The 121,896-nt window shown below is 33.9% G+C and overlaps 1 protein-coding gene across 1 annotated transcript; it reads left to right on the plus strand.

The window, feature by feature from the left end:
* Positions 1–18,483: 18,483 nt before the first annotated feature.
* On the plus strand, positions 18,484–121,664 carry LOC118205211 (nose resistant to fluoxetine protein 6-like). The gene is made up of 15 exons (XM_085824126.1): positions 18,484–18,862; positions 25,489–25,736; positions 66,301–66,415; positions 77,278–77,359; positions 81,300–81,400; positions 81,490–81,681; positions 87,959–88,052; positions 91,784–91,879; positions 96,101–96,266; positions 97,895–97,974; positions 98,942–99,061; positions 109,087–109,207; positions 112,168–112,351; positions 115,771–115,913; positions 121,294–121,664. Exons 1-15 carry the CDS (start codon positions 18,562–18,564, stop codon positions 121,534–121,536), a joined length of 2,286 nt encoding a protein of 761 aa, XP_085680252.1. The 5' UTR covers positions 18,484–18,561; the 3' UTR covers positions 121,537–121,664.
* The last annotated feature ends 232 nt before the right edge of the window (positions 121,665–121,896 follow it).

Here is a 121,896-nt window from a genome sequence, read left to right on the forward strand (position 1 = left end):
AAAGAGTGGTAATTTCTTGTCCCAGTCCTGTTGGTTTCTGGAAACCACTAATGAGAGGTTATTAAGGATGGTTCGATTGAACCTCTCTACCATGCCGTCCGACTGGGGATGCAATGGCGTCGTTTGAGTTTTGTCAATGCCAAGTAGTTTGCATAGTTCTTTGATTACTGCCGAGGCAAAATTCCTTCCCTGATCGGAATGTAACTGAAGAGGCACTCCGAACCTGGAAATCCAGTGCTGTATCATTACCTCAGCTACTGTGACTGCCTCTTGATCAGGAATAGGATAAGCTTCAGGCCACTTGGTGAAGTAATCAATGACAACGAGTATGTATTTGTTGCCATCAGCAGTTCGTGGCAGAGGTCCCAGGATGTCAAAGGCGATACGTTCAAAAGGCGCACCTACGTTGTAACGTTGCAGTCTGCCTCGGCTGCGTTTCCTCGGTCCTTTCCGACCTGCACAGGCATCGCAAGATCGGCACCACTTTTGCACGTCATTCTTTGCATTATTCCAGTAAAAGCGCTCACGAACTCTCTGTAAGGTCTTCATAATTCCAAAGTGACCTCCTGTAGGGCTGTTATGTAGTTCTTTGAGGACATCAGGAATCCGGGATCTCGGAAGTATCAGTTGCCATCGGAACGTCTTCCCATCAGCCGACTCGAATTTCCGGTATAAGACGCCGTTTCGAATGTGAAGTGAATCCCAGAGTGCCCAGTATTGTTTTATTGTAGGACTACAGATAGAAATGTCCTGCCATGTAGGTTTTCTGTTTGATGACTCTATTAAATCAAGTATGGGTTTAATGTCGCGGTCTTCCAGCTGGTCTTTCCTGACTTCATCATCACTCCACGGGTCTCGATCAGCCGATGTTGATGTTGTAATTTGTCTTGCGACCGGAGTCAGCAGTTCGTATTTCGCTTCCACCCTGGAACAATATCGGCAGTTTTCTTGGCAAGGTCTTCTAGACAGGGCGTCGGCGTTTCCGTGTGATGATCCCTTACGATGACGGATAGTGATGTCATATTCTTGGAGTCTCTGTATCCACCTGGCTATTTGACCCTCAGGATTTTTGAAATTTAAAAGCCACGCCAATGAGGCATGGTCCGTGCGGAGGAGGAATTTTCTCCCGTATAGATAATGATGGAAATGTTCTACAGCTTTGACTATGGCGAGCAACTCTTTCCTGGTGACACAGTAATTCCTCTCCGGTTTAGACCAGCACTTGCTCCAGTACGCTACTACACGTTCTTGGCCGTCTATTTCTTAGGACAAAACCGCACCGACACTGTCATTGCTCGCGTCCGTGTCGAGAATAAATGGTCTGTCGAGCTGAGGATACGTCAGGATTCGAGCAGATGTTAAAGCTTCCTTTAAGTTGTTAAATGCATCCTCGCATTCCTTTGTCCACAAGAATCTTTGCTTGCTCTCTGTCAGCTTGTGAAGTGGTCTTGCGATGGAAGAAAAGTTCTTCACGAATCTCCTATAGTAGGTGCAAAGCCCTAGGAAGCTTCTCAGCTGATGAACATTTTCGGGACGCGTCCAGGATTTAACCGCTGATACCTTTTCAGGATCCGTGCGCACACCTTCTGCAGAGATGACATGTCCCAGGTAAGTCACTTCCTTTCGAAACAATTTGCATTTAGCGGGAGTCAGCTTCAGATTGGCCTCTTTCAGTTTCTGAAGCACCTTTCTAAGATTTTCTAGATGCTCTTCAAAACTCTTTCCGACGATGATGATATCGTCCAGGTATATCAGACAGGCTTCGTAAGAAAGGCCTTTCAAAACAGTCTCCATAAGACGTTCGAATGTTGCCGGCGCATTACACAGTCCAAACGGCATCACTTTGAACTGCCAAAGTCCTTGTCCCGTAGTAAATGCCGTCTTTTCTCGGTCATCAGGATGGATTTCTACCTGCCAATACCCACTCTTTAAATCAAGTGTTGAGAACCACTTGCTTCCAGAAAGAGTGTCTAGAATGTCATCAATTCTAGGAAGAGGGTATTTCAGTATCTCGGATGGCGTCGATAAAGTATTGCAAGGACAGGATTTCCCTTGTTTCTGTCGGGCATTCCGAAAAGGCGAGATGGGACAGCCTTTCAACATCCGCGGCGAGCTCCTGAAGTGTTTCGGTAGGCTTCTGTTGACGAGATTTTAATTGGAGCCTGCTGTAGTCTTTTAAACACTTCTCCCCAAAGCGCAACTCCAAGGCGCCGGACAGAGCTTCGAAATCTAACCTTTTGTTTTCGGGAAGAGTCTGAAGGATATCCGCTGCGTCGGCTCGTAGAGAAGCGGCGAGATGACAGGCCTTAGCTTGGGAATCCCATCCATTCGCATCCGCCACGATAGAAAATTGTGTCTTATACACCTGCCAGGAGGTCTTCCCATCATATGTGGATAGCTTCAGAGGTGGACGAGCAGGCATTGGTAAGAATTTAAAATCATCACTCCTGCTCCCTGCCGACGCTACGAATTTCTTTAAAGTATCCATTTCTTTGGCAACTTCAGAAACTCTCTCATCAATTTGTTCTTTTACAGAAGAAACTCTTTCTTCTATTTCTTCTTTCACCGAAGAAACTCTTTCTTCAATATGTCCAACTTTATTTTCAACTGCGTCAATTCTGCCTTCCATAGCTTCAAATTTATTTTCTATTATGCAAGTAATTTCTCTTTTCATTTCTTCTTGACCAGCTTGAACGGCTTTCATTTCGTCCTTAACGGATTCCTGGCCCAATTTCATTTCTTCCTTAACGGATTCCTGGCCCAATTTCATTTCTTCCTTAAATGATGCTTGGCCAGCTTCCATCTTTTCTTGGAATGCAGCAAAAGCACTAATGAGCTGTCTCAATTGTTCTTCCATCGCTCTTGTTATTGGCATTCAAATCCCACTTCTGACACCAAAAATTGTTGCGTGCGTACGGGTTCGTTATGAAATGAATGCACAAGTCCGATGAAAAATGAACAAAAATTTATTATTATCACAACAAAAATGCTTAAATTTTCTCAAATTATCATGCAGTATTACAATATCTCACAGTAGTTTTCTTTTAACTACTCAAATGTCAATAGAACGTAATTCAAAACAGCTAAAGAACGCTAATCCGCGAATTCGCTACAATCAACAACAGTAGTTTTCTAAACAACAACAAACTAAGCAACTACTACAAACTGAGATGTTTTCCTCCTTTTATGAGATTTTAAAATCACGCGCTAGAATTTTCCAGTACTTTCTCGAAATAAAAAGAGATATTTATTTATTTAATACACGCGCTCTTGTATTTTCAATTTTCCGGCTTAGCTTTCTTTTAATATTCGTCACGCGCTGCACTGCGCGAGAAATAAAACCATTTAATTTCTAATTGAACTAACATTAGCTTTTTAAATACCAAATTCGTAACAGTATTATACTGCAGCAAAAATTACAAAATGTACTGCTATCAACAAATAGACATACTGTTACATAAAGATGTCTAAAATTTAATTTCTCTGGGAAGCAGTGCGTGCATATGTGCTGCAAATAAAATGTGTGACATAATTAAAGAAGCTCCATTTACTTTTCTATAATATAGTTCATCATAAAATAAAAAGAATAATAACAGCATAAAATTTATAGGAGTTTTGGCTTTGTTTTCTGAAAATTAATTCATCATTCTCTGATTTAGTGGAAGTGGTTAAAAGCATCATAATCAGATCAGAAATGCTTGTTCGATCTTTTCTTTTCGTGTTCTTCATTCTTGGAAACAAATTAAACTTTTTCTTTTCATTTGTTTCATTCCTTCTCGCAAAAACATATGCTTCTGAAAGATGATGACATGAATAAGACATGATTGCGTAGAGCGAAATAATTTTGAAGAAAGCAAAGTTTTGTAAAAGTCAAAGGGATAAGGGGAAGTTTTTCTTTGAGAAATGTTCCATTACTTGCACCTCTCAATCTAAAAGCTTGCATAAATTATTTACGTCGAATAGAAACAAGAGTGGCAAACGTATAAAATATAGATTTCCTAACAATCACGAAACCTTTTTTTCTAATTCCAGTATCATAACAGTAAACCTGCGTATGTTTCATGTCCACAGGAATATTTTAAAACCAAGTAATTCCAAAACTTTTATGCTGCTATGGATGAAACTGTTTTTCATAAATTATGCATGCCGTAATTTAAGTCTCACTTCAAATACTTTCGCGATAACTCAGTGCTTTACCATCAGACATCTACAACTTTAATGACTATTCTAAAGACAATAATTATTTTTAAAGCTTTAATGCATAAATTTCTTGAAGTAGAATGCATTTTTCATCAAACGCCACCTACCGGCGGCAATTTACGAGAATAAAGGCTAAAATTATTATAGTAATATTCAGGATTTTATACGATAGTCAGAAATTCCTAAATTAAATCAGAACATGCCTGAAACTGTTACAAAATATCAGTGTAAGTTTTAGAACATGTATGGAATAACTCGGAAGATGCATTGAAAATGGATTTGGCCAGCATTTTAAAGGAAATCGAGAACGTTGGCGAAATGCGAGCTACAAAACGCACATTGTAAACTATCCATGGCAAAGTTCTCAAGCCCCTTGGGTGACTATATCTTTTACGATTAGAATGGAGCCTTTTCTACAATCACTTTGGAAAAAGAGATTTGGTTAGGATGAAACGTTATCTAATGATTTGCAGCTGGAAATCAACGAATGGTGCGTAGAAATCAACCACTTGGAAGATTTGGCTATTAAGAGAACCTGCTGCAAAGAAATGAGATGTGAGATCTAAGGCAGAAAAAGCGTATATATTTCTAATGCAATTTTAGGAGCAATATGGAGCGTTAGCTCACTTCAAAACTAGATTTAGAGCAGGCTGGAATACGATTTTCATTTTAGCTAAGTCTCGAGTAGTGCCAGTTTAGGAAATTACATTTCCACTACTCGAAATTCTGGAGGTCTAACAGCGACAAGATTAGTAAATTGTACATTGTTCATATTTGCATTTCTTACAACTAGTGATAAATTTCTTCTGACTGATTCACAAATACGCTTTTACCGGATCAGGGGATGTGCTGGAGTTCCAATCGTGTTGCAGAAATCCAACAAAAGTCGGAAACTCAAACTTAGAATTTTTCTTAGGAAACTTAGGGAAAGAAAATACAGCCGATAAGATTAGACGCAGGTGTAAAGCGCTTTACTCTGGTGGAATGGACTTGGCTGTCTTCAGAAATCTTACAACACCAAATTCGAGACATGAAACCCTAAAATGTTTGAATCGCACTGAAATCGAAAGGCAGTTAAATATGGCGCAGATGACATGTGAAGCTGAATCAGAAAGCGAACCGCTATTAGATTTGAATAATTACAGTAGCCTGCATAGGATTACTTGAGTAACAGCGTAGATAAAGAGGTTTGTTCACAGTATCAAATCGAATTCTTGAAAGATAAAACGGTTCTTGATAGAACAAGAATTTGACGATGCTGAAATGTTCTGGGTTATGTTCAAGAAAATGAGTTCCTAAAAGGTTATTATTGCAATTATCTCAAGATAGGCGGTGAATAGATTTTCTCGATTAATTGGCCTTCACCCGACAGTGAACGAAAACGGTCTTACACGTTTAGCAGGATGGCTTCAGAATTCATAGTTAACTGCTAGTCCCTAACACCCCTAGATACTTCCTAGAAAGTATCGCTCTTCGGAATTGTTAATTATACAAGAACATCAAAATGAGCTGCATCATGGTGCTTCCGAGACACTTATATAAATTAGAGATCGTTATTGGATAATGAAAGGTCGTCAAAGCTTTAAAAGTGTTTTGAAGAATTCTAACAAATGTAAAATGTTAAGGCACGACCAAGGAACTCAAATAACAGCTCGACTGCCTCTTGACCGAATTAAAAACCTGTACGTTTGAGATTACGGGAGTGTAATTTATGTAAAAAAAAAAATTATGTGGAACCAAAACCGCTTTAAGTAAAAGCTATAAAGTAAAAAATCAAGAATTGGCGTTTTCTCATATGCAGTACCATTTATTTAGAAATGGTTTCGGACTTAGCAAATGAGAAATATCTTCTTGCGGTTCGAAGTTTCATAAATAAGATGCGGATTATGTAAAACTTTATGCAGTGACGATGCATTTTCCAAAAATTGCGAAATTCAGTTACACATGATCAGGTTATGGATTATTACTGTAGAAACGCGTTGAAATTCAAAAATTCATCACAAACAGCATGTTATAGTTTATAGCTACATTTTTAATTACGGTATTGGTAATGATATTTTTAGACGCAATCTCAAAAGTTTCACTTTTTCTTGGGCAGCATTCATTCACAATCGTCCTGCGTTGCGAGCTGGTCAAATTCAATTACAGATTTCAATCGTGCTCGTGCTGCCATCTATGAACGTCGACGTCATCAAAATTAAAGTAAGGAATAATAATCAAAAGTACTGCTGCCATCTATCGGTGTCAGGTGCTACTTAAAATTAAATTTCGCACATGGCAATAGACAATGTTTCAATTTTGATAGATAAATAGTGCGATAAAATTCAAAACCACGGTTGAAAATTAGCATAAAATGTTAATAATGTTCATTATTATAATAAAACGGAGTATAAATTATATGTTCATATTATTGTTTCAATATTTAACAGCGTAATGCCAGTGATATACGAAAAAGTAACTTTAAAATAATTATTTGCGCATTTATAATTTTACGAACTGTGACTAAAAGACAATTTTTAAAAGAAAATGAAATTAATGTTTTACTATTCTTTGAGGACATCAAACTTCTTAAAGAGTAATTAAAATCGTTGTTTTTTTCGAGGGGGGGTAGTAATAAATGGATTCAAATTTGAGATATCAATGAATTTAATTTAAGTTTATATTAAATCAAGACTGAAAATAAATTCAAAATTTAGTCTTAGACGTTCGGGCTATAATCTAACACTTCGAAACATTTTTCATTAAAGTTTCGAAAAGATTTAACATGTTATTGAGAAAAAATAGAGGAATCAAAAATTTAAAATGAAGAAATTACAAAATTATTTTAGTTATGAGATTTCAGTTTAACACCTCACAGATTTTTAAACTAAGCAATTAGGAAATGTTAAAGAGCAAACATTATGTTTTCACCTATTTAATAGGGTATTTTCAAGAGATTTTAATGCAAATTTTATGTGTAATTTACTCAGAAGGTGATCAGAAGGGCTTTGATCAGAAATCAACCACTTAGAAGGTTTGACCATTAAAAGAACCTACTGCAAAGAAATGAGGTGTGAGATCTAAGGCAGAAAAAGCATATATATTTCTAATGCAAATTTAGGAGCAATATGGAGCTTACTTCAAAACTAGATTTAGAGCAGACTACGAAAGATTAAAGTTAATATAAAACATTGTAAAATATATGCTTGATTCGAAAATAAGGGTAGTATTTTAACAAGGAAAAAGTAGTCTTTTGATGATATGAGATTTCTTTAACTTAAATAACCTTGGGGACATTAACAAAATGCCAGAATTAAAGCAAGATGTGATCCCTGTCAGAAAATAAAGATGTTTCTAGGTATTTTTTTTAAATATAACTTTGTAAAAATGGATTATTTAAACGAATTGCTGCCATATTTATAGAAGAACTTAGAAGAGCTCTGATAATTTGTTGAAAAGTATAGTGCTTTGGCAAGATGAAACCCCTGTGAACAAATGAATCTAAATTTAAGTTTTTCATTCAAAACTTTCTCAGTATTTTAATATGTGATCAAATGAAACGTAGTGTCAGGAATGCATAAGTCTCTTTATCAAATAGGAATTTTGCAGCTTTTAATTTTGGGTTTTTTAGAGTTAGAGATGAAGGAGATGTGAGTACATTTTATAAGAAAATGTACCAGTAAAACATTCCATCAAATCTCTATTTATTACAGTGTATACCAACTAAGAATTATTTTACTAATCTAAGACCTTATCATTCACAATGCAAGAGCATACATATATACAGGGTGATTCTAAATTGTTTTTACAAATTAAGAGGGGTGATAGTACCCATCCAGACGAGCAATAATTATCATAGAACATAGGGCCGCATTCCACTCTGAGAGGAAGAAAAGAGGAATATTAGAACTCCAGCCTTAACTTACAACAGTGTCGGGAAAGCGAATGAACGACACGAAAAGTTGCTCAATCAGATATATTATTTAGTGAAAAACTCACAGAAAGTGCTCAAATTGCCTACAACTCCCTCTTCCATTTCTGGCGTTCGCGAACGTCTTGCATTGCTTTTTGAGATGGCAAAAGAACTGGTTTCTTGCAGTCTTCGATCAACACTGGAAAAAGGCTGTGACATGAAATCCGACGAGTTGGAAACCGTTGGTCGTACAATTTTCGTGCTTCGCGTTCATTCCCTTTTGCTTCACCGTATGTGAAGTGAATGAATGTCTGCCAATTCCGCGTACGTATACTCCGCCACAGCATTTACGAAAAGTTTCGGACTATGTTACCAAAGTAATATTTGAAACCATGATGTTGTGCCGTTTTCAGTGACACCGTTTGCTCTGATCGGTTTTCTCCGGTACCAACTAAGAACAAAATGTTTCTTCTTTTGGGTGCAAATGTGCGTAATTTCTTGATAGTCTTTAGGAGATAGTCTCCTTGTTGTTCCCTCAATGCATTTCTACTTTTCTCTTTTCTGCCTCTCAGAGTGAAGCACCACCCTATATTCTATGGTAATTATTGCTCGTCTAGATGGGTACCATCAGCTCTCTTAATTCGCAAAAACAATTTAGAATCACCCTGCATATATATATATATATACTATGTAAGTAATGAATATAAGAAATATTGACGGTAGGTTCTCTATTTTTAGTTTAAAGAGCCGCTGGTGATTAATGCGTAGGATTACTAACGAAAATGTGCTAGAACAAATAAAACAAACAAGCGATTTTACGCACATTCATATATTTTATTATATTTTATTTCTTTTTTTTATTTATTACATATATTCATTCAGAATGATCTTATGTAAAACTGGTCGATTATGTGAGAAATAAGAGACATAACTTGAGATGTCTGCAGTTATATTTCTAGTAAAGTTAAATCTATAAATGTATTGCCAACTCTACTTAGTTAGTTACTGGGCACGACATTCAGATTAAGATGATGTTTCATAAAATAAAATGACTTTTCATTTCGTTTGAGGTTTACATTGAAATCTTCCATCATAATAATAGATGTAACCATTAAACAATTACATAAATCATACAAATATCGTCTGCTTCTGAATCCTATATTCTCTTACGCTTCTTAAAAGTAAATTCTATAACTACACTATCAAATTTCTATAAATCACAACACCACCCAGCTTGGTGCAATAAAGTAAAATACAGCAAACGCCACACGAAAAAAATGACAGTCTACGCGCGACTGTCTACCAGACGAGCTTGCCATTCACATACCGTTGCGTATGCCCACGAAGCTTCACCAAAATGTCGCTATTTTTGACGCGTTGCTATGCGTACACCCACTGTTCATTTTTGTGCGTGTTTATTAATGTGTACTTTCATCTATCTAAGGATGTATTTAGATTAATTGTAACATTTATAGTTTCGAACATATAAGAATTCGCGCCCACTTCAAATAGGGTCTTAATTTTTGTTTTACTATTAGAGCATTATGTAGGAATGTAATCCTAGTTAGAAAAAAAAAATGACTGGAATACTGACAAAATGACTGAGAAATCTATTTCACTTAATGCATGAAATTTTGTAGATTTAAGCACTTAAAAAAACAAAAATTATATCAAAAGACACTAAATGACTATTTTTTCGTTTATACTCATATATGTTCCTAATTTTGTGTATGAGCGGGGGTGGAGGTGACTCTGTTCTAGCACCACTCATCTTAGACTTTGGAATAAACTCGCAGTTAAATTTGAGCATAATTAATGATTACTCAAGAAATTTCTCAAAAATACCTCTGAAAATTACGGTTATTTTCATTATGCGTGCTTATGTGTTTCCCAAGATACAGAATTCTACTAACCGCTGCATGCAATACTATAACACTTATTGATTAAATAGCATGTATGTCAATTTGAATTGCTGTTGCCAGAAATTACCTCACGCAAACTAATGACTGAACTTTCCTGTATTCATGCCTTCTTGGTTTCACAACTTTCTTGGCACAACTTTGATTGAATTGGTATTTCTGTATCTCTCACGCACAGCTGAGTTTAGAGTATATGTTTCTGAGTTTATATTCAGCTGTGTTAGAATCAGTTACTCATTTAATGCGTTAATTGTACTTTGGCTTCACATGATATAGCATATCCTAAAGTAGCTCATTTTAAAAAAATTAAACTTAAAAAATTGAAAATAAATTAATATATGATATGAAGTTAGTTTTGCGTCAGCATCAGTGCGACTTTCTCATTATCCGCACCTCCGAAAAGTTGCCAGCTTATTGGCGAATTTGTAAATGCGCCAAGAACTTTTGTTTGTCTCTTTTTACAGCCATCAGTATTGTTTTAACCAGAAAAAATAAAAGAAAACACTTTATAAAAAGAAAGAAATTTAGTGAAAAAGAAATTTAGCAAACAGAAATCTGTATAAAAGGAATTTACATTTTTACAGACGTTGAACACGGCTAAATACAAATCGCGGAAGTGCATGTGATAGTCAGACGCATGTGCGTTATGCGAGTGTCTGTGCTGACTATTTTCGGATATGTACTCGAAAATGTAGAAAAACCTTTCCTACAGGGAATTCTATCGGGTATTTAAACCAGGGAATCTGAGAAAGTGCACATTAATTTTATGAAACAGAAAATACGAGCTCAAGAATAAACGGAAAATTAGATTATTTGAAAATCTAATTTCGCTATATCATGATAATTTTGGTTAAAAAGAAGTCAAACTGTCAGTTAAATAATCAGAATTTTTCTTTCTAAAGATGCAAAATATTTTGTTCTATATAAAAAACTGATTTTAACAAAAATAGCGAATTTTTATTTGTACATATAAGCCATAAAATAATAGCTGGGAATTAAAATAACAATTTTATAACTTTCAATTTTATTTTAAAAAAATCTGATGTGTACACCACATGACTTCATTGTACGGAATATTAAATTATACGCATTTTGTTTTGCATTTCATTTAAACTTATTGGATTGAATTAAATCTACTTAGCCTACAGCGCATAAACCACAATAGAATAAATGCATTCTTTAAAATTCACTCTAGTATTTGTTTACCAAAGCGACACTCCGCCCTACATTCACTTAACAGTATTAATAATTATATAACAGTTAACATATAATTATATAACGGAAACTAAGTTAACAGTTATATAATCCAATAATTATATAACAATTAACTTATATATTTCGTTCATATTATAACTCATAATGCAAAAAAATTATATCCTTTAAAGAATAGAATTATCTAATCGTTGCCACATGTTCTATTCAAATACTATAATAAAGCTAGAACGATGTATAAAAGAAATTAAGCAAACAAAACAAACAAGAAACAGTTTTTCACAGACGATTGAGTATTTCTCATTTAATTAATTCAGTTCTCACTTCGCGAGAAGGCAAAAATACATAAAAACTCAAAATATCTATATTAAAAATTACGAAGCAAATCTGAAACACTTATTTCCTCGAAAAAATTACAGAAAGAATTAAGCATGATTTAATTGGCAATAATAAATGAATGCGTTATCTTTGTTGTTGCGAAACTAAGTTTCTTTAGATTGGCAACAAATCCACTAGTCTCCTGTTTCAAATGTAAACATCGATGGCCGCCATAAAAAAAGGCTTAGCGGCACTTAGACAACTTTAAAATTGTTGATAATTCTAAAAATATTGCGTACAGATTTACTAAAGGCTTAAAAACCTTAACCGGAAGATAAAAACAACATAATACAATCATTTTTAAAGCAAAAAAATGTACAATTTACAAACATATAAGAGTAAAGAAACTGAGATCACTGAGCCGGGTAACAAAGTGGATATATAATACGTTCGTACAGACGCCACGAAAAATTCTCTTCAGAATTAATTTTAAAGCAGTTTTATAATTTTTTTTAAGGAAAAGAGTATTTTATTCTGTCCTTACGTACAGATATCACGCAAAAACGTCGTTAAATTGTATTCGATAGCGGTCAAAATGAATATTTTCGTTGAAATATGCTGCCTGAAACTTTTCGCGATTACAATACTTTTTTTTTATTTCGCACAAGGAAGTAAAAAGCATCAGACACGTAAATATTTTAAACAATAATGGATTTAAAATTTCATCTATTTGCTTTTTAAACTGCTTTTTGGAGAAAGTCTAAACTGTTTTTTGGAGAAAACTCTTTCCGAAATGTTGTTTGAAGATTAATTGAAGAAGTAATTCAACTGTCAGAAATATTTCGAACAGCCAGCCATACAAAATGATTATAATGCCGGGTTATTTTTTTCATGCCAATTAAAGGCCTAAAAAACATTTTTTCCAACCTCGAAATTTGAGTTCGAAAATGAAGAAGGAAATATTTCAAGGAATGCTAAACAAAGCGAATGGGATAGTCAAGGTGAAGAACGCTTTGAATTCCGTTGTTTACCTGGAGTTTCTCTTCTGTGTTTAAATTTCCTTATGATGACATCAAGTATATGAAATTAGTTCCTGCTTGCAGTGAAAGGAGTCAGAAAATTGGCTTTTATATAGTAATTCTGATGAAACAGTCGAATTGTGGAATGTCTACAGACAGTGTTCCAAAACGTCTATAGTTTTGCAATTATTGCTAGTACATGTCACACATGTACAGCTTTAAGTCACAAAAACAATTTAAATAAGAAATTATTCATATTGTGGCATTTTATATTAAAAAAACCAATATGTAAAAATTTCAAAATTTAACATCTTGTATCGCTCTCCGGTCTTTATGATTATTTTAGCAATATATATATTTTTAATGTAAAAAATAAAATTCAATTAAAAATGAAGTGTCAGATTTAAAAAAAAGTTCTTCTGTTAATGGATTAAGCGACGAGCACCTTGCAGATTATTTTTTTGCCAATATTTTGCGCAGATTGTTCCACAAAATGTTCGTAAAAGTAATTGTTTTAAAGAGAAGATCATATTCATATATATAGAATTCTTGTTATATAGACTTCTTCTTCCAGAAAAACGTAGCAAACTTTGGCACATGCAGATTACATTATTTGCCTAAATTAAAATATAAATCTTTCTTAGTTTAGGGAATGTTTTGGATATTATTAGATATGCTTCTAAAGTAATAAAAGTGAATGATAATAATGCAAGTGAATAATAAAAAAAGTAAAAACATTTGGGTTCTAAAGCAGTAGTTTTCAAACTTCGTCGATTAAAAGCAGGGTTTCTTAAACTGTGGGTCGCGAACCCCAAGAGGATCTCGGGATCTGCGACAGGGAGTCGCCAAAAATTTTAGCAGTTTTGATATTTCTCTAACTTATAATAATTTTACAATTACCAAATATTTTTACACAATGCATCTGAAAATAGATAAAGATAAGAAAATACAGACATAGGAAAAAACGAAAACGTGTAATTAAATTAAATTGTATCGAATTGTAATTAATAAAATTATCGAATGTAATTAACATTTTCACATTGTTCTACGTCTCAAAATTAGAAATTAAAGTTAATGACCTAAAACTGCAATAGTATATTACAGTACAAGTAGAAAAATTGACAGAGCGGTCGAGAGGTAAAGTCGCTGAACACTGGTAGTTCGGTCCGAGGTTCGAATCCCGCAAACGGGCTGGCTGCATGGGTGTTTTCGTGGTTTTCCCCATGCGTAACGTGTATACGAGCCAGTTTCCCTTAGAAAGTCCTCCACGAAGGCACCCCTCCCCTTAGGCAGATAGCCCTAGTGTGCTTTGCCGTAATTAAATACACCACCAGAAAAATTGACAGTTTCACTCACGCGTGTGTCGGATTTGCGCAATACTTATGGGGGGTCCCACAAAATTTTGTAAATATTATAGGGTCCTGGTTTTCGGGAAAAAATCTGAGTGATGAAAAGGGGTCACGACTGAAAAAAGTTTAAGAAACCCTAAACGAAAGGAACCTTTAAAACCACCGAGTGTTTTCGTGGAGCCCCATTCCATCACCAGAAAAATATATCTTAATATAGTATATTATATTATAGGTACTTTATGTTAAGTAAAATTAAAGAAAAGTATTATATTTTTTATTACAACATAACTAAAGGTCAGCAATTATTAATTAACGACTAGAAAATTATAAATAAATGAAAGACTAGCAAATTGTGAAAGAATATCACCAAATAATATAAGAGAAAAAATCAACCTCAAAAAATCAATTAAGTATCTGAATTCTTTTTTAGCCAACCCTTCAAGGCAAGCCGAAATGGATGTCAAAGTCACAAATTTTGAAATTAAATATCTCAATTACTTTGATATGTCAATAAATTACTCAGCCTTACGAGATTGAAATTTGGGGCGCTTAAATTTTTACCTATAGTTGCAAAAGTAAAAATAATACGGAGATTTTTGTGGACATGGTATCATATGGAAATATAAATTTGTCATCTGGGTTATGGACCATATTGTTAGCTTAACTTACTTTCTTTAAGAAATATTCTTCCCTGATGTTAATAACTCTTTATTCTCGCATTACTTACATATCACTGAGACGATACAACTGAAATTACAAAATTACTATACGCACTTCAAAAAACATTACCGTTCAAATATGGTGTGATTTAGGAATTTTAGAAACTGGTATGAAAGTTGTGTAATGATGTTCATATGCAATAAAAATACTCTTCTTTTTATTAATGTAAAATTAAAAATTTTTAGAAAATAATAAAAACTGCCTAATTACGGGTATGTAAGAAATTATGTCGTTACGTAGCAATAAGGTGATTTTATAAAATGATAAAATTGAAATGTTTGACAATATGAATTTAAATTAAAAAAATTTTTTTTTATTTGTATAAATGCTAAAGCTTAAAAATCTTTAAAAGTATTGAAGCTGTATGAGATACAAGTATTAGAGACTACGACGTTGTTCATCGTTTTAATAACTGGTAGAATTAGCTCGCTGTATGAAGGAATTTTGAATATAAACTATTTATTATACTTATTTTCAATAATGCCTAAGCTTAAATGTCATAAATGTAAAATTGAAAATAAACAATTTCACGTTAATTTACAATAATAAACAATTCATTATTATTCATTTTTAAGAGAAAATAGAAAGTACGCGTAGTGTAAATGAGAGAATACATTGTGACGTCACAAGCTTAGTCCCTCCAATTTATGGACATCACACAGCTCCAACCTCTCAACTTTGTTGAAGCAGCCTATTCTGCGCTTTTACCAAACATAACATAAACAGCTTATTATAAATGCATTTACCTCTCTACCTTCAGTTTTGGCGAGCTTAAGCATTCAGTTTAGGCAAACGTACATTAAGATAATATGTAGTACGTTGTTAAATCCTAGGTAATAATTCTAGTTAATCCCACTTCTGAAATGTTACCTTAACTTACTTTCTTTAAGAAATATTCTTCACTCATGTTAATAAATCTTTATTTCCGCATTACTTACATATCACTGAGGCGATACAACCGAAAATACAAAATTACTATGCGCAGTTCATAAAAACATTACCGTTCAAAGCGGGTGAAAATATATTTAAAATAAAATTAATGCGTTGCGTTTAGAATATGTTACACGTTAAAATTGTAATTAACTTTTTTCTAATTATTTAGGTAAGTGTGTGTGTGTGTTTGTGATTATGGCAAAGCATCGAGGGCTATCTGCCTAAGAGGAGGGATGCCTTCGTGGAGGACTTTCTAAGGGAAACTGGCTCGTATACACTTGGGGAAAACCACGAAAACGCCCATGCAGCCGGCCCGTTCGCGGGATTCGAACCTCGGACCGAACTACCAGTGTTCAGCGACTTTACCGCTCGGCCGCTGGTGGGCCTTATTTAGGTAAGAGAAAACTGTAATGTTAAATTTTACATTATCGCAATATACGCTTTTCCTTATGTTCGTAAGCTAGTACTATGAAGATTAAAATCAAATTCGCAGTTATATTATTAAGAACGGAATTTCTCAGCTAGTGCATTGTTTATTTATGCAAAAAGTCCTAGCGGGAAGGCAACGACAGAACTTTGAATAAAGAAAAAAAAACCTTAGCTAAGGGAAATAAGATACAAATGAACTCAAGTTTATTTATTTTTTTACAAATTTACATAATAATATTTTGGCTATTGCGTTACGCTTTTTAAGGCTTATGGGTTATTCAATTATGGCAAAGCACACGAGGGCTATCTGCCTAAAGTGAGGGACGCCTTCGTGGAGGACGTTCTAAGGGAAGCTGGCTCGTAGACACGTTACACATGCGGAAAACCACGAAAACACCCATGCAACCAGTCCGTTCGCGGGATTCGAACCTCGGACCGAACTACCAGTGTCCAGCGTCTTTACCGCTCGGCCGCTGGTGGGTCTTCTCTTTTTAAAAATGCTTTCCAATAATCAGACAATTACAGCATAAGTTTAGCGTAAATATCTGAAATTTTAGGCTCAGTGGTGACAAACTGCGCTTCTGAAATTAAATTAAATTTATAGCAAATTCAATATGCTTCAAGGTTCATAAAATGTAGTTTAAGCAACGTTTCAAGTTCCTTGGAGGAAAAATTAAATTGCTTAAAAATTCACAGAAGAAATATTAACCAGTAATGAGTCAGCAGATTCCAAAAAAAAAAAAAAAAAATTGAGAAAAATATGTAAGGAAATTCTGCTTCTTTGCCTTTCTCCTTCATCGTAGCATAACTGGAAGCACGTCCAGCTAACATAGAATGATCCGGAGTTTGAATTTCGAAGATCGCATCGCTATTTTGTTTCTGTTCTTCGCTCTTCCCCCCCCAAAAAAAAATATCTTTCTATCCCCAAAAAATCCAAAGACTCTAGAAATAGCACTGGAACGAAAAATGTGGTGGATGATAATTGGCGAATGACTGCTTTGTCCCCAGTCGCCCTTTAAGGAAAGGATATTGTAAAGTTTTCTCTTTCTTTACAGCGTGTCTTCTTAGTGTAATTGGGAGCACGTTTGGCTGGCAATATGAAGGTCCGGATTTAGAATCTTGGCGAAGGCATTGCTAATATTTTTTATGTTTTCTGCTTCGAAATAAACCTAATAACTGCAAATATACACCACAAAATTCGTTATGTTCCTAAACTTTGGTGGCAGACATATATTTCCGATTACAAAAGTATTTTAAATTATCCTTATAGTATTTGGTAAATGTTTATACGTGTTTTGAAAAAATGAAAAAAAAAATTTCTTAATTTATCACTTACATCATTACTGAATGATTATGATTTGAATTTTTAGTTCTAAGTTTTCCATTAATTACATATGTTCCTGTCAGACTGTTAATCACCAAATTTTGATTTATTTATTTATTATATCTTAATTATATATATATATATATATATATATATATATATATATAAGTATAAATAAATAAGAAATAAATAAAAATCAATAGTTAAAAAACATAAAAAATAAAATGTAGATAATCTGGTATTAAAATGTATTAATTAATTTTCAATTAATAAATTAAAAAATGGTACGGATTAATTTAAACGATACAGAGTCATAAATGGCAAATATTTAATGGGTTCTTTTGAGTTGAAAATGAACTTAATTTAAATTTAATTAACATCACAGTTACATTTCTTCTATTTTTTAAATTAGGCAGATAGCCCTCGTGTGCTTTGCCATAATTAAAATAATCCAATCCAATCCAATTCAATATATTTTTTAAAATAAAAATTGTTGTCGTTATTTGTTTGTTAATTAAAATAAAAATTGTTGTCGTTACATTAAAACAAATGCTTTTAAATTTTTAACAAAATAATATCGTGATTAAAAGTGGAATTTCGAATTATCAGATCTTAAGTTAAAAGTTCATAGAAATTCTCTTCTCGCAGGTAATTTACTCATAATTGTTTAATCTATTCTTTACTATTAACTACTGATGTTGTCATAGTAATATTAAAACTTTGATTTATTAAAATCACTGTAAATAATATTCTAATTAAACCTCTGCGTTCAAGAAAAATTTAAATTATATTGGTATCGCATCTATACAATTACCTTTTCACTAGCATTTTTTAATGTAAATTATTTTATCCCTGAAAGGAATCTATGCATTCAAATATTTTATTCAGCTCTCTTGTATTCACATATATACTGCATCCCATTTTTTCCTCTTGATCTTGTCTCCCTTTACATTTTAGTATACTGTTTTCTTTCGCCCAGTCTGACAGCTCCTTTCTCAGAAAATTGAGTTGTGCATGTAAAAGTTGCGGCATATGAATGACATTTTGAAGAATAATGGCGGAAATCTGAAGCACGGCGGAAAGATTTCTCAAGGACCTTTCTTAAGCAAAAAAAAAAAAACAAACCGAAGCAAGTCCGGAGGAAAAATTAAACTGATTATAATTTTCCTTTAGGTCACGTCTAGCGCCTCAGCCCAATTTTATCACAGTATTTCGTTTGTTTTAGTGTTTCGCTTTGCAAAAAGCAATGCGTTTGAAATTTCTCTGTCTCCTATTTCTCTTGAATGTTTCGTTGAGGGCAACTTTGGCCCAACAAGTTAATGTGACAAATGAAGTAAATAATGTTACAGAAACTACAACCGTGGTTCCGCAACAAACTTTCAAAGAAGCGGAGAAAGAAATTACAGATTTTATTAATTCCTTGTTAAGGTCGATACTTCCGAAAGTGGTTAGTGGTTCTGGATCTGCTTCATTATCGCCAAGATGCACTGCAGGGATGATGAAAATTTTCGGAAGCATCCGACGACTCAAAGGATGGACATTAAAACGTAAGTATATTGCATTAAATTTGTAATATATTGTAACATTTCCAATGCATAGGAAGCAAATATTTTTGTTTTACATAATGCAATAATTGAGACGCATGAAATATTCTTACATGAAATATTCTTATTTCCGAAAACTTTAAACATATATACATTCAGGGCAGAAGAAAAACATACCGAAGTAAAACGCAAAATTAAAAAAGCAACAACATTGTGTTTGGCACAGATTTTAGAGAAGACATAATTTCATAAGCAGTCTGGTACCGGTCTCTCTTCATTAGCAAAGAAATCTGGGGGATTCTTCTCCAGATTTCTTTGCACCTGATGAAGAGGGATCTGAACCTGTTTGCCGTCAAAATCGATAGAGTTTTAACTAAAATCCAGGAAAAACACAAAATTGTTGCTAAATTTATATATACATTCCTTTCATCAAGCAGTTAGAGTGAAATATTATAATGTCTTTAATAAAATTTGGTAGGATTTCTTACTTAATATAGATTTGTTTAAACGAAATTATTCTCTCTATTATTTTTCTCTTTATAAACAGCATCTCTGTCCTTCCGGTAATATAATTTCTTTCCAATAAGACAACAAAATTATTCCTAAACTAATAGGTCCCATTACTTAAAAACAATTGAAATCAATAACAATATATATTAATAATGCAAATTTGCTGCAATTGCAACAGCTGTTGTCTATTTCTTTTAATGAAAGTAAAAGCTAAGAGTCATTAAAATTTTTAAAAATTTATGTGTTAACTAATTTAGAACATTGTAATCCGTACAATGCATCATCATAAACGTTACAGTTAAATAATTTAACATAACTTAAAGGAAATTCCACTTCAACAATGTGGTGTAATTATTTTCATAATCCTTAGGAGCTCAAGAATTCGATGGAATTATTTTCATGATCTTTATGTGAGTGAATTTAGTTATTTCATGAAAAAATAACTTGTAACTCTTACAAGAAAAAGCTTGAAATTTTATGTAGATTTTTCTTCCATGAGAAATAACTTGTAATTTTTATTATGTTAATACATTACCATTTCGCACTCTGGAAACTAATGACTGTACATTCATTAGATCTTAAGAAATGTGATTTAAATAACTGATTTTTCTAATTAAATAGGCTTAAAATATAGTATAATATTTCATACTGATTTAGTAAAATTCTCTCAACTATGCATTAATCTTTGAATATAACTTTCATTTCTGGTATTCTCATACATTAATTAAGCAATCCGTAACATGTATTTTATTTAAACTATGTTGCAAAGCATTTTCACCCTCCTTATCACCTGCCTTCCAGGGGTAAGTTAAAGCATGTCTGAGTAGCAGCTGGGAGATCGGGAATTAAAATCCCGATGAAGGCATTGCACACTTTTCATGTTTCTAGCTTCGACAAACCTAATAACTCTATGTTAAATTATAGTAGTTTTATAAAGAAAAACCAAATCAGTTGTAAATTTCTCTTTGAAAGTCCAAAGGCTTTATTATAAGAGATCAGATGAAAATCTTTCTAGGATAGTGTTCATTATACGAAACTTTCTTTACACGAGACACTGTTTCTAGTATGGGAATAATTGAATTCTGCCAGGTTCAAAATGCAGAATACTGTTAAAAAATGTAGAATTGTAAAAACAGCATGAATGAAAAAAAAATGTTGGGAGTTTATTAACTGTAAAAAGCATTCACATGTACTATACATGCGTACAGACTTAAAGTTTTTATTTCAATATAATTTGAATTTTTCGAGTGTTCCACCATAGGCGGAAGATAGTTAGTTATCCTTGAACTTCTCACACTTACCTCTAAGGTTTTTTGACTGGTCCAAATTTTATAAAGTTGTCTCAAATCACATGCACTTAATTCTATTTAATGTATAATATTGCCATGATACATTTCTGCATGTTTATTCATTGTATATTGAGCGAGATCCTATTACTTTGCTGCCCTTCAGGATCCCTCGTGTCCTTGAAGGTTATTTTACATACTGTAGAGACATTAGGTATTTTTGAAGCAAGAGAGGACGGACCTACGCGTGGTCTAGTGGTCTTCGTGGTGTGGTGGTCTGTACGCTAGGCACTTATTACAGAGGTCCGCGGTTCGATTCCCGGGGAAGGCGTTGCTAATTTTTCTCTTCTTCTGCTTCCGAAAAATACCTAATGCCGCACTTCGATGGGGATTTAATAAAAGAGGTTTTGAGCACGCCGCCCCCCTCCCGAAAAAAAGGATTTGGGCAAGTGGCCCCGAAAAGGTTCGCCATCACTGCCCTAGACACACAGCTGTCTCTTCCGTGGCTACAGTTTAGGAAATGAATTTAACAAGGTTGAATTTTGTATTAAAATTTCCAAATGGCAATTTTAGTCATGTCATTAATTTTATTAAAACTATATGACATTTAACTTTTTGTACAGATTTACACCGATGACATTACATTACTAGGCAAAAGGAATAATAAAATTTCTCAAAAATATGTAATTTTAATAACTGTCTTCCGGAGGAAATGATCATAGACCTGGCAGCTATATAAAAGCAAGTTTAATTAAATATCAAATTTTGTACAATGTTTCTGTATTTTATACTGTACTTTTATACTGTAAGCATTTATACTGTAATGTGTATTTTTATACTGTACGGGGAAATTTTAATTAGTAGAACCTGGGTAATTTTGATAAGAAAAGTTAAGTTCTTTCTTAAATATTTAATTTGGCCATGGGAAACATTTTTCTCTCTGGCATTTTCCCGTGGAATTTATAACAAAATATCGTATATACTCCTGCACTTTCCTCCTTGAGTATTTTCTTCTCTCACTAATTTCTACCACAAAATGCTGAATCTTTTGTAAATATTCATGCAATTGCCCTAATCCTCAACGAGTTCAGAAAGCAAGCTCCTCTAAATTTTAAAGTAGGGTCAGTCTATAAATTCGTGTGCATTAAGAGTATGCGTGGAATTCACTATGACGCATTTACTAAAACAATACAATTTTGAACCTGTTGAAACTTGTCATCGTTTGACTAACATATTATTCAGTTCATCACCAACTTTCGTAAATATCAATGCATAGAAGATGAATATAGTAGATACCCATAGAAAATGAATATAGATAATCAGTACAAACGTACTGTGCTACATTTTTTATTTTCGTGCAATGAATCTGTCAGGTTTGCAGCGATAAAAATTAATAGTGTACATGGTGAACACACTGTTAATGTAAGGACTGCCCAGAAATGGTTTAAAAAATTTAAAGTTGAAAAAAGCAGCATTGATGATGAACCCCGTTTTTCAGGACGTTTTGAACTGTTAGAACCAAATCAAGCGATTAATTCAAAAGTTTATAGTGAACAACTTTGCTGTCTAAACTCAGAATTGATGAAAAAACGCCCATGATTAGTGAATATCGAGAAAGTGTTGTTTCATCATGATAACGCTAGACCGCATACGGCTCGAACAACGCTGCAAAAAATTAGTGAATTTAATTAGGAGGTTTTGCCACATCCTGCTTACTCCCAGATATTGCCCCAAGTGATTTTCACTTATTTCGTGCCTGACAAAAGTTTTTAATGGAAAAAAAAATTAAATTCTAAAAAGGATGTACGCAGTGAACTTTCAAGTTTTTTTGCATCAAAACCAGAGTCTTTCTATAGCAATGGCATAAAAAGCTGCTTGTAAGATGGCGAGACATTGTAGATAATGGAGGAAAACATATACTTGATTAAAATGTTAAATTGTGTTTTTTTATATTATTTAAAAATTTACCAAAAATGCGCACGAATTTATGGACTGACCCAATAGATTTGTCCAAGTATTGCTTGTTTTTGTTTTGATTTGCTTGAAGATCTGGGTAGAATGGTCTCTGAGTGATAAAACAATAATGTTAAGCTTCAAGAAAATTATTTCACTGAATGAACTTGATGGGCCTGAAGATCAGTGTACTGGAAAGACAGGCTGAATGGTGAAGAAAGCGATGGCATGCAAGCTATAGTATACGGCACAGTTGGTTCCAGCAGCACAGAATCATTTGAGGCAGCGTAGTAGTGGATAAAGTGAGATCAGACTATATTCAAAATACAGAAAAAAAGAAAAGTAGGTATTTTATTAGATATTATATAGCTAATATTACTGTTTATTCTTATGAAAACACGGGTTTCTTTTACAAAATAATATTGTGACAATGTCGGTGGTTTATCATGAATACTTTTTGTGTATGATTTTAATGTAACCGTGAAATTTGAAAATTAAATTATTCTCATTATTTCCTACTCGTCAGTTTCGTACAGTAAAATTAGTAAAAACTTAAGCTAAATTGCCTGAGTATATATATGGTATATACGTTTTTATAAAACTGGGACCGTAGCACGTATACGAGTAATAACAGAAAATGAAAATCTAAAGTTTTAACAATTTTATTAAGTTGAAAAAACTGGGACCGTAGCACGTATACGAGTAATAACAGAAAATGAAAATCTAAAGTTTTAACAATTTTATTAAGTTGAAAAAACTGGGACCGTAGCACGTATACGAGTAATAACAAAAAATGAAAATCTAAAGTTTTAACAATTTTATTAAGTTGAAAAAACTGGGACCGTAGCACGTATACGAGTAATAACAGAAAATGAAAATCTAAAGTTTTAAAAATTTTATTAAGTTGAAAAAACTGGGACCGTAGCACGTATACGAGTAATAACAAAAAATGAAAATCTAAAGTTTTAACAATTTTATTCAGTTGAAAAAACTGGGACCGTAGCACGTATACGAGTAATAACAGAAAATGAAAATCTAAAGTTTTAACAATTTTATTAAGTTGAAAAAACTGGGACCGTAGCACGTATACGAGTAATAACAAAAAATGAAAATCTAAAGTTTTAACAATTTTATTAAGTTGAAAAAACTGGGACCGTAGCACGTATACGAGTAATAACAGAAAATGAAAATCTAAAGTTTTAATAATTTTATTAAGTTGAAAAAACTGGGTTTGTTCATCTAGAAATTTTAGGGACGTGTTGAACTGAAATAACCTTTGAATGGATTTGTTAAACTGGAAGTCTATAGCTGACTAAACTTGAAGTCTATGACCGTCATCTCAAAACTGGAAATTAAAATAATCTTCAGACGGTCCTTTCATTTAGTGTCTGCTCTCTCTTCCTCTACTAAATCTTGGAGTTTCCTCAGCACTACTTTCTATCTAGTTCCGGATGCTGCGGTGACCGCTTTTAGACCGTTGACTGTACACGACTATTTCTGAGCCCATTTACTTTGTTTAAATCTTGTCGATTCTTCTGTGTGTATTTTGTGTTCCTGGACAAGATATGACGGCTTCTCCAACTAACGAATGCTATGTTTTATTTTATTTTAATTGTCTCGGGTAAAATATTGAAGAGCACGTAATCTAATGATATGGTGGCCAATAAGTCATGTGCTGGCCACATAAGATTTTTTAGCACCAGAAGTGCTATTAGTCTCGAAATTCGCTTTTTTTTTCGGTATCTTTTTTGTGCTCGTATGACGTTTGAAATGTTGCAACCAAATATTATCGCCATTTATTATTTTTAAAGAAATAACATAGAGAAAATAAAACAAAATGTTTTATGTAAATAAGGTTCGTAGAAAGTAATGTTTAATAATAAAGCTAAAAAGAAAAGAAAAAAGTGTGTAAGACATCACATTAAGAAACTAAACACTGATATGAGAAAAGACTGAAAAAAAAAAAAAATCTTAAATGTTTCAGATTTTAAATTACGTCCAAAGGGGCGTTTTTTAACATTTTGTGTGTTACCTTTCTTTATTAAATATCATGTTCCTCGCACTTAAACCATAAGATCCAGTGCAACAGCAACATCGCAAAATAGTTTTTAAACGAGCATATCTTTAGAATTTTCGATACAGAGACTCACGCGGAGATAAAAATGTTTTTTCTGCACAACGTTGCCATTGCTCGCTTTGAAATTCTTGAGTTTGTTAATCAAAAATTCGTCAAAGTTTTAAAAAATAGGAAATCGATCATAAAACAAATTTCAAATTTCAAATTTGGTCTTCCACATGCTCATATTCGTTGGAGGATTACGTTATTCAAAATTCGATGACTCTATGTACCGTTGTTTTGTCACAATGTGAGAATTATACATACATTTACGCAGATTTTCATTATTTAATTTCTTCAAATATAATGGACTCTAACATTTTATGGCAACAGTTTGAAAAGTGAACCGACATTTATCCGTCCGACGCAAAATGCCAAAACGAAACTAATAGTCCTTCGGGATTCAAATCCCTTTGGACTAAAAAAGAAAAATGTATTACGAAACTTAACATTTAATTAGGAATACTAAATATCTACTGCTTTTAAACTTTTTATAGTTTTAAAATTGAATTATTAAACTTTATATGATGTAAGTGCGAAGCAAATTATGTTTATTAATAGAGCTAAAAAGGAAAAAAAAAGCATTAGCAGGACTAAGTTCAGTAGCAGTTTCGTCAACAGCGAGCTTAGTGAGAGTATAAAGAACTTTAACAAAGGTAGTGCAAAGTTAAAATCTGAGTCCTTTCAGATTTTCATCTTTTCTCCTTTCGTTTTTCGGTTTGTTTTGTTTAATGTACTCACGCAATAAAGTATATTTCTTTTAGTTCTAGACAGCATGGGCAAACCGACTGCTGGAATTTTAACAGGGACTTCTTATTCCATGGGCAGTTATGATGAATGTATTAACTTAGCTGTGACGAAAAAAGGAGAGGAAACTACGGATCCTAAAGAAGAAATGTTCCGAGGAATGTATTGCAAGATAAGGGTGCGCTTTTCAGATCCTGTAATTGAAACTGCTAAAAGCTACCAGAAAGGAATGGTCAATGCTTCAGACCTTGGAAAGCTGAAAGATGTAAGTAGTAACTTAAGTAAATAAGATACAAATTATATCTCTTTCATGAATTTAATGCACACTGCGCACACACAAAAAAAAAGTGGGGACGACAGTTCTATTTCTCTCGTTCTACTGGGCCGATGGACAAAATTCAAATTGCGATTTCATGCCTCGAAAGCGCGACTTAGGGTTCATATTAGATTTATATATAGTATCGTTCTAACGTAGGTATTTGGACACAAAATCGGACATTTTCTGAAATAACATACCAATGTTTTTTCATATTTCGATTCTACGACTCAAATTATGCCTAGATATTGAATTTTGAAAAATTGGGTGCGAAATTTACGGAGAAATTCAAAAATTTATCTTGGCGATATTTTTTCAGTTTAGCCAAGAATAATTAACTTGCGAACTTCTTAATATATGGCAACCAATTTTCTTTTCTTTCCATTATGCCAGGTCACATCGCTTCTACTTCGAAATAATTTTAGCAAAGTGTTTAAACCACATCTGATGTTTTATCGCTTTCAACAAATGTGCCAAATTTCAAAACGCGCCGATATATGAATTCGCGTCATCTTCGGACATTTTGAATAAAATATTGTAATTTTTTGCAGGTATGTTTAGAAATACGTCTACTTTAAGATGATGGTAAACTTTTTATAGATTACAATTCAAAATTGTTTTTGAAAAATTTATAAAAATTATTTTAAAATGCAAATTAAAAAAATCATAAAAAAAAATGGATGAATTTTATTTCGAAAGAACCTGAATTTCGAAATGTGAAAGGAAAAATCAAATAAGCTTAAATTAAGAAAGAGAGATTAATGAATATATGCCAAACTCAATTAACATTGAGAAGCTAAAATTTTGAGAGCTAATATTTTAAAAGCTACTTGTGCAATTTTTGCAAAACTTGTTAGTTTGGTGTAATTAAGTCGTAGAGTCGAAATATGGAAAAAAAATGGTATGTTATTTCAGAAAAAGGTCCGATTTTATGGCAAAATATCTATATTAGAACAATGCTATATATAAATCTAATACATATCCTAAGTCAAGCTTTCGAGACATGAAAAATGCAAGTTGAATTTCGTCAATCGGCCCAGTAGAACGGGAGATATCGAACTGTGCTTTTTTTTTTCGCAGTGTATACGTACTTTGTTGATATAAGAATATTTTGTTTTGGTGGATCTCGTAGGAGCATAACATAATAATGCATATTTCATTAGGTATATAATGCGAAATAAAAAAATTATAACTTAAAAAAATTAAATCCATACAGCATGAGAATTGCATGAAAGGTGAGATTGAGTTCAGTACATTATATGCAAAAGACTAGTCCTCGTTGAAATTTTCCCGTTGAATCTCGGAAGTCCGTGGGAGTTGAAACTGATAATGTAACTACAGAAAGCGAACTGTCTTTGTTGAAAAGATATAGACTTATCTTAAATCCCTCTATGAATATTATAGATATGTCAGTTGCTCTTACATCATCTAATTTATTGTCTAAGTTCATAGGAAGTACCTTTTTGTTTACACCAGTATCTTAAATATGTTTCGAGATACTCGCTGAATGAATTTAGCGTTATTTCGACACATACGTCGAAATTTGGTGACATTGTAGGGTTTATATTTATTTTAACTAACATTTATTTTAAGCTATTTTTCCTGTCAAGCCTTTACTTTTCCCTAGAATTGCCAATGCCAGAGTATGTAAATTGTAGTAGAACGCGCAGTATATTCAAATTTTAGCAGAAGTAAGTTGAGTTTAAATAGAAGGGAAACGAGATTGTATGTGTGCTTCTTGAATCGCGAGCGTGTAGGTTGCTAGGTAGAAATTTAAGAACCGCGCGTTTCGGCCTGTGTGCCTATTTCGGCAGTTCGTTGAATCTTCAACTGCTTAATCAGTAAGCTTGCTGAATCTCAGCTGTATCTTAGAACGCGGTTAAGTTAGTTACGATTTTAGAGCCTCGTAGGTAGTGATCTCGTTATTTATTCATCCTGTCATTTATTTTTAGTTTCACATTTCTTTTTTGTTAAACCGCCGGGTCGGCGTAATTTGTGAGCGTCAAGTGAACGCAGCTGTTATTTCTAAAGTGGAATAAAAAGGGATTTAAATTCTTCTTACGAGTTTGTGTAATTTTCAGTTCATAGCAGTCACTTCCATAGTTGCTGACAAGTTGGGGCCACGCAACACTATAACATCTATAATCATAATAGCTTTTAATTAATTTAATTTAATGTAATTAGAAACTTAAATGTTAGTTAAGTTAAGAACTGTTAGTATGCTTTCAATTCCTCACCATTTAATTTTAAATGTCACAAATCTTTTAAACCATACGTTTAGCAAATACAGGGAGGATAAATTAACAGAGGACTTAACTGTTAAATTACACAATAACACAGGGGGTAAGTAAAATTTCGCTGTTCTCAGATTCCATTCAACAGATAATTAAATGTTATCAAATGATAAGCAGATAAAATCAGGTAGAAGATGTTTAAACATAAACTATTGTCTGGTTGATAGCTTATAACAAAGTTATAAGAACTATATTAAAGTGAATTAGGCATTCAACTATGGAGGACGATCGTCATATTTAATGAATGTAAGGGCTGTAATCTCCTCGAATTTTGTCGTTTTGTATATTTTGAGGTGAACAGCATCATGGAAAAAGTTAGCAAAGCATGTCGATAAACACTTCATTTTCACTCTCCTCGAAGTAATTTTCCATTACAATATACCTAAAGCTTTGCAACGGCTTTGAAACAGAAGTTTTCCAGCTCCCGATTCACGATTTAGAGGAAAAAAATCACCCTTGTCATTTAGAAAACTCCATCTTACATAGGAGGTATGTGTTTTCAGTAATTCGTCAACAGCACTGGATATGATAACATTTGGAATCTGTATAACAAAAACTCCAAATTAGAAAACTCCATCTTACATAGGAGGCATATGTTTTCAGTAATTCGTCAACAGCACTGGATATGATAACATTTGGAATCAGTTATAACAAAAACTCCAAATTAGTAGTAAAATAGTAAGAACCATTTAACAACGCAGGTAAATGATAACGGCATGTTTGACTAAGCTCTAGAAAAAAGTTTGACATAGGAGAAGATTTGCCAATCTTATCTGAGGTCTTTTCTTAAATTCGTAATGTTATTATGATTTTAATTAACCAGTAATTATGATTTTTTCTGTCTCTCGAGGTCACTTACTAGGATTATCCATGCGATATTGCTGCCGATATTTAAATCATTACACCGATTAGAAGTTTTGAGCCAACATCGCTCTTTAAATCACTTGTGCAGCCTTTGACTGCTAGATTCAGTTTATCGTTTGACATGACTGCTAATTAAGTTGCATCTTTCCAAGCACGAGACGTGTCTCTATGTTCAAGTTCTGTTTTAATGGAAATATTGTGTAAACCATTTCAGGATTATGTTGTTACTTCAGACCAGCAATAATTCTCTCTACATCTGTTAGGAGTTTGATACTAACTTATGGTACCAAAAACCTCAAATTCTATCACGTATTTACAAAAATAAGGCTCATATTTGTTCTTATTGAATAGTAAATTTCTCGAGACCGACTTCCAACTAGTCGATTAAAAACGTGCGCGTTCATACACAAGTGGTAGAGAAGTAAGCATTTCAAATGGGTATTAGCATTAATTACTCATTAATTACTGAAGATCAAAAGAAATATATCTATAGTTTCGCTTTCATAGAAAATTAAATTCACTTTACAGAGCAATTCCAGATATACTTTGATCTTGGGGTAAAGAAAATGAAGCTTCGCCATCATGTAATATTACTAAAAAGATACATTTATTGGGACAGAACTTTAAGCAGATGCGAGCATTATATATGCTTTCCAGAGGAAGTATAAATGCCAGAAAATTTTAAAATGAAATCTTATTTCTGCCTTTATGCAGTTTTTTGTACTGATGCTCTCTAAATTGAATTCATCCTCATCAAATTTTATTGGTAGATTAATAACTTCAAGAGAAGAGGATCATACCATTACACTTAGCCAAGCAGTTCTTTTAATTTATATTTTTCGCTTGAGTAGTAGATCTTAAAGAAGCAAATATTGCCTTCAAAATCAGGGTCACTGAAATTTTATGCCAGGATTATAAAAATCAGCCTCTCAAAGTGTGTAAATTATATCAAAGTGAATTAGGCATTCAACTATGGAGGACGATCGTCATATTTAATTAATGTAAGGGTTATAATCTCCCCGCATTTTGTCGTTTTCTATGTTTTGAAGTGAACAGCATCATGGAAAACGTTAGCAAAGCATGTCGATAAACACTTCATTTTCACTCTCCTCGAGGTAACTTTTCATTACAATAACTTTTCATTACAATATACCTTTGCAACGGCTTTGAAACAGAAGTTTTCCAGATCCCGATTCACAATTTAGAGGAAACAAATCACCCTTGTCATTTAGAAAACTCCATCTTATATAGCGGGCATGTGTTTTCAGTAATTCGTCAACAACACTGGATATGATATCATTTGAGATCTGTAGAAATTATGCAGAGATAAACTGTTTTGAGATTGGCAACCAGAAATAATGAAGTGCATATAGAAATGTACAGAAGAACCTTATTTATTTAAATTGCAAATATTTTAGATATTCCTAATAGTTTGTGAGTTATTATATTTCATAAGAGGTGGGTTGTGATTTTACAGCATGTTTTTATAATTCTTGCATTCCATAACTCTATGCTTAGTTTTTTAACAATTTTAAATATTAGTAACAGTAGCATGACACATAACTGCAATTTGACACATAACTATGAGAGAAAGTTACTCAATGTTATTTCAATATCTCGGCACTATAATTTATTAATAATGCCAAATTACTCCTTGTGTTGTAATTTTTAAAATAAATATATGGTTTAGTATTTTACAAATTTTAGGTGGATTAATTTTTTACAAATTTACATAGTTTACAATATAACAAAATTATTAACAAGACTTATTCAAATTAATTACTTATTTTATACCATACTTAAATGATCAGTAGTTCTGTTAAAGATCGTGCGTATTTACCAAAATATTATATTTCATGTGCTGTGAAATTTTATTTTATTTATTAATTTCAAAATAGCATTCTAGCTGTAATAATGTAGTATTTCTGATTTTATTTATGTATGTGAGTTGTTCTCGTTGTAATCATTTCATAGATTTATTTATCTTTCAAATGTTATTTAGATGATATTCTGGAAACTGATGTTAAGGAAAATATCATAAATTACTTTAAAGTGAATCTAGGAAGCAGTAAAAATCACTCAGGCAGAAAAGCTATTTAATGGAGGTTAAGAAAAAATGCAATTTAAAATTACGCAATTACTACAGGTGTAGGAAAAGGAAATCCTTTTAAGCAACATCGTTTTCCCATTAAATCCTAAATAAAATCTAAAACTAAAATTTATAGTAATAGGCAAACATTATGTAAAGAGTGTGAATATTTTGAAAGCGCTGTAATATTTTTTCTGAATCATATAATAAATAGTTATTTATATTGGGAAATATAAATAACTATCGATTATGAAATATAGAATTCCTAGTTAAATTTCTGACCAAATTTTGTATTATGTTGAAAAGAACACACTAATTCTAATCTAACACTGAAAACACATTTAGAGTTATTACACTTGTGCTTTAAAAAAATGAGCAACAAATGCTAAAAGAAAAGGTACAAATGTGAAAAAGGGGAATTAAAATATAAAATTTACACACGGAGTAGAGGTTATATCACCGAATCGATATAGGCAAACAAAATTCATATAAAACGCAATCCCCCAATCCCACCACAACCCTTAAAAAGGAGCATGCCGTACTTAAGTTCAGTTCGCAAGTAACGATAATACCGTGTAATTCAAGATATTCAAGTTAGAAAGCATGAGCAGGAGACACCATCTGCAAGATGAAATGTGTTGGAGATCTGTCGGGATGCTGCAAGCTGGTGCAAGACAATTCGCTGCCGTAAAGATTAATCGAAACTCTGCTAACCGCAAACGTAAAGGAATTACAGCTGGGTTATTTCCAGTACCCTTGCAAAGCCAGTTCCTGCGAAATGATAATCACAGGGAGATCAACTTAAAATCAGCCGCTTACTCTCTCTACTACTGACGAATCAAAAGTGAACATCCGGGATGTACAAAATCCGACTAATCAAAGTATGCTCGTTGCTGCAGTCACAACACCTTGTAGAGTTCCTCACTTCGTAAATGCTAATTTACAGTTGAGCGTGAAGGATCTTGAAAGCTGCTAAGGGAATAATCGCTTAAGTTCGTGTGATAAGAAACAACAAAATGGAAGGGTAAATAACCCTTTATTATTCAAAAAGATTTAACAGAATTCCGTCCTGGAGTGTACAAAAAAAGCCGACACTTGGGCTTGAACTTAAAGAGGCTAAGAAATAAACTAAAACTAATCTAAGCTAAAAGAGATATAGCCGAAGTTATCAAGATTCTAACCGAGTTGGCCTCTTAACGCTAATTGACTGCGAAGCTATCAAGGGCCTGAGTACGGCCGAGCGTAATAACAACTTTGAGAGAGAGTAGCCAACAAGGCGGACGCGCGCAAATCAGAAACTCTGTTTCTCGACAACTCTACGAGAACTTCGCGGTTAAGTACCTCTTTTCTTCATTATGTATTCAGACGTGATTCTAAAACTACGTTCTGGCCGGAAGTAATAAGTTGAAGTTAAGAATTTGACAGGAAAGGAGTTTAACACAAAATTTAGCTGGTTATAAAATTAACATAATCCTTACCACCTAAGTAAGGAAAGGAAAGGCCTGAGGCCGGAGGTGAAATGAAAACAGATAAGATAACTACACAGCTGACCACCCAAATTGCAACACCAAGAAAAACAAGAGATATCACAAAATGTATTTAGTAGATAACATGTTGACCAAGTATAAAATAATTAAATTTATAGACTTCTGTGAAGTGTGGTTCCTTCCAGAATCAGTAGCCAGAGTAGCCGCCATTGTTGGAGATCACCGCTGCCACACGCCTCAGCATTGATTCAAAGAGACTTTGGATGTGTTCTTGGAGTACAGCATACCAAGCAGCTTCCGCACGTTGCCAAAGTTGATCTGGTGTGACAGCTTGGGATGTAATCTGGGTCAATCGTTCAGAAACCATGGACCACATCTTTTCTATCGGCGAAAGATCCGGAGAGCTAGCCGGCCAGGGAAGCAATTCAATCTGGCGATTGACGAAGAACCCTTGGACAATGCGTGCCACGTGTGGTCGCGCATTATCCTATTGAAATATGGCTGTGGGCAAGCCCTGAAGGTAAGGAAGGGCAACTAGCTCCAGTACCTCGGAGATGTAGCGCTGGCTGTTTAAAGTACCGGTAATGCGTATTAGTGGAGTGCGAGAGTGGTATCCAATACCATAATATCCAATACCATAATACCGCCCAATACCATAATACCCGGTGCAGGACCAGTGTGGCGGTGCATAACGCAGCTGTTCAGCATCCACACTCCACGGTGTCTCCAGACTCGAATCCTGTGGTGTTGCAGACAGAAGCATGACTCGACAGTAAAGACAAATTCATTCCATTCTGCCGTCCACATCCTTCTTTCATCGCATCATTGGCAGCGGAGACGTCTGTGGTTCTGCCTCAAGGGTAGACGAAGCAATGGACGTCTTGTGGACAGACCATTCTGTTGTAAACGGCGTCGAATGGTGCTCGCAGACACTGAAGTATGCGTTACAGACTGAATGTTCTGTGCTATGTTCGTGATGTGATTGAGCGATCCATCACTGCCATGCGCACAATGTTTCTGTCATCACGTGATGTGGTGCACTGAGGTGGATGCGATCGAACACGTCGGTCTGTCGTATCCTCTTGCATCCAACGGTCACATATCCGCATTACAGTTGTTTGGTTTCGTCCAACACGACTACCGATTTCCCTGAAAGATAATCCACACTCTCGGTAGGCCACTATCCTTCCTTTGTCGAACTCGGATACTTGAACAAACGATGATCACTGTTTAGTACGAGGCATAATTGATCGTTTTTTTTTTTTTTTTTTGAAAAAAAAAACCACAAGAAAAATACAATTGCCGAACTTGAAATAATCGAAAACTCCAAACCTTAAATAGCGCTTTGAAGTGGCGCCACAAGCGCGGGTGATGTGCGTCTGCGCTGAAATTCTAATCGTTTGCATATCTCACCTCCGCTAATGCATGTTGTAAATTTCATGTTATTTTCATGCTTCCTTCAGGGTGTTGCCTTAGTGGTGGCCAGCAGTGTATTTGTTAAAAATGACGTGGATAAATATACAGGAACTTTAAAAGCCGTGATTAGAAGACTAACTGAAGTCACGACTGAGGACGAAATTTAAACAGAACTCCACGAAGAAGTTTTTCCAGTTATTAAAGTCCTCAGTTCATTAAGAAAACTGAAGAAACTGAACTTAAACGTACTGTATTTTTCATTTCTTCGAAGAGATACGATACGGGCGGAAACATATAAGAAGACAATTCCCAATCTGAGAGTGAATATTGTAGGATATTATTGCCCTTATTGTGACGTATCTCACTTGCCTAACAGTAACATCAGGACAAGCTCATGAAATTCATCGTGACAAGGAGTGCAAGGCTACACCTGTCGTTGGCAAGAACCTTGTTTGAGCAAGAGGCTTGAGTTCGTGAGCATCATACAGGTGACAGTACGACTTTGCTCAGTTCCGCTGTTTGGATGGAGAGTACCCCGTGTGGGATGGGTCCGAGGATCTTCCACTCGTCTTCTCCCTCCAACAACCTCTCGAGGGGACGTTTAGCTCGTCGCATATTTAGAATGCTCTCATGCTGCACAGACGCTATACATTTGCAAACATCTATACCTTCTTCGAATCTGATCAGCGTCTCTAACCACTATCCCAGTTGGCCGGCATTGGAAGTTATAAAAGTAACAGGAGCACCATAATGTGTTTTCGCTTTTAACAATATGAGCATAGACAGATGTTCTAAAACAATTCCCCAACATGTCTCAAGTGCGGCCAAAATTAGTTGATTTACACTTGTAAGCTGTCCAAAGGAGAAAAACCGATTTACTCCCATTGCAAGCTAGATTACGTGATCTCCTCAAAGTTATGTGCATTTCGCTCAAAAATTCGCAAAATACAAGCTGATATAAAACAAACCTCGGAGCCGACTATATCTGCAAGAGTTACTTCAAACAGAAATAACATTACTACTAATGAAAATTCTGCTGCACAAGTACAGACTTTCCAAACAAAACGTTTTCGGATGTGTTTCGGAAAATTTAAAATTATTCGTCTGAAAATTCATCGAATTTGCCTTGATGTACAAGATATAGTCTGCATAAAAAAAATATATCGTTCTTTTCCTCGGCATGGTAAATGATGAATAAAGCAAAATGTGAATCCTCTGTTGACTTCAAAAGATACAGATCTTCCTGGTAGATGGTGCCCCCTTATTACAGATATATCTCTTCTATTTTCGAGGTACTGCGTCCCCCTTTTCTCAACTGTTACTGCCTCTACTTTTTTGGAGTACTCAACGAATTTTTATGTTCGTTACGTTTTACGGTACTTAGCGTCAGCGAACTTTCCCGTTTCACATCCTTTGGACTTTATTTTATCGAGTCGGACACATTGCATTTTAATGAAGTATTTGCAGCTTAATTTCATCACTCAGTCAGTTAGTCCCATTCTTCTGATGAAGATCAATTATGCTTGATCGCCTTCGAAATCTATAGAGTTTTGTTTTTGTATTTTCAAGACGTTAAATAACGGTAAAGAGAAATGTACACGTATTGCTGTATTAAAATCAAAGATTCAGAGGAAAGTTTGATGAAAGGTGGTAACCGATTGCATAAAAATAACATGACTCAGAATTTTCTTTTATACACACCGTAAAAGGAACCTGCAGCTGGTCACGAGAAAGTAAAAGGAAATAATTCGAAAACGAATGCTTTTCTTTTATGACCCTTTTATGTAACTGTTAAGGAAACAACATTAAAATCATACCTTTCCTCTTGTTTGCAGCAATCTTTGATACATCTTATTATACGAAGGAAGCCTTGTCAGTAATCGACAACAGGCAATAAATATTTAAGTTCTTAGTAAAATCATTTTATACTCTACTTGACTGCTACGTATATCACAGAACATATCGCTGCCTGTCTGCCCATGCGAGAAAGGGTATACTCTCTAGTATAATAAAACTACCTCTGACTTTGGGGTTTGCATAATTATGTTTCCGTGAAGAAGGGAGCATATGAATAGTAATAATTAGTAGAGACATTAAGTAATTTTTGATAGGAGAAATGAAACATGAGCAACTCCTTCGCCGGGACTTGAACCACGGACCTCTTAAATACGCGCCGAGCTTGCTGACCACTACACTACGAAAGCATGCTAAGAAGGCGGGAGAAATACCTTATAAACTAATAATATATATGAAGTTTTAAATGTTCCATTCATAAGAATATAGCCTAACTATTTCTGAATGTTTTCATTACATCTTTCAGTAAGGATGCCCACCAGCGGCCGAGCGGTAAAGTTGCTGAACATTGGTAGTTCGGTACGAGGTTCGAATCCCGCGAACGGGCTGGCTGAATGGGCGTTTTCGTGGTTTTCCCGATGTGTAACGTGTATACGAGCCAGTTTCCCTTAGAAAGCCCTCCGCTAAAGCATCCCTCCCCTTAGGCAGATAGTCCTAGTGTGCTTTGCCGTAATTAAATACACCAAACCAAACCAAACCTTTCAGTAAGATATCGTTACCAATGAACCAAAATCTGAGTAACTACAAACAGATAACGTAAATAAGGTTATGGTAAACGACAACAGATAAAGCAAGTAATTATTTATAAGCAATAGAAACTTTTCTAATCAATATAAACTTTTCTAACAATCTATTTGACTCTAAAATTACATGATGGTCTAACTAAAATATATCAAATTTAATTAAACTCATTCTTTAAGGAAGCCAAATTCGACTTGATTAGTAGTTAATAAAGTAATAAAGTTTATTTCGCAATAATTTAAAAACGTCGGATAGAAATTCAACGAAATGATCATTATTATGCTAAGATCATAGTACATCACATCTAATCATAAGTTTTAAAACATATCCTTGTTTTTCGCAGCGACAGCGACAGTAGTATTTCAATGCACTCTAGTACTCATCTTTCTAAAGATTTCCGAATGCAACTCGTTTATTTGCATTTGAAACTCAGGTTTAAACTCCTTATAAAGAATTATTTAAACAGCATTTATTTGCTGAATTTGTAGAATTAATTGTTTTGACTATGCTTTCATAAACTTAAAGATAATTAGATAACTGGAGGTGCTAAAGCAACAAGAATCTACGTAATATTACTGAATTTTGCAGAACTAGATTAGAAGGTTTAAATATAGAGCCTTATTCTTCAGCTGCATATATGTAGTGTCATCTACGCATCTCACTTGAATAAGCTTGCTTATTTAAACCTTCGAAACCAGTCCTGCAAAAAAATTTTAGGAATATTGTACTCGTTCTTGCATCTTCCGCACCTCCAATAATCGTTATTCGGCGTTTTATTCTAAATCATAATAGTTATATCATTAAAGAATACAAAAAAGAGTACTTGAAACATTAATTTGATAAATATATCAAATGATAAAAAATTCTCTTGACCGGACAAAGATGGCTTAGGCTGTTACGTCACGTTTAAGAACAAAGAACCTTAGTTTGGCATAGATTTTGAATAAAACTGCATCAGTTTCAAAGTGAGCTGATATAGTCTTATTTTTAAAGTGGAGAAGAGTTCATTTTAAAGCTACTAAACTTTTATTCAAAATCTATACCAATATAAGGTTAATGGAATTTTTTTCACGGGAGAGGAGCTAATTTTAAATTCTTCATTGCCACTTCTTTCACTTCTAATTAAATGAATTTTTAGTAATTAAATTAATCCTATTGAAGCAATTTTTAGAATTTACAGATAAAGATGATGAATGTTTTAACTCAATCAGACATTTACTGTTTTACTATTACTAAAAGAAAAACGGATATAGTTTGAAGGAAGCGAAAGTATGTATTTAAATGTATTAGTTCATGCAGAACACATTTCGATAAGTAATTTCAAAATTAATGAGTGGGCAAGAATTTAGTGTGAAATAAAACTGTTTTCTTCTGAACAAAATCAATCAAATATCTTATATTCTGTTCTGTGACTATTTGTAATCTTTATTGTAACTTCATGATTCCGTGTTCATGGAATTTCTGGTATTCTTTAGCAAAAACCTCAACCAAGTAAGATTTGAGGTCATCGTTATTACTGAAATTTTTAACATTTAAGAAGGTTTGGAAACTTCGAAATAAATTATAATCCGATGGTACAAAGTCTGGGCTATATGAGAGATGCCATATTAATTCCCAACCAAGCTTCAATAATTTCGTACGTGTTGCTAAAGATGTGTGAAGCCTCGAATTGTTATGGTGGAACACGATTCCTTCGCAATTTGCCATTTCTGCCCTTTCTTCTTTGATTGCTTCCTCTAATTTCACAGAGTGTTGGCAGCAAACATCTGAGTTGATCATTTGGTTGCCGGGAAGCAACTCAAAATGCGCACCACCTTTGTAATCCCAGCACACTGACAGCACGATCGTTTTCTGATGTCATTTAAATTTCGATAAGATTTGTGCTGATTCTTCTCGCTTGGACCATGATCTTTTTGATTAATATTATTGTAGACGATCCATTTTTAATCACCAGTGCCACTTCGTTAAAAGAAAGTATCGGTTGCATTACGTTTGAAATGCGTATCGCAAAAATTGATTCCTTGTGTTAAGCGAATTTCTTTCAATTCATGCGGAATCGAATATCGAGCTGCTTAACTACTTCAAGATATTTTTACTTGTTGTATGTGGTACATTTAATCTTTTTTGCTATCTCTCCCGCATTTACATAAAGATTCGATTCAATTAAGTATTTAATTTTCTTATCATCACCTTCAGAAAGTCTGTCAGAACGTTAGTCATCTTCATGCGAAAAATCTCCAGAAAGAAATTTTTTAAATAAATCTTGACATATGCAATCTGTTAACTAATTGCCACTATAAACTCCATATACTTCTTTGTGAGCCTCAGCCGCTTTCTTGCCTCTATAAAAATTAAAAAAAAACTGTGTGCACCACATGACTTCCTTGTACGGAATATTAAACTATACACATTTTTTCTTGCATTTCATTTAAACTTATTGGATTGAATTAAATCTACTTCGTCGATATTGCATAAACCACAATACAATAAATGCACTCGTTAAAATTCACTATATTTATTTACCATAGCGACACTTTGGCCCTAGCTTCAGTTAACGGCGTTACATTTCATTCATTTTTTAACTCAGAATGCACAAAATTTATATCATCTTAAGAATTATCTAATCGTTGCCCCATGTTTTATTCAAATACTATAATAAACCTAAAACGATGAATAAAAGAAATCAAGCAAAGAACACCACCAACAAAAAAAGAAACAGTTTTTCACAGACTATTCAGTATTTCCCATTCAATTAATTCAGTTCTCACTTCGCGACAAGGCAAAAATACATTAAAACTCAAGATGTCTGAATTGAAAATTATTAAGTAAATCTTAAACACTTATTTCCTCTTCCTCGAATAAATTCCAGAATGGATTAAGCATGATTTAATTCGCAATAATAAAAGAAGGCGTTATCTTTGTTATTGCGAAGCTTACTTTCTCTAGATTGGCAACAAATCTACTATTCTGCTGTTTCAAATGTAAACAAGCAATGGACGCCATGGAAAAAATTATTAAGCTTAGCGCCACTTAATCAACTTTTAGAGTGTCGATAATTCTAAAAATATTGCATAGATTTACTAAAGGCATAAAAACCTTAACCGGAAGATAAGAACAATATAATTCAATCATTTTTAAAGAAAAAAAAATGCACAATTTATAAACATATAAGAATAAAAAAACTGAGATCACTGAGCCGAGTAACAGAGTGGATATATATATATATATATATATATATGCATGTATTTATATACTTTTGGTGCGGCCGATTGCAAACAAAATATGAGGTGCAAATCTACATGTTATAGCTTCAAATTTCAACTTTCTGAGGCTACTCGTTTTTGAGTTATGCAAAATACGTACGTATGTAGGTATGTACGTATGTAGGTATGTAGGCACAGCCACGAAAAATTGTCTTCAGAATTCATTTTAAATTAGTTTTACAATTTTTTGGGGGGAAAAGAGTCCTTTATCCTGTTCTTACGTACAGATGTCACGAAAAACATCGTTAAATTGCATTCGATAGCGGTTAAAATGGATATTTGGGTTGAAATATGATGCCTGAAACTTTTCGCGATTACGATACTTCCTTTTTACTTCGTACAAGGAAGTAAAAAAGTAAAATATATCTAAAATGTTTATTTTTGCACCCCATGTTAAAATTGACCGTGAACGTTTGTAAACAAAAATACATGGAATTTGCTTCTACATAAACCCATATTAATATATTTGAAGTAAAAAAGGTAAGCGGTGAAACGCGGAATAATAGCACAGAGAACCTAAGAAGAAACGCATAGATTCCGATATGGATGTTAGTTTCTATTTCATTCCCATTCGTTAATTAAAATTTTAGTTACTAAAAATTAACATTGTTGTTGTCTAAAAGACTTCCGCCGTTATTTAATGAGCGTTATATAAGTATACACAATGAGTATTATATAACAATCATATCATATAGATTAAATTTCGAAATGACCCACCCAGTTCATAAAGTTTTTTAAGATAAACATATTTTTTTAAGCTAGAAAAGGTAAATAACTAAATTTAAAAATGAGAATCAAGAATTTGTTGCAAATTAAAGTTAGAATCTCTTTTTACGTATACTTATCTTACATGTATAAATAAATGGTTACATGTCAAAATATAACTTTTTACTTCAATCATGAATATATGAAAAAGTTGGCTACTTCCATGAAAATGTCTGAGTGAACCGGTGATTAACATTTTCATTTACGTCGAATTCACTGACGCGTAAAATAAATGGAGAATAAGGTGATTTTACTAGGTCGTTGAATTTGGAAACTTGAGTAGTTTGCGGAGGGGCATTTCCAGATTAGTAATCGCAGTTTAAAATGCTAACCGAATTAAGAAGGTGAAAGTTATCTTAAATACGCCATCTGAATGAGGTTGTAAGGATCTTAAGTTTTACTAACGTTTATTTTTATTTTAAATCTTTACTATCACTTCTTATTTTCTACTTCCGGCCAGAATTAAAAGCTTTAACTTATTTATGCAAAATTTGTCTGGCGAACGCCGAGTACTTAAGTTGTGGCTTTTTGCCAAGCGAGAGAGAGGAAGGAGTTAGTCGAAGCAGGCCGCTTACCTTAGCAGTTTTACTCGGTTGCTGGTTGCCTTCCAGGCCAGAGGTTTAATCCTCTTGATAAATTTTAAACGTATTGTAGTGTTAACAGTTCTCTGTACTACATACGGCTTCCTGTTAATATACGGCCAATCTTCCACGTAGGCCCTTGTTTGTTATTCCAAAGTTAAGTTAGAGTTTAGTTAAATATTTTTATATTCTTACGTTCAGACCACAAGTAGTTGGTCTCTGTATTCCGAAGTACGGAAATTATTGTAAAGAGTGAAAAATAAAGGGTTTCGTATATCCTTCCTGTGTATCTTGTCTACTTCCCACATTTATTATATCCACATTTAACATTATATTATCCACATTTAACATAGCTTTAGTAAGCTCCCTGTTCCGAGTCAGGGTCTTCGCATGTTCCCAAAGAAAGTAAGGCGGAACATTGAACCTGATAAGGTAGCTTACCGAAAGCTGTATTAAAAGTAAAATTTTAACCTTTAAGATTAAAATATTCGTCATATTTTTAATATTCATCAATATAATTTCAGCCCTACTAAATTACGAAGTCGAAATTTAAGCTCTGCGTGTTTACGAGAGCAAAAGTTACTTCATTGTCCCTTCGGCCGTGTGAGTTTTAAAATCACTTCTAAATATTTCTAAGCATTTCCTCTCAGGCAGCTTGAATTACTTAGAAATAAATTCAACCTGACACATATTAGGGAAACATAACATATACATTGTTAAAACGACATTAATCATAAATGCCACATAGCCAGTAATAGAAAAGGATTTTAAATCTTAGCCACTAAAGAGAATCCTTATGATAAAAAATCTGATGTGGATACCACACGACTTCCTTGTACGGCTTACTAAATTATATATACACTTTTTCTGCACTTCATTTAAACTTATTTCCTCAAAATATTCTAACTGGGTGACCAATCCTTCAAAACAAATTAAAAGTAACATCAGAAATTGCGAATTTTGAAATTAAATATCCGGTTGATTTTTGTCGTGCGAGAGTCGAATTTCCCAAACTTCCTTTTTCATAACGGGTATAAAACTTTCCCAAATATAAATATAGGAACAGAGGGACCACATTAAAATTTATATTTCGTTTTTTAACGAAAAAAATTCTTTTTTTAATTTCACATTGCCAAAACATTAATATTGTCGTCATTTAAAACATTCCGGTAATGACCACGGATAAGAATAATAAGGATATAACCATGACTAACGATTACTAAAACGAAGGCCAACCCGGTATATATATGTGTGTGTGATGTACCAGCTTTTGTCAGGAATAAATAGATTGTTGAAGAATCATAAATGTAGTCGTAGCTTAAATTATCAGACGATAAGTTTAAAAAACGGGATCCATTTATTATTGGTCAGGAGAAATAGCAGTTACAAAATCAGATATCCGGAGTAAATAAAAAAGAATTACTAATAACTTTTTGTATGAAGTTTACTGCATCGTGACATTTAAGAAAAAGCCCCCGATATTCTTTTGCGAGTCCTTTTATAGCCTCTAGAAAGGCGGAGCTTCCAAGAAATGACGTCAGCCTCGTCAGCCAATCCAGTTCTCTTTAAATATTTCCAGAAAATTCTATAACTGTACGTGTAGAAAAGGCGGGAAAAACAACTTGACTACAGGGCTGTGGATTTAATTCCACGTACTTTCAAATAAGAGAACGTCGCCATTAAAAATGAAAAGAACATGCAGTTAGAATTTTAAGTGTATTCTTGACTATGGAATTTTATTATTACATATATATATATATATATTGTTACGAAATTTAGGTAGGTAATTTTACTAGAATTATAATTAAAATTGTTGCATTTCCTTACGCAATGCAGCGCGAGACAAATTTTAAGAGAAAGCTATGCCGGAAAAGTAAAAACACAGGGGCACGTGTACTTAACATTGAGTAAATGGATCTACCCGTAATTTGTATTTAAATTGAATAAATGTGATTGATCATTATGTTAGCCGTAACCATAATTCCATCCTCTTATTGCTTTCCAGTAATTTTGAGAAACAGAAACTACCAGACATATCTTGCGACAGGATGAAAGCTATAAAAGGCCAGAGAGAGCGTCTCAGTTCAGTTGCTTAGTGACTGTTGTTGCGAGTTGCTTAGTTCCACGTGAACTGAGATATTAGATCTTTCTTCTCTTTAGATATGCTTTGCATTGCGTTTAATTTTACCGTTTTTAGTAATTTGAAGTACAGTGATTATACTGTGTGATATTGTCAACACTTGTATGAATATATTTCAAGTCTCAAGTGCGTTTATTCGCGACTGAATTACGGAGAAGAAAGAATAATATTGTTATATGTTCAACATTCACCATTAGTACATGGTGAATGTCGACATTGACCGGTGTAAGTCAGAAATAAGAGTATTTGGAAAATATGTCAGACATACACCAAGAGACTATGTGAATGTTGACATTCACCGGTGAAAGTCGACACATTCTCCAGATTTCGGTGTTTCACCGTAACATATACATATAGAGAGAGACAGAGAAAGAGAAACAAGGAGAAAAACTTTAAAATCAATTAATCTTCTATGTTCGGGATCTTTCAATGGAATCAGCAATGACTCTCTTTTTGTTTTTAATTCTTTGGTGTAGCATTTGAACTAAGAATTCATTTTTAATTAATTACAAATTCCAATTTTTAACGACCACCAGCGGCCGAGCGGTAAAGTCGCTGAACACTGGTAGTTCGGTCCGAGGTTCGAATCCCGCAAGCGGGCTGGCTACATGGGTGGTTTCGTGGTTTTCCCCATGTGTAACGTGTATACGAGCCACTTTTCCTTAGAAAGTCCTCCACGAAGGCATCCCTCCCCTTAGGCAGGTAGCCCTAGTGTGCTTTGCCTTAATTAAATACACCACCAATTTTTAAATGCCACAATAGCACACATTTAATATCTAAGTTTCCCTTTATATTTACTAGGACATAATTTTTCATTTATGTATTTTCTCTCTATTATGCAAAATACATATATACGTATGTCTGTAGAGACGTCAAGGAAAACTCCCTTTTGAATCCATTTTAAATTCGCTTTAAAATTCGTTTTGGAGAAAAGAATCCCTTATTCTGTCCGGTACGCGTAATGGCAAACCGCACATTGAGTTGATCAATGCTACCAAATTTTGTTTACTGCGCATGCTCAATAGTATACCGTTGGCGTGGGAGGAAATCCTGGCGACTAAGCATAAGCAACCCTACACAAGGCTGTTTGTTAGTCATGTTGGGGGGGGTACTTTTTTTTTGTACAATTGCATTACTATAGAAATATGTTGCGTGCTTATTGATATGCTTCTGTTTCATTTAATTTTGGCTTATTTTGTTCATATATATTACAATTAATATCAGCAATTTGACTTTAATTCAGCAATTTAAATGAATTCAGTAATTTGAACTGAATTTATTCCTTAATTTGATAAAATATATACGAATGGAACGTATGGTAAATACACAACTGCTTTTAATTCCTCAGAAGTATAATCAATAAGCATTCAGCTAATATATCTTGTAATGTTTCCTGTTTTGTTATCCTTCTTAAAATAAAATTTTGCGTAGTTTACAATCGAAAGTTACGCTCTAAATAAAACTTACAGCCTAACAACACAGCAACTTACAGCCTAACAAGTTTTAAAACCCTGAACGGTTTACGCCCAGATAACACAATATCAACCATATACCATATTTATCTTCTTTTAAAATAATTGTAGTTGCGCCAAATTCTATTCTGAGCATGCGCAGTAAGAGAAATTCATTTAACATTGATCAACTCAATGTGCGGTTTGCCATTACGCTTCCGGTACAGACGTCACGAAATATATCGTCCAAACAGATTCGGGAACATCAAAGCGGATACTTTCAATGAAATGTTTAATTAATGAATACTTTTACACGAAAGTTTTCGGGACAATACTTTCTTTACTTCTTTACAATACTTCCTTTACTTCTTTACAATACTTACTTTACTTCTTTATTTCGTATAAGGATGCAAAAAGCCGCTGCATATTTGGAAAGTATGTCTTTCTGTAAAAATGCGAGTATTATAATTTAGTGCAAAAAAAAAAAAAAAAAAGAGTCTGCGGGGATTATAATCAAGTTTTCAGCTTCTTAACAAATACATATATTTTCGTAAAATAAACTCTGAAGTTTTATTTTTATTGTATTTTGCTTTGCCAGACTGCGAAAGTATTTTAAATAGGCAAGGGGAACATGCATGCTACTTCCTACTACTTATTCTGCTACAAGGAAAATAAACGAAAGAAAGCATTTTTATTCTTATCTAAGTAGCATCAGCCTCCGTGTCGTTTCGAACGCGACAAGAATAATAAATCTGCATTCGAATTACGTAAGGGCATTGGCTAAATGTTTGCCCTTCAATAACATTTCCTTGATAAATTTTTATTTGCTCTGAAATTAAGTCTCGAAAATGTTGTGTGTGCTAAAGTCTTTGTGTGTTCTAATGTGCAGCTATAAAGTCTTTGTCTATAAAATGTCTTTGTGTTTTCGCTAATGTGGAGCTGTAAATTGGTCAAACGCTTCCTATTATTAAAGGATTACACGTGTAATTGAATGATCCGAGCAATTATCCAATCAACAGGACATAACAATGTAACACATATGTAATCTGTTTAGATCAATACATTCCGAAGGCGATGATTCAATAGTATCTTAATGTGCCTTATGGAACATCTTGAAATCAGTGTTTATGCACTTTCATTTCACTACCTAGACATAAACATTACAAGTACTACTGAAACATGAAAATTCGAATACCTTATTCTTCATACTGAGACTTGCATTCCTTAATCATGGAAACATTACACTTGCACAAAGAATTATTCTCATTATTTGAAGAATATTTGCAATAAATATTACCTAGTAATAATTTCATTATTCGTTCTAATAAGAGAACTACTGTCCGTAAAAGTACCAAGCAATGATTTTATTCACTACTATGTAAGGAACATTCTCCTTCCTTATTCTTTACTGCCTATGTTCTTGGAGTAATCGGAAGAACGTCCAACTGGCAATCGGAAGATCGGGGGCAAATCACAAACATTTTTGAAGCAAATCACATGTCGTTTCAAAAGGTTTAATGCACATTCTAATGTCTTAATGAATTTTACATTATGACGTATTATAGGAGTTAAGTTATTACGCTTTTTAACTTTTGAAGGTAAAACTATTAAATAACACTAAATTCCTATTGAATTTAGCAGCTTTACTCAACTTGTAGTACGCGTCCTCCTGGAAGTACATGACGGCTTAATCAGGATTACGCGAAAAATTATCAACAATGGCGTAAACAACAAAGAGTTACAGTAAATGATTCTAGATCAGTAAAATATCTGGAAGTTTAAATTCACCATTGAATAAAAGGAAAAATATTTTATCCTTTCTTTCTTTCTTAAAACAGTTTTTGACTAGTTGATACTTTGAAAGAGGTTTTAAAAAAGAGCTTATTTCTTCTTTTTGAATTTCAAAAGAAAAAGAAGTAAAGACAGAATGTTACCTAAGTTTGCCTAAATTACCTAAATTAAAGACAGAAGGCTTTAAATTTTCTGGGCTAAGTTCTTGGTGGAAAGACCATTCTTAACTTACACCTATACGCAAAACAAATATTAATAAACAAGATGCTTTCCTGATTTAAGACTTTACTTTTTCAAATTTGGTCCTAACTTCAAAGCTTTCGTATCGACCAAAGTGGGTTCAAATTAATTCAAGACTACATTATTAAGGTTGCTTTTAATGACATTTTTATCAATGTTAGGATATACAATATGATACAGTATTATCCATTTTGTTTTCAAGCGTAATAAATTTTAAATATGCAATATGAGGTAGTATTGTTCATTATGAATTCAAGTGTCAAGCTTATTACAATGGTTCAAACGTAATGCCTATGTTACAGATTGCGTCTTAGTCTTAAGTTTAATGTTTGCAAAGTTATATTTGAATTTATACATTATATTTTTAAGTATTTTTCTGTGATGCAACACTATTTCAATAATGCTTGGAGTTTTCTATTTCCTTGCATACCTTGTTAATAGTTAATATAGTCATCAGATCACTCACTTTACTTCACAATCTCACTTAAGTCTTATTAAAGGATACCGCGAAAGAAGAAATGTTGGGATCCGCCGACTATAGAATAATTTAAACGTATAAAACAGCGATGAAGATAACTATTATAAGAATTACGAATACTATCATCACCACCACCATCACATCCTCTACTACTACTAACTACCATTACTATACCTAGTGGCGTAGCTAGAGCTTTTGCAGCCCTTCTCAGTGCGCATAAAATATTCATATCTGCAAAATGTTGAAATGACATTCGGGAAAATTAATGAAAGCTGTGTTTTAATGTTTGGAACAAAACTTTAATTTCAGAATTTTAAAGTATTATTTTGCTTGCTTCTCTCTTGGCAAAATCGTTGACGACATACTAGATATTTTTCATCCCTCCAGTTGCTCTTTGCTAGACAGTGTAATATTTATTAAATACAGGAAATTCATTTCAATAATCTAAAGTTCTTCTTAACTGATTTGTATCTATAAAAACTCTCCTCACAACAAAAGTAATGCAACAGTTGTGAGGAAAATTCGAAGTAGAATTACAATATCTGGAATTTCATTTTAAAGACTGTATTTTAAATTAAACCGTGAGAGCTCAAAACGATTGACCCTCCCCCTCTCCTTTTGTCTTCCTTTGTCTTATTAAACAGTAACAAAAACAAAACTGTAAACTATTTCTTTTTCAGTGTGGAACTCCTCTTTGTTTATGTCACTTAATTTCCATTCGTATACCTGTTCCATTCAAAAGTCTCTATGAAGTAAAGGAGGCCAAAAAAGGAAAAAAAAATCTCTGCAATTTCTTTGAATATTCTGTGTAGTGCAAAAACAATTCTCTCCTCAATTCAGTTTGGTGTCGCAATTTCGTATTTTACGATTCTTCACCTCACCAATGACAGAATGATTAAAATGGCTAAATGGTGGTAGTTCGACCTGAGGTCATATCCCAAGCAACGAGCTGGCTGCGTTATGTAATTTATTTTTTGTGTAAAACAGCGGATGTTTACGCATTTTTGGGATGATTTCGAAGCCGTTTAATTAATGTTTAAAATGTAAAATATATATTAATTGTTCCATCTGATAGCTGTTTCTGTACTATAAGTCTACATCGTGATTCTTCTCGTAAAATTTCTAAGGGTATTGATTTCCATTCCTCTAAATAAGTAGTGAATTCTGATAAGTAGTGGTCATTCTGATAAGCAGTGAATACTTATCAGAATCCATCATTATGGTAGGTTTACGTTGAGAAAGAGCTCATTTCAAAGGCCAGATACATGAAAGTCCACAGGTAAAACACCAGGGGATTTGGCAAGAATACATTGAAAAGGTATATTTACAATAACTATATCAGTTTCCATTTCTTCAAGGAATTCAGAGGGCCATTTCTAGGTATGACTTCTTGCTTTTCACATTTTGAAAGTCACTAGATAAAGAAATGAAACTTATGCTGTAAATATCAGATGCAAAACTTTCTCTTGATGGTACTTGAGCTGATTTTAACATTTTATTCCACTCTTCTTATTTTTAATTACTGGAAGGCACATATGGTTAACTTTACATCTAAAGGCCCAGATACAGTTACAGTTGCGTATAGTGATCAATTACATTTATTCAATTATAATAATCAATTACATTTATTCAATAATAAATAGATAATGCCCAGAGTGGCAATGAATTTGGCTTCGTTCGTCTTTGCAAGTATATTAATAGAAGTTGCCTAATATTCTGTATATTATAATCCATTCAATCCTATTGATGCAATGACGTATATGCAGTTGTAAAGTTGTCCTCGTAATGCAGTTATTTTGCTATAAAATAAGGTATCAATATGTCACTTATGTCTTCACTATTAGACACATTTGGTCAACAGTTTAACGACGTCGATGCGCTGATTTAGAGGCAGAAAAAAATTCCATTTGTTTCTGTTTATACAGGAATAATTACAATTTAAGCATATGGTAGTATTATTAAGTTTGGAGAATTGTGATCACAAAAATTGCTGCAAATAGATTTGCATGTCATGCTTTCTAAATAATTACCAAGTCTTAGAAGATAACTTAAACGTTTAAAATGTATTACTATAAAAGAACTGACTTCAAATTACTATTGGTAGGAATGTTGAGATTGTAGATTTTTCAGTTAATGAAATCAATTCCAGGCCACCCTTAAAACGACTCGCTTCGATTTTTTTCCACTCTTGGCGTAAACGAAATTTACGTCATAGAATAATATTAATGTGAATAAACTAGTACAGTTTGTAGAGTCATTAGTTTTTTTTTTTTTTCAAAAAAACATGACAAATGTACAATGCCCTCGCCGGGACTCGAACTCTTGACCTTCCGAATACGCTTCGAGTATGCTTCCAGTTACACCAAGAAGGCATGCAAGTACTTAATTTAGTAGCTTAAGGTATTAAATAACTAAATGCTTAACATATTGGAAATACTATATTAGAAAATAGAATCAATACTTAGGTTTTGCTTAAATTAGTGCTTATAAAAGAATTGAAATTATTACTTAATTTAGTTATCAAATTTTGCATTATATGTGGAGCACGTATGGTATCGACTAGTGAAAGGTTTATTGCAAAGTAAAAACTTGGAAAGGCTCTACTCATCAATAGAAAGATGACACTGCAGACAGACGTAGCTGTAAATTTAGCATAATTTTTGAAGAAATAAATGAGCCTAAATAGATTGTAATATCAATGTGTAAGGATCTTAAGTTTTACTAACGTTTATTTTATTTTAAATCTTTACTATCACTTCTTATTTTCTACTTCCGGCCAGAATTATAAGCGTGAAGGTTTTTATGCAAAGTTTGTCTGGCGAACGCCAAGTATTTAAGTGTGGCCTTTTTGCCAAGCGAGAAAGAGGAAGCAGTGAGTTCGAAGCAGGCCGCTTACCTTAGAAGTTACGCAGTTGCTATTTGCCCTCCAGGCCAGAGGTTTTAATCCTCTTGATAAATAAACGTATTGTAGTGTTCACAGCTCTGTGCTACATACGCTTCCCGTTATTATAAGGCCAATCTTCCACGTGTATTATTCTAAAGTTAAATTAGAGTTTAGTTTTATTTTTATAATTTTACGTTAGACCCCGAGTGGCGGGTCATTGTATTCCAAAGTACGGAAGTCATTGTATATAGAGAAAAATAAAGGGTTTTGTATACCCTTCGTCTGTATCCTGTCTACTTAAGACAATTAGTGAACATAGCTTTAGTAAGGTCTCTGTTCCTAGTCAGGTACTTGTATGTTCCCAAAGAAGGTTAGAAGGAACATTGAACCTTATAGTGGCGCCCAACGAAGAAGAATAACCATGGCCGAGTTTCAAGAAGAACCTGTGCTGCCTGCAGAAACGGCTCAGAATCCAGAAATGCCAGCTGCCGCCCTGGAAGGATTCGGTTACATCGTCCAGACCATGCGCGCTTCGATGAAACCAGAAGCAACGTTTAACGGAAACTCACCGGTAACCAGTTTTTTGGAAAAATTGGATGACCACTTCATGCTCTACCCCGTGCACGAGTTTCAAAAAGTTACCTTAGCTACTAGCGCTTTCAGGGGCCAAGCGCTTAACTGGTTCAAATGTATCGGCAGAAGTCTCTTGGGTCAAGCAGGAAGTCCCACCGAAACTTACGAAAATTTCAAGTACTTACGTAGTACTTCAAGTACTTAGTCCATACTTACGAAAATTTCAAGACTGCCCTACTAAAAGCCTTCCCTGTTGTAAGGGATCGTGCGAAATTAGAAACGGAACTTTTTAGTATATATCAACAAAGAATCGAAAACCTCTCGAGCTTTATTTTAAGAAAAATTCACGTTTTCAAGCTCTTGTATGGAAACCGTCCGGATCCTGAAATAATTCAAGTGATTTTGCCGAGGTTACTGCCCCAAGTGCAAGACTTTATTGAATTAAGAAATCCGACTACACTGGAAAAGTTATTTGAGCTAGCAATCCAGTTTGAAAGTAGAAGAACGGCGGACGTCGAAAGAAGAGGCCAATATCAACAGCGAAACCAATTTGGTACGCCAAGACTACAGCAAACTCAAGCACATGGCTACGGAGAAAAAGCGAATCAGTGGGCAAGGAAACCCGAGCATTCAAAAACAGCCGGCGAACGTCGACAGTTCAATAGCAACCCAGGAAAAAAGTCTCAAGGCCAGGGGAAAAAGAAGGAAAGCACGGAAAGGAAAAATAATTTAAACTAAAACGGATTTCTGCGGACGAGAGGGTGCGGAAATCCGAAGGCCACGAAAACCCCTCTTCCTACAAGTTAAATACAGTAATGGTGAAAAATTTGACTCTTCCGAAGATTGAAGTCTTGGTGAATAATATCCCGGCCACCGCACTCCTGGATACCGGCGCGCAGTGTTCCTGTGTGGCAGAAGTCTTTTTTAGAAAGTATTTTCGCAAATACCGCATATATAATGCGGATAATACGACAGTATTAGCGGCGCAAGGAGAAAAATGTATGTGCGTAGGTAAAGTACCTTTGTATATCCGTATCAAGGACGAACAAGTAATGGTGATGTTTTTTATAGTAAAGAATCTGCAAGCACATTTGATCTTAGGAATAGACTTTCTTTCAGGCGCACAAGCTACACTGGATTTTAATGAAGCGTCCCTTAAGCTGACAATGAAACCAGTGCGTGTAGAAAAGGTTGAACCGCCAAGGTTAAATCTTGACCACATGCCTAATGACGAGCAAGATAGAATCCGACAAGTGGTAAGTGAATTTGCTTCGTTATTTAGTGATATTCCAGGATTTACTCAGGTTACTAACCATAGTATTGACACCGGAGATGCATTGCCAGTTCGTCAAAAACCATACCGGTATGATAAGAATAAGGAAAAAATTATAGAATGGCATATTACCGATATGCTACGTAAAAAGATCATAACGCCCATCTCAAGTAGTTATGCTAGCCCGGTGGTTTTATGTAAGAAAAATAATGATTATCCTTTGGAGCATCCAAAAAGGTGGAGATTCGCTATTGATTACCGTAAATTAAATTCCATAACGAAATATCCGGTATATCCCTTCCGATCATAGAAGAAATTTTAAGGAACATAAAATCAACCAAATTTATGACGACTTTAGACTTAACGACTGGTTATTTTCAAATAGGGGTGAGGCCTGAGGACGTGCCTAAGACTGCTTTTATAACCAAGTCTGGCACTTATGCATTTTTGCGTATGCCGTTTGGCCTTTCAGGGGCCCCAGCAACATTTCAGCGATGCATGGACATTGTGTTAAGACCTGTTCTTGGAAAGTCCACATTTATCTATTTAGACGATATCATTATTACTAGTGATAATCTAGACCAACATGTACAGGATTTAAGACAGGTGTTTTCTTTATTAAATGAGGCCGGTCTAAAAGTTAATGTCGAAAAGTGCAAATTTGCAGCCCCTGAATTAAAATATTTAGGTTACAAAATATCTCAAAAAGGGATCGAGACAGATGAATCAAAAATAATCGCTGTACAAAAGTATCCGACTCCAAACACGGCAAAGAAGCTCTCTTCTTTTCTAGGACATTGTTCATATTATAGGTCCTTTATAAAAGATTTTGCGGCTATCGCTGAGCCATTGTTAAAATTAAAAAGGAAAAAGGCAAGATTCTCGTGGACGGCCGAAGCCAATAGTGCTTTCGAAAAATTAAAACAAGCATTAACGCAAGCCCCTGTGTTAAAATTTCCTGAAGAGGATGAAAATTTAGAAATTTCAGCGGATGCTTCGGATTATGCGGTAGGAGCGGTACTTTCGCAAAATCAGCAGCCCGTGGCATTTTTTAGCCGAACTTTAAATCAAACACAAAGAAACTATTCCGCGACCGAGAGAGAGGCACTTGCAGTTCTGTTAGCAGTGCAAAAGTTCCGAGTCTATTTTGGAAAGGCGCCGATAACAGTATACTCTGATCATGCGGCGGTAACTAGATTGTACTCAGGGAAAAATTTATCCCCAAGGTTAATAAAATGGGCACTCAAGCTGCAAGAATATAATCTGGTAATCAAGCATACCCCCGGAAAGGAAAATATCGTAGCACATGCCCTATCACGAATTAAATTAGACGAACAGGGTAATACCGTAAAAGTTGCAATGCTTACAGCGTGTGCAATAAATTCCCGAGAAACTGTAATAACAGAACTGGGTAAGGATCCTGAGTTTGGAAGTATTTATGAGTATTTGAAGGATCCTGAAAATTTTAGCCACCAAGATATTGTGGCGATAAGAAATAGGGCGGCCCATTACGAACTAATAGATGGTCTATTATTCTACACAAAAACTACGAATTCCAACAACGAATTTCGACCTGTTATCCCAGCTAGTCTTAGATTAAATATCCTGCTTGAGCTCCATGACAGCCCTTTAGCTTCTCATGCTGGTATTCGAAAAACTATCCAACGCGTACGCGAGGCAGTCTACTTTCCTGAATTGCAAAAGTTAACAAGGGCGTATGTCCAGTCCTGCCCAACATGTCAAGCCGTTAATTATATTAATTTCCGCCCGGCCGGGTTTCTAAATAGTATTAAATCCGAATTTCCAAATGAAATAATTGGCATCGATATATTGGGCCCTTTCCCAAAAAGTCAGTTAAATAAAAGTCGCTATCTCCTTGTTATGGTTGATCATTTAAGTAAATGGACCGAAATTGTTCCCTTAAAACGAGCCTCCGCGAAATTGGTTACCGATTCTATTTTAAATAAATATATTTTAAAATACGGGGCGCCCCTAAAAGTTATATCGGATAATGGTCCTCAATTTGTAAGTAATATATTTGAAGACATGTGCCAAAAACTGGGCATACGTCATTTAAAAATGGTCCCGTATCGGCCGCAATCAAATATAGCGGAACGGGTCAACAGAAATATAGTGAAAATTATCCGTAGTTATGTTAAAAATTTTCATAAAAGCTGGGATAACTATGTCAATGAATTTGCTTTCGCCCTTAGGACCGCAAAACATGATACAACGGGCAAAACTCCTGCTGAGTTATTTCTAGGCAGAAAGATTATAACACCGTTAGATAAACTATTTTATGTGCAACAAAGAGCCCCAGAATTTAAAATGGGTGATATAGAAAAACTAATAAAAGAAGCAAAAAATAATACGGAAGTAGCACAAAGAAAACAGAAATTATATTATGATTTGAAGCGACGGGGAGTAACTTACAAAGTAGGGGATGAAGGTTTAAAAATTAAGCATTCACTTTCTTCAGCACCAGAAGATAAAACTGCCAAATTTTTTCCACGATTTGAAGGACCATATGTTATAGAAAAAATAACTCACGCTGTTGTAGTGTTAAAAGCCAGAAATGGTGAAACCTGTTCCGCAAACATTGATCAAATCAAGCCCTACTTCGATCGTAATAAAATGCAAATCTTTTCAGATCTTTTGCAGGATCCGGCACGGCAGACACCGCAGGTACAAGTTCCAGAGGTGGAAAAACGACAAGTACAAGGGCAAGCCAATGAGAGACAGAAGCAAGTGAAAAGAAAATTGCCCCGCGGAAAAATGGAAGGTAACAAGAAAAAGAAGCCGTTCCACCGTCCAGAAAACAGAGTTCACGAACACCCCAAGAATGAAGAAGGGAGAAGGACGACGTATGTGAAGAGGACCAGGAGAAATGACGGCAACTATAACCCGGCTTTAAAACGGAAGATCTACTCATCCGACAGAACTCTCTGCAGCAAAAGTCGCCGAACTGCGGAAGGGCCATCAGCGGCGGAGGAAAAGTACAAGAAAAATTTGAACGGCCAACAACGAGGTCCAAGCAGGATCACGACAGAAGTTTCCCGGTTCCGCCAAGACCAGCTGCCATCAAACGGCAAAGACCACAAGCATAGGAGAAAAGGAAAGTATTCAAGGGTGGCCGTACTGGTGAAAAAAGGAAGCTTCCAGAGGAAAGCACTGAAGGGCGAGCCCGTACAAGAAGGAGGATAAACCAAGCTACTATCTGCAGTACCTTTAAAGACTGGGCCCAGAAAAGGATGTCCGAATATTACAAAGATAAGTAAAATTTTATGTTACTTTGCAAACTTAAGTTAATCTTTCATTCTTACTGCAAGTGGCAGATTTCAAGAAGTTTTACCTCATGCGAGGTCTACCTTTATCGCCAAAAGGGCGAGAAATGAGTTGTGACCGATTTTCGTATTATGTTCTTAAATTACTCGTGCGTAAAACTAAAGTTGATGTATAATAGCGTTGTGTAAAGACTTAAATATTGTAAAAAGTTATTGTATAAATTTTATTTAAAACATTCTAGCAAGAAAGAAGTTTTAGTCTGAAAGACTTTTTGAAATGTAGTATTATTTCAATGTAGAAAGAATTGGCACTTGCTTTGAAAAGAATAGAAGTTAACAATGTACTACTAATGTATGTTTTCAAATGTGTAAAATTAACGGCATGTTGATATGTTCTTATATACATGTGAACTGTTATTTTAAATGTTAAGAAATACCGTGATATGGTAAAAGTGAAAGTAATGTTAAAAATTTGTTATTCGTGTGACTGTAAAGATTAAATCATGGCGAATATGTGGTAAAGGTTGAATGATGTAGTTAGGCTATCTGACGCTACACTTTAGAGTTAGCCACTTTTAGAATAGTACCTCTGGGTTTAGAGTTGAAAGTAGGGTGTGTTAAGAGGTCTCGTTATGTTGAATTTTAACACGTTAGTGTTTTGATTGTAGGAGGAAGTGTGGCACACGTAGACAGAAACACATTCGTGTTTGGTGTTCTTTTACAACACATGTCAGAGAGCACGGGGAGAGATAATTAAAATAGTCATGAATGAAATAAGAATGTTAAGAGCAGTATAATTCTATATGTTACTTGCCATGTCATTGTGTAACATTTCATTAAACTAGTTTTCCTTCCAGATCTCTGGAAGGAACCAGAATTGAATAAAAGCTCCTGGTTAGATGCAGTACAGATGAAAAAAGATTGTTGTATATCCTGGGAGCTGCTATTGTAACAAATTTCTTTCTTTTAAATTTCTAGTTTCTAGCTAAGTTATGTTTGTAAAAGGTTGGCCTCGCGTTAGATTCTAGAGCTAAAAGTTTTCAACAAGGTCGTTTTAGACCTCAGTTTCAAACTAATTAACTCTGGCGGGAAGTATGTAAGGATCTTAAGTTTTACTAACGTTTATTTTATTTTAAATCTTTACTATCACTTCTTATTTTCTACTTCCGGCCAGAATTATAAGCGTGAAGGTTTTTATGCAAAGTTTGTCTGGCGAACGCCAAGTATTTAAGTGTGGCCTTTTTGCCAAGCGAGAGAAAGGAAGCAGTGAGTTCGAAGCAGGCCGCTTACCTTAGAAGTTACGCAGTTGCTATTTGCCCTCCAGGCCAGAGGTTTTAATCCTCTTGATAAATTAAACGTATTGTAGTGTTCACAGTCTCTGTGCTACATACGCTTCCCGTTATTATAAGGCCAATCTTCCACGTGTATTATTCTAAAGTTAAATTAGAGTTTAGTTTTATTTTTATAATTTTACGTTAGACCCCGAGTGGCGGGTCATTGTATTCCGAAGTACGGAAGTCATTGTATATAGAGAAAAATAAAGGGTTTTGTATACCCTTCGTCTGTATCCTGTCTACTTACTACAATTAGTGAACATAGCTTTAGTAAGCTCTCTGTTCCTAGTCAGGTACTTGTATGTTCCCAAAGAAGGTTAGAAGGAACATTGAACCTGATAAATGAACATTTTTAATGACAGAAATTAACTTAAACATAGTTGCGTACAGCAGAGAAAAGAGGCGAAGAAGTAAAAAGAATGGTATACATATACATACATACGTAATAAACAGTTACGTCATAATTCATCACCGCGCGGATAAACGCGAACGGCGCATGCGTCAGGAGAACTCTCTTAAGCTAAACGTCGTATTATAATTTACGATACAACAATCCCCCTTTCGACGTTTGGCGGCTGAAAAAAAATAAACATTAATCATTTACAGTTATTCCAATTAATTTACAGCACTTGGAATGTTTCGAAGCAGTCAATGTTTTTGTCAGTACATCAGCAGGCATTTTCTCTGTTGGCAAATATTTAACGTCTATTTCATTTCTTTCATAAATTTCACGAATGAAATGATGTCTAATATCTATGTGTTTAGTGCGTGAGTGATAAACAGCATTTTTCATAAGCTTCTGTGCACCTTGATTATCACAATATATAATGGTTGGATAATCAGCAGTAAAATTTAATTCTTTAAGGAAACGACGTAAATAAACTGCTTCTTTGGCACTTTCTGAAAGACTGATGTACTCTGCTTCAGTACTTGATAATGCAACAGTTTGTTGCTTTCGTGATTCCCATGTTATTGGATTTCCAGCAAACTTGAATAGGTAACCTGTATACAATTTTCTAGTATTAACATCAGACGCCCAGTCGGCATCGGTATATCCAATAAGTGCTTTTCCAGTCTTTCGAAATTTTAAACAATAATTTTTAGTTCCTTTTAAGTATCGAAGAACGCGCTTTACAGCCAACCAGTGTAGTTTTCCAGGATTGTTATTAAATTGGCTCAGGTGACTGACGGCATATGTAATATCCGGCATAGTAAACACAGAAAGATACATAAGCGAACCAATTAGACGGCGATAAGGTACATTGTTCACTTCTTCCTTTTCGGTTTCAGAAGGACATATTTCTTTACTTAACTTTACACTAGGATCTAAAGGACTTGCTACTGGTTTTGCATCTTGCATATTAAACCTTCGTAGAATATTATCAACATATTTCTGCTGAGATAAACTAATAGAATTATTATTTACATCTTGATTAAATTCTATTCCAAGACAATAATGAAGTTTGCCTAAATCTTTAACATGAAATTCTTTAGAAAGATAACCTTTAAGTTCATATAAATCACAGCTATTTGTTGCTATTATTAAGTCATCAACATATAAAATTAGAATTAACTCACCTTGAGATGTTTTCATCCTGTATACACACATATCTGATTGTAATGGTTGTAATCCAAAGTTTTTGAGTTTTTTGTCTAATTTTTCATACCACTGTCTTCCACTTTGTTTCAAACCATAAAGAGACTTTTTCAAAGCATAAACATAATCAGGATTATTTTGGTCTTCAAAACCTTTAGCTTGTTCCATGAAAATTTCTTCTTTTAAATCTCCGTTAACATAAGCCATAACAAAATCTAGTTGATATAACATAAGGTCTTGTTCAGCACTGTATGCAATCACAGTTCTTATAGAACTTGCTCTGGCTACTGGAGCAAAGGTTTCATTAAAATCAATTCCAGGTTCCTGTGCAAATCCTCTAGCAACCAATCGAGCTTTTCTCTTTTGAACTGTTCCATCTGCATTATATTTCGTTCTAAGAACCCAGCGACATCCTATTACCTTTTTGTTCTGTGGTCGCTTTACCAATTTCCATGCACCATTTTAACAAGTGCTTCATACTCAATTTGCATAGCCTTATGCCATTCTTCAGCATAACTTCCATTTAATGCTTCTTCTAATGTCGGATTTGTATCTCCTTCAGCAATTTGTGCGTCTTCCTTTTCTGTGTTTATATTGTGGTACTCCTTATTTTGGTCTTCCTGGCTTCCCAATCTTGACTTTCTTTGGACGACCTGGCCCCCTTTTAATCTGCATTTCAGGTAGTGCTTCAGAATCAGAATCTTCATTATCAGATGATTCAGCAGATGCTTCTGCCATATTTGAGGGGTCTTCTGTTATTTCATCAGCCGATGTTTGATTTACATTCAGAGATTCTTCCTTCTTTTTATCAGGAATATTTTCGAGAAATAAAACTTCTAAATCTTTATCATAATTAGTAGAGTTTTCAAATTCATCAATGAATCTAACATCTCGGCTTATAACGATTGTTCTGGAATTTTTATTCCACAGCCTGTATGCTTTCGATTCATTTGAGTATCCTACAAATATATGTTCTTCTGATCGAGGATCGAATTTCCCTTTAGACCTTTTATTAAGTACAAAACATTTTTGTCCGAATACTTTGAAGTGAGATACAGTTGGCTTGATGCCAAAAAATAACTCATAAGTTGTTTTGTTTACTCCCAGGCTTCGATTTGGGCAACGATTACGAATATAAACAGCACAGTTCAAGGCTTCAGCCCAAAAGGATTGGGGAAGATTACTTTGTAGTAACAAACATCTGGCCATTTCAGTTAAAGTGCGGTTCATGCGTTCAGCTCTCGAATTCTGTTGAGGAGTCATTGGTGCAGAGAATTCTCGTTTAATCGCGCATTCTTGAATATATTTATTAAATTCTTCTCCGCGATATTCAAGACCGTTATCAGTCCGAAGGATTTTTATTTTCTTTCCTAGACGATTTTCGACCGCAGCTTTGTATTTAATGAATGCCTTTTTCACTTCATCTTTAGTTTTAAGAAAACTGACTTCGACATAACGCGATTTGTCGTCTATGAAAGTAACAAAATAACGCGAACCAGCATGGGATGGGACTCTCATAGGTCCACACAAATCTGAGTGAATCAAGTTCAGTAATTCATCACTTTGAAATTTTGATTCTTTTTGAAAAGGTTGCACAGTTTGTTTACCTCGGATACAGACTTTGCAGTCTTTTAGAGATTCAGTGTCATTAAAATTTAAATTTCTAACCATGTTATCAGACTTAAGTCTTTTCAAATCAGACTCATTTAAATGACCTAATTTAAGATGCCACTTTACAAAATCACTTACCTGTGCTATTGCAGCTGTTTCAGTGCTTGGATGTATATAATAAAGATCACCATGACGAATAGCCTGCAATAGTATAGATCCATTTGGTTCTATTATTCTAGCATGTCGTTCTGTAAAAATCACTGAACGATTATTTGCAGTAGCTTTAGATGTTGACAGCAAATTACATTTTAATTCCGGAACACATAACACATTTTTGAGCGTAAGTTTAATTGTCTTATTTCCGTTAGGAACTGTTATAAGGACAGTTCCAATTCCTGTAATTTTTGCTGTTTTGTCAACTGCTAACTTTATGGCTGAATTCGTTCGAGGGTGAAATTCTGAAAATAACCTTCTGTCATTGCACATGTGAGATGTACAGCCACTATCTAGGCACCATGAGGAGGTCTTCTGATAAGCATTGTTTACTGCTAAACTAATCTGCTCTTCATAATTAGAAGCCATCATAGAACCTTGATTTCCCTTATTTGATTGCGCATATTTTCTATCAGCTATTTTCTTTCTGCATTCAGATGCCTTGTGCCCAATTTTCGAGCAGTAATTACACTTCAAGTTTCGAAAATTTCTTTCAGCTGGAAAATTTTTGTTTGAATTCACCTTCCATTTTTCCTTTTTCTTCTGTTCTTGATTTCTTCTTTTATAATTAGTATAGTATGCATTCTGTGAATCTTGAGACGATTTCCCTTTTCTTGCTTCCCATTCTTCTAACATTTTGATTTTCAAAGATTCGGGACTAGGTAACTGATCTCTTGATTCGATGGCGCATCTAAAATTTTCAAAATTTTCTGGAATACTATAGAGCAGAAGAATCGATAATAAATCGTCAGCTATGTCAATTTCCATTTGTTTAAACTTATCAACTATTTCGAAGAAATTATTCAAATGTTCAGACATCGTTTCGCTTTCCACCATTTTTCTAAATAAAAGCTGTTTTAATAATGTAGCCTTCTTCGTAGGTCCTTTCGATTCATATACGGCTTTGAGTTTATTCCACACAGCATTTGATGTCACACAATGCTTTATATGACACAGTTCGCTAGGATTAATAGCAAGAATTATATCTGCGCGAGGTTTTTGATCAGCTTGGAGCCATTTCTTTTCGTCTTCGGTTCCTTCAACAGGTTTTAGCGCTTTACCGGTTACATAATCGCAATGGTCGTTTTTAATCAATACTGCTTCTATTTGTAATTTCCAACTGTCAAAATTATCTTTTCCGAGCTTTTCTATAATAGTCAAATGCGACATAATTTATACCGTAAAAGCGCAGAATAGGCTGCATCAACAAAGTTCAGTAGGAGGAGCTTCGTGACGTCATTAAATGGGTGGAACTCAGCTTATGACGTCACAATGTAGTCTCGCATTTACACTATGTGCACTTTCTATTTTCTCTTAAAAATAACAATAATAAATTGTTTATTATTGTAAATTAATATCAAATTCTTTACTTTTAATTTACATTTATAACATTTAAGCTTAGGCGTTACTGATAATAAGTATAATAAATTGTTTATATTTAAAATTACCATGATACAGTGAGCGAATTCTACCAATTATTAAAACGATAAACAACGTCGCAGTCTCTAATAGTTGTATAGCTTCAATATTTTCAAAGATTTTTATTAAATTATTATTTTTTTATTAATTTTTTTTATTTATACAAATAAACTTTTTTTTAAAATTTAAATTCATATTGTGGAACATTTCAATTTTATCATTTTTACAAATTACCTTCTTGCTACGTAACGACATAATTCCTTACATACCAATAATTAGACAATTTTCATTATTTCTAAAAATTTTAAACTTTACATTAATAAAAAAAGAATATTTTTTATTGCATGTGAACATCATTACACAGCTTTCATATCAGTTTATCAAATTCCTAAATCACGCCATATTCTGTGTAGGTATGCTAGAATTCTACGCATTAATAAATAAAAAAATCTAATTTCTCAGAAGATCTCTCAAAGAAAATAATATAATAAAATAAATACTACAAACTTGGAACACTAAGTAATGCTTCATATACGCGCACACACACATATTATCAATGAACTCATATTATCAAGTGCAATTACGATACCAAACACTACGTATTAAAATATGAGGTAAACGTTACTTCAAGGGTTAAAGTTTACAATTTTGCTACTGTTGAGTCGATCGTCGAACTATCCATATATATCGTAAGTCGGAAAGCGAAACGATATGTTAAACATTGCACATAAATAAAGTTACATTACTCCTCGACATCACGCACAACCTCGTTTTCCCTTTTACACAACGATCAGTATTCCCTCGAAAAACTTCAAAGAATTCCCCAAACTCGGTGTCCATGTGCTCATTTATCTATTTTCACTTGAAGAAAAATCAGAGAATTGCTCAAACTCGACATTGCGCACCACATTGGCTTTGCCCATGTGCACATCGATCTATTTTCACTTAAAAAAACATCCCAGAATTGCACAAACTCGGCATTGCGCACCACATTGGCTTTGCCCATGTGCACATCGATCTATTTTCACTTAAAAAAACATCCCAGAGTTGCACAAACTTGGCATTGCGCACCACATTGGCTTTGCCCATGTCACATCGATCTATTTTCACTTAAAAAAACATCCCAGAATTGCACAAACTCGGCATTGCGCACCACATTGGGTTTGCCCATGTGCACATCGATCTATTTTCACTTAAAAAAACATCCCAGAATTGCACAAACTCGGCATTGCGCACCACATTGGCTTTGCCCATGTGCACATCGATCTATTTTCACTTAAAAAAACATCCCAGAGTTGCACAAACTCGGCATTGCGCACCACATTGGCTTTGCCCATGTGCACATTGATCTATTTTCACTTAAAAAAACATCCCAGAATTGCACAAACTCCGCATTGCGCACCACATTAGGTTTGCCCATGTGCACATCGATCTATTTTCACTTAAAAAAACATCCCAGAATTGCACAAACTCGACATTGCGCACCACATTGGCTTTCGAGCTTTTCTATAGTAGTCAAATGCGACATAATTTAATACAGTCTCTCACAGCCAAAAAAAAAAAAAAAAAAGATTGAGCGCTATAAAAATAGGCTTAACTGAACGCTGATCAGTTCTTACCGTTGATTAGACGTAACAGTTCTTGCACTGAATTAGGCTTAAGAGTTCAATGCTCGAAAACTTCAAAATGTTCATTCTAAAATAAGTATTTTGCTAATTAAGCACAGTTGAAACGTTCCTGGGCCCATAACCATTGAAGAAATAAATGACCCTAAATAGATTGTAATATCAATGAACATTTTTAATGACAGAAATTAACTTAAACATAGTTGCGTACAGCAGAGACGCGCGGATAAACGCGAACGGCGCATGCGTCAGGAGAACTCTCTTAAGCTAAACGTCGTATTATAATTTATGATACAACAATTTTATTAATAAATAAAAAAAAAAATCTGAAATTTTTCAGATTTTAAAGTACGTCCAAAGGTGCGTTTTTCTAACGTTTTGAGTGTTACCTTTATTTATTAAATATCATGTTCTTTGCACTTAAACCATGAAATTCAGTTCAAGAGCAATATCGCAAAATAATGTTAAAGTAAGCATATCTTTAGAATTTCCGATATACACAGTCTCGCGAGCTGGTGATAAAAGTATTTTTTTTTATATATAACGTTGCCATTTCTCGCTTTTAAAGCATTGAGTTTTGTAAATCAAAAATTCGTTAAAGTTTTACAAAATATAAAATCTATAATAAAACAAATTCCAAATTTGGGATTTCAGATGCCCATATTCGCAGTAGGATTTCGTCATTCAAAATTCGATGGTTCTATGTACCATTGTTTTATCACAATGCGAGAAATAGACAATCATTTATGCAGATTTTTCATTATTTAATTTCTTCAAATATAATGCAGGACTCTAACATTTTGTGGCAACAGTTTGAAAAGTGAACCGACGTTTATGAGTCCGACGCAAAATGCCAAAACGAAAGCAATAGTCCTTCGGGACTGAAATCCCTTTGGACTAATAAAACAATTCTTTGGAAGCAGGATCTGATTCACACATCCTTATGCGTGCAATATGCGGACCATCTTCTTAACATTCTTCGAAATTTACACCTTAAGATATGCGATGAATGATAGAGGTAAGCGATAGGATTTTAAAATGAAGCAGGTAAAGCAGAAGAGGGACCTTGCGTTCAAAAAAAGAGTGGGAAAATCAAAAGGTTCCGGTCCTTAAATAGATGTTTCGGTTTGTGATTGAATTAAAGGTGTCCAATATTAGAAGTATGATGAGGCTTAATTTTGAAATGATGCATTTTAAATTGATATGTTGAAAAAAGTTACTATTCTTAAGATAGGAAATGGAAGTATCGAAAGTAAAATGAAGAGCAAAGATGCTGTTGTGAAATTAAAGTTAGTACTTTGCTTTCATATTTTTTATCTTACATGTATATAATACATAGCATATGTAATATACATGTCTTGTAATTCTTCTCATAAATGTAGTCTAAGTACACAAGTTGTGTAGCAAAACTGAATAACCCAAGTGTTACCTCGTCCGTATGCTCATCTGTAATGGTTTTAACTTGTAATAAGTAATTTATTTATTTTAATTTTTTAATTCTACATCATGGAACCCCACTGTTTCGAGGAAGAGCATTTAGGAAAGCTTACCTGGAAAAATATCAAGTAGCTATCTATATATAAAGGCGACTGTAAAGGAAAGGAGAGGTTCGTTGGAAAAAATATGCAGATATAAAAGTAAAGTTATATCATATTATGTCTGATTGGACAAAAATAATTCAAAATTTTAAACACCGAATTCTCATGGATTGAGCGAAGATTTGTTCGCTGCACTGGTAGTTGCTTTCAAGGGCGTTTGATTGTTGCTTTGAACTGATTGAAATTTTAATTAGTGAATTTATTGATTAAAATTGAAACACACATATAATATTCCATTTTTCCGAATGGTAATAGTCTGGACAGCCGGAGATAAAAATTTTTCATTTCGAAATGTAAACCACTGCTCGCTTTTAAATTACTGAGTTTGTTAATAAAAATTTATTACATCATACAAAACGTGAAATAAAGAAAAAGCAAATTCTAAATTAAAATTCGAACTTCGAGGTGCCCATGTTTGGGTTGAACACTACGTGAACTGAACATTCGGTGACTCTAGGCGCCGTCATTTTACCACAATGCAAGGAACATACAAAGGTTTTTTTTATTATTATATAATCGAAAAGAAGAGATAAAACAAATGGTAAAAAATCATAAAAAAACTGGAAACAGAATTTAGTTTAATTAAACTTACGAGTTATGTTTCCAGTTTTATTTCTGATATTTGTTTATGGATTCTATTTCCAGTTTATGAAATTTAAATTTTAGTAATTTCTTTATAATATATGAATTGTTTAAAAATAACTTTAAGAGCTCCCACAATAAGAAAAAGTTTGGAAAACCTCGTACCAATTATGCATTAAAGAAACTTTACCTTGATCAGAATCCTAAACAGAGAAAGAGCTTTCTAAAGCTAATATGTCTGTCTGTGATGTGGATATATATTAATGTTCGAAAATGTTATTATCTGTAATTTGCCAAGAAAAGTATTTGTTAAAAATTATCTTGAAATTTTAATTTCTTTCATTTTGATATTACTTATTAGAAATTCGCATCTAATTTAATGTATTTGGGAAATCATTTCAACATACGATGAATTTTCGAATACTAGAAACTATTTTTTTATGTAATTATTAGCTGAACTCGAATTTTTATGCGGTAAAGGAGCAGGATCTAAGAGTTTTACTGGACACATACTTCAGGGGAATTAAAATCTCATTCATAAGAAAAAAAATTTAATTTTAATTTGCTGCAATTTTACTGAACCAGAAATTTCAGAAGAGCATGAGAACGTGATTATTTCCTTGATGTGATTCGTTGATATAAGAAAATGTGTTGCCACTGCCTGAAATAAAATACTGTTATCTCCTACTCGCCATGTGTTACCATTCAGCAAAGCGTAAGGTCCAGGTATTTAATGTCCAGATTTAATCTGTCTATTATTGATTTAAGCGATTAAGCCAAGCGATTTAAAAGCTATAATAAAAAGCAGGTTTTAAGACTATTTTTTCTACTTTTTAATCTTGTTGATTTAAATAAAAAATGCATTTAAATCAGGAGATGTCTAAGTTAAAAAATTCAATATTTTTATGAAATTACATTAAGGCGGTTGGCCGCACAAGCAGCTAGTATTATAAACGCCATTACGCCATATGAAGGCAGTTTCAGACATTTTACATTAATTTTCTGAAGAATTCTCACATTGTAAAAAATCAAAAATTTAATTTTGCATATGGTTTTCTAATTCCAGATTATTCAAGAAATTCCGTACATTCCTATAACTTCTGACTACATGAATCACTATTTAGGTATGTGCCTTCCATCTTCGTGCAATTCAGATGATGTACGGCAGCTTATTAAACTCAGTAAGTACAAGCACATTAGCATTTGTTTACTTTATAAAGTTTATCCTAAGTTTTCTAACAGTTAATGTATAGTTTAAGCCACTTTCCTATCGCTTCTTAATTTCAGCTTACAACTTCCGGCCAGAACGTGTTTTTAGAAGCGCGGTTAATTGCAAATGAAGGAAGAACAAGTACTTAACTTTGAAGTTCTACTGACTTCGTTAGAGAGCCAGATATTCTGCGCAGCGCACGTTCGCACTTTTAAGCTACTCTCTCTCTCACTTAAGTTAATATAACGCTCGGCCGTACTTTAGGCTCTTGATAGCTTCGACATTTAGTTAGCGTTATCGGGCCAACTCTGTTAGAATCTCGATAGCTTCGGCTATATCTTTTTATTTAAATTTAGTAAGTTTTACTTCTTAGTATTCCTGAGTGCAAGTCCAAGGGGAGGCTTTGTTGTAAACTCGAAGAAGGAGTCGTCTGTTAAATTTATTAGTAATAATAAAGGTAATTAACCCTTCGTACGTTTACGTCTCTATCGCTCTAAACTAAGCGATTATTCGCTTAACAGTTCTTAAGTTCCACACAGTTAGCAGTAAATCAAAGGTTGAAATTTTACAACTTACTTGATCGAAAGACGGATATCTGAGGACAAGCACAAACATTTTATTAATAATTATATCTTAGGACATGCGAAGCACGTTATTATCATGATACTTTATTTATAACATTCTCACGATTATTGTTATATCATTTATAATTGAACTGTGATTTTGTTTCCATAGTATAGCTTAAAAATAGTTTCCTTACATAAATTCATTTCATTTTATAAAGACTGTGGCTCTATTTTTTATCAAAGAAGTTACAATTGTGAGTGTTTTATTTTCTTCTACCTACATGATGTTGAAAATAATAATAATCAATAGAGAATCAGCGTAAATTGCCTAAATTTGCAGGAGTATAATTTTGGAGTGCAAATACAACCAACCTTCTTCAGCTTCAGCAATGACAATGACAACAGAGAAACATCTGCTTGCGCGTTAGTACCAGACAGAAAAATTCCAGAGCGTTGCAACGAAGCGAGAGGAAAGGAACGAAGAGAGAGTCAGAGCAGCCATATGTTTGTAAAAAAAGGAATTGTAGCAGCTACGAAATAATTTTTAAAAGCTTAATGTAAAGATGCATTAGAATTGTGATGAATAATCAAAAGCGAAAGATCTTTATGAAAGTAAAATGCTTTTCGGGAATTTAATTTACTAATAGAAGATGATTTTTGAATAATTCAGCCTGCAGAGAAACTGAAAATAAGATTTTTCGACCAGCAATGTTGAGCAATTGAGGATTTATGAATATTTTTTCTCTAATATATGTCTCATGCTTCTTAGTGTGAAGGCTTTACTTGTTTGACGAACAAATATTAAGCCGTAGTGGCAAGGAATACTGTGAATACTCCAGGATATCTATTTTTGACCAGCAATGTTGAGCAATACAGGATTTATGAGTTCCCTCCTAACATATATCTCAATCTTCTTAGAACGAAATCTGAATGCTTCCTTGTTTGGTCAATGTATATTACGCATTAATGCCAAGAAATAGTGTAGGTGCCAAGAAGTCACATCCTCAGCCTAAAATTAAAGATAGAGTAAAAAGAAGACAATATGTTAACCAAAGTAAACCTTTCCCCTTAGCCTAAAATCTAAAGCCTATTACTAATATTCGGCTAGTGAGACAAACAAATCTGATGCGTTAAACGAATGTCTTGCATAAAAGTCTGGATATTAGCATAAAAAGACTTAGTATATAAAACTTAATAAATTAGTGCGGAATAAATATAGGTTAAAACGTAAGTTTTTTACAACATGTTAAAAAAGAATGTTAGAGTAAGTTGAAATCATGTCAGCCTTTCGCTCTGTTGGTGATTAATATTTGAAATATATACTGTATCACTTTGGAAGTATTTCTGAAGAGTTCTTCTTTTTACATTTAGTTTATAAATTTAATAATATTTCTTACAACATTTCCTTTAATTTGCATTCAATTTATATATTCTTAAATATATGTACATTTATATAAATAGAGAACTGAATTTTGTCTAGAAAATATATTTTATTCTTATTTGCTATTTTAATATTTTATTTTTATTGTCCAAATTGTAATGCCAAATATTTAATAATTTCTTCAGCTGGTTTTCTGGAAAATATTTTTGTAGCTTATTTACATTAAAATTTCTCAAATTTAGTATTTATATGTGAAGGTTGAACTATTTATTTCGGATGAATAATTAGGCTTAAAGTTTTATAGTTGATTAAATAATATTTATTATTTCTTTGTTTAGTGTTTACTACAACGTATTTCTTAGTTTACGGTTTGAAATAAATTTTATTTCCTGTACTTGTTTTTAATTTAGTTTTTAAATGATTTATTTCACTTATTAACATAAATGTTAGTGCTATATCTGATCTAAAGAAAAAAACTACACGAAAAATTCATTACTATAAAATAACATTGAGCACCTATACTTGTGCTGTTGTCTATTGAATAATATTTGAACTAGTAATACTCAACATAAAATTACATATTTTTCAAAAGATGGTTTCAGAACTTTAGCTTTATCTCATCCCAATGAAGCATCCAATGAATCGCTTCTATTATTGTGTATTTGACTGTGAAACTTATTATACATATATACTTACAAAGAAATTCTTATAAGTATTCAATTCTTACAATAGATGGCAGCACGTCACGTTGTAACCTTAAAACTTGAAGTTCCCAGTTCTGTTAAAGCAGATTCACCAACAATAAATAAATAAATGAGAAGTTTGCCTGATCGAAAGACGGATATCTGAAGACATCAAGATTTCAGATTAATATTCTAATAGCTTAAATGAGATGATGGTTTTTAAAATTTCAAAATTTTTTAAAAGTATTAAAAACTAAACATGTACAACATCATGAAGCTCAAAATATTGTTACGAATTTGGTATTTAAAAAGCTAATGTTAGTTCAATTATAAATTAAATGGTTTTATTTCTCGCGCAGTGCAGCGCGTGACGAATATTAACTTTTACTGGAATAATGCAAAGGATGACGTGCAAAAGTGGTGCCTATCTTGCGATGCCTGTGCAGGTCGGAAAGGACCGAAGAGACGCAGCCGAGGCAAGCTGCAACATTACAACGTAGGGGCGCCTTTTGAACGTATCGCCTTTGACATCCTGGGACCTCTGCCACGAACTGCTGATGGCAAAAAATACATACTCGTTGTCGTTGATTACTTCACCAAGTGGCCTGAAGCGTATCCTATTCCTGATCAAGAGGCTGTTACAGTAGCTGAGGTGATGATACAGCACTGGATTTCCAGGTTCGGAGTGCCTCTTCAGTTACATTCCGATCAGGGAAGGAATTTTACCTCGGTAGTAATCAAAGAACTATGCAAACTATTCGGCATTGACAAGACCCAAACGACGCCATTACATCCCCAGTCGGACGGCATGGTAGAGAGGTTCAATCGAACCATCCTTAATAACCTCTCATTAGTGGTTTCCAGAAACCAGCAGGACTGGGACAAGAAATTATCGCTGTTTTTACTGGCTTACCGCAGTGCTGTCCACGAGACTACCGGCTATTCTCCATCACAGATGCTCTTCGGTCATGACCTTCGTCTGCCTTGTGATCTATTGTTTGGCCGCCCTCCGGATGCTCCTTCATCGTCTGAGGAATATATTCAAGATCTCCAGGCCCGGTTTGAAGTAATGCACAATTTTGCACGAGAGCGAGTCAACTTGGCGACGGAGAAGATGAAGACCCGATACGACACAAGAGCTACTGAACATCAATTCCACGAAGGAGACAAGGTGTGGTTGTGGAATCCGACTCGACGGAAAGGACTTTGTCCGAAATTACAGTCACCTTGGGATGGGCCGTACACAGTCCTAAACAGGCTGAATGACGTCGTGGTTCGGATTCGTAAGTCTTCGAACTCTAAACCTAAAGTCGTTCATTACGACAGGTTAGCTCATTACTATGGCCATAGTACATAATGTAAATAATTGTAAATAGTATAAGACCATGGTCCATTTTGTTTTTAAATGTGTATTTGATTTGTATTTGATAGCATTTGATTTGTTTTATGTATTGCATTTATTGTTCATGTTGTTTATTATTGTAATGTAATACTTATTAATGCATTTATGCGACAGTTGTAAGTTTAGCTTCCTGTCCAGGGATTGTACTGCCCGGGACGTGCAGTCTTTGGGAAGGGGGCAGTGTTACGAATTTGGTATTTAAAAAGCTAATGTTAGTTCGATTATAAATTAAATGGTTTTTTTTCTCGCGCAGTGCAGCGCGTGACGAATATTAAAAGAAAGCTAAGCCGGAAAATTGAAAATACAAGAGCGCGTGCATTAAATAAATAAATATCTCTTTTTCATTTCGAGAAAGTACTGGAAAATTCTAGCGCGTGATTTAAAAATCTTATAAAAGGAGGAAAACATCTCAGTTTGTAGTAGTTGCTTAGTTTGTTGTTGTTTAGAAAACTACTGTTGTTGTGATTGTAGCGAATTCGCGGATTAGCGTTCTTTAGCTGTTTTGAATTACGTTCTATTGGACATTTGAGTAGTTAAAAGAAAACTACTGTGAGATATTGTAATACTGCATGATAATTTGAGAAAATGTAAGCATTTTTGTTGTGATAATAATAAATTTTTGTTCATTTTTCATCGGACTTGTGCATTTATTTCATAACGAACCCGTAAGCACGCAACAATTTTTGGTGTCAGAAGTGGGATTCGAATGCCAATAACAAGAGCGATGGAAGAACAATTGAGACAGCTCATTAATGCTTTTGCTGCATTCCAAGAAAAGATGGAAGCTGGCCAAGCATCATTTAAAGAAGTGATGAAAGACTCTGTTAAAGCAGAGATTAGATCCGTTAAAGCAGAAATGAAATTGGGCCAGGAATCCGTTAAGGAAGAAATGGAATTGGGCCAGGAATCCGTTAAGGAAGAAATGAAATTGGGCCAGGAATCCGTTAAGGACGAAATGAAAGCCGTTCAAGCTGGTCACGAAGAAATGAAAAGAGAAATTACTTGCATAATAGAAAATAAATTCGAAGCTATGGAAGGCAGAATTGACGCAGTTGAAAATAAAGTTGGACATATTGAAGAAAGAGTTTCTTCGGTGAAAGAAGAAATAGAAGAAAGAGTTTCTTCTGTAAAAGAACATATAGAAGGGAGAGTTTCTGCTGTGGAGGAACGAACTGAAGGAAGAGTTTGTGCCGTCCAACACCAAATCGAACAACAAATTGATGAGAGAGTTTCTGCAGTTGCCAAAGAAATGGATACTTTAAAGAAATTCGTAGCGTCGGCAGGGAGCAGGAGTGATGATTTTAAATTCTTACCAATGCCTGCTCGTCCACCTCTGAAGCTATCCACATATGATGGGAAGATCTCCTGGCAGGTGTATAAGACACAATTTTCTATCGTGGCGGATGCGAATGGATGGGATTCCCAAGCTAAGGCCTGTCATCTCGCCGCTTCTCTAAGAGCCGACGCAGCGGATATCCTTCAGACTCTTCCCGAAAACAAAAGGTTAGATTTCGAAGCTCTGTCCGGCGCCTTGGAGTTGCGCTTTGGGGAGAAGTGTTTAAAAGACTACAGCAGGCTCCAATTAAAATCTCGTCAACAGAAGCCTACCGAAACACTTCAGGAGCTCGCCGCGGATGTTGAAAGGCTGTCCCATCTCGCCTTTTCGGAATGCCCGACAGAAACAAGGGAAATCCTGTCCTTGCAATACTTTATCGACGCCATCCGAGATACTGAAATACAGAAAGCTCTACGAATGGCGGATGTAAAAGATTTAAAAAGTGCTCTAGTGTACGCCATGAAATTTGAGGCAGCCCAGCAAGCCACTCGTCGAGACCGCCACCCAGTCAGAGCTGCTCAAGTCCAGGAGCCAGGGGATCAAGTCACCGCTCGATTTGACGATTTAACTAGACAACTGAACGCCTTGAGACGGAATATTGGTGAGAAGAAACCGACCGTTAAGTGCTGGAACTGCGGTGCTGAAGGACACATACGACGAAACTGCAAAACACCCCAGGGTACTGATGTTAAGACCGCTTCTAATAAGCAGCAGGGAAACTAATTAGTGGCCATCTCGCGGGGCGGAGGTTGCCAGATAATGAAAAGCCCCCGTTTAAAGCGCTTCAGATTTCTGCAGTGAGAGGCGGCAGTAATGGACTTTTCATTATAGGACATATTAATGGAGTTCCGTGCAATATGACTATAGATACAGGAGCCAACGTCACCATCATCCGAAAAGATTTGGCTCAACAACTAGGAAACAAACTTACCTGGACGCCGCCCTGCGTTACCCTCCAGACTGTGTTTGGTGAGAAGATCGACATCGACGGAAAAGTAAATGTTAACATCACGTTTGGAAGTGCCGCTTATCATCACACGGCATATGTAGCAGAGATCACTGATTCTTGCATACTCGTATTGGACTTTCTAAGGAAATACAATTTTTCCTTGGATTTTAAAAATAACGAATTGCATTCTACATCTGAGGACATAGCGTTATTTCTCGTTAATGATGAAGAAGTTAAATCTGTCCATAAAATCATAGCACAAGACTATATTTACAATACCGGCAAGAACAGAAATTTTACTTCGTGGATCCATAGCCGAAAATAGAAATTTCCGCTACGGCATCATAGAATATCCCAATAATTGTAATATCCCAAAAGGAGTATTAGTAGCCTCAACACTCGTCGACCTATCCAGAACGGTTATCCCGGTGAGAGTCGCCAATGTAACTGAAAATTCGAGAGTTATTAAGAAAGGTGAAGTGGTTGCAACATGTACTCCAGTAACCAGCGTTGAAAAAAAGAGTAACATCCCAGAATCGGTGTCCTCAGAGAGCATTACATCGGAGTTATTGCAGAATGCACAATTAAACGATAAAGAGAAAAATGCTGCCGATCGCGTCATTAAAGATCTTCAAGTTGTTTTCTCCCGCTCGTCTTCTGACATGGGTCGAACTAGTTTGACACAACATAGAATAGATACTGGCGATCATCCCCCGATCAAGCAACATCCAAGACGTCTACCGTTTGCTAAACAGGAAGAGGTGCGAACACTGTTAAAAGATATGGAAGAAGGCGATGTCATCGAGCCTTCAGCGTGTCCATGGGCATCTCCCATCGTTCTCGTCAGAAAGAAAGACGGCTCAACAAGTTTTTGCGTTGACTATTGCCGGTTGAATGAGGTTACGAAGAAAGACAGTTACCCTCTTCCTAGAATTGATGACATTCTAGACACTCTTTCTGGAAGCAAGTGGTTCTCAACCCTTGATTTAAAGAGTGGGTATTGGCAGGTAGAAATCCATCCTGATGACCGAGAAAAGACGGCATTTACTACGGGACAAGGACTTTGGCAGTTCAAAGTGATGCCGTTTGGACTGTGTAATGCGGCGGCAACATTCGAACGTCTTATGGAGACTGTTTTGAAAGGCCTTTCTTACGAGGCCTGTCTGATATACCTGGACGATATCATCATCATCGGAAAGAGTTTTGAAGAGCATCTAGAAAATCTTAGAAAAGTGCTTCAGAAACTGAAAGAGGCCAATCTGAAGCTGAGTCCTGCTAAATGCAAATTGTTCCGAAAGGAAGTGACTTACCTGGGACATGTCATCTCTGCAGCAGGTGTGCGCACGGATCCTGAAAAGGTATCAGTGGTTAAATCCTGGAAACGTCCCGAAAATGTCCATCAGCTGAGAAGCTTCCTAGGGCTTTGCACCTACTATACGAGATTCGTGAAGGACTTTTCTTCCATCGCAAGACCCCTTCACAAGTTGACAGAGAGCAACCAAAAGTTCTTGTGGACAAAAGAATGCGAGGATGCATTTAACAACTTAAAGGGAGCTTTAACATCTGCTCCAATCCTGACGTATCCTCAGCTCGACAGACCATTTATTCTCGACACCGACGCGAGCAATGAAAGTGTCGGTGCTGTTTCGTCCCAAGAAATAGACGACCAAGAACGTGTAGTAGCCTACTGGAGCAAGTGCCTGTCTAAACCGGAGAGGAATTACTGTGTCACAACCAAAGAGTTGCTCGCCATAGTCAAAGCTGTAGAACATTTCCATCATTATCTATACGGGAGAAAATTCCTCCTCCGCACGGACCATGCCTCATTGGCCTGGCTTTTAAATTTCAAAAATCCTGAGGGTCAAATAGCCAGGTGGATACAGAGACTCCAAGAATATGATATCACTATCCGTCATCGTAAGGGATTATCACACGGAAACGCCGACGCCCTGTCTAGAAGACCTTGCCAAGAAAACTGCCGATATTGTTCCAGGGTGGAAGCGAAATACGAGCTGCTGACTCCGGTCGCAAGACAAGTTACAACATCAACATCGGCTGATCGAGAACCGTGGAGTGATGATGAAGTCAGGAAAGACCAGCTGGAAGACCGCGACATTAAACCCATAATTGATTTAATGGAGTCGTCAAACAGAAAACCTACCTGGCAGGACATTTCTATGTGTAGTCCTACAACCAAACAATATTGAGCACACTGGGATTCACTTCACATTCGAAACGGCGTCTTATACCGGAAATTCGAATCGGATGATGGGAAGACGTTCCGATGGCAGCTGATACTTCCAAGATCCCGCATTCCTGATGTCCTTAAAGAACTACACAACAGCCCTACGGGAGGTCACTTTGGAATAATGAAGACCTTATAGAGAGTTCGTGAGCGCTTTTACTGGAATAATGCAAAGGATGACGTGCAAAAGTGGTGCCGATCTTGCGATGCCTGTGCAGGTCGGAAAGGACCGAAGAGACGCAGCCGAGGCAAGCTGCAACATTACAACGTAGGGGCGCCTTTTGAACGTATCGCCTTTGACATCCTGGGACCTCTGCCACGAACTGCTCATGGCAAAAAATACATACTCGTTGTCGTTGATTACTTCACCAAGTGGCCTGAAGCGTATCCTATTCCTGATCAAGAGGCTGTTACAGTAGCTGAGGTGATGATACAGCACTGGATTTCCAGGTTCGGAGTGCCTCTTCAGTTACATTCCGATCAGGGAAGGAATTTTACCTCGGTAGTAATCAAAGAACTATGCAAACTATTCGGCATTGACAAGACCCAAACGACGCCATTACATCCCCAGTCGGACGGCATGGTAGAGAGGTTCAATCGAACCATCCTTAATAACCTCTCATTAGTGGTTTCCAGAAACCAGCAGGACTGGGACAAGAAATTATTGCTGTTTTTACTGGCTTACCGCAGTGCTGTCCACGAGACTACCGGCTATACTCCATCACAGATGCTCTTCAGTCATGACCTTCGTCTGCCTTGTGATCTATTGTTTGGCCGCCCTCCGGATGCTCCTTCATCGTCTGAGGAATATATTCAAGATCTCCAGGCCCGGTTTGAAGTGATGCACAATTTTGCACGAGAGCGAGTCAACTTGGCGACGGAGAAGATGAAGACCCGATACGACACAAAAGCTACTGAACATCAATTCCACGAAGGAGACAAGGTGTGGTTGTGGAATCCTACTCGACGGAAAGGACTTTGTCCGAAATTACAGTCACCTTGGGATGGGCCGTACACAGTCCTAAACAGGCTGAATGACGTCGTGGTTCGGATTCGTAAGTCTTCGAACTCTAAACCTAAAGTCGTTCATTACGACAGGTTAGCTCATTACTATGGCCATAGTACATAATGTAAATAATTGTAAATAGTATAAGACCATGGTCCATTTTGTTTTTAAATGTGTATTTGATTTGTATTTGATAGCATTTGATTTGTTTTATGTATTGCATTTATTGTTCATGTTGTTTATTATTGTAATGTAATGCTTATTAATGCATTTATGCGACAGTTGTAAGTTTAGCTTCCTGTCCAGGGATTGTACTGCCCGGGACGTGCAGTCTTTGGGAAGGGGGCAGTGTTACGAATTTGGTATTTAAAAAGCTAATGTTAGTTCGATTATAAATTAAATGGTTTTATTTCTCGCGCAGTGCAGCGCGTGACGAATATTAAAAGAAAGCTAAGCCGGAAAATTGAAAATACAAGAGCGCGTGCATTAAATAAATAAATATCTCTTTTTGATTTCGAGAAAGTACTGGAAAATTCTAGCGCGTGATTTTAAAATCTTATAAAAGGAGGAAAACATCTCAGTTTGTAGTAGTTGCTTAGTTTGTTGTTGTTTAGAAAACTACTGTTGTTGATTGTAGCGAATTCGCGGATTAGCGTTCTTTAGCTGTTTTGAATTACGTTCTATTGGACATTTGAGTAGTTAAAAGAAAACTACTGTGAGATATTGTAATACTGCATGATAATTTGAGAAAATTTAAGCATTTTTGTTGTGATAATAATAAATTTTTGTTCATTTTTCATCGGACTTGTGCATTCATTTCATAACGAACCCGTACGCACGCAACAATATAATTAAATGGTTAAAATATGTATCGATTTCTTAACTTAGAGCATTAGAGGCATCTTTTATCAATCTTAATAAAATTTTAGAGCTTCATAAAATTTATAAGTTATACTTATTACATATTAAATTAAATGTATTTTAATAACAATTAGACACATTACTTAAAAAAGGAAAATGCAGATTTAAGTTCTCAAGAATTTCATGCAGTGTTTTTAAACAGTTGAGTTTGTTAATCTTTATTTGGTTCTAGAAGGTAATAGTTTACGGACGGTTCCGAATTTAGAAAATGTTTCACCATTTAGCACGAAAAGCATTTCATTATAATTTTAGGAAATCTATGGAGCTGAAGCGAAATAATAAACAAATGTTTTTTAAACCAACTTAAAAATTTTGGATGTTAAATTTAAATTCTTATTTTTTAGTTCCGTTTCCTGGATCGTCTGCTCTTGAGAGATGTGAAGTAAAGTCAGAAGGAGAAGTGGACAGAACTCATATGGCCATAATGTGAGATATTCCTAGTTGGTGATTCTTCTCTGAAATGCATGTCTGTCTTTTGATAATAATGATGTCTCTTAATAATAACATAATCTGCCTTTCAATAATTTGAAAAAAAAGTTTGTTAAGACAGAATAAATAAAACATAAAATCAACAAGAAAATGTATGAAATTGCTTTATTAAAATTCCAGTAGAAATGCAAACCTTATTATCGAATATTACCTGTTTATACAAGCTACAACTGGATCTCAGTCTCCTGGTCTAGAATTTTTATTAGTCCAAAGGGATTTCAGTCCCGAAGGACTATTGCTTTCGTTTTGGCATTTTGCGTCGGACTCATAAACGGTTCACTTTTCAAACTGTTGCCACAAAATGTTAGAGTCCTGCATTATATTTGAAGAAATTAAATAATGAAAAATCTGCATAAATGATTGTCTATTTCTCGCATTGTGATAAAACAATGGTACATAGAGCCATCGAATTTTGAATGACGAAATCCTACTGCGAATATGGGCATCTGAAATCCCAAATTTGGAATTTGTTTTATTATAGATTTTATATTTTGTAAAACTTTAACGAATTTTTGATTTACAAACTCAATGCTTTAAAAGCGAGAAATGGCAACGTTATATAGAAAAAAAAAATACTTTTATGTCCAGCTCGCGAGACTGCGTATATCGGAAATTCTAAAGATATGCTTAATTTAACATTATTTTTTTGCGATATTGCTCTTGAACTGAATTTTATGGTTTAAGTGCAAAGAACATGATATTTAATAAATAAAGGTAACACTCAAAACGTTAAAAAAACGCCCCTTTGCACGTAATTTAAAATCTGAAAAATTTCAGATTTTTTTTTTTATTTGCTTTGTTCTTGAATTTAGTTTATTTGAATAATTTTATGAGAGATTTTTTATAACTTACAACAATAAATAAGTCATTACAAATTTAAAAGACTGGAATTGAATGTAATGGGTTATGTCCTTAAAGGAAGAAGCATTTTCGTGGAAGACATTCTAAGAGGAAAATGACTCATATTTATGTTACACATGAGAACAACCACCAAATTTACAGAGTAGCTAGCTCTTTTATGGTGTTTTGAACTAGTTCTGGACTACTGGCGTTCAATTTTCTTATGCATTCGTCTCTTTAGCACAAACTGAAGGAAAAGAGACAAAGAACTTCTCAAGTGAAGCTTCTTGAAATATAACGCGAAAGTTTCTTTATGTAAAATGTGTTCGAAATAGCTTCTAAACAAAACAACTTCTAAATGAAAGAATTTTAACTTCTAAAAAAAATAACTTCGAAACAATAATTATATTAAAAGTAGCCTATTTTTTTAAGTGAATTCTAAAATTTCAAGTGAAGAAATTCTTCTAAATATAAATTTTTACTTAACTCTTACAAAGAAAAATTTGTAATTTTTTCTAATCTTCTAATAAAGACTTCTAGAAATGTGTCTTTTACATTAAAGACTTAGTTATGTTAGGAATAATGCTATTAATTTGTCTTCTATATTAAAGAATTAATTATATTATGAATAATTTTTAAATAAAATTTTTTGAGCTTTTAGCCATGTAGTTTATTCTTCTTTAATTACTAATTAATGCAATCGAAACTGCAATTAGTATATTGTCTAAGTAAAGTGAGTAAAAGTAAAAATGAGTTTTCTAAGTGAGTAAAAGATTAGTAATTTTTAATAATACTCGATACAACATAATTTGTCATAAATAATCCATAGGCCTCGTTTTCACATGCATATACTTTATTAACCCAAAGAAGCAATTTGCCAAAAATGCTATTAATTTCGTTTTGGCATTTTGAGTCTTCCTCTATAAAGCGGCATTTCACTTTTCAAATTATTGCCACCAAATATTAGTATACCACCTGTATTACGTTTAAAGAAATTAAATAACGAAAAATCTGCATGAATGTATGTATGTTTCTCCCCTTGTGAAAAAACAACTGTACCTACAGACACCAAATTCTGAATAACGTAGTACTCCACTCGAATATGGGCATCTGGAAGCCCAAATTTGGAATTTGTTTTATTTGTAAACGTTCAAAAAACGCCCCTTTGGGCGTAATATAAAATCTCAACCCTTTCATATTTTTATTTTTATTTTTAGTCCAAGCGGGCAATTTGCGTAGAAGGAATATTAATTTCGTTCTGCCATTTTGCGTCATTTCATGTAAAACAGCACTATTCCAGAACTAGTTCAAAACACCGTAAAAGAGCTAGCTACTCTGTAAATTTGGTGGTTGTTTTCATGTGTAACATAAATATGAGTCATTTTCCTCTTAGAATGTCTTCCACGAAAATGCTTCTTCCTTTAAGGACATAACCCGTTACATTCAACTCCAGTCTTTTAAATTTGTAACGACTTATTTATTGTTGTAAGTTATAAAAAATCTCTCATAAAATTATTCGCTTTTCAAATTGCTCCCACCAAATATTAAAGCTCTGTATCATGTTTAAAGAAATTAAATAATGAAGAATCTGCATAAATGTATGTATGTTTCCCGCATTGTGATAAAACAAAGGTACCTAGAGCCATCAAATTTTGAATAACATAATCTTAGAATATGGGCACTGGTAACGTAGAAGTAGCAAAATTTGCGCAACCCGCGATCTCCGCGGGGATGAATTTTTGCCGTCTATTTACTGTGCAACTAGCTCTTTCCTAGTTCAAGGTTTCCTTTTGGCTTTTCTGTGATGTTTAATTGTTTATTTAGATGTATACTAACAGATGGTGTTAGTTGTCCACATTTCTGCCAAATATACAAGAATAGGTAATGTAGCATTTTTCGCGCGCTTTTCAAAATTCAAAGATGAGATGTCTGGTAGGAAGCGTTTCGCGAGTGATATAACCTATATTCCTTACGATATTTCCGACACTGATAGTAGTTTTGTCTCTGATTTCAAGTATATTGAAGATAGTTATAGCGAAACTGATGAGAATTTCTCGGATTCCTCTACAGATAATGATGAATCTGAAAATTCAGTTTCTATTGAAAATGGTGGACAGTGGTTCAAAATTTATATGCAAAATATTACATTATGCAAATATTTTCACTAGTACATATGTTTTACCTTTGTATTTTATAAAATAAATCATAATTTAACCAATATTAATTTTCAGAATTTTCCTCTTATATATCATTATTCTTCAATTTCAGTATTCTGACAACCTTTTTCTATGATCTAATTCTATATTGAAAAAAAAAAAAAAAAAAAAAAAACTCTTTTACAAAAATTTTTTGTATATTTTAACTCTAAAATATACAAAAAATTTTAACTCTAAAATATATGCAGATTTGAAATATGTAATAAAAAAATACGCAATTTTTTAATTATTTTGAAAAAAAAAACATAGAGGGTTAATAACCAAAGGTTCTGATACGACTAATTTATTTTAAAAAAGGCGGGATGCTTAAGAAATCCGTTTTACAAGAGGAAAAAGAAAACAAAAATAAATAAATAAGAAAAAATAAAGAGAAAAGTCGTCATGAGTCACGTAGGCTGGTGTGATTGAATCGCATCCGCTTGCTTTTATTGGAAAGCGCAAATTATTCTTAAATGTGACATATTTTATTTTTAAAACATAACCAGTTTCAGAAACATTTAACAGTAAAATTAAGGCAGTAGTAGAACACGTTATAAATATAGTATTTCTCCATTTTTAAGTAGTATATTTTGCCTTTTATAATTAAGTAGAAAAGTATTATTTTTCACTTGTATATAGGAGTATTATACATACTATATCACTTGTATATAGGAGTATTATACATATTATATCACTTGTATATAGGAGTATCATTTTTCACTTGTATATAGGAGTATTATTATATAGTATAAAAGTATTATTTTTCACTTGTATTATATACTCTTACGGGAAAGGCAAAATAACTACATCATGATTAAGCAACCATGATTTTATATTTCCAGGTGCGTTTTTATTTTCCTATTCGTCCTTGTTTGTGCTAGTACTTTTATCGACTGGATTTTGCATTCTGGAAAAGAAAACTTGAAACTTAACAGAGACGACAGTAAGTCTAGTCTATCTGTTACTGAAAATTTCAACATTGCGTAAAACGCATTTTAAAACGAATTCTAACGATGAATATTCATGTTTCAGAAAGATGTGTGTCGGTCACAGTTGCATTTTCTTTCTGCAACAACACCAAACGTCTACTTAAGAATATAAATGATGATAACGAAGGACTGCTGTTGGGAAATTGTGTTCGCGGAGTTGTGGTCGCGTCAGTGGCTTGGATAATCTTAGGACATACTTATGTCTTCCCTTTCAAAGCATTTTATATGCAAGCAAGTATGTATAACACATTTAAATAATTAATTTTCTCTCTTGTTCTATTTGTATGTTACTGTGTAGCAAGGCCAGCCTTAAAATTTTGCCTCTTGATGAATTTCCGAGCCTCCTAAAATTCTGGCACTCGTGTTTTATTAAATTCTAAATTTTTTAACAATATTCTCCCACCATCCAATGCAGCCTAAATTACACTACCCATGCAGCGGTCCTAGTTGCTCCACCTCTGGGGCCAAACTTGCTATGTAGTTTTCTTTGACGGTTTTTTCTTAATTACATTAAACTTTTGTGTGCGATCGACAAAACAAACGACACGTTTCTTCTTTATCTTCAAGAAAGATCTGGATATAAACTGAAAGCACAGGCTACTTTTCTCAATTTAGTGCCTTGAGCAGAATTCGTATTAGTGCACTATTCTAAGAACAGAGAGCAATCATTATAGGAAATTTCACATAGATGCCTTTAATATTGCTAAGAAAACTTCATTATTCGCTGTGACACCTGTACATTCAGCTCTCATGCAAGCGTAACAAAATTATGCCTCGTTGAACACTCAAAGATACAAGGCAGGTATTTTACTACCCTATTACTTCGTCACCTGACTGTATTCCACGCCTTGAGCTCGTCTTAATTGAACATATGATGAGAATCTTAGGCCAATTCCCGAAACTAGAGTTACAGGCAAAACCAGTAAGAATGCCCTCTAACTCCCTTAACTTAAAAAGGTTGTCACTTCTGCTAGACATTTTTGAGAAACGAGATTGTGGTAGCACTGGCTTCAACGGGAGGATTACTAGATAAAACAGGCCCGCTGGAAGCGAAGTCCCGCCTATCTACGGAAACTATGTAGCGGCTAAGCGGGATTTCTTTCAAACTTTAGCGAGAATGTCTCAGCTGGAGCTCTGTCCCGGCTAGAGATCAACCAATCAGATGAAATTTCTGCTTCTAAAGGATCGCGTGATCCAAATCTCAGCGATAATCGATTACTGTATAGCGTTCAAGTCTTTGTAGTGAGTGAAAATCGTAACCTCGCTACGAGCGTGGAAATGTGCAGGTTCTAAGAATTGTCCCTTTCGACGTCCAGCCCAGCGTAGCCGAAACATAATGTGATTGGGATTTTAGATGTCACAATCTCCGCCGAAAACATCGCGGAGAAAATAACGCAAGGCAAAAACGTCGTGGTACAAAACATCGTGGAAGAAAATAAACCAAAGGGAAACATCGCAGTTCTAAAACATCGTGGTACAAAATATCGTTCTCGAAAATAAAGCGGTTTAAAACACTCGCAGTTTAAAAACATCGTCGTCCAAAATATCGTGGTAAAAAATAAAGTACCTACAAATCCTTGAATGACGATAACATCGCAGATACGCGTTTTTCAGGCTTTAATAATTGTAAAAAGATACTCCCATAATCATTTGTTATCAAGATAGAAAGAAGAATAACTGTTACTTTCATATTTTTTATTAACTAATAAATATTTGCTGAAAATGTAAAAAGGAAACTTAAGCATAGAATGTTAATTCAAATTATACCACTTAATACAATTTTAAACTGACATAGTTAAATAACAAAGGTCATTAATAAATTATTTTTTTATAATGTTTTACTGGTAATTTTTCATGAAAAGTATAATCTAAAAAAGAATAGAAAAAGAAAGATAAGTAACTGCGATATAGCGGTTATCTTGCTAAGTTAATTATGATATTATTTTCTTCACCTTTGTTAATCCGATACTCTTATAGTGAAAATTATTTCTGGTTTTGTTTAAATTTCTTGTTCTGTTTTTAAAAAACTATTAGTTTACAAAAATAAGAAAGTACATATTACTCTTCTTTCCATCTTGCGCTCACAAATCATTACGCGAATATCCATTTACAATTATTAAAACCTGAAAAACGCGTTCTGCGATGTTATCGTCATGCGATCATTTGTAGGTCCTTTATTTTTTACCACGATATTTCTGAAATACGAAGTTTCTGAACCGCATTATTTTCGAGGATGATATTTTGTACCATGATGTTTTTAGAACTGCGATGTTTTCTCTTTGCTTTCTTTTCTCCCACGATGTTTTGTATCAGGACATTTTTGCCTTGCGTTGTTTTCTCCACGACGTTTTCATCCGCGATGTTTTCGGCTGTAACCCTGAAAAAATATCTTCTGTATATAATTTTTTCTATTTATTTTTTTAGAACGTTTACGCTATTTTGTAAGAAATGAGCTATTATAATACAAGGCTAATAAAAAAGATTTATTCTGTTTCAAAACATTGTATTTTTTAGAATATACGGCGCCCAGGAAAGAAATTTTCGCATATTCCGATACATATATGCGAAATCAATGTGTCTATTGCACTGTGGCTTGCATAGCTGTAAAAAATTATGCGAGCGTCATTTTTAGCTCGCCTTATTGCCTAGTCTAATGGTCTTGTATGCAAAGGGGTACTTGGGGACATGCCAAAGGAGTAGGCTCATGTTACTTGCAAGTTATGATTGTGTATCAAATGAATGCGAAGTCCTCTCTTGTAAATAATGAAAACATTGTCTCTTGTCTGGTTTCACTAACATCTGAGGAATTCAACCTTTAATTGTCTCCTTAATGGCTCGGAAAAGCGTTCTTTCTACTGATAACAAAATACTCATTATTTATAAGGCTTTGTTGCGTCCCATTCTTACGTATGCCTATCCTACCTGAGGTTATGCTTGTTAGATTTCAATGCGGAAGCTGCAAATACTTCAAAATATTGTGGTCAAAGAGGCGGTGGGTTGTCGTTGGTTCATTAGGATCTCGGCAGTCACCAGGAGCTTAAAATTCCTGAAATATATATGTATATAACTATGTTAGCGAAGTAATTCTTTTATAAAATTCCTAATGTTCATAATATCATCACACCTTATGATGTTAATAATCATGGAAACCGGAGAAGGCCACTCATAATCCTTCGCCCCCTGAATATGAAAATCGTCATCTGTTGTATGTCTTTCTAAACTTTGATTATGTTTTTTTTTTTTTTTTTTTTTTTTTTGACTTTTGCACTTGTTTATATACTATTTCTTTGGTTTCTAAGCTCACATTACACAAAGTCTAACACATTATTAGAAACAACTATTTGTGATTTTGTCATTTCTTTTTTGCTTACTATATACTTGCGTATTGTTTACGTCCTGCCACCACGGCTGCTTTTAGAATCACTACCGTCATCTAAGTCTGCTGCAATTAAGTATACTGCTAAATGCTGTCTGTCGGAATCGTGATGTTTTCCTGCCATGTGCGTTTTCTTTCATCATATGATATATAACTACTCGCGCTTTATGTGATATTTCGGTATAAACAACTTTTAATTAACTCATAAATGTTTGAAAATCGACAATTGAACTTATTTCGGAATATTGATAAAACGCGGGACCACTTTCCAACGAACTACAAGTTTGTTTGAGCCGCGGAATTCAACATAACTGCGCCGGTTTCAACCCTCTGACTGGCAGGGTCGCATATATGTATATATATATATTTGTAAAATGTAACAAAATACAATGACTGCTTTAAAAATAATTGATGACCTCAAAATTAACTATTCTAGATTTGGTGTTCTCCCCGTAAATTCCTCTCTTCTCCCGAATTCGAGATTCTTCCACGTTACATAACCACCTAAAATTATCCAATCATAGCTTGTCTCTACAATTGCATCTACTTTGGTATAAATACCGCTCGCAAGAAATGTCATTCTTTTCCTAGCTTCGCCAATGCTAACATAACCCCGCTGCTCTGTTGGCACGTCTAAAATGATGTCGCCACCGTTAACCTGTGTTATAAGAAATCATTGTAATTGCTTATGATCTAAAAATAGTTCATCCACTAAGAAATGACCTAGAATACTTTTTTGTAACTTTTTAAGAAAGTTTATGAACATGCATCTTGTAATATGTTGAAGAAATTAAGGCAAAGTATTAAAAGTACATAAATCGACTACAATGTACCCACGACCTTTTCGCATTATAACTTCTTTCTCAAGCCAGTTCTGAAAAAAATTGAGTTCTCTTAGCGAAACTCCGTGCGGGTCAGAGGGTGTAATGTGCATGCACATTACACCACATGTATTGCATTGCATTACGTTATATTTTATTACATTATATTACATTATATTTTATTAGATTATATGATTTGCAATGCAGCAGGGATTTTCGTCTTAGGGATATGAGATGCAAAATGTTTTTGGAAATTACTAGTAGAGACGATACTCTGTTTCGTTCTACTAGGTTATCCATAGAGATTAAGATTAATTTCGCTTAACAGAGATTAAGATTAATTTAAACGACATACATCCAAGCGGTGGTCAGTTCGGTCCACATTTTTTGTAGCAATCTTCTGTCAATTGTCATGCCAGCAGAAACGCGTTATCTGAGCTCTAGCAGTATTGTTAGCGATAGAAGGTACAAAAGCATAATCCTTAAGCGAAGCCAAAAGAAGAAGTTAAACATCATTAAGGCAAAGAGGCATTGAGAGGATCATGCTACAAGAGTATGAATCGAACTATTAGATATATGCATATAGTTTGCGACTCTCTATGTCGGGTAGCCAACAGAGCACATTTGTAATATGAGGAAAACTTGGTAAGTTTCTGATTTTTTTCATGTACCAGACTTCAAAAAATACAATGATTTGAATTTCAACGAATCATTTAGGGTAAATTTGTGTTTCCAAATTAGTTACCAGGAATCATCATAAAAATCGGTGTTTTTTGAAAAAATGTACATGTAACCTTTTTTCCAATGAAACCTATACATCTGGATTCTTTTTACTTTCATTTAAAAATGTTTGAGATAACACAGATATTATATGAGTAGAGTAAAATTATTCCGTTGTGTATTTATTTCAGTAAGATAAACCAAATATAAAAGAACATTAATTTCCAAATTCAGCTTTAGTATGAAATGCCTTTCAATATAGTTCTTACAGAATAACTATAGTTTATATTTCATTTTCAACATTATAATGCTGTTAGATATTCTTTCGAAAATATTATAAATGGTATTAAAGTTGTTCATTAGAAATAATATCATTATATAGAGGTTAAAAATACAATGCTTTAAATAACATTGATGCTGCCATTAAAATCTACATATACATACATAAGCATTAACGAAAAGATTATCTGTTTGATTAATTTTATGCAAATATTTGCTATAATTATAGATTATGAAATCATATATTATGCTATTTCTATAATCGTTAAATTTTTATAATTTTGTAACTCCAAAACATTTTGTATTCAAAAATTTATATTTATTGCTAAATTAAAATTAATTTTGATTTAATAAAATTGTAAAATGGCAGCTTAACTTATAAAAGTTAATCCTTTCTTCACTTATTCGCCATTCATAAGATGCAGGAAAAATAAGTAAAATAAAATACTTCACACTTTTAGTTTCATAATAGGAGACTCAACGAATTTTAAGGAGTTTTTTCTTCTGTTTGCATCAGGTAATAATTTATATTTGAAACTAAACTAAGTTTTCATATTTCTCTAAAATTAGAACTGCTTTAAGAATAAAGGAAGCTACTGTAGATGAAATTTACATATGAAAATAAAGTGAATTTTTCTTGAATTTTTAACTAGATATTTGAGTTCTATAAAATCTGAATACTGAACTTAATAAAGTCTAATTATTTATAATTCAATATCGTATGTTGAAGTTGAAATATAATACAATATAAGATTCATTTTGTATGCATTATACTTAAAAAATAAGACCTTAAAAGGGTAATAAACTGACTTTACTAATAATTCCTGATTACATGATTATGATAAAACTTATTATACTAAAACGAAATTTAATATTATCAGTTTTCGAATATGCACACACACACACACACATATATATATATATATATACAAAGTAAATCTTTAAAGCAGGTTACTTCAATAATTTACACACTGAAATATAATTAAAAATAGGAGACAGTTGATTTCAGAGGCAGGAAGCAAAAATATTACAAATTTAATATGAGTATCAGGCTGAAACTTATGAAGATGATAATGCATTTGTGAACATATATTTGTGGCGGAGATTAATTAACTAACTTTCAGCCTTAAGCTAATATGTAAGTTCAATATTGATTTCTAATTAAATTTTTGTTATTTAAACGTGGAAACTCCTAGAATATTAATTTTCACTTTAATTCATGATTTTTTGTGCGTAGGTATTCCGAATATTTCTTCAAATAAAACAAACATGAATTATACTATATTTACCTAATGTAGTTAATTCTTTTTCTCCAGGCTCATTGGAATACCTTCGAAATTACTTGGAACAGTATTATTTTAGTTTCATATTGAGCTTTCCCCTAGCATATGATGCCTTGTTTGTGTGCAAGTGAGTATCAACATATTAGCATTACGTAATAGAAAATAATATTACATATTATTCGCATCTATTGGAAAATCATACTGTATGATAGCTGAATGGTAAAATGGAAACTAGTTTTTCGTGCATATATCAATTTAAAACAATATATTTAATATTCATTAAATATATTGATTAATATTCATTAAATATATTGATAATATTCTATATTTAATTGTCATTAAAAAGCATGTTATTGCATTACGTACTGCAATGCAGTATATCTACTATTATTCGGAATACCTCTTCCTTCAAAAAGTTAGAAGAAAATTTATATGGCTTACGTGTAATCTGTAATAACGGAATTTGACTGTCAGAGAATATTACCCTATACCTTATAGAAGAAATCATAAAGTGGCATCGTTTGGGTTAACATGTATTTAACGTAGGAGTGCAAATGCAGTTAAGGTATCTTTTAGTAGTTGGGCTGAGTGTTGCATTTGAAACGATGTAATGTTGGTTTCTTAAATCAGATGCCGCAGCTAGTTTGTCATATTTCTCATTTTGTAACACTGCTGTTCTCTCTTATCAAGATGGTTTTAAGAAATGTACGCTTTTAGGAAATTCTATCTAGCCAAAGCGAAGCCACGAGCAATCTGGGACATACACAAAAGAAACATTTTTACCAATTATTCCAGAAATAACAGGAGAGCCCGAGCAAATTTATGTATTTCGATGGAAGTAGCTTCGACAATGACCAGCTAATAAATTTTAAGTTTAAAATAGAACTGCCCTACAAGCATTTTCCGAAAATCCTTTAAATAAAGAAGTATTGTAAAAATGTATTTTTATACCGGCAACTATTTTAGAAGAGATACGTTAGAAGTTCGAATCTGCAAACGGTCTTGTTTGAAAGATGAACTTTTCTTCTCCCTTTTGCACTCCGCTCTTATTTAACACAGGAAGTTTTGATGTTTAATGCAAGAGGAGATAGATTTTTTCAGCTCTCTATTTCCATTTTAAGCCTTGAAAAATAATAAGCCTTTGCAATCCTTTATGAATTTTTTGTTCTTTTCTTCTTTAGCCGTTAAAGCTGTTTGCAATGAATACTATATGTAGAGTATAGTACTCTATGTAGAAAGGAAAGTAACGATATTGTGGGAAACGTTATGTCATGATATTCCCTAATCTCCTACTGTATGACGTATGCATTGCGTCAGCAGGTGTTTCCCGCCTTCGGAAAAACGCGAGGATTAGCTGGCGAGCGGAGCAGACGTCGCTCGATCGCTCGTATACCATTTTCATTAATTGTAATCCTAATATAATCTATATTTGTAAATAGTAATAAATGTGTGTTATCAACTATGGTCGTTGCCTTTCCCCACATTTTGGGGGCTCGGCCGTGCCTTTTGTGCATGCGTTATAATCGAACCCTAGACACCAGCAATCACTAAAGACGTTCAGAAAGCTAACAAAGGCAAGACGTGCCTTTATGACGATTTAATATTCTTCTTCAAGCTAGACGACGTATGTGAATGAAGACGTGCCTTTATGACGATTTAATATTCTTCAAGCTGGACGACATACTATGTGAATGATGTTACATGCTACTTGTCCATTCTTCTGATTTTGGACGTTAAATCGAAATTTGATTTTGGATTACATTGGATTGGCCAAGATATAGTATATTGGATTATAAGGACTGCCCCGAAGTTAGGTAGGCCCATTTTTCCCTAATTAGTTCATAATTTATTAGTATTACGATTTTAAGCTGTGTTTATACTGTTTAATTCTCATTCATACATACCCTATTTCATATTCATATTGTCCTATTTTACTGTTTAAAGAACTATGGCCCTAAAATTAGGTGATACCCCACTGATAGCGAATTCTCTTAAATATGGCACAACACGAGTTATTAAATTATTTAATACCGTGCTCGGATATTCCGATTTTGATCATTCTTCGCGAAAGCGAATGCGAAATTTTGCCGCGTTCCCGGACAGTTTCGATTTGGCAAAACATAAAGAACTTCTATTAAAAGATTTTTCTTTATCAGATTTTATATCAGTGGCGAATTTATTGCATTTGGAAGCTTCCACTAGAATGTGGGAAATGTTATGTCATGATATTCCCTAATCCCCTACTGTGTGACGTATGCATTGCGTCAGCATGTGTTTCCCGCCTTCGGGAAAAGGCGAGGATTAGCTGGCAAGCGGAGCAGACGTCGCTCGATCGCTCGTATACCATTTTCATTAATTGTAATCCTAATGTAATCTATATTTGTAAATAGTAATAAATGTGTGTTATCAACTATGGTCGTTGCCTTTCCCCACAATATAATAAATAGATAAATAAATAAATATAATTAAAATAAAAATTTATAAAAAGAAAAGAAAATTCAAATGCATCATTTAACTTATATGTACAAGAATATTTCAGCAATTAAATACAGTCTGAATCTTAACACTGATGTAGCAGAGTGAAGCGAACTGAAGAGAGGTGATAGGAGGAGCTTTAAACAAAAATACATAGATATAAGATTTGAGAGAGATTGAAAGTTTAGGACAAGTAAAACCGTGAAAAATTCGCAGTCTTCATCTGGAAACATGTCTATAGATTACCCGACAAATATGCTGGTATTTATATCACTTAATTTTAACATCTTCCCACGTTAATGGAGAGGATATGGAAAGGCAAAGTCTAGTTAATCATTCTAAGTTGGTGAAGATTTACTGTACAACCTTTTAATTCAACGGACAACACAAAGCCATTAGAGAATTTTTAACCAAAGATTCAACAAAGCTTCACTGTACTCTCAGCTACAAAAAGGACTTTCAGCTACAAAAGGCATATACGAAAAATGGTGTTAATTCCTTACAGTATGTCTAACAGGGGATTAAAATTTTGTTAAATAGCTAAACATTCCCATAAGCTCTCCTTATCTTAAAGAAATTACCTCCTATTTTAAGTCAAGTGTTGAATTGATGAACCAGTTTAAAAGTATCCTTCTGATAATATTAGATTATGTTCTGCTATATATAAAAGTTTATATGAAGTTTCCTTTCAGAATCTGTAATCATACGGTTGGAACCTTCAAGCTTTGAAGGATTTTTCATACAACTAATAATGAAAAACTCCACTATAAGATGTTATACTGCAGAACTAGGACACAGGTAAAAGAATACAAATTCTGAAATTACGAAGCATGCTGCAGTCTACTTCGATTACCAAAGTTAGAACACTGTTCTGGATTAACTGCAGATCTCAAATGCTCGAGAGTAGAATAAGACGGTGATGCACGTGTAATAGTTCCAGTTTATATTTCTTGCGGATAAAAATAAATTTAGGATGCAGATGGTAGCAGTATGTCTCACATATTACAAATAAGTCTCACATACTTCTATTACAACTTATTAAAAACAATAAGAGTTTTTAGTGCAACTAGGTGTTTACTAAACGCAAAGATCGACTACATGGATCATGAGAGTACATGTTATATACCTCTTTACAGAGTTACTGAATGGGTGCATTGCATTTATTAGACTATGACAAAGCACACTTGGATTATCTGCTTAAAACCTAGGATAACTTCAGGAAGGATTTTCCAAGGCTCTATTTTTGCAGATTTTATTATTTATAATCTATCACACTAGTTGCTTATTTTATTTTTATATGCCATATTATATTGATAATCATCATCAATAAACGTCATGTACTAGTAATATATAACTTATGGCATATTTGTAATGTATTTTCAGTGGATTTCTTTTGACATTTCCTTTTTGGTATTCTTCAAGCAAGAGCCAAGACGTTAGCGTGAATGTAATTTACTTGGTAATCAAAAATTATATCAGGTAAGAAATAAATTACACCATCATTTTTAAAGTATTTGCAACCATCATGAGGGAGCATTGAATTTACTTGTCTAGAATGTGACGGTATAGTTTTACATATACCATTCAAGAGGAAATGTTATTCCATTTCGAATAAAATATATTTTCGTATGTGATTTCAAACTATTAAGATTTCTGGATCTAAATTTAAAATCGTAACATATTTTAAACTACGAATCCATAAGCGTTATTCAACAGATTAAGTAAAATCATTTACATGTAACGTTATTTTATTTCATGTTGAATTATTTTAATGAAGAAGTATCTAAATAATTCACAAAGATAAGTAAGCAAAGCCAGTCTACAGGAAACATGGACCTTATAAGAAATAGACTAACCCAAACGGGTTTTCTCCGTCGTCTGAGGCGTTGCCGGCTGTCACCTTGATCACGTCCGGAAGAGTAGGGACGACTTGCAGAAATTTAACATTGGTTGCCTATTGTAGCTTGTATAATTGTCAAGAAAAAGCTGGTTGTAGCGCCTCATTTCACAAATTAAAATTTCTACATATTTTTATTTTTGAAATTGAGATTGATTTTTAAAAATTTAGCATATTTATCAAGCATTATTATCGTTCCAAATAGTTATAAAGCTATTGTATGTTTTCAGGGCTGGATATTTTTTTAGCTTTTCTTATGCTGTAAGGAAATTTGTAACTAGTTCTTTTAGAAAATAATATTTTAAATCTGAACTAATAGAAAATTTCAAACAAGCAATTTTCTCTTGCAATTTTTATGCTTTTTATTGGTGTAAATAAGTAAAAAATACTAAAATATTTAAAAACGAATTTTCGAAAGTTTCGTTTAAAATTCTAAATTGTGCTGCTTTTTTAAAATTATAGATGAGTATTATAGCACAATTTCTATAAAGAAATTTTATTTCAATTATATTTCATAATACATCATAGTGATAAACACATTTGAGTCCTTAAAAATTTTTATACATTTAATTCTAATATTAAAATTGTATTTAACCGTAATAATTAGTTTTGCTTGTATTTTATAGTGATTATTTTTTTCAATTTATTTTTAGTTCTGCATAAGATTTTTTTTTATTTACTGTTAATTTAATTTATTAGCCCAAAGCGGCGATAGCCTAGAAAGGCTGTTAGTTTCGAAGCGGCATTTTTCGCTGTTTTACTATAAATGTCCGTGTCTCCTTGCAAATTGTTGTTACCAAATATTATCGCCCTGTATTATATGTAAAGAAATTAAATAATGAAGAATATGCATGAATACATGTATGTTTCTCGCACTGTGACAAAAAAGACAGTATCTAGAGCCATCAAATTTTGAATAATGTAATCCTCCACTCGAACATGGGCATCTGGACGGCGGAATTTCGAATTTGTTTTAATCTATTTCACATTTTGTAAAACTAACGAATAATTGATTAAGAAACTCAACGACTTCAGAGTGAGTACTGTACGGAAAATAACAGTTTTATCTCCAGTGCGGAAATTCTAAAGATATGCTGTTTTCAAATGTATGTGGTTTACAGCGAAGAACATGATATTCAATAAATATAGGTAACACACAAAACTTTAAAAAAAGGTTCCTTTTGGGCGTAATATAAAATCTGAGTGCTTTTAGATTTTATTTTATCTTTTTTCTTTTCCTTCATTACGCTCAGAAAATTTTATGCTCCGAAATTTATGAATTATTAAAATAACTAATCCACTTTAATGTTAATAATTTAATGATCATATAGTCAAATAAATATGATCGTTTCGTAATGTTATTATAGTTTGGAAAATCACTACCTGAAAATGTTTATTAAATTTTTTAAAAAAATTATCAGATCTTGTTTAATTTTACCTTATTTATTTCAAAGCATCACGTACTATCAATCTTATTTAATTTTACTTTATTTTTACGCAAAATTAAGTTTATAAATTTTGTGCCTAGAGTTTTCACCGCTTTACCAAAGTAAAGATGTTTGTACAAGAATTACGCGTTAAAAAAATGCGCGAAATTCAGTAAAAAGTGCTTTAATGAGATATATTAAATCCTATTTGGAAAAAAACTGTGGCTTTCAAAATCTCATCACTATACAACGTATCACATTTAGTAATTAAAAAGAGTTATGTGATACAAACGCCATAGGTTTCAGTGTTAAAGTAAACCAGATCGTCCCTACTCTTTCTTGCCGACATGTCGGTGTCGGGCGCCCCGCCCACTGGGTTAGTCTATCTCTTATAAGGTCCATGACAGGAAACTCTCTCTTAGACAATTACCCCATATTTCCATATAATTTCATTCTTCTGTGTATATTTTCTCAGAAGTACAGGCCCATTTTTCAGAGATTATAAATTTTAGCGAACTGTTAACCAAGACAAGACTTACTGCAATGTTTGTTTTAAATTTGAATTACTAACTGTAATTGTACTATAATGAATCGTATTTTGTTTTTAGATTTAAATTACTGATAGAACTAAAACTAAATATGCTTTTATGATTAACATAAGCTATGAAGTGCATTAATCTAATTAATTAATTTAACAACATATTTCAGTATCTCATAAGGTTTGTTTTATTATCGTAGTTTATATACACATATACATTTGTTTTATTTAAGAGCTATGCTATAATTCTTATTTTTAAATGATATCGTGCTTGCATAAAGGTTGTAATATTAATTTAATATTTCTATGCTGTTTGTCAAAAAATATTTAACCTTTTAACTGTCATGCCCGAGCCGAGTATTACTCGGGGTAATTTTTTTGAGTGTATCGTATTGTTATACCCGAATATATATCGGGAGACGTTTATTTCGGCTTCATTTCTTTGTCAAACCCGACAGTATCTCGGGAAAAGTTAATGTGCGCTCAATTCAATAGATGACAGCACTTTACTGAAGATTTCAAAGGTGAGGTTATAAGTTCTTTGGTTCAACGTGCACGGTATCTTTTTGTTGTAAAATGGCGTCCAGTTCTTTGAAACGTTATATAGATGATTTAGATTCTTCAACCGAAGATGAAAGTTGTGTGTCTGATGTGCAGTATTCATGATATTTCCATGGTCAGCCTCAAAAAAAAAATGAAGATATACTCAAGCCGAAGATTGTTTCTGACTACAGTCTAACTATGGTGTAGATCGCTGTGATTAGGAAATATCCTTTCATCCAACAATCCGAAAACGTCAGAAAAAATATTATAAAAAGATATTTTTACATTTACTAGACAAAGTAATTTGGAACTCATATTTACTCTATAAAAATGTAGTTGGGAAACGTATTGCATTTTTAGAATTTCGAATCCAAGTTGTAGAAGAGCTTTTACATAAATATGATGATGCAGCTTCTGGACAAAAGAATGTTGGCAGACCACCTACAATAGATAACCCTGCTCGTCTTACTGAACGACATTTTATTTCCTATATTCCTCCTACTCCTGTGAAACGTGAGCCTACAAGACTGCAAAGTGTGTTGTTCGAAAAAGGATAAAAATGCGAAAAAGATAAGGAAGGAAACACGGTTCTGTCTGGTATAGTGATTGTGGAGTTGGTTTGTGCTTGGAAAAGTGTTTCCAGTTGTACCACACAAGACTGAATTACTGAACTACTAATACGTATTCACTTTTATTTTTATTATTATTTTTTTTTTCATTTCTTAATTTTTTATAAAATAATTAATTTTCTTTCATTTTTAGAAAATAATGCTCCACTAGAAGCGAACTTTACAACTGCCATGTTGTAGTGGCAGCCGCCTCAAGCAAATACGCAGTGGCTACAAAACTTTAAAAATTTTACCCATGTACTTCAAAATATCAATTTTTAACTACTTAAGTATATTTTATTTTGTACTAAACATTTGATTTTTCCAATAAAATAATTTGACAATTTGTGTACCCAAATCATCAAAATAACTCGACAGTTAAAGGGTTAAGAAGGTAACATTTTCTTCTCGTAAAAATTTTTAATTTCTTTTTATGCATATGCATTTAAATTCGATGGCAAATAAGTTACGGACACAAAAATCTTAAAGCATTGATTTAACAACTAATCTTTTAATTACAACCATTTGATTATAATGAATATAATAACTGCAACCTCACGATGGTTGCATTTATTAGCTCTGATTATGTGATTACATTGGACTAGTTTTGTTTATTGCAATTTTTTGTTGCATTTCTATTTAATTCATCGTTCAATATAATCCATGCATTTTTTTGGCATTAAATAGGCTTTGTTTACCTTTGCTGCTTTGCCTTGGGATCACAGTTCTGCTACCACTCATAGGATCTGGACCTTTCTGGAATGAAATTTTAGGTGAGACGGTATCTAAATGTAAAGAAAATGCATGGGCACACATAGGAATGTATAGTAATTTCTTTTCAGAGAAGGAACAGGTAAAAAAACTGAAGTGCTTTACTTTCTCGTTGATTTAATTTCAAAAACAGTAGAAATGCATAATTAGTAGTAATAGGCATATTTGCTGAGATCATATAGAAATATTTAGTGAGTGAGATCCTACTTATTGCGCTCTTAAGTAGGTTAATAAAATGTATATGAGAGCCAGATATTCTTTGGGTTTAGTTATACATCAGCTAGATATATTTTTGGTTTAATTATGCAACGGCTAGACTACCTAATTACGAAAAATTGAATTCTGTAGAGTAAAGGTCACTGATACGCTTTATATATTAACTTTCAAGGTAAGGATATTTTTCATGAAAAAGTTTATTATTTGAAATCTGTATTTTATAATACTCAAATTTAATTATACCAAAGTATATCCTTCATTTTAGCAGATAATACCTGAAGCAGCTTAATTAAAATTATGTGATTTGCACTGGACTTTCATTAAATTAATTAATAATTTATACATTTATGTATTATTGTGCTTTTCCAATCCATGTTCTTTTAACATTGATAAGAAATTGAGAACACATACAAGAAGAAAACAGGAAGAAAAAATGAAACATTATTTTGAAAAGATGTGAAAATGGTTTTTAGCATCATTCTTTTCAATATTTTCTCAATTACTTTTATGTTTTAAATATGATATAATGTCCGATCAACAATGTGTGTGTTGTGACCTATCTCACTTCTCTGGCGCATTAGAACCAGTTCTCGAATTTCATCATGGAGAGAAGCACAGAATTGTGTATGACTTTGTCATAAGTCTTGGACACCTTGTAAATAATAGCATGAATCTCTCCTGCTCCACCCCAGTTTTGATGGAGAATTTCTCGGTAGACGGGTCCAAGATCTCCCACTCCTCCTGTCGTACCGCCAAGCCACATGAAACCATTTTAGGCTCTACATGCATATTTTAAGTGCCTCCATACCATACAAATACTATAAATTTTCAAACATCCAAGCCTTCTCCGAAATCTGAACCCAGGTCTAACGATATGGCAGGCAACAGCGCTAACTACTATACCGACCAGGGTGGAACTATGCAAAATCTTTATTCATAGTCTTCAAATTATGCGAAAAATGCGATAACAAAGAACATAGTGATTAGACTATTGATAAAATACGATAAAAAAGAGTATAGTGATTAGACTATTGATAAAATGCGATTAAAAAGAGCATAGTAATTAATGATAGCCGCCGGACGGTATAGTGGTTAGGGTAGCCGACTGCAATACCGAAGTATCCGGGTTCGAATCCCGAAGAAGACACGGATGTAAATTGTATGTTCTCTCATAGGAGGTAACGCTGGCCGCCTATTAGATGTCTCCAGAATAAAATGGCCACCACTTCCGGCCTTAGGAGTGGCCAGTGCTAAAAAGACAAAAGCCCGCGGTAAAAAAAAAAAAGAAAGAAAAAAAATTAATGACATGAACACGACTGAAATTGCTGTAATAAGTGAATGCAGAACTTACAATGCTGTAGTCGATTTTAAAACTTTTCGTGACAGTACATGATTTTAAATTTTATGGGCTGCTGAAAATTAGCAACTCATAATAAATTTAAAATGCATGTGCAATGTATGTCCAGTGTGTAATATAGAATGCCTTTCTTTCAGTGTTTACCTCATTTGTGGTACGTATCTTGTTTGGCTCAATTGACATTGATTGGAATTTTATTTGCATGGATCTTGTCAAAGTAAGTCAACTAGCTTAATGACTCAAAATCTTTTTCTATCATAAAATACCAAGTTCAATTATGATTAGACGATATGTCATTTTAATGATCCGAGTCATAGAGAATTGTACAGATGACAACTTGCGGTATCTGTTTAACAGCTGATCGTTTCACCATTTAATAAATTCACGCTCAGAATGGTTCTGGAAACTTGGCTCTAACACGTTAAGTAATTTTCTTGTCCAGTCTATGACTGCCATTAAAATATTTAATACATCAGCTACCCTCAACCTCGAATTAGTTCAGTTTTATATCTGTCAATATATATAGAATTTATGGCAAGTTAAAAATCTCTTCAAAATTCCCTAATTTTGAAATTAAATGTTTTGGTCAGTTTTATTCTACAGTAACCACATTTTATAGTTTTATTTTTTACAATGCTTATTATAGTTTCTTTAAGCTTTCCTGAACAGAGATTGGAGAGGCATGAAAGTTGCATTCCTTAATTTTACGAAATTAATTTTTTTAATAAATAATCTGAAACATAAATATGTGCGTTCTTTTAAAACAGTTTCGTATCTGAAAATATCTACGACCAAGGGTTGGCAAATTAAAAGCCAAATAATCGATGTTTGTGAATAAGGTATATAATGCATACTATTTTTAAATGCTAAACTTTCTTTTTATGTTCTTACATCCTGTATCCTGAAAAATAAAATTTATAGCTTGGTTTCTTCTAAGAGGTTAACTTCTAAAAAATACTATGAGACCTTACTATTAAGCACCGCACTGAATTATTGCCTACATGTACAAAATGAAAATTATTCTGAAAATTTATGGGAATCTAGCCGTAAGAAATAAAAGTTTTGTCATTTAGTAAAGGATATTTAAGAGGTGTATGTATAGCGTTATCAAATGTTCATAAAATGTTTATGATTATGAGCAGTTATTTTAAGTACTTTTAAATGTAATCTTTTTATTATTACAGGAGTGCGAAGTTTGGTATATTTCTAATAGTGATAACAGTAGCTGGCTGTAATGCAGCAGTAGGAATTATTACTTTGAAAAATGAATTTCCACCTTCATATATTGCCTATTTTACTGAAAAGTAAGTCGCTTAAATTACAATATAGAGAAAGATTTAAAGTTATTAATATGTGCTTTGATTAAAGAACTAATGCGTTTTTTGTAAAAAAATCTAAAGTTTGGTAACAAACCTCTAAAACACTTCTAACAAGCATTTAAAACTTACTTTGCTTATGATAAACTATATTTATTGTTATGCTTGTAACTAAATTTATTATAATTGAAACTGTAATTATCAGTACTGACTAATGTGATCTATGATGTCACACAGCTAAAATGTCTCTCATTTTTATCAAAATAAATCGATTTCTTTTTTCAAGACCATTACTTGGATAACCCTTATCTTAAGGTATTTGAAAAGATAATACGTATATATTTGACCGAAAAAAATTTCAAATTATTTGAGAGAAAAATTTTGATTTTTTTGTCCTGTAAGGATCTTAAGTTTTACTAACGTTTATTTTATTTTAAATCTTTACTATCACTTCTTATTTTCTACTTCCGGCCAGAATTATAAGCGTGAAGGATTTTATGCAAAGTTTGTCTGGCGAACGCCGAGTACTTAAGTTGTGGCTTTTTGCCAAGCAAGAGAGAGAGGAAGCAGTAAGTCAACGCAGGCCGCTTACCTTAGAAGTTACGCAGTTGCTGTTCGCCTTCCAGGCCAGAGGTTTTAATCCTCTTGATAAATTAAACGTATTGTAGTGTTCACAGTCTCTGTGCTACATACGCTTCCTGTTATTATAAGGCCAATCTTCCACGTGTATTATTCTAAAGTTAAATTAGAGTTTAGTTTTATTTTTTTACTTTTTACGTTAGACCCCGAGTGGCGGGTCATTGTATTCCGAAGTACGGAAGTTATTGTATATAGAGAAAAATACAGGGTTTTGTATACCCTTCGTCTGTATCCTGTCTACTTACTACAATTAGTGAACATAGCTTTAGTAAGCTCTCTGTTCCGAGTCAGGTCCTTGTATGTTCCCGAAGAAGGTTAGAAGGAACATTGAACCTGATAGTGGCGCCCAACGAAGAAGAATAACCATGGCCGAGTTTCAAGAAGAACCTGTGCTGCCTGCAGAAACGGCTCAGAATCCAGAAATGCCAGCTGCCGCCCTGGAAGCATTCGGTTACATCGTCCAGACCATGCGCGCTTCGATGAAACCAGAAGCAACGTTTAACGGAAACTCACCGGTAACCAGTTTTTTGGAAAAATTGGATGACCACTTCATGCTCTTCCCCGTGCACGAGTTTCAAAAAGTTACCTTAGCTACCAGCGCTTTGAGGGGCCAAGCGCTTAACTGGTTCAAATGTATCGGCAGGAGTCTCTTGGGTCAAGCAGGAAGTCCCACCTATACTTACGAAAATTTCAAGACTGCCCTACTAAAAGCCTTCCCTGTTGTAAGGGATCGTGCGAAATTAGAAACGGAACTTTTTAGTATATATCAACAAAGAATCGAAAACCTCTCGAGCTTTATTTTAAGAAAAATTCACGTTTTCAAGCTCTTGTATGGAAACCGTCCGGATCCTGAAATAATTCAAGTGATTTTGCCGAGGTTACTACCCCAAGTGCAAGACTTCATTGAATTAAGAAATCCAACTACACTGGAAAAGTTATTTGAGCTAGCAATCCAGTTTGAAAGTAGAAGAACGGCGGACGTCGAAAGAAGACGCTAATATCAACAGCGAAACCAATTTGGTACGCCAAGACTACAGCAAACTCAAGCATACGGCTACGGAGAAAAAGCGAATCAGTGGGCAAGGAAACCCGAGCATTCAAAAACAGCCGGCGAACGTCGACAGTTCAATAGCAACCCAGGAAAAAAGTCTCAAGGCCAGGGGAAAAAGAAGGAAAGCACGGAAAGGAAAAATAATTTAAACTAAAACGGATTTCTGCTGACGAGAGGGTGCTGAAATCGGAAGGCCACGAAAACCCCTCTTCCTACAAGTTAAATACAGTAATGGTGAAAAATTTGACTCTTCCGAAGATTGAAGTCTTGGTGAATAATATCCCGGCCACCGCACTCCTGGATACCGGCGCGCAGTGTTCCTTTGTGGCAGAAGTCTTTTTTAGAAAGTATTTTCGCAAATACCGCATATATAATGCGGATAATACGACAGTATTAGCGGCGCAAGGAGAAAAATGTAAGTGCGTAGGTAAAGTACCTTTGTATATCCGTATCAAGGACGAACAAGTAAAGGTGATGTTTTTTATAGTAAAGAATCTGCAAGCACATTTGATCTTAGGAATAGACTTTCTTTCAGGCGCACAAGCTACACTAGATTTTAATGAAGCGTCCCTTAAGCTGACAATGAAACCAGTGCGTGTAGAAAAGGTTGAACCGCCAAGGTTAAATCTTGACCACCTGCCTAATGACGAGCAAGATAGAATCCGACAAGTGGTAAGTGAATTTGCTTCGTTATTTAGTGATATTCCAGGATTTACTCAGGTTACTAACCATAGTATTGACACCAGAGATGCATTGCCAGTTCGTCAAAAACCATACCGGTATGATAAGAATAAGGAAAAAATTATAGAATGGCATATTATGATATGCTACGTAAAAAGATCATAACGCCCATCTCAAGTAGTTATGCTAGCCCGGTGGTTTTATGTAAGAAAAATAATGATTATCCTTTGGAGCATCCAAAAAGGTGGAGATTCGCTATTGATTACCGTAAATTAAATTCCATAACGAAATATCCGGTATATCCGTTACCGATCATAGAAGAAATTTTAAGGAACATAAAATCAACCAAATTTATGACGACTTTAGACTTAACGACTGGTTATTTTCAAATAAGGGTGAGGCCTGAGGACGTGCCTAAGACTGCTTTTATAACCAAGTCTGGCACTTATGCATTTTTGCGTATGCCGTTTGGCCTTTCAGGCGCCCCGGCAACATTTCAGCGGTGCATGGACATTGTTTTAAGACCTGTTCTTGGAAAGTCCACATTTATCTATTTAGACGATATCATTATTACTAGTGATAATCTCGACCAACATATACAGGATTTAAGACAGGTGTTTTCTTTATTAAATGAGGCCGGTCTAAAAGTTAATGTCGAAAAGTGCAAATTTGCAGCCCCTGAATTAAAATAGTTAGGTTACAAAATATCTCAAAAAGGGATCGAGACAGATGAATCAAAAATAATCGCTGTACAAAAGTATCCGACTCCAAACACGGCAAAGAAGCTCTCTTCTTTTCTAGGACATTGTTCATATTATAGGTCCTTTATAAAAGATTTTACGGCTATCGCTGAGCCATTGTTAAAATTAAAAAGGAAAAAGGAAAGATTCTCGTGGACGGCCGAAGCCAATAGTGCTTTCGAAAAATTAAAACAAGCATTAACGCAAGCCCCTGTGTTGAAATTTCCTGAAAAGGATGAAAATTTAGAAATTTCAGCGGATGCTTCGGATTATGCGGTAGGAGCGGTACTTTCGCAAAATCAGCAGCTCGTGGCATTTTTTAGCCGAACTTTAAATCAAACACAAAGAAACTATTCCGCGACCGAGAGAGAGGCACTTGCAGTTCTGTTAGCAGTGCAAAAGTTCCGAGTCTATTTTGGAAAGGCGCCGATAACAGTATACTCTGATCATGCGGCGGTAACTAGATTGTACTCAGGGAAAAATTTATCCCCAAGGTTAATAAGATGGGCACTCAAGCTGCAAGAATATAATCTGGTAATCAAGCATACCCCCGGAAAGGAAAATATCGTAGCAGATGCCCTATCACGAATTAAATTAGACGAACAGGGTAATACCGTAAAAATTGCAATGCTTACAGCGTGTACAATAAATTCCCGAGAAACTGTAATAACAGAACTGGGTAAGGATCCTGAGTTTGGAAGTATTTATGAGTATTTGAAGGATCCTGAAAATTTTAGCCACCAAGATATTGTGGCGATAAGAAATAGGGCGGCCCATTACGAACTAATAGATGGTCTATTATTCTATACAAAAACTACGAATTCCAACAACGAATTTCGACCTGTTATCCCAGCTAGTCTTAGATTAAATATCCTGCATGAGCTCCATGACAGCCCTTTAGCTTCTCATGCTGGTATTCGAAAACCTATCCAACGCGTACGCGAGGCAGTCTACTTTCCTGAACTGCAAAAGTTAACAAGGGCGTATGTCCAGTCCTGCCCAACATGTCAAGCAGTTAATTATATTAATTTCCGCCCGGCCGGGTTTCTAAATAGTATTAAATCCGAATTTCCAAATGAAATAATTGGCATCGATATATTGGGCCCTTTCCCAAAAAGTCAGTTAAATAAAAGTCGCTATCTCCTTGTTATGGTTGATCATTTTAGTAAATGGACCGAAATTGTTCCCTTAAAACGAGCCTCCGCGAAATTGGTTACCGATTCTATTTTAAATAAATATATTTTAAAATACGGGGCGCCCCTAAAAGTTATATCGGATAATGGTCCTCAATTTGTAAGTAATATATTTGAAGACATGTGCCAAAAACTGGGCATACGTCATTTAAAAATGGTCCCGTATCGGCCGCAATCAAATATAGCGGAACGGGTCAACAGAAATATAGTGAAAATTATCCGTAGTTATGTTAAAAATTTTCATAAAAGCTGGGATAAATATGTCAATGAATTTGCTTTCGCTCTTAGGACCGCAAAACATGATACAACGGCAAAATTCCTGCTGAGTTATTTCTAGGCAGAAAGATCATAACACCGTTAGATAAACTATTTTATGTGCAACAAAGAGCCCCAGAATTTAAAATGGGTGATATAGAAAAACTAATAAAAGAAGCAAAAAAGAATACGGAAGTAGCACAAAGAAAACAGAAATTATATTATGATTTGAAACGACGGGGAGTAACTTATAAAGTAGGGGATGAAGTTTTAAAAATTAAGCATTCACTTTCTTCAGCACCAGAAGATAAAACTGCCAAATTTTTTCCACGATTTGAAGGACCATATGTTATAGAAAAAATAACTCACGCTGTTGTAGTGTTAAAAGCCAGAAATGGTGAAACCTGTTCCGCAAACATTGATCAAATCAAGCCCTACTTCGATCGTAATAAAATGCAAATCTTTTCAGATCTTTTGCAGGATCCGGCACGGCAGACACCGCAGGTACAAGTTCCAGAGGTGAAAAAACGACAAGTACAAGGGCAAGCCAATGAGAGACAGAAGCAAGTGAAAAGAAAATTGCCCCGCGGAAAAATGGAAGGTAACAAGAAAAAGAAGCCGTTCCACCGTCCAGAAAACAGAGTTCACGAACACCCCAAGAATGAAGAAGGGAGAAGGACGACGTATGTGAAGAGGACCAGGAGAAATGACGGCAACTATAACCCGGCTTTAAAACGGAAGATCTACTCATCCGACAGAACTCTCCGCAGCAAAAGTCGCCGAACTGCGGAAGGGCCATCAGCGGCGGAGGAAAAAGTTCAAGGAAAGTTTGAACGGCCAGCAACGAGGTCCAAGCAAGAACACGAAAGAAATTTCCCGGTTCCGCCAAGACCAGCTGCCATCAAACGGCAAAGACCACAAGCAGAGGAGAAAAGGAAAGTATTCAAGGGTGGCCGTACTGGTGAAAAAAGGAAGCTTCCAGAGGAAAGCACTGAAGGGCGAGCCCGTACAAGAAGGAGGATAAACCAAGCTACTATCTGCAGTACCTTTAAAGACTGGGCCCAGAAAAGGATGTCCGAATATTACAAAGATAAGTAAAATTTTATGTTACTCTGCAAACTTAAGTTAATCTTTCATTCTTACTGCAAGTGGCAGATTTCAAGAAGTTTTACCTCATGCGAGGTCTACCTTTATCGCCAAAAGGGCGAGAAATGAGTTGTGACCGATTTTCGTATTATGTTTTTCAATTACTCGCGCGTAAAACTAAAGTTGATGTATAATAGCGTTGTGTAAAGACTTAAATATTGTAAAAAGTTATTGTATAAATTTTATTTAAAACATTCTAGCAAAAAAAAAGTTTTAGTCTGAAAGACTTTTTGAAATGTAGTATTATTTCAATGTAGAAAGAATTGGCACTTGCTTTGAAAAGAATAGAAGTTAACAATGTACTACTAATGTATGTTTTCAAATGTGTAAAATTAACGGCATGTTGATATGTTCTTATATACATGTGAACTGTTATTTTAAATGTTAAGAAATACCGTGATATGGTAAAAGTGAAAGTAATGTTAAAAATTTGTTATTCGTGTGACTGTAAAGATTAAATCATGGCGAATATGTGGTAAAGGTTGAATGATGTAGTTAGGCTCTCTGACGCTACACTTTAGAGTTAGCCACTTTTAGAATAGTACCTCAGGGTTTAGAGTTGAAATGAGGGTGTGTTAAGAGGTCTCGTTATGTTGAATTTTAACACGTTAGTGTTTTGATTGTAGGAGGAAGTGTGGCACACGTAGACAGAAACACATTCGTGTTTGGTGTTCTTTTACAACACATGTCAGAGAGCACGGGGAGAGATAATTAAAATAGTGATGAATGAAATAAGAATGTTAAGAGCAGTATAATTCTATATGTTACTTGCCATGTCATTGTGTAACATTTCATTAAACTAGTTTTCCTTCCAGATCTCTGGAAGGAACCAGAATTGAATAAAAGCTCCTGGTTAGATGCAGTACAGATGAAAAAAAAAGATTGTTGTATACCCTGGGAGCTGCTATTGTAACAAATTTCTTTCTTTTAAATTTTCTAGTTTCTAGCGAAGTTATGTTTGTAAAAGGTTGGCCTCGCGTTAGATTCTAGAGCTAAAAGTTTTCAACAAGGTCGTTTTAGACCTCAGTTTCAAACTAATTAACTCTGGCGGGAAGTATGTAAGGATCTTAAGTTTTACTAACGTTTATTTTATTTTAAATCTTTACTATCACTTCTTATTTTCTACTTCCGGCCAGAATTATAAGCGTGAAGGATTTTATGCAAAGTTTGTCTGGCGAACGCCAAGTACTTAAGTTGTGGCTTTTTGCCAAGCAAGAGAGAGAGGAAGCAGTAAGTCAACGCAGGCCGCTTACCTTAGAAGTTACGCAGTTGCTGTTCGCCTTCCAGGCCAGAGGTTTTAATCCTCTTGATAAATTAAACGTATTGTAGTGTTCACAGTCTCTGTGCTACATACGCTTCCTTTTATTATAAGGCCAATCTTCCACGTGTATTATTCTAAAGTTAAATTAGAGTTTAGTTTTATTTTTTTACTTTTTACGTTAGACCCCGAGTGGCGGGTCATTGTATTCCGAAGTACGGAAGTTATTGTATATAGAGAAAAATAAAGGGTTTTGTATACCCTTCGTCTGTATCCTGTCTACTTACTACAATTAGTGAACATAGCTTTAGTAAGCTCTCTGTTCCGAGTCAGGTCCTTGTATGTTCCCGAAGAAGGTTAGAAGGAACATTGAACCTGATAGTCCTTACTAAATATGTCATAAGTCCTCCACTACCAAAATTTCGATAGTAACTCTTAAAGTATTTCCCGCAGGAAAAAGTTTACTCTGTGAATTTACAATGCGAATTAATTAATTGAAATATGCTATTAGAATATATGTGTTTAAGTTAATGTTGTACAATTATTTATTCAGACTTAGCAGCAATTCCGAGGAAATTCAGAGTAAGAAGGCGAATTAATATATTTTATATCATAATTTCTCAAGCTTCGTCTGTAGATCTAAGGTATAAGTTTTCCTTGTCTAGCTTATCATGTAAGCAAAAAGCACGGTCCCTGAATGAAATAATTTTGTCCTCAGGAAGCATTTTTTGTTTAGCCTCCTAGATCTCTACATAACACAAACAATCTACTATCTGCTTCACTAACGATAATTTGCATCTACTTTTTTTCACTTACAGTTTTTCATCCACTCAGGACATGCTGCTGCTCACTCACAAGCATCTATAATCTAATAAACGTAGAACTAGATCATTAACGACGCCATTCAGTAGAATTATATGCGTACTTGCGTAGCATTTCCAATTACCAGATGTAATTCTAGAGAGTTTTTTCCTTTGAGGAATTTGTCAAAAACATTGTCTTCTTGATAGAGAAACATAAATGATGTTCATATCCTTGTAGGGTTTATATTTATTTTAACTAACATTTATTTTAAGTTTAAGCTATCTTTCCTGTCAAGCCTTTACTTTCCCCTGGAATTGCCAATGCCAGAGTATGTAAATTTTAGTAGAACGCGCAGAGTATTCAAATATTTAGCAGAAGTAATTTGAGTTAAATAGAAGGGAAACAAGTTCGTAAGTGGGCTTTCTTGATTCACGAGCGTGAAGGTTGCTAGGTAGAAATTTAAGAACCGCGCGTTTCGGCCTGTGCGCCTACTTCGGCAGTTAGTTGAATCTTTCAACTTCTTATTCAGAAAGTTTGCTGAAATCTCAGCTGTATCTTAGAACGCGGTTAAGTTAGTCACGTTTATAGAGCCTAGTAGGTAGTGACCTTGTTATTTATTCATCCTGATTATTTATTTTTAGTTGTACTTTTCGATTTTTAGTTAACCGCCGAGCCGGCGTAGTTTGTGAGCGTCTAGTGAACGCATCTGTAACTGCTAAAGTGGAATAAAAAGTGAGTTAAACCCTTCTTAAGAGTTTGTGTACTTTCCAATTCATAGCAGTCACTACTATTGTTGCGGGCAAGTTGGGGCCACGCAACATCACATCCTGAAGGCAAACTTTTGCAACATCTGAATCAAAAATGCTTCCAAAAACATAATGAGATTATCTCTTCTACAGATGTTTTTGTGCCACTACTAAATATGAATTGAATTCATTATTTGAATCTTTGAAATAGTATTTATCTCGATTTTAGTAAATAACCGAATCTTTGCTTCTAAAAGCTTTTAGAAATTTAAAAGTTTTTAGAACCACATAGCAAAAAAAAGTTCAAAATTTTCGAGAACCTCTACGACTTTTACTTATATTTTGGTAGTATCTAAAATGGTTTTTTTTCTTCTTTAATAACCAGCTTAGTCATTTGCCTTAAGAATTCCTTAATTGTTTCGAATTTAAATCAACGATTCATCAGTGGATTTTCCTGAAGTTACTTTGTCGTAATATTTTGCTACTTTAATTCACTTGTGGTATTTTTCGTAGCTTTCTGTTTTTAATATAAGGAAAAATCTTCTGCTTTATGATGGAACGATGTATTTTACTTTAGAAGATTTCTTGAAACTTTAGGCAACTCTACGAAACTGAGAAACTTCTGTCTTCTAAATGGATGTTTTCTTTAACTTAGCTAAAATTTAGCTACTTACATATTACATGAACCATCGTGGTACAGTTCTCTGTGTTTTCTACAGATAAAAAGGTAAAAATTACTAATCGGAAGCAGTCTAGCGGTTTTCGCGACTTTTTTTAAATATTACCAAACTACTAACATTTATTGTAAGTCGGCAAGCATTATCAATATATCAAAATACTTTAAAAATTTTAAAGTATATTTTAATTATTAAATAAGGATTAAATGATACATTAAAAGAAATAAAACTCTTGCCTTTTTCCTTCAAAATCGTTCTCTAATTTTTAGAGTTGTTGTCCCTATGTACACAGCGATTTGTTTTTACTTAAATAAAATCACAAAACTGCACAACATCGGCATTGGTGATCTACCAAATACATCCCATTATTGTCTCCTCTAGTGATTTTGTTGCACAAATTGTATTCTTGCAAAGTTGTGAATATAGTTTGTTCCATTACTGGTAAATTCTACAAGAAATATTTCAAAATTGAGTTGAACACTAAAAATATCATTTGTCCTTAAAAAACGATCGGAGATTGAAATATAATAAAAAGAACACACATAAAACTGACATTATTAAAATGAAGGATTAGTATAAGCATAGTTGCATGAAGAATATTTATGTATGTGGTTGCTATATTTTGGCACACTCTGAAATTTCGAAGACTTCTATTAAAGGTGACTACAATAATACGTAAATATCATTTATTTAATCGCGGATACGATACAAGAGCTGGACTGAAGATGCGTGTCTGTAAAAATTGTCTAACCTTTTATATTAATTTTCATATGCATTTAATGCCCATTTATGTGTTAGTTTAAATTTTTGATTCATCTTGTAGCAGCTCATCTTTATTCTGGAAGATAAATTTAGCTCTACCTCTAAGCCATTTTGGACCTTATGCGGCAGGTATGCTTACTGGAATACTAATTGCCAGGAGGATTCATCATAAAATCAGATTTGTAAGTATCGATTTATATGCTTGGGTATTTATACAAAGCACAAGGTGTTTTAGCTACATATGGCGCATAAAGAGGGGGAAATCATTTCGATTTTAGATGGCGAAATTTATTTATAGATCTGTTAGTATTCATCTTGTTGGGAGCATAAATATAATTCTGCTAGTTAAACAAACAATACAGTAGTCTTACAAATTACAAAGTTTCATTCGAAATGAATAAACATACCTGATCAGCTGAAATAATTTTTAACAACAGATTAATTTCATTCTATATCAATAATGGTTTTCTAATTAAAAATTTGGGTACTTTCTTATTATATCAGCTTCTAACATTACGCAGCTATGATTTCTCCGACCCCGTGAAGAGCGAACGTAAAAATAAAGAACATAGTATATAATAATAACAATAAAGCTCGCATGTTGTTTCCTAACACTATTTTTAATAATCGTTAAAGTGACTGGAACCAGTTTCTTCTAGCTGGTCCGTTTTATATCCATTTCAGAAATTTGAATATCATTATTCCATCTTGCAAAGGCTGAATAGTTTCCCTCATTCAGTGTACCAGCATTTAAATTCGAGATCTGAATGCAAAAACACTCCCATCTTCCCGGCATATTCCTCCAAAAGTCCACTGTTTTGGGAGTACTCTGCCGCGGTTGTTCTTTCATCGGATGAACAAGCTCTCACCCATTTCAACTATAGTGACAGCCTATTCGCCTACTGTACCTTTGCATCGGATGCAGAGAACACATTTCTCGAATGAAACTATTCTTATTAATTGCAGCATTTTTCCACATATTAAGCTGGTTGTTAGTCACAACGTTTGATGGACGTTCACTGCTCAAAAATACATTAAACTAATAGTAGTGACCAACAATATTCTGGAACACTAAACCAATTTTCAGCAAAGAGGCCCTTCTTCTTTTTAGGATTTTTAACATTACATCTCCAAAAGGTTTCGTTATTAACGTATAGTTTCCTGTTGTGGTTGTTTTCGCATATTCGTTTGTCAAGTAAAAGACATCTTTCTTGAAAAACATGATGCGACATCCACCTCTTTATTTGGTAAATAAAGATTGTTAACCGCATATTCACAAAAGCAAAGACTAGATTTAGAAACCAGTGGGGATTCGAAAACCTTAGCAAACATGAAACACTATGCTAATATAAGAACACGTGGCGAGATTTTAGCGAGATGTCTCATTTTATTAGCAATTCACTCTCAGGGGCCACTATAATGCAATACAAAGAAGTATCGAAATTTGCGGCATAAGTGCTTTGATTTCAAACAATGGTCCATTTTTTAACTGGTCTAAAGTTTTAATACTTTAAAATTATCGGAGTAACAGTGAGAAATCGCCTGTCATGGGAAATTTTACTGACCTGTAATATGGAAAGTTTTACTTCATGCAGTCCATTGCTCCACTTTTTATCTGTGTAATCTTCTCATCTTCAACTGAGCGTTACGGTGATATCCAACTCTTTATTATTATTATTACTTGAAGCCTAGAAGACAGCTTTTAGTCTCCAAACACGATTTTTGGATTGAATCACTTTAAATATTATTCGCTTTAAATGCATTGTTTCAATTTTAATTAGAGTCTCTTGCCAGTCGGCAAAATATAAGATATTTATCTTTAAGATTTAAGCCCACCAGCGGCCGAGCGGTAAAGTCGCTGAACACTGGTAGTTCGGTCCAAGGTTCGAATCCCGCGAACGGGCTGGCTGCATGGGTGTTTTCGTGGTTTTCCCCATGTGTAACGTGTATACGAGCCAGTTTCCCTTAGAAAGTCCTCCACGAAGGCATCCCTCCCCTTAGATAGCCCTCGAGGCTTTGCCATAATCACACACACACTTTAAGATTTAATCTATCTGGTTGTTATTGAGTAACAAACTAAGCTACTGAAAAGCAGCAGGCGCAGTTATTAACAGTATTTTGGGGTTTTACTTTTTAATTCGATTGGGGTAAATAAAAACGCATTTAATTCATAGCATATGTAATTAAAGCGTTCGGTGGTTTGGGAGGAATTGAATCAGCTCTTCATCCAATTGGAAAATTTTGACGATGTAACCGACACCCTGAATTTAGAGATGGGATCTTTTGCTGATATTATATATTTGGTGTCAGTTTGGGATCTTGTCTATTTATTTATCATTTACCTTTAACGGAAGTTACCATTTAAAACCTTTGACTTAAATGATCAAATGGCGGAAGAGAAATGGGCAACATTGCCTAAGCTCTTTTTCTTCTTTTCATAAGAAGGAAGCGCCACTAATGTTATGTTATGTTATATGCAATTAAAACATTAAATATTCTTGTAGAATAACGTCCTATATTTTTCACTTATGAAATATGCGGAAGATATATAAGGATTTCATATCAGTCTATATATACATTCATTTAGTTTTCTAAGGAAATGTTTCGCCATTACACCTCAGCCATCTCTACTAATAATCTCTACTTATAGACCATATTAGACTTCAAAACAGTCCTTTAGTATGACGGTTGAAATCTGAAATTTCTAGATTTTTTTTTACTTATTTATTTATTTTTCTTACAGTTACTGAAAACCATGTTAACAATTTTCAGTTTGCCATCGATTGAGAAACAAATCATTCCTTTCTTCCAAACAATAAAATTCATGGAAATCACTACGCAGAACTATAATACAGTAAACAAGCTATCAGATCGAATATTAAAAAAACACTTTATGTTTTAAAAATTAATTAAATGGAATAGAAATCGTTTTAAATATGCGCAAACACCGTCTGTGATTGTAAGCTCATCACAAAATCTAAAATAATTTTTTGAAGTTCATTTTGTCATTCATTCATTTGTTGATATGTATTATAAGGTTCCTTAGGATCAGTAGTAAAACGTTTTGAGAAACACATAAGACTAATTACTTGGATTTAGTATATATATTGAGAAATTTAAATTATTCGCAAATTTCTTCTAGTGTGTTGGCGGACTTGGTTGGATTGTCTGCGTCGGACTAATATATGGAATTGTGCTAGTGACATATAAATACAGGGATGATAGTCTGAGTGCCTATTGGTCTGCAGTATATGCCAGTAATCACAGAACAATATTTGCCCTCTGTGTTGCTTGGATCATGATTGCATGTTCTTTCGGAACTGGAGGTAAGTATATACATTTTCAAATTAAAATTTCGTTACAGTAGTACGACTGTATATGATTAATATTCGTATTTTCTAGTAGAAAATAAAATGGTAAAAGTTCTGTTTTAGACCATGCTCTCTGTGATAGAATTTATAGCGCATTATACTCGTACAATTCAGTACGCAGTTATTTCTATGAATTAAAAATAAAATGTTTGATTTTTTTGTTTACATACACGCAAATAAAAGGTCATACTACAGTATTACTTTAACGTTTAACACATTAACTAATAATACGTATTATACCTCAACGATATTTACTCCTAAACTTGGTATAGTCGTAATACAGTGAGGTTCTCCGTTAAAATAACACAACTCATAAGTACACCGATAAAACAATCCAACAGAACAACCTCAAAGCTTGCCCAACAAAAATATAATAATGCCAAAATAACTCTTACCAAAAGGGCTCACCTCATGCCAAAACTGTCCCAACAAAACGGCTTTCTTGAGTAGATAGTTATAGTTCAATTAATAAAGGAGACTAGTTACAGCTTTTACTAGGTACCTGACAAAATAGTTAGACAAGGTAGTCCAAAGAAATATCCCAAGACTAAGCAACCTCTGTCTTAAAAAAACCCAGAAAATCAGCTCAAATCCGAATTCTGAATATTTATTAAAACTTATTTTGAGTAATATATATACAGCATATTATATCTATACAGTAATATATTGAATATATCGATCTCTGTGCAATGCCATCTGAAATGGAAGTGGAAATGCTTTCCTATTTCCTCTCTTTTTAAGTGAAATCTTACAAAGCTCTATACAAGACAGGCTGCTACAATTTTATAACACCTGATGTCGACCATTATAGCCTATTTATTGTAATAGTAGTTACTCTTTTGTAATAGCTGAACATTATTCTATTATATATCCACCCCAATATAATTTATTTTATTATTCCTGACGTGGATCATTACGGCTTATTAGCTGGAATAGTAATTATTTTCTCTTAAATTACTATTTCAGTTAATTTTTATAATACCTGACATTAATATGTTGTTGTGTAAAAGCTGTGAATATTCTCGTTGTGTAAAACATGTGAATATTCTCGTTGTGTATAAACTGAGATATCTTCCTTGGAAATTCAAACATCTGACTGTTTATAAAATTATTGAAAGCCATTTTGTAGGAGCTATTTTGGCTCAGGCTATTTAGTTTTTTGGCTGTTCTGTCGGGGTTAGTTTGGCTTGAATTATTTTGACGTGACACAATAAAAATAATAATTTTATAAACAGTCAGATGCTTGAATTTCCAAGGAAGATATTATGGTTTCAAATGTCGACAAAAATTTCATCGACAATTATATTTGTTTTAAATATGCTATGAAATAACAAATTACATAATGAGTAATGGGTTACATGCACAACGAATTCCCAATGATTCGATTTTAGTGTTTTGATTTTATAACGAAAGCTATACGGATCCAGTAGTTACTTCCAAATAGAAATAATGCGATGTGTGTAGAGAATAATATGAATAAGCTTGCTGCTGTATACGCGTTATATGAAATAATTTTGCTTAAAATGTATGGAATTAAATATGTATTTTCTTGAAATCTCTGTGGTTACGAAAATTTAAGCGATTGTTGATGTCTCGGCGTCTTCGAACTGCTATCTGTAACTTCACCAGAAGACAAGAAAACTGACGAATTTTAACTGAAGTGTTTCCCACATATCAGCAGTTAAATAGGAGTCAATGTTTCTAATGATTTTTTTATTTTTATACAATATATTAACAGTGAACATCCGCGTCTTACTTTCAATGCGACACTCAAACAATTTTAATCTTAGTGCAAAAGTTCAACCTCACAAAATATATTACAGACGTTAACAGGAGTATAATAATTTATCGATACAAGTATAGAGAAGGTAGTATAAAACATTTTTATTATAATTACAATAATGAACAATTATAACAATGCTCAGTCAGTCAGTAATGTAACCGTTTCTACTGTCAATGACCAATTGCCTTATTAAGGATGGAGTGCTATGTCTGACCTCTAGAACTGCTTTGCGTTCTAGTTGAAAACCGCAGTTAGCCAAGTTATATGAGCAGCTTCATCAGGAAATATAATCCACTGAAAGTGATTGAACAGAGAGAGACTGAGAGTAACAGATATGGACAACTATTTTTGTAATTGTCATGTATGTGGTACTCATGAGCCGACATTCTGTATCTTAATCATCCAATGAACAAACGCACAATAGTAGTCGAACAGTCACATTCTAAAATTTGTGCCAGTTGTTGAATTATTTAATGACGATTCTCGTGAAGGTATTGATTTAAACCACCTTCATAAAAATCTGAGGGTCTTCTTGAATATGAACATTAAATAAATCAAATCGATTTTCGCGGAACTGAGAACGTTTTCTTGCCGTATACACAAGGCAAATTTTTTGTACCATTTGTGTTGCATTTGATCCTTGGTTAAACGGAAAACATACAAAAATGTCCACCTTTGTCTGCTTAACAATCGATTTCGTTTTGACTGCAAAAGAGTCGAAATGTACTAACAAGTCTTGCACGCATTGTGTTCACGAATACAAATCAACAAACTAAGCAATAACAATGAGATAACGGACAACGAACATTTAGTAACACTGTGTTGAAAACCCATAAAAGTAGCTTAGAATATCTGACCCAGTAAATAGCATATCCAATGCTTTATAATAAAATCAACTTGCGTTAAATTGTAATATTACATTATAAGGTATATCTCCCACTTCCCTAGCGAGCCTTCGTGGTGTAACGGTAGCACGCTGGGCCGGTATTCCAGAGGTCCGTGGTTCGATTCCCGGCGAAGGTGGTTGCATATTTTTCATTACTCCTGCTTCCAATTAACCTAATGACTCTGCAAGTGGTGCCCGAACTAAAAGGGTTGCGGATGATGATTCTCCGCACCCAGGATTTGGCAACTAGGTCCCCTAAAACCCTAGTTGCCCTTTAAAAAGGGGAGTATATAAGGTATTTCTCCCACTTCCCTAGAGTGCCTTCGTGGTGTAACGGTAGCACGCTGGGCCGGTATTCCAGAGGTCCGTGATTCGATTCCCGGCGAAGGTGATTGCATATTTTTCATCTTTCCTGCTTCCAATTAACCTAATGACTCTACAACACTTTTTTAGTTATTTTAAGACAGTTTAAAGTATACTATACAATTATATTCGGGATTATAGGTCTTATTAATTATATTACCTTATCCTCAACTTTATCTTTACCTAAAATATAAGTCAAGAATGCATATCAGTTAAAAAAATAAAATATTTATATTACTTAGTGTTTGATGAAAATAACAATTAAATTTTTTAATATTAAAATTATTTATTTTCATTTTATTTATATTTTATAAAGTTATAAATATATTTTATTGCATTTAGGTTTCGTAAACGCTATATTATCTTGGAAAGTTCTGGATCCATTGTACAGGTTAAGTTACTACGCATTTCTCTTCCATTTCGTTCTGATTGCAACGGTTGTGGGTGTTGCGAGAGAAAGATTCTTCTATTCGCATTTGGAATTGGTAAGTTCTTCATGTAGAATAAAATGAAAAATATTTTATATCCATATCTGAATTGTAATTTCATAACATAATAATTCACTGAAGATGCTAAAGAGAAGTACAGAGAATATGCAATGCGTTTGCATTTAGGTCTGGTATAAAAATTGTTCTCTGAACACGTAAGCCAATATGTTTGTGTACTATATTTGCAACAATTAGCTACTACTTTCTATTGGTCTGCGTTCATGAATTTAGCTAATGCATATTTACATATTTCAAGGATACAAAACCATTTTTAAGCCTAGAAAGTGTGGTAATTTATGCATAAAAATGTATTAATTTCAACAGAAGTTTAAAATTATTCAATAATTTTAAATTTAAGCTTTAAAATCGAAATTTTTATTATTAGTTTCACTTCAGAAATTTTTTAATAGAATGTGTGTGTTTCCTAAGATTATGGAATTCTGGATATTATTTGGAATCGTTAAGGAATTTTTCAACAAAATGTGTAGCTGAATATTAGATGCTTCGCGAATATTTTATTAAATTACGCTTCAGGGAGAATTTTAAGGGATTTGTAGTAAAGCAAAGATTCCGCGTTTGTTGTATTATGCAACTTTGGTTAAAAAACAAATATTTTCATTAATTTAATGAATTTAATGTTGTAATTATGTAGCTATTAAATATTTACATGTAAATTTACCTTAAGAAATGCACAGAGCTTTCTTACATTTTCTTAAATTTTCTTACATTTTCTTAATCCAGATTTACTTGGAGAAGTACTATAATTAGCATGTAAGGAAATTAAAGAACGCTGCATTTAAAATAAAACTTTACTATTAATTATATCACCGCGATTATTTGATTTCTTTTGTGCTTCGAATTTTAAACATTTTGCAAATAATTTGTGTATGTTTCTCTTATCAAACCTGTGTTAGTGTCTCTTAAATTATTTTAATAACTGAGACAAAGAAAAATTCCATTTAAATATAAATATGACAGTAAGAATATATTTTAAATGATTTAGTCATAAAACACTTTTCCAAATACTATATGAACTCCTAAGTTTCAGTTATTATTATTTGACGGTATGCGCTAGAGATTGTGATGATTTTCGTCATATGTGTATCCTTCCAACGCCATTTGTAGTTTTCAATGCGCTGATGATTTTACGGAGGAAAACAATGGGTATTGCCATTTGAAAATTTTGAAAAAGTTCCACTGTCACCGTAATCGTGCAAGCTCTGTTGTTTTAAATCATCTCAAATTCGAGCGCATACCTTCAAATAACTATACCTGAAATTTTCTTTCGATTGGTTGAGCGATTAGGTTACTGTAATTCATATATCGGAGAAGGTTTTTTATGATCACTCTCTCTATATATGTATATATACATATGTATATTGTACGCTATACTAAGAAAAAGAAAGAAAATTTATGATAAATAATAGACCAATTTAAAACATTTAATGACGTTTTGACACTATTAGGAAATGCATAATCAGAATAATATTGCCAAACTAGAAATATTATAAAAATCTGTTGTGAAAGTCACATATATTGATTTTTGAGAAAAGGTCAACAAACAGAAATATTACCAAACGTTACTTGTAGAAACTGCTTTATAAACAGTAACCAAATTCAATTATGATGCATAAGGACTCATACTGGTATTTAGTTCTACTTATGTCTTCGATCGCCCAGCTATATGTCTTTCTGCTTAGATGTAATGTGAGAAACCGTAAATTAATTGTTGTACATCAGAGAAACTTTCCTGAAGGCTTGAATGCACAGAAGGCGTTGATAAAATGATCCTAAAATTTGTTAGAAAAAATGTTCTTAACTGAATCAGAAACATTATTTTCTTTATTGCAATTAACATTTCTTGTCCTCTGTAGAGGTCGTGCTCTGGAATATGAAATTACGACATAAAGTGAAACACTAAATACAATGCTAATATCTGGTACATAAATTGATGCAATACAGAACTATTTTATGATAAAATTCTGATTAGAAGTTGTTTAACTGATTGAAGAGGAAATTCAGGAAAGCTCTTATTAATTTTAAATGATTTTGATTTAATAATTCTCGTTCAATTACAGCTTGAAATTTAAATAAATTTTATTACACTTAGTTTTTATTAAAAACCTCATATACAGCAAATTTTTCCAGCAATGATATTTGTTTAGCCTCTTCTGTAGGCATGACGTTTGTAGAAGGCTGATACCTATAGTCCGCCAAAGGCTGAGTGGAAAGATCGCTAATACTGGTAGTTTCTCTCGAGTTTCCATTCCAGCAAATGGGCAGGGATTTTTTGTAGCTTCCTCATATGTAATATGCATATGAATCTGTTTCCTTTGAAACGTCTTCCATGTAGGCATTCCCAATCTTACGCAGATAACCTTCACGTGCTTTACCTTAATCAATTAATCTGATACATATCTAAATATATAACAACCAATGATCACTAATTTTTAAAATGGAGTCTTCTACAGATATAATATTTAAATGCAATCAGAAAATTAAATTTATAGTGTTAGGTGCGTACGGATTCGTAATGGATTGAATGCACACAGAACCGAGGATAACTTGCTAAAATTTATTTTCCATTTATTTTCCAAAAATAAATAGTTTAAAGTTCTGGAACCTTTCACAAAACTTCTCGTACAGCTCTTCTCACGATGACAGAGCACAATGAGTAGTTACGATTCAAACTACTAAAAGATTAAGCACTACGTTTTGCAAAACACATCTAAAAGGCGAAGTTTGCACGTAAATTTCTCAATACTCCGAACTCTGAACTAAACAACTTCAAACTGATGTTCTCTCTGGTCTTATATAGATTTTTCAGACAGCCGAGAAATTTCCAGTATTTCTGATTTCTCAAAATTACTCGAAGGCATACATGGTTACAGTATCATGTAACCGGATACAGTTACAGTTACATCGCGCTAATCATAGTTATACAAGGATCGTACCGAAATATCACCAAATGCTTTCCAAGTTTGGCTACTTGAGAAATTTCAGCGGCAAAAACTAGTCATTATGTCCATCGTCAGCTTGGTTAATTCAATGTTAAATGCTCAATGCTCCTGTAATCGTATTTTTCTAACGGAGCTTTGCATTTTTATGGCCTTTCATGTTACATGATACAAGAGATTCTTCATTTTTGCATATCATTTTACTAAAATTACTTTCATATGTACAAAATTAGTAACATTAATTAAATCGAATTCTATATATAAATGACTTGACCAAGGCAGAAGTATGCTTTTCAGCAGCAAAAATTAATCTACGTAAAATTAAGCTCTGATTAATACAGCATCTAATGTCATTTAATAAGAGTTGAATGCATAAAATGAGGAAGAGTATAAGAAATAAATAAATGACTGAGTGTTTATACATAGTTAGGAACGCTAACTGTAAAGGAAAAGTTGTTAAAATGCTTGGAAACTTTTAGTTATATGATTGTCCTCCATAAGATACTAAAACATTTGTAAGTGCAAGCAATTCAGTCACCTGGACACTGTATTGAATGTTCCATGGTATGAATACTTCAAATATTTCTCAATATTTTATTGCTAAATTTCTAATGGCTGATTACAAAGACAGCTGTAAACAGAACAAGCAAATACGATACAGGAAAAAAAAACTGAAAACAATCCACATTATTATCTATAAATCTATTTTGTGTCTCGCCTTCCCACAGCTCTCCCAAAGTGATTCATCACTAAGTGCAGGGCAACGACTCAGATATGAAGCATAGATATTCTTACGAAGATTGTACAATTCACAAATTAGTCCTTGGACGATGCTCATCGATGCAGATGTTTTAAAAGACAATCATGGTCAGTAACAACATGGAAATTAGCAACAGATTTCTTTCTATGCCATAAAGGAATGTCAAAAATTCTATTAATCTATACTTTATGACTCGCCCTTTCAGTAACGTTTATTCGAAAGGCTTCTCTGTAGTATTTTGTATTATTCTTTCGGCATTGTAAAAAGAGATGTAGTTGTTAGTTATCTTAAAAATATTGGCCTCATTCTTTGCCAACAAATCTTTTTTTTTTTTTTTTTATTTCCATGAAGGCCGCAGTGTGATGGTATCCATTGCAGGGCATCTCCTGAGCTAAGTTGCAAATACTCTCGTTTTAAAACATCACAAGACACTAGAGATTGAAAAGACAAAATAGCTAAATGAGAAGATTCAGAATCAGAGAGTATGAGAATCTTTGAAAAATGTTCAAAGTGACATTGGAGTAGAGATAAGGCTGTGCGTATGACCGTAATCTCAGCATCGAAAGCAGTCCTTTTTCTTCTAACAGGACTATAAAATAAAACATGTATAAATTTCTTAATAAATATTACATTTTACTTATATTTCCTGTCACTGTGATGTACAGTTCTTGGATTAGTAAATTTCTAAAGGTCGAGTTGTACATGAATTAATAATCTTTTTATGGTTGTTAAAATTAACTAACTTTTTGTGTGATGCGACTACTTATAATCGACTTCAGAGATTTTTTTTCATCGAAACTACTAACAAAATATGAATGTCAGTTCGTTCCGAATGCAAATATATGTAACTTTCTGCTTTTAGTAGATTTAAATATTTTTTTGCAAATGAAAAGGAACTAAATCTTAATTTATGATGCTTAAATGATAAATTTACAAAGCTACATGTATTCGAATATAACTGAACACTCTATATGCTACACATTCTTTCTACGTAAAATTATTTAGACCTCTTCTCTTACACAAGTCAAATAGATTTCTACAGAAAGGTATAGGCAGAAACTTTACCTATTGACAATGTTGAATTAAATGTACTATTCTTATCTTTTATAACAATATTTTTTTGTTTTCAAAGCTATCAATAAAGATTTTTCACTAGTATCAATAAGGATTTTTCAGTTTGCCGTTCTATTTCGTTCCTTTTTTATTGAAATGACAGTTTTTATACGTTTAGGAAATGTTAGCACAGTCAAAATAAGCTAATGATGAAAGTATCTTTTCTTGTTAAACGAGTTGGTTTGTAAGCTCAATTCCGAAAATTGTTTTAAAGTAACTTGAATGTAAATTGTTAAAAATGTTTAAAGGGGACTTGAACTAAATCTGCAGCAATTGCGCAAGTAGTAGAATAACTCGATTTCGCACTATAAGATCATACAACATTATATATCACCCAACATATATATATATCATACACCATATATATATACACTTCTGAATTCGATTCCGAGAATAGGAAAGTACCATTGGTTTCTACGGAACCGTGTTCTGCGTGTATTGTCTTTTTTACATTTATCCAATGATCCTTAACAGTGCTAATAACGAAATTTAATTAAATTAATTATACTGAAAATGGAATATAATGGATAAAAAATTTTATTTTTAGTTGCTGAGAACAGTGTCTTATGTGGGTGCCACATACTTTATATCCTACTTCTTATTCTTGCTATTGGAAATGCCTTTGAAATCCTTACAAGCAGGCCTGTGTCCAAGAAGAACTCGCCAGATAGATGTAACACCATTAAACAACTTCAGCTCAGATAAAGAATATGCTTATAAGAAAAACACGATACAAGGATCCTGCAAACTCTGGTCCATTACAGAAACTCATAATGGCATATCATATTGAAATGAAATGCAAATGCATTATTTTGTAAGTTACAAGCACTGCATTTTTATAAATGTGCACTAATGAGTAATGATGTAAATAAAATGTCATGATAAGTCAATACAAATAAAAAACAGGAAATAACAAAATTTTCAGTAAATTTATTCACATGTATAACAATTAATTCATTGAAACTGATTTTAATCAAAATGGACATTATTTATGCAAAAGTTTTTACGAAATATTTTTTTTCAACGATTAGCACTAGCTACTACTACTTTCGCCACTGTTAAGGCCGGAAGCAGTGGTCAAATTATTATGGAGTCACCATCTAATGGGTGGCTCACCGTTACCTCCTGTGAAGGACCAGGCAAATTACAT

Source organism: Stegodyphus dumicola, chromosome 9 (assembly GCF_044657685.1).
Source record: "Stegodyphus dumicola isolate Sdum_Otavi_A_Nest chromosome 9, ASM4465768v1".
Taxonomy (NCBI): Eukaryota; Metazoa; Arthropoda; class Arachnida; order Araneae; family Eresidae; genus Stegodyphus; species Stegodyphus dumicola.

What these genes read in the sequence shown, in the direction of transcription:
- LOC118205211 (XM_085824126.1), top strand. Translation starts at nt 18,562, where the DNA reads ATGCGTTTGAAATTTCTCTGTCTCCTATTTCTCTTGAATGTTTCGTTG. An exon ending in AGAACTCATATGGCCATAAT is followed by an intron (nt 77,360 to 81,299) that starts GTGAGATATTCC and finishes TTATATTTCCAG; the next exon opens with GTGCGTTTTTATTTTCCTAT. An exon ending in ATTGCCTATTTTACTGAAAA is followed by an intron (nt 99,062 to 109,086) that starts GTAAGTCGCTTA and finishes TTCATCTTGTAG; the next exon opens with CAGCTCATCTTTATTCTGGA.